This window comes from Pipistrellus kuhlii, unplaced genomic scaffold (genome assembly GCF_014108245.1).
Source record: "Pipistrellus kuhlii isolate mPipKuh1 unplaced genomic scaffold, mPipKuh1.p scaffold_m20_p_2, whole genome shotgun sequence".
Lineage (NCBI taxonomy): Eukaryota > Metazoa > Chordata > Mammalia > Chiroptera > Vespertilionidae > Pipistrellus > Pipistrellus kuhlii.
The window spans coordinates 141,991,261-142,135,439 of record NW_023425515.1 but is presented as its reverse complement, the minus strand read 5'-3'; the positions used below and the strand labels follow the sequence as shown (position 1 = coordinate 142,135,439).

Below are 144,179 nucleotides of genomic sequence, written 5' to 3'. Positions count from 1 at the left end.
AATTGTTCAACTTTCCCTGCTGATTCTGTGACCAGACTTCCTTTCTTTTTTAATATATTTTATTGATTTTTTACAGAGAGGAAGCGAGAAGGATAGAGAGCTGGAAACATCGATGAAAGAGAAACGTCAATCAGCTGCCTCCTGCACACCTTCCATTGGGGATGTGCCTGTAACCAAGGCACATGCCCTTGACTGGAATCGAACCTGGGACCCTTCAGTCTACAGGCCAATGCTCCATCCACTGAGCCAAACAGGTTAGGGCTGTGACCAGACTTTCTGTTGCTTGCAATCAGGGAACACATCATACTAAACTCACTTGGTGAAAACTAGATATATTTTATAAGTATAGAGAGTCTTGCAAAATAATATTATATTTCACAAAAGGATGGAAGTAGAGAATGCAGTCTGGGAAAATAGATATAGAAAAACACTAACTTAAAGAAACCTATAATTTACAATTTCAACAAGGAGATTTCTTACCAGTACCAATCGATAAAACAAAATTCATTACCAATCCATGAAAACAAAAACCCACAAGAAGAAAACTCACTACATTGTGACTCGCAATGTTAAATACTCAGAGCACTTAAAATCTATTGCAACTTTATCCAATCATTTCATTAACATAATACAGTTCTGGTAATTAACAGTTCTTTATCTTTACCCTAGAGAGTATTTTTAATTTGAAAAGTACCACTTTATTTACCCGAATAAAAATTTCCAATTCAGTTTTTCTTCTTTTTTCAATTTTCTCAGCCTCAATTTGGCAAGTGTGACAAATGTACAGATGGTTGACAGCTGGTCCTCCTCCATACCTAAAGCATAAAAATTTTGTAATTATGACAATCTTGTAAAAAGCTGATGCTCTAGCAAATTTGTCTCCAACTTTTAATCAATGGCTAAATATCTAGTAAATAAATCCTCACAGACAAATTCTCAGTCATATTTAAACTAATGTAAAAATAAAAAAAATTATCATAATGGTTTGACATTATGTTTATCAGGGTCAATGACTGTATCAGCTTATTAACTAATAACCTGCTTTACCTGTATTTCAACTTTCCCTTATAATTACTTCTGCTACAAAAATATGTTTGAAGCCACAAAAAATAAATAAATAAATAAAAGAGGTGGCTTTCAAAAATTAGCAAAAAACATATAAAATTCAGGCGTCTTCAAACTGCGGCCCGCGGGCCACATGCGGCCCGCAGAGGAGTCTGATCCGGCCCGCCAGGTTTTTTGGGCAGTGAGCGCAGCCGAGGTGTTACAGTAGGAATTAGTAGTTCATATAGTCCGGCCCTCCAGCTCTCTGAGGGACCGTGATCTGGCCCCCACTTTAAAAAGTTTGAAGACGCCTGATATAAATCTTACTGATATAGCCATAGTCTTCATCAACTTTTAATCATAAAGAGGCTTTCCCTGACCTCTCAACTAAGAATTTATGGAATAAATTATTTTCAGTATTTCACTAAGGAAAACATAATAAGGAAATTACATGTGAAATTCTTTAAAATAAAATTTAAAACTTTAAAATTTAAGAGTTATATATTACAGGATACTTTTATAGATTCAGATAATCAGAATGTAAGAATTAGAATTAATTATCTAGGCTACAAAATCTAGTGACTCACACTGAATAAATGAAGGAAAAAGGGAATATTCTACTTAAGCAACATAAAACACAAAAAGCATATATAAAATAATTCAATTTTAACGGGTTCTACAAACTTTTTTCATGAAATCATATAGTTTGATTTTAAAAAAAACAAACCTGCTATACAGGTTATCCCAAATGTTCTGAGGCAGCATTAAAACCAGGTCTTCAATATAATTAGCTTTTCGTGGAGGAATACCTAAAAAAAAAAATTAGATGGATCTATTTCATTCTTAAATTGCTTTATATTACTCTTAAAGGTTAAACTCACGTTTTAACTGTTTAATCAGTGGCATTTTTCAATCATTATTCTTGAAACTCCTCCCCAAAAAGTTAAAAATTAAGTACAAGCATTTTTTGGTGATTATACTCCTAAAGCTAAGTGTATTTCTTGAAATAGAGAAAAATTAGTAAACCGAGATCTTCAAGTATTTAAGTTATGTAGAATTTACTAAGCCTTCATTATGTATTGGGAGAAATCAAAGATAAATAAGAAACAATCTTTCCTTCATAGAGCTTATGTGGTAGCAGAAAAAATGAGGCACTTACAGAAACAAATGTAATAAAACCCAGGCACAGATAAATGGCATAAAAGATTCATAGGAAGCCGAAACCAGTTTGGCTCAGCGGTGGAGCGTCAGTCTGCAGACTGAAAGGTCCCGAGTTCGATTCCGGTCAGGGGCATGTACATTGGTTGCGGGCACATCCCCAGTAGGGGGTGTGCAAGAGGCAGCTGGTCGATGTTTCTCTCTCATCGACGTTTCTAGCTCTGTATCTCTCTCCCTTTCTCTCTGTAAAACATCAATAAAATATATTTAAAAAAAAAAAAAGATTCATAGGGAGATTTAGAACAGAAGGAGCTTTATGTTAGTAGTTCAAGTTTGAAAATGAGACAAAAATTCACATAATGATATATTTTCAAGTTTAGGTTTCTAAATCAAGATAGGATATCCCTACTATCTCTTCATTTCACTGAAAAAAATAATGAGAATATCAATTCTTCAATCATGAAATATAATCAAGGTATCACACTAAAGTATTATTTTTAGTCGGAACAAACATTAACATAGCCAAGGACATAGGCATCTATATATATATAAAAGGCTAATATGCAAAGTGCCCCCTTGGGAGTTTGACCGGGAGTTCAATTGCTCAGTATGACATGTGCTAACTATCAGGGGACAGCACAGAATAAAGGGAGGCCCTGGCCGGCAGCTGGAAGGCCCTGATTAGCCCTGATCACCTGCCAGGCCTAGGAACCCTACCCTTGCACAAATTTCATGTACTGGGCCTCTAGTAAGTTATATTTAGCAAATAACTATATGAGTTTTTGTTAAATTCTAAGTATAAGTATTGTTATACTCAAGAGAAGAGAAGAAAGCCTTTCATTAAGACAAAAGGAATAGGAGCTACAGATACAGTTGGTAGCTGGGAGCCTCTTGGCAGAGAAAAATTATCTATATATTGAATATATAAAAGCCTAAGTGACTATTACACCTGAACTACCAGAACGACCACCAGTGGGCAGATGCTCTACACAGGAGCTGCCCCCTGTTGGTCAGTGCAATCCTACAGCCAATCTCCCCCAGCCAGCCAACCTTCTGTGGTCCCTGCCCACCGCTGGCAGACCCCAACAACCTGATTGAGGCTGGGCCCTGGGCTGGGATGGGGAACCGGGAGTGGGTGGCAGCAGACTCGGCCCCTTTCCCAGGGTGGCCAAGGGCTGACTCCCTCCTAGGGCTGGTGGCTAACCTCCTGCAGTTCCCCCCACCTTTCTTACTTCCCTGCTGGCAGGCTTCGATAGGCCTGGTCCCGATCATCTCTGATGTCTGGCCAGGCCTAGGACCCTACCCGTGCACGAATTTCATGCACCGGGCATCTATTGTGCAATATAAGCGATCACTGTGTATCTTAACTGGTTGTTGATGTATCTGTCTCTATTATGAAATCAGAGCTTTGAGAACAGAAATAGTGTCTTTGCTATTCTCAGCTCTAGCACAGAGTTTGGAACAGGTACTCAGTACTTATCTGTCCTATGAAGAGGCTACAGACTGCCTACAATTAGAAGAAAAAGCCCAATTTCTGAACCATAGTGAATGAAACATATTTAAGTTGGACTGCAGATGGGGAAATCAGAAATAAATGGAAGAGGAAAATTCTTGGGTCTTTCCTCATATGTCAATTATTTAACAGCAAATTCTTACCACTACTTTCCATTAAAGAATTTCTTACCTCCATGAATACAGAGAAAATCATTATTTGAAATAGGGCCAGGTTCAGTAAAGGTCTTAAATTTATTTAGCCACTGTCGAGAAATATAAAACTGAAGGAGACTTGGTTCCATTATGTTCAACAAATTTGATATCCTTCGTCTCTCTTTTTGTGCCTCTTCACTGCTCTTCCTATTAAGAACAATGAGTCTTTAAATTCAAAGTGCATTTTATTCCATTAGACTAGTACTAAGTGAATCTTTCCTCTTCATTACTAAATTTTATACACTAATATTGTGAATCTTATTAGATGTTGTAAATTATTCAAGAGAAATATACCGTGTATCAACCCCCAATATTATATTATACAACTCTAGGGGCAATATTGTATCTTAACTACTAGTATCCACATAAACTTTTATTAACAAATGTTTGTTAATCAATCTAAATAGTTAATCTGTTTGCTATTTCAGTAGCTAATATTAACTCTTATAAAATTGATATTTTTTAGTATAAGATTTGTTATAGTAATATCTTATTAGCTATTTCAGAAGAAAATTTTGTACTTAATTCCTACTATCAAGTGCCTAATTATTTTTATTAAAACAAATATTCCTAAAAGAAAATACAGTTGACCATTGAACAACACCAGCCCCTCCCACTCTGGTGCATTCAGAAATCAGTGTATAACTTTTGACTTCACAAATATTTACTTGTCCCTTGGTACCCACAGAGTATTGGTTCCAGCCTACCCCCTCGCCACTGCCCACCCCACAAGACAACAAAATCTGGGAATGCTTAAGTTCCCTATATAAAGTAGCATAGCTCAATGCATATAGTCAGCCCTCCACATCCATAGCTCCTAACCTCAGATTAAAAACAATATAGTATTGAAAACAATCCATGTATAAGTAGACCCATAAAGTTCAAACCCATGTTGTTCAAGAGTCAACTGTACCTTTGAAATGCAACCAAATGATTTAACATTTTCTTTGAAATGCAACCAAATGATTTAACATTTTCTTAAAGGATCATTCTGCATGCAACCTTTCACTTTATTTTACTCAGATAATCAAATGAGAGTAAAACAATTTTTAATTTTTACTTAGAATCCATTTTGAAAGTCTTAGAAGTCACTGATAACCCCAAAGTGAGATATTTCTTATTAAAATAGCCTGTGAGTTACTTCCTTACCTATAAAAAAGAACATAAGCTTCTGCATTTTGTACAGTAGATTCTGAAACTTCAGTGACACTCTGATCGTCAAATTCATACCAGAGTTTATTTAAATTGTTTCGGCAGTAGGCAATATAGTGTCCACCTGAATTTAGGAGGAAAAAAAATTTAATCATTTCAGTAATACCAATTAATACAAGAATGGAAAATAAATTACTTTTATATTCCAAGTTCTTAGCAGAGACTTGAGATATAGCAAGAACTAGACTGTACTAGAATTTTTTCCAGTATGTATATATCCTTACCACCACCACTTGAGGAAACATAAGGATAGAAAATGTAATCTTAAAAAAAAAAATGATAAAAATGATCATGTTAAAGTACTTATTATTTAATACTTTTCCAGTATTTCTAACTTCCAAGTAAAATTATTCACTTTCCTAACTTTTTTTACTTTTTGTTTTATTTTATTTTAATCTTCAACCAAAGGATATTTTTTCCATTAATTTCTAGAGAGTTGAAGGGAGGGGTGAGAGGGACAGGAGAGAGAAACATCACATCGATTGGTTGCCTCGCACGTGCACCTGTACCAGAGCTGGTAAGCCTGCAATGGAGGTATGTTCCCTTGACCAGGAATCAAACTGGCAACCCTTCAGTCTATAGGCCAACACTCTAACCACTTAGCAACTGACCAGGGCTTAACATGTTTTTAATAACCAAAATAAAATAAAAATAAATAATAAAATTCTACTTTTACATGTTTTCTTTGACTCAATCAGGTCTTACTTAAAAAATCAACTCAGATGTTTACTATTTTTAATATAATCTAAGAACATATGTCAAACCTTTATACTTACTACTTGCAGTTCCATGATGACAAATGACTGACAGAAGATCATAGGTAACAATTTGAGCTGGACTATCTTTAGCAATAAATGGCTGAAGATCCAGGCCTTCCAGTGGAAATGAAACATGGGTACTGATTTTGGTGGAAAACATCAGTTCATGTCTGAATCTTTTGAGATGGATGCATAAAATCTAAAAGAGAAAGGCGACATTAAGATTCTACTGCTTTATATGCTAGATAAAGGAGTCTATTAAATATACGTATTGAGCCGGAACCGGTTTGGCTCAGTGAATAGAGCATCGGCCTGTGGACTGAAAAGTCCCGGGTTCGATTCCGGTCAAGGGCATGTACCTTGGTTGCAGGCACATCCCCAGTGGGGGGGGGGTGCAAGAGGCAGCTGGTCGATGATTCTCTCTCATCGACGTTTCTAACTCTCTATCCCTCTCTCTTCCTCTCTGTGAAAAATCAATAAAATATATTGAAAAAATATATATATACACACATATTGAATTAAGTGTCAAGGTTAAACATTATTCTGCAATATGATAACCTCATTCCAGAGGTGTTAAAATGTGGAAACAGTGAAACATGGTACTTACTAAGTATACAGCTACTAGGTTTTCTAATTTATACTTTATATCTGCAAGAGCCTACAAATTAAGCTGTGCTCAACATCGTTTCACTGGTAAGGGTACTTACTTGCTATGTAACTCAGTATTTTAAAAATAGATAATCCTAATCCTAATATGACATAAATAGCAACTGGTCAATAGAAACAGTCCATTATTTACCCATGCTAAAAAATTTACTACTAATTCCTACCAGATAAAATAAATTGAATTATAATAAAGCCCATACCTCAGGAAACTTTTGTACTTTACAAAACTTTACTCCATTCCTCAACCTAAGGTGAGAAAAGAGAAAAACAATTAAAATAAACCCATTTCCCAAAGGAATGGAAAAAAGCTTTAGTATTTTCAAATATTCAATAAACCCTTTTAGAAAATGCAGAGACAAAAGGCCTCAGACTAAAAATGCTCACTAATGAATTATATGCTATACATGAAAAAATATACACTAATAAAACACTAGAGTCCCTTATTGTATAAAATGATTTAAACTAAGCTATCAGTAATAAAAATGTAGGGAGTTGTGTGATTCTTTGATGAAATTTAATTTTTTGTGAACGAGCAATCAAAACAAACAAACACATAGATACAGGGAACAAAATGATGCCTGCCAGATGGGAGGGGAGTTAAGGGGTTGGGCGAAAAAGGTGAAGGGGCCAGTTCTGCTCAGTGGTTGAGTTGTTGGCCTTAGGACTGAAGGGTCGCAGGTTTGATTTCAGTCAAGGGCATGTATCTCAGTTTCAGGCTCCATCCCAGTAGGGACACATGCAGAAGGCAACCAATCAATGTATCTCTCACATCAATGTTTCTCTCTCTCTCTTTCACCTTCCCTTCCCCTCTCTCTAAAAATCAATGGAAAAATATCCTCGAGTGAGGATTAAAAAAAAAGTACAACTAGAAGTTACAAAATAGTCACGGGGATGAGAAGTGTAGCATAGAGAATATGGTCAATAATATTGTAATAACAACGTATGGAATCACACAGGTACCAACTTATCAAGGCAATCACTATCTATTAGGCTGTACCCCTGAAACTAATATAATATTAAATGTCAACTGTAATTTTTTAAAAGAAAAATTAAATTCAAAAAATGAAAGTCTTACTATCTATGGCCTGCTTACACTTTTATTACCATCCAGCTTATTGTCCTAGCTGGTTTGGCTCAGTGGATAGAGCATTGGCCTATGGACTGAAGGGTCCTGGCTTCAATTCCAGTCAAAGGCACATGCCCAGACTGTGGGCTCCATCCCCATTGGGAGTGTACAGGAGGCAGCCAGTCAATGATTCTCTCTCATCATTGATGTTTCTATCTCTCTCTCCCTCTCTTTTCCTCTCTGAAAATAAATAAAAATATATTTAAAAAAAAGAAAGAAAACCCATACTTTGTTTAACTGTATTTCTATTCTGCCATCATACAGCAGATAACATCAAGATTGGTATAACCCTTCTGAATTTTACATAGATTTGAAACTGCATAATTTATAGCCACTTTCACTTCTTTTTTTTTTTTTAATATATTTTATTAATTTTTTTCAGAGAGGAGGAGAGAGGGATAGAGAGCTAGAAACATCAATGAGAGAGAAACATCGACCAGCTGCCTCTTGCACACCCCCTACCGGGGATGTGCCCGCAACCAGTGTACCTGCCCTTGACCGGAATCGAACCTGGGACCTTTCAGTCCTCAGACCAACGCTCTACCACTGAGCCAAACCGGTTTCGGCCACTTTCACTTCTTGAATTCAGTCTGTTAACATGGTAATCCAGAAGAGAATACCCTTATTTATGATGACAAAACTTAATGTAATGAAAATGTATATTGCACATCCCAGTATCTTTTATAATGTATGTGGAAAGTTTTATGCAAAATTATACTTATTTTAAATCTCGGATTACACTCTTACATCTTAGATAAGTGCATTAAATTTGTTACATTTTTGCTTCCAATTTGTTTTATAAAACACCCAGCCTCTTAATTTTTATTAGGACAAAGTTCACTACTTTATTTTTCTAAATAAAGTGGAATTTTAACTCAATTTAACTAACCACCACCACAACAAAATACCGTTTAAAATACAGAACATGTTATTAAAAACATTGGCAATAACACTTACTTTTTGCATTTTTCACAACTGTACATATTGTCACCTGAAAATAGAACAAATCTGGTCATTCCTCTCAAATGAAAAGCAAAGTATTTCCTTTGGTTCTGCAATTCTGCTGAGTCTGCCGCATGCTGACCTTGCAGCACAGTAACACAAGACGCACGTTTTTTGGTCTCTGCGCAGGAGTCAGCTCACTGTATGCCTTGCCTAAAGCGCCCTTGACCTCCCTCTCTTTTCAACCTTGGAAGCCTATCTTAAAGAACATCCTTTCCATTCATTCACTGCCCATTACATGACTGTCCACACAAAGTGCTGCACATATAAAAATACTGAGGCATCTTAAATATTATGGAGGGATTCACAGACTAGTTCAGATATATAAGACGTTTATATTGGTTGAATTTTCCCTACTTTGAATCCCTGAGAAGTTTTAAGACATCTCACATGTCATCTTATCTAGTACTGTAGGAAGTAGTATAAATTATTTCAAGATATGATTTGTGACCGAAACTGGTTTGGCTCAGTGGTAGAGCGTCGGTCTGCGGACTGAAAGGTCCCGGGTTCAATTCTGGTCAGGGGCATGAACCTTGGTTGCGGGCACATCCCGGTGGGGGGTGTGCAGGAGGCAGCTGGTCAATGTTTCTCTCTCATCGACGTTTCTAGCTCTCTATCTCTCTCCCTTCCTCTCTGTAAAATATCAATAAAATATATATTTTTTTAAAAAGATATGATTTGTGGTATTTATATCACCATAGTAGATAATGGCATTGTAGCAATATGGGCAAGTACTTCTTAAGCTCCTTAAAACTTAGCTTTTAAAAATATTTTATGTTCAGTCCTACTAGTATTTTAGATTACCCACAACATTTAGCCATAGATAAAAAACTGTTTCATATTTCTTACCTTTTAATTCATCTCTAGCGAAGAAGGCAGCAAGACAATCTTGCAAGGTTACTATTGGACCCCAAAACCAGCTAGGGACACATGAGACAACAAACCTGAAACATTATCGATAGAAGAAAAAAGGGAGTGTTCTGCCAGTACAGCAGAAACAGCAGTTTTAACAATCAATCGATTTTTTAAAAAATGCATACAAACCTCTTCACATATTCCATGAAAAAAGCTATCCACCCTTGTGGAGCGTACGCTTCACCACACGATCCTGCTTTGACTATGGAAGTTGGATGACTCGAGGAATGCAGCTTAGCAAGGTCTTCCTTGCCAGGAATTGGCAAGGACAGATCTTGAAAGGTCTCCAGGGTTACAGAAACCTACAATTGTTTTGTGTTTTAAGAATGGGATGAAAATAATCCAGTTCAAACATTTATGAGAACAGATTTTAGACGGCAAAGATCAAATCAAGTTATGATAAAAACATCAAACTGCTTTATTGTAATAACAACAGCAAAACACTTGCTCTGTACCAAGTGCTGTTCTAAATGTAATCTTCACATAAACCTTCTGGGATAACTCCTAACATCACATTACTCGAGAACACTGTGGCATAGAGAAGTACCTCACATCCAGTCATTGCAGTGGGAGGTACAAACTCTTACGCACTACTGTATTTACATTTGGAAATGACCTCTTCATAATAGTTTTTAAATGTTGTTTTTTAAAAAGTTGTAAAACCTAGCATGCGATTTTTTTAAATAGATGAAAACATTTCAGGACAAGTCCATTTAAGTATTTGGTACCAAATTACCCTGTTAGAAGCCCTTGGGCTTTACTTAAGATTTTAACACAATTGCCGAGACGGGTTTGGCTCAATGGATGGAGCGTCGGCTTGGGGACTGAAGGGTCCCGGGTTCGATTCCCGTCAGGGGCATGTGCCTTGGTTGTGGGCATATCCCCGGTGGGGGGTGTGCAAGAGGCAGCTGATCGATGACTCTCTCTCATCGATGTTTCTAACTCTCTATCTCTCCCTTCCTCTCTGTACAAAATCAATAAAATATATTAAAAAAAAAAAAAGATTTTAACACAATAATTGAAAACTTACTTCTGCATTATTGTTGTCTTATTGGGGGGGAGGGAGAGAGGGAAGTGTCATTTTAATTTCAGTAGTTATAAATATTCCTGCACTGAAGGAAAACTGCTCTTAAGAAAAGCTCAAAGAAATTCAGGGATTTAGAGATATTATTAAAGAACTCAGGATAATTTTAATATATGTTCTTATATATGAATCTGATACTACCTTTATTGTCTGAGCCCCAATCTTAACAAAGGAAATATTTACAGGCCATATAACCAAATGCAAAAAATACAATCACAGCTCAGTGCCTGTGAGCAGCAACAGTTTCCCAGCATATAATTTCATCGGCCTTATGAGAAGGTGGGTGCTACCAGTTCTTGCTGCTAAGCAACAAATTACCTTAATATGTGACCAGCGATGAAGAACGGAGTTAATTCTTCCTGCGAATGAGTGCTTGACCAATGAAAGGTCAAGACTCATTCTTTAACAACTATGTTGCTATTATTCCCAAAAAACAATTCTACATCTAGAATCAATTACACTGATGTAAACACAAGAATCACATGTGTAATCAGCAGCAGCTCCTTGCTACTGATGAGGAGTTACAATCAACTTCTCATACCATTTTATTAGTGGTTTTTTTTAAACTAGCATTTGACAAAAAAAAATATTGTGTATTATAATTCCTTCATACTCACCCTGTCACAAGTGAGACACTGCACTGAACTAATGATTGTTCCATCAAAAACATCTGAAATAACACTTCGGTATTTCTTGTGCTGTTTTTTCCTCTTTGGGGATGATGCAGATTGAGCTAGCACTGAGAAATAAGGGTTGAAATATATTTTTAAAACCAAAGTACCTCTTTTCTTTAAGCATTTTTCTCTGGAATCTTTAACAGTAAAATTTACTATGTTGAAGAAATTTGTCAAAATACTATTGAAGAGCATTGCTTTAAAAAAAAAAAAAAAAAAAAAAAAAAGGAGAGAGAAACCAAGTGAAACAGGAATTCAGTCTCCCCATCTTGACTTCAATCAGAACAATTTTGCTTTTACTTGTTTGTTTTTGGCTTAACATAAAGCTATATTTGAAGAAATGATTCTATAATTAAGCTCTGAGAGTTCTTTATATATTTTGAATACAAGTGCTTTGTCAGTTACGTGATTTGCAAATATTGTTTTGCCACCTTATCTTTTTTTTTTTTTCATTCTCTTAATAGCGTCTTCTGTTAAGAAAGTTTTTTTTTGTTTTGCTTTTTCTTCATGGATCATGCTTTGGATGTCTTTGTCTAATACATCATTACAGTTTTTCCCTATTTTTTTTCCTAAGAGTTTACTAGTTTTACATTTTATAATACTTGAACTCTCATTCATAGCTGGGAGGAATGCAAATGATACAGCCGCTCTTGAAAACAATTTCATACAACCTTAAACATAAAACTAACAAAAAATCTTATAATCCCACTTCTAGGTGTTTACCCTGGACAAATGAAAACTTATGTTCATAGAGAAACCTATACACAAATGTTTATAGAATTAGTCATAATTGCCAAAAGCGGGAAGCAATTCAAATGTCCTTCAATGAGTGAATGAATAAAAAGTAGTATAGTCATATAATGTTTGAGTAATAAAAAGGAACTATTCAGACATGCAACATAACTATTATCTCAAATGCATTACACTGAGTGAAAGAAATCTATTTCAAAAGACTACATACTGTATGCTTCCATTTATATGATATTCTGGAAAAGGCAAAACAATAAAAATAGAGGACAGAGCAACAAAACTAGTGATTAGAAAGGGGTAAGGGGAGGGAGAGTCTGATTACAAGTAGTAGCATAAGGGAATTCTTTGGGATGTTGGAACTGTTCTATATTCTGTTTGTGGTTGGTGTAACAAGAATCTATTCATGTATTAAAACTCAGAGGACTCTATACCAAGAGTGAATTCTATTGTATGTAAATTTGTGCCACACATACACAAAAATTTAAATCATGGGTGTGTAAAATTATGCTGTCAATTTTGAAGGACTGAATAATATTTCATAATTAATACTTTAAATGGTCAAAACAAAGTAGCCTGAGTAACTGAAACATCTACCTCTTTTCTGTGTGGATGCCAATCCTGGCCACAAATTGCCTGATTTTGGAGGACTTGCTGATAAACGTGAATTAACACCTTCATTTGATGGAAGGATCTGTGGTGTAGACAGGTCATTCAAATGGACATCGGTAATGTATTCTGTAATATTAAAAATTTGTGTTATTACCTTAAATAGTAAAATTATTCTACCTGTCAAATAATGTTAATTATGTTAAAGGTTTCTTCATTTGAGATTTTAAACACAATTCACATTAATAAATGTAGAGTGAAATACTTGATAGAGAAAGTGCTAAGGGAAGTAACAGTGATTTTCCCCCCTAGGAATACAATTAATGCTTTTATCACATTCTATTGTAGACATTCAGGAAGTGAGCAGAGAAAAATATAAAGCCAAAGAGAATCATATTTGTCCTAATTTATTATTGATATTTTAAAAAAGATATTTAGGACAGTTGTTTTTTTTTAAAAACAGCTTTTAAAACAGTGTGGGGGAAAAAGATTATCTCCCCAAACTAACAAAGTAATCAAAATCTAAGAAGAAATTTAGGCATAAAATCATTATAAATTATTTTATTCTTACTGTGATAAAATTAACCCTTTTGTCAGGAAAGAACCTTTTAAATTATAAATTAAATTATAGATAAATAAATAAATCTCCATGAGCACTATGTCAATAGTTGCTGTTGCAGTCTCAATACATAACATCCATTCCAGAGTAAGGGACTGTGCTCAATAAGTATTGAAGAAGAGAATTGTTCCTAAGAGACCCTGAAAGAACAACTTCAGAGATTTTTCTGAATAATGCAAAATAAATTACTTTCACATAAGCATTTCTCATTATCTCCAGCATCACTAAAAGCAGACTGTATAAATTTGGAGGGAAAGAAAAGAGTCACTCCTTTCTGAAGGGAATAAAGTTACTATGATCTAGGTCAAGAATTGGCAAATGTTTCCTGTAAAAGGTCAGAAAGTAAATACTTTAGGTTTTGTGTGCCACATATGGTGTTTGTCACATTTTTTAATTTTTAAAAAAAGTAAAAGCTCAGATCCCTATTCTAGGTCATCAATTAGTTATATGTATAAGAACAGCAATAAAGAATGAGTATAGTCCTATCCTGTTTGGCTTAGAGCATCGGCCTGCAGACTGAAGGGTCCAGGTTTGATTCTGGTCAAGGGCATGTACATTGGTTGTGGGCACATCCCCAGTAGGGTGTGTGCAGGAGGCAGCTGATCAATGTTTCTCTCTCATTGATGTTTCTAACTCTCTATCCCTCTCCCTTCCTCTCTGTAAAAAATCAATAAAATATATATTTTTTTAAAAACTCACTTTAAAAAAAGAAAGAATAAGTATGTTCTTTAACCAGACTTTTTACAAGGGCTGGACAGCAGCAAAGCTAAGTCTTTCAATGTATTAACTATAATATACAACTTCTAAACAAAACGGCAGTATAATTAAGGAGTCTATAAGTTTTCCTGACTAGAAGGCATGTATGCACTATACAGAGGTGAGCCACTTAAGAAGGAATTTTGGGTTCTTTCAAATACCTAAATAAATTGTTTAGTGGTTCTCGCTCTTCAGTAATTACAGAATAAAATTATTTTTGTTACTTGTCTGCCACTTATTTTAAGATCAGAAAATTTGAACCTCTGATGGTTTAATTTTATCTACTTTGGAGAACTAAATTCCACATTAAGCCAAGATAACTTACTGAAGAAATAAATGTAAAATACAAAGAGATCTAACTCAACATTTTTCATCTGACCCTTGGCTCTTTCTCAAAGGAACACTGATTAATATTAGAATATATCTTATAAGGCTCATTATAGTTAAAGTCCTACACTAATACAAACACATATTCAAAATGTGTCAGAGCTGATGCAATTCCAGTAACAGCAACCTAAATCTAATAGTATATGTCTACAAAAATACAACTGGATTACTTTGCTTTTCCCCAGGATCTTAACAGAATCTGCTTAAAATGACATAAACTTAACATTCACATACATGCAAATACTGCTAAAGTCTACTACTCAGAAAGTCCAAACCTAACTATCTAATTCCCCTTTCCTGCAAATTATAGTATGGTTGAACAATGTCATATACTACACACAAAATATTAAGCTAAAATTATTAATCATTCTATTCCATTCTTATTATGCTAAATATAAACTGTGAACATTAACATGTAAATTGTAAGTGTTTTGATTTTAGTCACATGCCATGCTAATTTTCCCTCAGTGTACCAATGAAACACTATTTTCAAAATATTAAAATTATCACCTGAAGCTCTGCCGTGTATTTGCACTTTAACTGTTTCCTGGTTGTTCAAATCGTCTGTTTCAGACATAGAGTCTTTATCTTTATCTAAGTCTCCTTCAGAATATACTTTATTAATCTTATTACACATCTTCTCTTTTTGCCAATCTTTTGACATTTCTGAATTGTTCTCATCATCCTGAATTAACATTGTTGTTTCATTATTATCTTCAGAAAAGCTTCTAGAGCCATTATCATTTTCAGCTCTATCACTGCCGCTACAAGATTCACAGGACTGAAAATCTACATCTGACTGGCTCTTGTCTTCTTCCATGGTCTCCTCAGTCATCGTTTGAGGATCTTCTTCTACTTCCATGACCTGTTCTTTCAGTTCTTCATGAAGCAGATCCATTAAACATCGAAGAAATTCTTGAGCATCCTAATATAAAAGCAAAATAGATATCACCGCTTCATGTGTATGCATGCAGAAACTTAAGGAAAAGTATACAGAATGTCGTTATCAACTAAATGTGTAGCATTATACTAAAGAAATACAACTTTGTAGAACATAAGGCACTAGAAGGATGAGAAGCACTAAGTCCTAAAACATTAGGTAAATGAAACAAAAGTAATTATAAAACTGAAGATGATCTGGAGGGAGGTCAGCTCTTAGTAGTGCTGCTATTTTAAAAAAGTGGAGGAGTAAGGTATAAAGAAAACCTGGATTTGCTTCGTGTGACTATTCAGAGAGATGTCCTAAATTCAAATACTTTAACTTAAAATTAAAGCTTTATCCAATTTTGTACTATATCTTACAGAGAAACCCTTAATCAACCTGAAATGCTTATTAAAAATACAAATTTGTAAGCCCCAACTCATATCTATGAAATCACAGTCTCTGGTAATCCAGGAATTTGCATACACAAAAATTAACAGGGAATAGATATTGTTTTGAAAAAGAAAAATGTTAGGGCCAGGTATTAATACTAAAAGATATTATATAAAACTACAACATTTGAAACTTGCATTAGTACTAATACAAAAAATATATGGGTAAATGAAACAGATTAGGAAGCCCAGAAACAGATTCTGTTTTACATATTAACTAGAGGCCCAGTACATGAAATTCATGAAAGGGAAGGGGTGTCCCTTAGGCTGGCCTGCACCCTCTCCAATCTGGGACTCCTCATAGGATGTCATCTAAACCAGCAGTCAGACACCCCCCAGCCTGATTCCCCTAACTGCTCTCCCCTGCCAGCCTCATCACTCCTAACTGCCTCTGCCTTGGCCCTGCTACCATGGCTTTGTCCCGAAGGACGTCCAGTCTAATTAGCATATTACCCTTTTATTAGTATAGAGGCCTGGTGTACTGGTAGGGGCCAGCTGGTCTGCTCTGAAGGGGGTCCTGGATCAGGGTGCGGGGTTCCCTTGGGAGGCAAGCCGACCTGGGCAAGGGGCCTGGAGTGGTTTTCAGGCTGGCCAAGCCCCCGGCTTTGTCCGGAAAGACGTCCAGAAGGTCTCTCAGTCTAATTAGCTTATTACTTTTTTATTAATATAGAGATAATATAAAGATGTAAGCACAAAAACCAATAGAAAGACATTTTTAAAAGTCTTAAAGTTACAGTTTGGTTCCCTGTTAGCTACTTGTGAAAACAAAATTTGGATCATACTGTAATATGAAATAAATAATATGTATTGAAAAATTACATTTTTGAAAAATGGAAGCATACAATATGGAAAGCATAGATGAAAATTTATCTCTGATGTAGAACTTTTCAAAGTTAAAAGCACTAAAATTATTGACATACTAGTGGCCCAGTGCACAGATTCATGCACACTGAAAGGAAATTAATTAGAAGAAATATTTTAATATTGCTATTCACCCTTTCTTTATAAGTGTCAGAGATGAAAGAAAATTAGTAAAATGTATATGAAAATAATATTATATATAAATTGATTAATAAATAATAACAACATGATACAACAAAAACGACATGATATAAAAACAACAGTCAGGATATAAAAACAACATTGATAAAAACAATGACTGATGCCAAAACCGGTTTGGCTCAATGGATAGAGCGTCGGCTTGGGGACTGAAAGGTCCCCGGTCAAGGGCATGTACCTTGGTTGCGAGCACATCCCCAGGAGGGGGTGTGTAAGAGGCAGCTGATCGATGACTCTCTTTCATCTATGTTTCTAACTCTCTATCTCTCTCCCTTCCTCTCTGTACAAAATCAATAAAATATATTTTTTTAAAAACAATGACTGATAAAGTGATTAAATTTATTCCAATATCTCACTGTATACCACATAAGAGTAAAAACACTTTCAGCGTGCTTGACTAATTCCTCTTGTGATGAAGTATTTACAGCTTTAACTTTAATGTCATACGCTCTTTGAACTCAAGAGAAAGTAACATATAACTGACCATGTCCGAAAACAAGTTCAGGTGGGAATATTCTTACACTGTCTAGATTGGTGCCAGCGAGATCTTTGTATGTATTGCACATGTGTGAGTCAACATTTATTTTTAAATTGCTAGTGTGCATCATATGTACTGGCCGGTCGGCGGTTGGTCACACCAATGGCTGGTCAGTAACTTAGTCTTTTATATATGTGTGTGTATACATATAGGTTTACCCACTCCAAAACTCAAAATTTCTAGGAATATAGAAAATTAAGATAAGGATAGAAAAATATTAGCAGAAAATAAGATAAAAGGTCATTCTTGTTAAATAAAGGCATGAGAAAAAGTAATAAAAAAAATAAATGAACAAATAAATTATATAGAAATACATATGACCACATAATAGCATAATATATAATGGCATGTTGCAAATTTATTAAAGATGAATATTATGAAAAAGCAATGAAGACTTACCTGCTGAGAATACCCCCGAAAAGTTGGATTTACAGTTTTAATTCCTTGAAACAGATTAGTAGGCACAACAGAACCTGGCCTAAGGAACAAAACATTAAAAAATGAGAGATTTGTGATGTTCTGTTTATTTATAATTTAGCAATCAAGAATTAAAGGTATTAAATTAAAAAGTGTTTGTTTCAAAAAATCATTCAAAATTGCCCAATATTATGTTCCATAGGTTTGTCAGCTTATTATTGATATTTAAGCTATATCTTATTTTTCTCTTCCCTAATGAAATTATAATACTCTACTATATAATATTTTAAAAATACTGAATTATTTAAAATAAAAATGTATTTACTTAAAATTTCTGGGGTAATTAAGTGTACCTAGTATACTATCTAACTAAAAATTTAAAACCAGACATTAAATACTCATGAAAACAAGTGAAAAGTAAACCAATATATGAGATTTAAATCTTTAAAAGTCTGTACTATGACATTTAAGGCTTACATATAAGTCTTTTATTCATTTTGAGATTATTCTTGTGTATGGTCTAAGTTGGTGGTCTAGTTTCATTTTTTTTCATGTATCTGGCCAATTTTTCCAATGCTATTTATTGAAGAGACTATCTTTATTCCATGGTATGCTCTTGCCTCCTTTGTCAAATATTAATTGACCATATTGGTATGGGTTAATTTCTGGGGTCTCTGTTCTATTCCATTGGTCTATATGCCTGTTCTTATGCCAGTAACTTACAATAGCTTTGTAGTATAGTTTGATATCTCGTATGATAACCTTCCAAGTTTGTTCCTCTTTCTCAAGACTGCTGACATTATTCATGGTATTTTTTTTGTTCCACATAAATTTTTGGGATATTGCTTTAGATCTGTGAAATATGCCATTGGTCCTTTAATAGCATTGCATTGAATCTATAGATTGCTCTGGATAGTAGAGACATTTTAATGATGTTAATTCTTCTAATCCATGTACATGGTATATGTTTCCACTTGTTTGTATCTTCATCAATTCCATTTTTCAATATCCAATAGTTTTTTGAGTACAGGTCTTTTTCCTCCTTGGCCAAGTTTATTACTAAGTATCTTAATTTTTTTATTGTTGCAACGGTAAATGGGATTCTTTTTTCAGTTTCTCTTTCTGAAAGTTCATTATTGGTGTATAAAATGCCATCACTGGTTGATTCTTGTATGTGCCCTGACCAGAATCGAATCTGCAACCTTGGCATATTGGGATCAAGCTCTAACCAACTGAGCAGAATATTCATTTAAAAACAATAAAGAGTCCTAGCTGGTATGGCTAAGTGGATAGAGCGTCGACCTGAGAACTGAAGGGTCCTGGTCAAGGGCACATGCCCCAGTTGCAGGTTCGATCCCCAGTAGGGAGCATGCAGGAGGCAGTCGGTCAATGATTCTCTCCATCATTAATGTTTCTGTCTCTCCCTCCCTCACCTTCCTCTCTGAAATCAATAAAAATATATCTTAAAAATAATAATTTTTAAAAATAAAAACATAATAAAGAAAAGGAATATATTAAGTACATACCTGCTTTTATGCCACAGTTCAGTCATAAGTTTGAGATAACTTTTACAAATGGCTGGTTTCTTATCTGTTCGAACTAGTCCTCCACAATCAAGAAAAAACTGTGTCAAAGGTGGGCTGATTTAAAGAAAACAAAATATATGTTAGAGGGTAATCAAGCTTAACACTGATTACTTTCTTGGCAATTGACTGACAGTACACAGAGCCCTCTATTATTTTTTTGTTCTTGTTTATAACTTCACATTCATTTCTTCATATTCTTGCTCAAACCAGATTTGATTCCACCATCTCAGAGTCTTTAAAGCTGTCAGATCCAGTTAATACCTTTCATTTTCCTGTCAGTAGCATGTCACAGGTGACTTACCTCTCATTCTTGAGCAACCCTTCTCTTGACCAATGTAATGTATCTTTTTTCTTTACCTCTCTATGACAATTCTTTTTCCTCTTTATTGTTCTTTCTGCTCTTACTAGATATCTAAATATCAGGGTTCCTCAGGACTTGATCTTATAACTTTTGCTCTCTTCCTACAAATACTTTCCCTGGGTAATCTTAAATTTTCACAAACATGCAATGATAGTCAAATTTACAAAAATGAAACAGCTCATCTAAGCTCCAGAGTTACAACAAATACCCAAACATATGGCTGTCTTGGGTATCCCAAATTTAACATATGCTCAAAATTTAACTTTTAGCCTAAATCGGTTTGGCTCAGTGGATAGAGCATTAGCCTGCAGACTGAAAGGTCCCAGGTTTGATTCCGGTCAAGGGCACGTGCCTTGGTTGTGGGCATGTCCCCAATAGGGGGTGTGCAGGAGGCAACTGGTCGATGATTCTCTCTCATTGATGTTTCCGACTTTCTCTCTTCCTTCCTCTCTGTAAAAAAATCAATAAAATATATTTTTAAAAATTTAACTTTTAAGTTAATCAGTTTCCTCTAAGCTTCTACAGCCCAGTAAGCGGTACTGCATCCAATGGCTCAGGTTACCAATTTATAAGGCAATGAATGAACTGGATTAACTTGAGGGCACCTCCAAAAATTTCTTCACTTCAGGGAACTGTCTGAGTAAAGGACCAAATCCTGGCCTACAATAAATGAGCTACCATAAAAAGATATTCCATATAAGTGGAACCAAGAGAAAACATGGGTAATTATACTTATATTAGACAAAAATAGACTATCTCAAAAACTTTAACAAGAGATAAAGAAAGTCATTCTGTAATGATATAGGTGTCATTTCATCAAGAGGGTATCATTTGTAAATATGTATGTACCCAATATAGGAGCACCTAAAAATATAGAGCAAATAGTAACAGATCTGAAGGGAGAAATAGACAGCAGTAGAATAATAGTAGAGGACTTCAATACTCCCATTTTTAAACAACAGACAGGTCATCCAGTCAGAAAAATCAATAAGGAAAAATTGGACTTAAGCTACACATAACACCAGATGGCCATACATAATGTTCTGTACGTTCTAGACACAAATAGAACATTCCACCCAACCCAGTTTCTTGCTTACTCTATCTTGACAGTTACCAACAAGAAAAAGAAAACTTTTCAAGACCAATAACATATTTTGTTTTAGTTAATTCATATAACTTTCTAAATGGGGCATTTCAGAAAATGGGAGAAAAAGAAACTATGTGTTGAGGGGAGCAAGGAAAGAAGTACAGGTAGGGATTTATAGAATTCTATTGGCTAGGGGAATTCAATAGAATTGTTAACTCTTTCCCATATTACTATTAATGTGTATCTATTTTTAACCCCCCCTTTTTTTATACTATAGAAGCATAGTTTTCTGCTCAGAGTAACTTTAAAAAGTTATATAAATCAAACAAAATTAATTTCTCTACTTACCAATTAGAAAGAGCCTGCAAAGCTGCATTCATATAACAAGTATTGCCAATATTTTTCAAACCGGTAAGACCTAGTAAGACAAAGTATAAGCTATGTATCATTCAATGATGCAATGACTCAATAATTTTATGTGTTTACGGAATATGTAACTATGTATGACAGTTATTATGGAAACCAAACTACGTTAAGAAAATACAAAATACATTATGGAAATACAAAACAACAGCCTGAGCAACTCAGAGAAGTCAGACTTATACCAAAGTGTTAATTTTCAGATAGTTATTTAAATATAGACTTATGTAAAGGATTAAAATTCACTTATATGAACTACAAAACAAAATTTTTTCAAAAATATATTTTATTGAATTTTTACAGAGAGGAAGAGAGAGGGATAGAGAGTTAGAAACAATGAGAGAGAAACATCAATCAGCTAACTCCTGCACAGCCCCCACTGGGGATGTGCCCGCAACCAACGTACATGCCCTTAACTGGAATCGAACCCGGGACCCTTCAGTCCACAGGCAGATGCTCTATCCACTGAGCCAAACTGGTTTTGGCACAAAACAAAATTTTTTGTTCCATTATATATAGTTTAGACTAAAAACTATAGGCTTTGTTAAAGTGATTCCAGAGAAATCAAGAATCACTCAAAGTTGTCTGTCTGCTTTTTTTGCAAATACAATTTTACTAGGCCAAATTTCAAAATTCTTTTATTTTTATTTTTAAATTTTATCTTTATTATTGAAGGTGTTATAGATGCTCCCCTTTTTATTCCCCACTGACCCCCTACACACTGCTCCCACCCTTACCCCAGGCCTTCACCACCCTACTGACTGTGTCCATGGGAGTTATGCATACTATATGTATACTAGAGGCCCAGTGCACACGAAATTCGTGCACGGGGGCATGGAGGGGGTTGTCCCTCATCCCAGCCTACACCCTCTCCAATCTGAGACCCACCGGCTTCAGGTCTAAACGGGCAGTCGGACATCCCTCTCACAATCCAGGACTGCTGGCTCCCAACTGCTCGCCTGGCTGCCTTCCTGATTGCCCCTATCCACTCCCATGCCAACCTGGTTGATGTCTAACTGCTCCCCTGCCAGCTTGTTTGCTCCCAACTTCCCTCCTCTGCTGGCCTGGTCACCCCTAATTGCCCTACCCTGTAAGGTAGATGACCTCCAACTACCCTCCCTTGCAGGCCTGATCCCTCCCAACTGCCCTCCCCTGCTGGCCATCTTGTGGTGGCCATCTTGTATCCACATGGGGGCAGCCATTTTATGTTGGAGTGATGGTCAACCTGCATATTACTCTTTTATTAGATAGGAAAGAGGCCTGGTGCATGGATGGGGGCAGGCTGGATTGCCCTGAAGGGTGTCCCGGATCAGGGTGGGGTTCCCTTGTGGTGTGGGGCAGCCTGAGCGAGGGGCCTGTGGTGGTTTACAGGCCGGCCACTCCCCCTGGCGACCCAAGCACAGGCCCTGGTATCTGGAATTTATTTACTTTCTACAATTGAAACTTTGTAGCCTGGAGCAGAGCCAACCCTTCTCCTTGCTCCATGGCTGCTGCCATTTCTGTATGGATTTGTTTACCTTCTATAATTAAAACTTTGTATCCTTGAGTGGAGGCCTAGGCCCGCCAGGGTATGTGGGAAGTTTGGCTTCCTCTACTTTCTTTTTATATATATTTTTAAATTAAGGTATTATATGTGTACATACCTTACCAATCCCCACCCCACTCCCACTCCCATACATGCCCTCCCTCCCCAGAGTTTTTCGTCCATTGGTTTTGCTTATATGTATACATACAAGTCCTTCGGTTGATCTCTTTTTTTGTTTGTTTTTTTTTTGTTTTGTTTTTTTAAATAAATCTTTATTGTTCAGATTACAAATGTGATCCTCTTCACCCCTCAATTGCTCCCCTTCACCAGGTTCCCACCCCACCCTCTGTCCTTTCCCCATCCCCCACTGTCCTCATCCATAGGTGCAGTTTTTGTTCAGTCTCTTCGCGCACCCCCACTCCCCTTTTCCCTGAGAATCGTCAGTCCACTCCCCTTCCATACCTCTGATTCTATTATATTCACCAGTTAATATTGTTCATCAGATTTTTAAATTCCCTTGGTTTTTAGATTCACTTGTTGATAGCTACGTATTTGTTGATCATAATTTTTATCTTTATCTTCTTCCTCTTCCTAAATAACCCCCTTCAGCAATTCATATAATTCTGGTTTGGTGGTGGTGAAGTCTTTTAGCTTTTTTTTATTTGTGAAGCTCTTTATCTGTCCTTTGATTCTGAGTGATAGCTTTGCTGGGTAGATTATTTTTGGCTGTAGGTTCTTGTTATTCATCACCTTGAATATTTCTTGCCATTCCCGTCTGGCCTGCATGGTTTCTGTTGAGAAATCAGCTGACAATCTTATGGGTGCTCCTTTATAGGTCACTACCTGCTTTTCTCTTGCTGCTTTTAATATTCTTTGTCTTTTAATCTTGGAATTTTAATTATGATATGTCTTGGTGTGGTCCTCCTTGGATTCCTTTTGTTTGGGGTTCTGCGGGCTTCCTGGACTTGTAAGTCTATTTCTTTCCCCAGGTGGGGAAAGTTTTCTGTCACTATTTCTTCTAGTACTCTTTCGGTATCTTGCTCTCTCTCTTCTGGAATCCCCATAATTCTGATGTTGGTTCACTTGAAATTGTCCCAGAGGTTTCTTACACTATCTTCAACTTTCTGGACTCTCTTATCTTCTCCCTTCTGCAGAGGAGTGTCCTCTGGCTCTTTGTGTTCTAAATCTTTGTCTTGATTTTTGCGATCTTCCAGTCTGTTTTTAGGACTTTGTATAATATTTTTTATTTCAGACAATGTTTTTTTCATTTCTTGTTGACCCCTTATTATTTCTAGTTGCTCCCTTTTCATATCCTCATAGGTCTCATTTATTTTATCGGCCTTTTTTAGGATATTGTTGAATAACCTTATAACTGTAGTTTTGAACTCAATGTCCAATCTTTTCTTTTCCTCCATCTCCTTCGTGTCCTTCTTCTTGTCTGCATTTTAGTTGTTTCCCTGATTTGATGGAATAGCTTTGTGTGCTAGGTGTTCTGGTAGAGCCCAGTAGCACAGCCTTCCCAGTTACCTGCAGTGGACAGTCTTGGTGTAGCCCTTTGTGGGCTGTGTGTGCAGTCTTGTTGTTAAGCCTTGCTTATTGTTGGTATCACCGGGAAGCGTTGATCTCCAAGCCAATTGGCTGTGAGGATCAGCAGTGTCTCAGCTAGGAGGGTTTCCGTACTCTGCTTGAATAGGGCGGGGTCTCGGGGTGGCACAGACAATCCTTGGTTCCCTGTCAGTCTTGCCTTAGAAAAGTCCTGTTCGTGGAGAGTTTTGGAAGATTGGTTGCAGGCGCGCGCGCACCTCTTTGGTAAAGGCGCAGACAAGCTTTCGATTCCTGCAAGTCCCTCCTTAGAGAAAGCCAGCCTCTGGGAGAGCTTCTGTGCTCAGCCACAGGTAGGGCGGAGTCTCAGGTTGGTGCAGACAAACTTTTTTTCCCTTCGGCTCCTCCCCAAGTCCCGCAGTAATGGCCTCTGGCTTCACACACCTCCAAGAGATCTCTGCCCACTGCCTGACAGTCTGGCCTCTCCCTGTCTGGGGCTGTTTATCAGAGCAATAGGGTGATTCTGTTTTCCTCTCGGACAAGAAAGCCAGCCACGTTAGCTGTTCGCCCTCTCCGCGCCAGGAGTAAGCCAGTAGTGAACTCAGCCTGGCCCGCCCTCTCTGCGTGCAGGGAGTAAGCCAGCGCCTTTTCGCGCACACAGTTCTCCGTACCTTCACAGTTCCTGAGGTTCAGCGTGCCTTCTCTCTCCTTCCCAGATGGCAGAGCCTCCTCTCAGCCAGCCGTCTGGCGCTTCAGGGCAATGCCTCCCCTGTTTTTCAGTTCTAAATTCAAATTTGTTGTGGTAGGCTGCATTCGGGTGTCTACCCTATGCCGCCATCTTGGTTTCTCCCGGTTGATCTCTTATCTCCCCCATATCTCCCTCCCCTCCCCGCTGTAATTTTTTTAAAAATATATTTTATTGATTTTGTACAGAGAGGAAGGGAGAGAGATAGAGAGTTAGAAACATCGATGAGAGAGAGTCATCCATCAGCTGCCTCTTGCACACCTCCTACTGGGGATATGCCAGCAACCAAGGTACATGCCCTTGACTGGATTTGAACCCGGGACCCTTCAGTCCCCAAGCCGACGCTCTATCCATTGAGCCAAACCGGTCCCGGCTTCCCCGCTGTAATTTGACAGTCTGTTTCTTTTACTGTCTCTGTATCTATCCTTTTGTTCATTAGTTTATAATGTTCCTTATTATCCATAAATGAGTGAAATCATGTGGTGTTTTTCTTTCATTGACTGGCTTATTTCACTCAGCATAATGTTCTCCAGTTCCATTCAGGTCGCTGCAAATGATAAGAATTCCTTCTTTTTTATGGCAGCATAGTATTCCATTGTGAGATGTACCATAGCTTTTTGATACAATCATCTGCTGACAGGCACCTAGGCTGTTTCCAAATCCTAGCTATTGTATAATAGATTGTGCTGCTATGAACATAGGGGTCCATTTACCTTTTTTGATTGGTGTTTCTAGTTTCTTAGGATATATTCCTAGGAGTGGGATTACTGGGTCAAATGGGAGTTCCATTTTCAGTTTTTTGAGGAAACTCCATACTGTTCTCCATAGTGGTTGCACCAGTCTGCATTCCCACCAGCAGTGCATGAGGGTTCATTTTTCTTCCAATCTTCGCCAGCACTTGTCCTTTGCTGATTTGATAATAGTCATTCTGACAGGTGTGAAATGGTACCTCATTATCATTTTGATTTGCATCTCTTTGCCTTCCTCTATTGCCAAGCCTCTCACCTGCTCTCTGTGGCTACAGCCATCTTGGTTGGAATTAATTTGCATACTCATTCTGATTGGCTGGTAGGCGTGGCTTGTGATATAGGGGAATGGTTAATTTGCATAATACTCTTTTATTAGGTAAGATATATCCTTTGATTAATCTCTTCCCATCCTACCCTCTTCTCCTTCCCTCTGAAATACAAGACCATTGAATGCTTCAATATCTCTAGTTCTATTTTGTTTGTAAGTTTATTTTGTTCATTAGATTCCACATGTAAGCAAGATCATGCAATACTTCTCTTTCTCTGTTTGGCTTATTTCACTTAGCATAATACTCTCCAGGTCCCTACATGCTGTCTCAAAATGTAATAATTTTTTTATTACAGCATAGTATTCCATTGTGTATATGTACCATAGTTTTTTTAACCATTCACTTACTGATGAATACTTGGACTGTTGACAGACCTTCACTATTGTAAATAACGCTGCTCTGAACATAGGGATGCATATATTCTTTTTTATTGGTGTTTCAGACTTCTTAGGATGTATTCTTGGAAGTAGGATCACTAGGTCAGATGGCAGTTTCATTTTTAGTTTTTGAGGAAATTTCAGTCTTTCATAGTGCCTGTACCAGTCTGCATTCCCACCAACAGTGTACTAGGGTTCCTTTTTCTCCACATCCTCACCAGCATCTGTTGTTTGTAGATGATAGCTATTCTGGTAGGTATGAGGTGGTACCTCATTGTCATTTTAATTTGTATCTCTCTGATTATTACTCACATTGAGAATTTTTTCATGTCTTTTGGCTTTTTATATGTCCTCTTTGAAGAATGTTTATTTAGATCTTCTGCCCATATCTTTTTAAATTTATTTTTATTGATTTCAGAAAGGGAGAGATAGGAATATCAATGATGAGAATCATTGATTGGCTGCCTCCTGAACACCCCCTTCTGGATTGAGCCCACTACCCAGGCATGTGCCCTGACCTGGAATCTAGCCTTGACCCCCAGGTTCATAGGTTAACACTTAACCACAGAGACACACCAGCTGGGCTTTTCTTAAAATAGATTGATTGTCATTTTTTCTTGAGTTGTATGAGTACTTTATATATTTTGGAAATTAATCCCTTATCAGATGTATCATTGGCAAATATGTTAGCCTATCTGAGAGATGCAAATCAAAATGACAACGAGGTACCATCTCACACCTGTCAGAATGGCTATCAACAACAAATCAACAAATGACAAGTGCTGGTGAGGATGTGGAGAAAAGAGAATCCTTGTGCACTGCTGGTAGGAATGCAGACTGGTACAGCCATTGTGGGGTTTCTTCAAAAAATTAAAAATGGAATTTCCGCCCTAACCGGTTTGGCTCAGTGGATAGAGTGTTGGCCTGCGGACTGTCAGGTCCCAGGTTCAATTCCGGTCAAAGGCACGTACCTTGATTGCGGGCACATCCCCAGTAGTAGGTGTGCAGGAGACAGCTGGTCAATGTTTCTCTCACATCGATGTTTCTAACTCTCTATCCCTCTCCCTTCCTTTCTGTAAAAATTCAATAAAAAAATACATTTTTAAAAAATGAAATTTCCATTTGATCCAGTAATCCCACTTCTAGGAATATATCCCAAGAAATCAGAAGCACCAATCAGAAAGGATATATGTGCCCCTATATTCACAGCAGCACAATTTACAATAGCTAAGATTTGGAAACAGCCTAAGTCCCAACAGCAGATAAAATGAATTAAAAAAACTATGGTACAGCCTTAACCGGTTTGGCTCAGTGGATAGAGTCTTGGCCTGCGGACTCAAGGGTCCCAGGTTCCATTCCGGTCAAGGGCATGTACATTGGTTGCGGGCACATCCCCGGTAGGGGGCGTGCAGGAGGCAGCTGGTCGATGTTTCTCTCGCATCAACGTTTCTGGCTCTCTATCTCTCTCCCTTCCTCCTCTCTGTAAAATATCAATAAAATATATATTTTTTTAAAAAAGAAGTCAATGGGGGGGAAAGGAAACATATGTAATACTTTAAGCAATAAAAAATTTAAATAATAAAATACAAAAAAAGAAAGAAAATGATAACTATTTTACTTCCTCCTTTTCAATTTGGATGACTTTTATTTTTTCTTCTTGCCTGATTGCTATAGCTAAGACTTCCAGTACTATGTTGAATAAGAGTGGACATCCCTATCTTGTTCCTGTTCTTAGGGGAAATGTTTTTAGTGTTTGCCCAACTGATGTTGCTTTAGGTTTATCATAGAGAGCTTTATTATGTTGAGGAATGATTCCTCTATTCCCACTTTGCTGAGAGTTTCTGTCAAAACTGGATATTAGGCCCAGCTTGTACAACTCAGTGGTTGAGCATGAACCCATGATGTAGGAGGTCACAGTTCAATTCCCGGTCAGGGCACATGCCCAGGTTGCAGGCTTGATCTCCAGTAGGTGGCTTGCAGGAGGCAACTGATCAATGTTTCTCTCATCAATATTTCTATCTCTCCCTTCCTCTCTTTCTAAAATCAATAAAAATAATTTTAAAAGTGTTGGATTTTCCTGAAAGTTTTCCCTGCATCTATTGATATGATCATGAATTTTTTGTCTTTCAATTTATGTGATGTATTGCATTCTTTTATTTTTTGTTATCATCATCTTCAAAGTTCCTTTTACAGCTATGTAATGTGAAATTCTGAAATTTTCACGGATTGTGCATCTGTGGGGTCTCTTGGCCTGGCCTGCCCCCTCTCGCAACCCGGGACACACCCCGCCCCCGCCGCCCACCTGGTGCATGTTTGGGGCCAGAGAGGACTCCAGGGTGTGTCTGGCCCATCTCGCCTTGTTCTAATTGATCAGATCCCAGCAGCAAGCTAACCTATCAGGTGAAGCATCTGCCCCCTGGTGGTTGGTCTGCATCATAGCTATTGGTTAAATGGTTAACTGGTCAACCCATCGCTTAGGCTTTTAAATATAATAGATGGGCAATTCCATATAAAGAAGGGGTACACAGAAGAATTATTTTACCTCTTGCCTTAAGTTCATCTTCTTCTTCCACTTCTATGTCCAGGTCATCAAATACAGCAACCATAGGAGTTTTTAATGTCGTGTTACTAGGTATTTTAAAATCCTTGATAACAGAACAGACAATGGACTTAAATCCTTAGGTTAAAATTTTTAAAATTTTATCTCATATACCACTACAGTCTAAATATTAGGAAATGTTATCTTTAAGTAAGAATTCACTTTATAATCAATTAGAATAAAACTTACATTAATATTTTTAAAGTAATAAAGGCCTCTACCTATTAATAGCATGTCACTCTACCTTTATTAACATATGTACATGAATAACAAAATCACTGTGAGTTTTCTGAATTTGAACACAATTCACTCCAATTCAGTAAGGCCACATTACAACTTAAAAGACCTAAGTGCAACCCTAACCAGTTTGGTGCAGTGGATAGAGCGTCAGCCTGCAAACTGAAGGGTCCCAGGTTCAATTCCAGTCAAGGGCATGTACCTTGGTTGTGGGCACATCCCCAGCTAGGGGTTTAGAGGAGGCAGCTGATCAATGTTTCTCTCATTAATGTTTCTTTTTTTTCTTTTTTAAGTACATTTTATTGATTTTTTACAGAGAGGAAGGGAGAGGGATAAAGAGGTAGAAACATCAATGAGAGAGAAAGATCGATCAGCTGCCTCCTGTACAACTCCCACCGAGGATGTGCCCATAACCAATGTACATTTCTGACTGGAATCGAACCTGGGACCCTTCAGTCTGCAGGCAGACGTTCTATCCAATGAGCCAAACCAGTCAGGGCTCTCATTGATATTTCTAACTCTCTATATCTCTCCCTTTCTCTCTGGAAAAAAAAAAAAAAATCAATAAAATATATATATTTTAAAAAGACATAAGTGTACGTATCCTACATTGTCTTTTCAGATTTTTCATGTTTTTTACAAGAAGCTTTCCCATCATAACATGCTAACTTATCTCTTGACTTCTATAATCTTTCCTGTTACTTATTATTATACTTATTTATCCTTTTCTGCATATGAAATAATTCATTTTTTTAAATAGAAACAGAATATTCTAATACTAATTCCCAAGAATTGGCTTAACTCAGAGGTTGCAATTGGTGACCTGTTATGTCAAATGCTAGCCCATACTATTTAACAAAACAAACAAAAATTGAGCTAATATTTTAAAAATTGGGAGAGCTCACATAAAAATCAGATTTAGCAAGTTCTCTTATAATAGCAGAAGATCAAAGTATATTCATTTGTAGAAGGAAACTGAATAGTAGCATGCACTCAGCATGTACTCTGGTTCTCCAATGTATAGCTTTATTCCATCCCTATGATCCATGCATATTTCCTTACACTGACCCACTTTATTTTTCTGGCATCTGTAGGTACTGAACATTTGAGTAGGTCTCATGTTCTCACTTTGTTGTATTTAAATACAAAGAAATGTAGAGTCTTTAAATAAACCATTCAACATTTTACTTCCTAGAAAAAAATTTCTATTTGAAAAATCTTAATGATATTTGAATGGTTTTCAAAACTGTTATTCTATAACTAATACTCTATTCAAACAGCCTTTACATTTATACTTCTAAAAAAATTTGTACAAATATCTTTTTCCCCCTCTAGTAATTTTTTCAATAATGAATCATCAGGAAGTTGCATGAAATTAAATTAATGCATTTTATGTACTCTACATATAACTCATCAGAGAATTATTTATAAGTTATCAGAAAAGTATCAGTACATTTATTCAATCAGATTCAACATTTACTAAAAGTATGTAACCTCTTCAGGCAGAAATGACAACTGATGGCTGTTTTAACTTACTTTTCTTTAGTCAATGATGATCATTTTCTCAATGTGTTTATTTGTACTTCTTTGTGAACTATCTGCACTTACTATTTCAGGCACCTTTTGAGTATTGCCCTTGTAAAAATTGTTAGCAATTCCTTATGTGATTAAACTTTTAGTTATCAAACTTTTGTTAAAAATGTAAGATTGTTCAAGAAAACTTATTCTCAAACTACCAGGACACTCCAGAAAAGGTAAAATCACATTTCTGAATGATAAGTAGGAATCAATGAGAGAAACAGTAATAGTGGTGACTTATTAACGAGAGCCATTCAAAACTATGAATCTAGAAATGCAATAAGTATACCTTATCCAAAACCTAGTCATCTTAATTTATATAATATGTGAAGGCAAGCAAATTTATTATCATACATGTATACTATCAGAATGTGAATAAAAGATACAAACAGAAAAATCTAAGAGAGTTGGTATCAAGGGCAAATATAGAAATACTAGAGGCCCGGTGCACAAAACTTGTGCGGGGGGGAGTAGGGGGCCCTCAGTCCAGCCTGAACACTCTCCAATGTGGGACCCCTCTGGGGATGTCGGACTGCCAGTTTAAGCCCAATCCCTGTAATTGGGACTGCTGGCTCCCAATCCCTCTTACAATCGGGGACTGCTGGCTCCCAACCGCTTGCCTGCCTGCCAGCCTGATTGCCCCTAACCACTTCTGCCTGCCAGCCTAATCCCTCCCTAACCACTCCCCTGCAAGCCTGACCAATGCCTAATTACTCTCCTGCCAATCTGATTGCCCCCAACTGCCCTTTCCTGCTGACCTGATCACCCCCAACTGCCTTTCAACGCTGGCCCAGTAACCACCAACTGCCCTCTTCTGCCGGCCCGGTCACCCCCAACTAATCCCTGCAGGCCCAAATACCCCTAACTGCCCTCTCCTGAAGGCCCGGTCACCCCTAACTGCCCACCCCTGCCGGCCTGGTTCCCCCCAACTGCCCTCCCCTGCAGGCCTGGTCGCCCCTAACTACCTTCCTCTGCTGGCCTGATCACCCATAACGACCCTCCCCTGCTGGCCATCTTTGACCATATGGGGGCAGCCATCTTGTGTGAGGGTCAATTTGCATATCACTGCTTTATTATATAGGATAATAACACATATGTGGAAAAAACTCACTAATGTGTTAATTAAACCATATAGAGCAAAAGATGAGTAGTTAGAAGCCAACTATTTTAATTTTCCATTTCCCTGTACTTTTATGCCTGGAAAATTCTCAAAATTAAATGGTCAATCTTTGTAAGCCTATACATATTTTGTAACCAAAGATTGATGCTAAGCTTCAATATATTCTATCTGGTTTTCAGTTAATTGTAAATGTTCAGAGTAATACAAATTGGGGTGAAGAGGGGAAGAAAATGAGAAAAAAGGAACTAATTCAGTATTTGTTATTCCCTATCAAAGAAGGCCTACCACCTCTCCTAGAATCAGACTTGCTAGAAAAAGATTACACTATTTAAACCAAATTTTTGGTTATTTTAAGTTTTTAAAACACATATTCAGAGAGATGGGCTTCAGTCTCACCCTCACCAGTCATTCTACAAAAGGACAAAGGCCACCCTCAGTATTTGAACTGAGAAAAAGAGGCACATTGCAGATATTTTTCACAGTACAGGTTTGGTGGGATTCTTTTAAATTTCAACTACATGACAAATTCTGAAATTATTATCTGAAAATATTTTATATTATAATTAAATGGATTTAGATAATTACCTGGACATTGTTTTCTTGTGTTTGGTGAAGTGGTCTTATGTGAGACAATGAAGGCTGAGTTCCTAATTTCCTATCCAAAAATACTTCTTTGCTGCAAGCATAACACCATACTCGAAGAGTAGTAAGGTTCACAGTTAAATAATGCTTTGTATCCTATATATTTTCACAGGGACAAAGAAGAGGAACCAGAATTAGGTATAGTTGAAATCATTTCAGAAAAGCACAGAAGATAAACTGCTGGCCTTTGATCAGTAACAACACTCTCCAAAGAGAAGAGTTAAAGGTGAACACCAGAAAACATTCTTTCGATAAACTGCTGAACTATTGTGAAATAATAATATCTAAGTGTACTCTAGAAGTTATTCTACTGTCGCTTTTCAGCGCCATTCATTACAAAAATAAAACACAACAGTATAAGACTGCTTTGCAGTTAGCATGTAAACATAATACAAAAAAAAAATCCAACAATAACACAGTATCTATTCTAGGAGATCAGAATGGCAAAAGAATATACATGACATGAGTTAAAGCACAACACAGCTCAAGTAATAGTAAATATATGATCTTAGATATATAAAACTCAGCCTTTCTCAACTGGGTTTCTGTAAGAGAATTATGTCCTAAGGAAAATGATTTGAGCAACTATTTTCTCATTTCTACCAAGAATGGCACACAACACTAACACTCTAGATGCACAGAAGAAAAGTAAATTAGTTAAGTACAATGATACCTGAGGGTCTCGGGGTATTCAGGGTTAATTAACTGATTTGAGCAACACTAAGTACCGCTGATGCAGTAAAGATATCAATGTGAAAAAAGACGGTTCATTCTCGAGAAACTTAGTTTAGAATGGGAGCAAATGTTCAAATTATAACTTCAATTAATAATGTTGTATTTGCTTTCCCTCTTCTTTAGGCTTTCTTTAAAAATGCCTTTCATTAAAATTTTCTATATACATACCTGAGAATGTATGGTGCTGTGATCTACTTGTGATTCACCACAGCCAACATATGAACATCTATTCTATAAATAATTATACAAAAAAGGGAAATAAAGTATTTTAGAACAAATGTCACATTACAATAACAGCATCGCAACTACATTTACAATTGACTTTTGATCATTTTTATCATGTTTTTTAATTTAATGATCAACTGACTTTCCATAGTTATTTTAACTAAAGGTAATAGGCACAAAAGAATAAAACCAGAATATTTCTAAGCTAAAAGTTGTCACCACTAATAAAAAGCAAGCATAAAATATTTTAGTGATTTACTAAAACTCTATGAAAAAACTGTAAATTAAAACCCAAAGTTTGAAGTTTAATTTTTGTCATCAATAATTTCATTTGCCCTTAATTGGTTGGAGCATTGTCCAATGCATCAAAGAGTTGCAGGTTCCATTCCTAGTCATATGGGAGGCAACCAATCAATGTATGTATGTATAATTCATTCATTTCTCTTCCTCTCCCTCTAAAGTCAATAAAAAACATACCCTCGAATGAGGCAGGGAGGGAGACTAGATTAAAAAAATATGTTCATTTATGAAATGTTTTAAGTGTCAAAAATACCTTCTAGTTATCCTTATCCAGATATAAAATTTAATAATATCAAACATTTGAGAAGAAACATATATATATACCTCCAGGCACGCCCAAAGATTTGGTCCTCTGACTTTACAATCCTGACAAGTACTCTATGAAACAAAAATCACATGGACAACATTATCATTACCTTAACATAGACAAACACATACAATTCACTAATAATATCTTATGTAAAAAATCTGGACTCCTAAACAAGAGTATTATAGTAATTTACAAAAAATACATTCAGGAGAAAGTGAATATGATTTTTTAAGGAAGGAAAAAAAGTAATTTTCTTACATGAGATTTTTGTATTAACTCTTCTTTCGTTATTTCACCAACTGAGTCCAAATGTAAACAATGATTTCGAATACCTGGCATTTTGTTATAAATTTTCTCCTGTTTCCCGGGGCTTTCCAAGTGAGGTAATACCTATGAAAAAATGACCAAAAGTTAATTTTAAAATGCTAAGATATTAAAATAAAAGATAAAATAAGAAACACACGAAAGAGTATATTTTCAAATATACTTAGATTACTTTCATAAAGTTAATTTAAACATTGAAAATGTCTCTAATACTATATATTTTATTAAAATTGACATTCATGAATCCATGTTAAGTTTGTTTCTCCATTACTTTTACTGCTTTTTCCCCTTTCTCCCTCTCATTTTACTTTTTACAAATAAACGAAAGGGAAATTTTCAAGTTATTCAATTAAATATTTTTATCCTCTAAAAAAAAAAAAAATGAACACTTATACTGAAATAGAAACTGAAAAGGAAAAAAAATGCAAATGGATACCTTCATTTTCAAACTAGCAGCAGCCCCTTCTGATAATATACTAATAAATGAAATTGTCTGCTATCCTAGCAATATACCAGGATAGTCACTTTATGTCAAAGTTTCTCAATCTTAGCACCATTGACACTTTGGGCCAGACAATTATTTGTTGAGGGGTGCTGTCCTAATGTTTAGCAGGATTTCTGTCAGAACACCTCACCACCACTCTAAACTTTGATAACCAAAATCACTACACAGTGTAAAATTATGTCCTGTAGGCGGCAAAATCGTCCCAAGTTGAGACCCACATTATCATATGACCCTTTCAACAACTGTGAGTGAGGTAGGTACCATTATCTTCATTTGCATCTAAGGCTACAGAAGCAAACCTGACTTGGTTCACACGGTCAACAGTTGATGAAACTAGGACTTGAACACACATGTATATCTTATGGATAAGAGCAAGGACTCTGAAGTCAAACTTGAGGATAACAATAAGAGCGGAATGGCCGAAACTGGTAGAGTGTCGGCCTGCGACTAAAAGGTCCCGGGTTTGATTCCAGTCAAGGGCATGTACCTCGGTTGCGGGCAGATCCCCAGTAGGGGGTGTGCAGGAGGCAGGTGATGGATGATTCTCTCTCATTGATGTTTCTAACTATCTCTCTCCCTTCCTCTCTGTAAAAAAAAAATCAATAAAATATATTAAATAAAAAAAGAAAAAAGAGCAGAATGGCATCCCTAACTTATGGGGTTAATGTAAGGATTTAATGAGGTAGTATATGTCGTGTGTGTGTGTGTTTGTCTACACAGTACTGCACATACATATATTCATAAAATTTTATTGGGCTCTCTGCATCACATCTTTATAGTGTTTCTTTAATATGACGAATAAGGTCTGATACCTCTCTCTACATGAGACCACCAGTTTAAGACTGAGGTAGTTGCCGAAACCAGTTTGGCTCAGTGGATAGAGCAACGGCCTGCGGACTGAAAGGTCCCAAGTTCGATTCCGGTCAAGAGCACGTACCCTGGTTGTGGGCACATCCCCAGTAGGGGATGTGCAAGAGGCAGCTGATCGATGTTTCTCTCTCATTGATGTTTCTAACTCTCTATCCCTCTCTCTTCCTCTCTGTAAAAAATCAATAAAATATATTAAAAAAAAAAAAAAAGACTGAGGTAGTTTCCCCAATTAACTATCATTTTCCCAATATTCTTCAAAAGTTTCCTCAATTTCATTAAAATAAACAGAAGGCAAAGTGTTCTGCAATATCAATCCACTTAATTTCTCCAAAACATCATAATAACTTATGAGAAAAGCATGATCAGAATACTATAAAGTCACTAAATTTTATCTATCTCCATTACAAATTTTATAAATTATAGAGTTGACTGGATATATAAAGTGACTTCCAAATAAAAAGTCTAAAATATAACTCAGTATTTATCCATCTTCTTTGGGCTATAAATTCTTAATAATAGGGCTTTTCATGTCATTAGTTCATCTTTGGGGTTTGAGAATACCAGGGGAAAATTAAGAAACTTACTAGGAAATAATAAAGAGTTATAAATATTAACACATTAGTAAAAACATTAAACAAAAAGTTTTGATAAAATAAAATAATGAGTCCAATATTATACTGTTACCTACAAAATACAATAGGAATAATCACTCTGGGGCTAATTGAAAATAAATAATTATTTCTAAATATTACACCTATATATGTAAAAGGCTAAATGATCGACTGTACATCTGTCCAACTGATCAATCGTTACATAAGATGCGCACTGGCAATTTAAAAATAAATGTTGACTCGTGCATATAAAGCTCTTGCTGGCACCAATCGTATGTGTGTTTTTATTTTATAATACTATATTATATATGTTGATACTATTTTGACATTTTTTTTTGCAGTAATGTAACTACCACATGAGTCTTTCTTCTAATTAATTTCCTTTCAATGTTTATGAATCTGAGCTCCAGGCCACTAGTTATCATATAATATTGTTAAATAAGCCATGACCCAAACTTTCAGAGCATGAAGTTAAACTTAAAATAACTGCTAATATTTTTCATTTCTTAATATTTGGGGGAGGATTTGGCAAACTTTCCCACCCACCTCTCACTTCCTTTTGTGGTTAGGTATCTCTTCCCTCTTAGATAATTAATTCCACTGCCAGCCATGATGGAATAACAAGGAGCAGATTTATTTTTTCACATTAAATAACTAAAAAGCCAGACAAAATATATAAAACAATGGTTTTCAGGCATTGATCCCTTAGAACAGTGTTTCCCAAAGTGTGGTACGCATACCTTAAGGGGTACAGGAAGAGTTTGGTGGGGGTACACGTTGCACTGGAGTTTGATGGAGATATGCACTGCATCGTGCTTAGCTGCGCCTAATTCTACATTTTCATGAATACGAGGGGTACTCAGCGTTACGAAAATTATAGAAGGGATACACATATGTCAAAAGTTTGAGAAACACTGCCTTAGAAATAAAAACAAGGTGACTGTCCCAGCTTACTGGTTGGAGAAAATTTCTAGGCCTCAGTACAGGTAGAGGTGAAAATTCAGGGAGGCCAAAGGTAGCTAAAAATCACAGTCAAGTAATAGAGAGGAAAGAATTAGACAGAGAGTGAAAGCAAGAACATAGAGAAACCAAAATGACGGCATAGGGTAGACACCCGAATACAGCCTACCACAACAAATTTGAATTTAGAACTGGAAAACGCCCTGAAGCACCGGACGGCTGGCTGAGAGGAGGCTCTACCATCTGGGAAGGAGAGAGAAGGCACACTGAACCTCGGGAACTGTGAAGGTACAGAGAACTGTGCGTGCGAAAAGGCGCTGGCTTACTCCCAGCACATGGAGAGGGAGGGCCGGACTGAGATTGCTGCTGGCTTACTCCCGGCGCGCGGAGAGGGTGGACAGCTAACATGTGGCTGGCTTTCTTCTTCGAGAGAAAAACAGAATCGCCCTATTGCTCTGATAGACGGCCCCATTCATGGAGAGGCCAGACTGTCAGGCAGTGGGCAGAGATCTCTCGGAGGTGTTGGAAGCCAAAGGCCATTACTGCAAGACTTGGGGAAGAGCAACTTGGGGAGGAGCCGAAGGGAAAACAAGCCTGTCTGCACCAACCCGAGACTCCGCCCCATCCAAGCTGAGCACAGAAGCTCTCCCAGAGGCTGGCTTTCTCTAAGGAGGGACTTGCAGGAATCCAAAGCTTGTCTGCGCCTTTACCAAGGAGGTGCGTGCGCCTGCAACCAATGTTCCGAAACTCACCCAAACAGGACTTTTCTAAGGCGAGACTGACAGGGAACCAAAGATGTCTGCGCCATCCCGAGACCCCGCCCTATCCGAGCGGAGTACAGAAACCCTCCTAGCTGAGACACTGCTGATCCTCACAGCCAATTGGCTTGGAGATCAACGCTTCCCAGTGATACCAACAATAAGCAAGGCTTAACAAGACTGCACACAGAGCCCATAAAAGGCTATACCAAGACTGTCCACCACAGGTTACGGGGAAGGCTGTGTTACTGGGCTCTACCAGAACACCTAGCACACAAAACTGTTCCATCAAATCAGGGAAACTAAAATGCAGACAAGAGGCAGGACACAAAGGAAGGAGATGGAGGAAAAGAAAGATTGGACATTGAATTCAAAACTACAGTTATAAGGTTATTCAACAATATCCTAAAAAAGGCCGATAAAATAAATGAGACCTATGAGGCTATGAAAAAGGAGCAACTAGAAATAATAAGGGATCAACAAGAAATGAAGAAAACATTGTCTGAAAAAAAAATATTATACAAAGTCCTAAAAACAGACTGGAAGATCGCAAGAATCAAGACAAAGATTTAGAACACAAAGAGCCAGAGGACACTCCTCCACAAAAGCAAGAAGATAAGAGAATCCAGAAAGTTGAAGATAGTGTAAGAAACCTCTGGGACAACTTCAAGAGAACCAACATCAGAATTATGGGGGTCCCAGAAGCAGAGAGAGAGCAAGATACCGAAAACATACTGAAAGAAATAGTGACAGAAAACTTTCCCCACCTGGGGAAAGAAATAGACTTACAAGTCCAGGAAGCTCACAGAACCCCAAACAAAAGAAATCCAAGGACTACACCAAGACACATCATAATTAAAATTCCAAGAGCAAAAGACAAAGAGAGATTAAAAGCAGCAAGAGAAAAGCAGGTAGCTACCTATAAAGGAGCACCTATACGATTATTAGCTGATTTCTCAACAGAAACCATGCAGGCCAGACGGGAATGGCAAGAAATATTCAAGGTGATGAATAGAAAGAACCTACAGCCAAAAATACTCTATCCAGCAAAGCTATCACTCAGAATCGAAGGCCAGATAAAGAGCTTCACAAATAAAAAAAAGCTAAAAGAGTTCATCACCGCCAAACCAGAATTATATGAATTGCTGAAGGGGGTTATTTAGGAAGAGGAAGAAGATAAAGATAAAAATTATGAACAACAAATACGTAACTATCAACAAGTGAATCTAAAAACCAAAGGAATCAAAAAATCGGATGAACAATATTAACTGGTGAATATAATAGAATCAGAGGGATGGAAGGGGAGTGGACTGACAATTCTTGGGGAAAAGGGGAGTGGGAGTGCAGGAAGAGACTGAACATAAACTGTTCACCTATGGATGAGGACAATGGGGGATGGGGAAAGGACAGAGAGTGGGGTGGGAACCTGGTGGAGTGGAGCAATTGAGGCGGGGAAGAAGAACACATTTGTAATAATCTGAACAATACAGATTTATTTAAAAAAATAAAAAATAAAAAATAAAAGCAAGAACATAAAACATAAAATAAATAAATAAATAAAAATAAACAGAAAGTGAGTGAACTCACAAGATTTATAGAGATACCATTGTCTTCAGCTAAGTACTGACGAGCATATATATGTGATTAAACTACCCTAAGCAGGAGAAAGTACTGGAAAGGAATAGGTAGAACAATTCTCAAAGCCAACGTAAGTTTGTGTTCCCATTAGCCAGAGTTGAAAGACTTCATAATATACAGTTAATAATATAGAGCACTCAGAAAGCTCTGCCTTAATGGGATTGTTTGCATTTTTATTGTTGAGTTGTAAAAGTCCTTTATATATTCTGTGTATTTAATTGCTTATTGTACATGATTTGCAAATATTTTCTCCCATTTCACTCTGTTGATTGTGTTCTTTCAAAAAGAATTGTTTTTAATTTTATATAATCCAATTTACCTATTTAGTTTTGTTGCCTGTGCTTTTGATGTTATATCTAAGAAATCACTATCAAATATCAATGTCACAAACTTTGTGTTCTTTCATAAATAATTGTTTTTAATTTGATATAGTCCAATTTACCTATTTAGTTTTGTTTCCTGTGCTTTTGGTGTTATATCTAAGAAATTACTATCAAATATCAATATCACAAACTTTTCACCATATATTTTCTTCTAAGAGTTTTAGTATTTCTTACATTTAGGCCTTTGACTCAGTGAGTCAATTTTTGTATTTGGTGTAAGGGTTCAACTTTATATTTTTGCACGTGGATATACAGTTTGCCCAATATCTTTGTTGAAAAGACTGCCCCTTTCCATTAAATAGTGTTGGCACTCCTATCAAAAAACATTTGACTATATACAGGGTGGGGCAAAAGCAGGTTTATAGTAGTTTGTATGGAAAATAATATAATCCTATCTAATAAGGATGGAATATGCTAATTGACCATCACTCCATCACAAAGATGCAGCACCCACAGATGAGGCCAAGGTACCATAAGGATCCTTAACAAAGCAATCATCAGGAACCTGAAGCTACCCGCTCCCCCGCCTCTATGGGGCTTGACAGGGGACCTCAAGGTGCGCTTCTTGTCCTCGTGCTGGACTAGGGGACCTCAAACTGCTCCCCCTGCCCCAGTGCCAGGCTGGGGGACTTCAGGCCGTGTCCCCACATGGTGGGACTTCAAGGCATGCCCCTTGCCCTGAGCTGGGCTACCTCAGGTCATGCCCCCCCCATCCTGGCACAGGGCCAGGGGACCTGAGGCCACATTCCATGCCCAGCAGGGTTTGACAAGGGTGGGACTAGCCAGGTCTGGATCTAGTCCAGTGAAGGGTGGGAGGGTCTGGGTCTCACATAATTTTGAGGTGCATGTTGGTGGGCGGGGACTTGACTCTGGGTCCCATGGTGAGCCCCAGACTCTGACAGGAGGAAGGTTTTGATACACATTCTACTAATTTTCTTTCATCTCTGACACTTCTATTAATATAATTAAAAAATTTCAAATTATTTCCTCTAATTAATCCCTTTTTAATGTGCACAAACTTCATGCACTGGGTCACTAGTAATAAATAATGATACAAAAATAAACTCTGTGTTTCATGTACTCAAATATGTAAAACTACTTTAGCCCCACCTTATGCAGGGGTTATTTCTGGGCTCTCTATGCTATTCCATTAGTCTCTATGTCTGTTTTAGTACCAATCCTGCTATTAACTCTCTTATGGTCCTTTATCATTAAACATTTTCATTTTTATAAAATCAAACACAACTCTTATTTTATATTGGCTCTGAATTCCTAATCTTTTATTTAACTAAAGCTGTAGAATAAACTTAAATACTTTTTTACAAAGCTTTAATCCATCTGGAGTTTGTCTTAAGACAGAAACCCAATTTTCTTCCAGATGGGCAGCGCCACTTATTACATAATCTATCCATTTCCCACTGAAGGAACAGTAACACTATCTTTACCCTTCATTAAATTTGAACATAATATATTTCTATATGCACTATTTTCCTCTACTAATCTATTACAATACCATATTGATCTGGTTATAGCCGAAACCGGTTTGACTCAGTGGTAGAGCGTTGGTCTGCGGACTGAAAGGTCCCGGGTTCGATTCCGGTCAAGGGCATGTACCTTGGTTGCGGGCACATCCCCGGTAGGGGGTGTGCAAGAGGCAGCTGGTTGATGTTTCTCTCTCATTGACGTTTCTAGCGCTCTATCCCTCTCTTCTCCTCTCTGTAAAAAATCAATAAAATATATTTTAAAAAATTCATATTGATCTGGTTATAAAGTTTATATATTTTTATAACTATAAAATCTTTCACTATTCCTTTTCACAGTTCCCTTGGCTATTTTCTGAATAAATGAAAAAACATGACCATTTTAGCTCTTATTCTCTAATATTAATAACAATAATCATACTGTTTTAATGTATTTACTAGGACTTCTAAAGCTATCTTCAATATAAAAGTGGTCAAAAGCATCCATGTTTGGGTCTTTGTTTTAGTAGTTTTGCCACTTAGGACATCTGCTTAATTTTCTTCCATTCTCTCTCTCTAATATATATATATATGTATATGTGTGTGTGTGTGTGTGTGTGTATGTATATGTGTGTGTGTGTGTGTGTGTGTGTGTGTGTGTGTGTATATATATATATATATATATATATATATATATATTTCAGAGAGGAAGGGAGAGAGAATCACTGATCACCTACTGGAGTTGAGCCCACAACCCAGTTATGTGCACTTACTGGGAATCAAACTGTGACCTCCAGTTTCAGAGGTAGATGCTCAACCACTGATCCATGACAGCTGAGCATTTCCTTCTATTCTTAATTTACCTGTTTTTTTTAAATTAGAAATTATCTTGATAAACTTTACCAAATGTCTACTCAGCAGCTACTAATGGCTTACTATTACTCCTTGCTTCATTTGTTGATATAATCTATTATATTAACAAATTTGATACTAATGATCCTTGCAATGGTACAATATTGGGTCAAATATACTATTAGTCTAATGCTCCATATCTAGATTCTATTGCCAAATACTATATTTAGAAATTTTGTGTTTCTATACATAAGTGGGACTAATCTTTTTGGAAAACACTTTTATCAGGGATAAAAATGTGTTCTTGGCAGAATGTACTGAGTAGCTGTAGGGAGCTGTTATAGGGTTAAGCCTCGGACTGACCTGCTGGCAAAGACACAAACAAGTCCCAGTTTCAAGGGCATAGCCCTCTAAGCATAATTAGGCTTGATCTTGTGACTGCTCCCTAGATCTTTCCTGGGTAGCTAATGAGCTATGGGAAGTGCAACAAAAAAGCTGGCAAAACAAGTGAAATTTACAAGAATGTTGTAAATTACCTCTGACTATAAAATAAACCATCTTCTTGCAGTTGCATCTGTTCTGTGGCCTCAGCCAGGCACAGAAGATCCACCTAGACCCAGTTTATTCTCTTTGTCTTTTTCTTCATCCTTCACCAGCCCATCCTCAGGCTTGCTGAACCCTTGGCTGTGCTGGCGTGGCACAAGTAGCTCTGCATATTCTATACCACAAAAGGGTTTTTTTCCTATATTATATTATCCCACATAATAAAAGCCTAATATGCTAAGTCCGACTATTCGACCAATCGCTATGATGCACACTGGTCACCAAGGGGCAGATGCTCCAACTGGTAGGTTAGCTTGCTGCTGGGTCCAGCTGAGCAAGACTGGACAAGATGGGCCGGACATGTCCTGGAGCCCTCCTGTGATCCCTCCCCAGCCTTGATCATGCACTGGAGGGAACCCTCAGCCTGGCCTGTGCCCTCTTGCAATCCAGGACCCCTCGGGGGATGTCAGAGAGCCAGTTTTGGCCCAATCCCCACAGACCAGGCCGAGGGACCTCACTGGTGCATGAATCTGTGCACCATGCCTCTAGTGTTCTTTATAAATTAAATGAAACAACTGTGACACCATCTGCTCAGCTGCCTCTTTCAAGAACAGATCAGAATAGATGGACCTGGAGAGCATCATGCTAAGCAAAATAAGTCAGTTGGAAGAAAGATAACTATCAAATGATCTCACTCATTTGTGGAATATAATAAACAATATAAACTGATGAACAAAAACAGATCCAGAGACAGAGAAGCATTGATCAGACAGTCAAACCTCAGAGGGAAGGCAGGGAGGGTGGGGTTAAGGGGGAGAGATCCATCAAAGAACTTGTATGCATGCATATAAGCCTAACCAATGGGCACAGACAACAGGGGAGTGAGGACATGAGTGGGGGGAGGGGGACGGAGCGCCCGCAATGGGGGCATAAGGACACATATGTAATACCTTAATCAATAAAGAAAAGAAAAAAAGAACAGATCTTCCATCATCTCTTTGATCCTTTAGTAGGAATAAGTCAGTTCAAGTTTTTCACTTATTGGGTCAATTCCATTAGTTTATATTTTGCTATAAAATCATCTCTTTCCTCTTGATTTTCAATTTTGGCATCATAGCATTGCAAGTATTATTCTCAAGAAAATTTGCATAAAAGTCCCATTAATCACTCATATCTAGGTGTTTACTTTCTCATTCCTAAACTTGTGTATTTTTACTCCAATTTTTCCCCCCTTCTCTTAGAGGTTATCTAATTCATTAGTTTTTGCTAAGAGCCAGCTTTGGGATTTATCCTTTCCACTATTTTTGTTTTGTTTCCAATTTCATTAATTACAGTTTTATCTTTAATCTACATGTCCTACTTGTTTTTTATTTTATTTTTAATCCCTAAACATGAGTTCTGAGTTTTCTTACTTTTTATTGGCTTAAAATAAAAGTATTTAAACTATACATTTTCCTTTATAACCAATGTTAGCCACTGAAATGGAAATATTCTCCTCTTTGCTTTCTAGATAATCTATAATCTCACTATTGGTTTTAAAATGTTTTAAAAATATCATTTGATGAATATATAAGTGGTATATCCATAACTGAATACTACACAACAGTTTTACTGCATGAACTTGTTGGATAATTTTATCAACATGGACTAAAGGATATAATATTGAATAGGGAAAAAGGAAGCTGCAGAATGATACATACTGTATGCATGCATAACACATTGTACCTGGATGTATATATGCAATTGCCCATTTATAGATTCAAATTGCTTCTCAAGTTATTACTTTTGGGGCGGGGATATCTTAGCAGTACAACATCCAAGTTTCAAACCCGATACTCTGACCCTGCCATTCTAATAAGAGAACAGATTTTCAAATTTTATTGTAGAAACATAAGCACCTGGTTATTCATATTTATTACACATCAGCATATATACTTGGTAATCTAATGAATCTTTTAATATTGAAAAAGGCCCATATTCCAATTCAGTCTATTCAACTGGCAGTCGGACATCCCTCTCACAATCCAGAACTGCTGGCTACTAGCCACTCCCCTGCCTGCCTGATTGCCCCTAACCCACTTCGGCCTGCCAGCTTGATAGCCCCCTAACCGCTTCTCCTGCCAGCCTGATTAACACCTAACTGCTCTCCTGCTGGCCTAATCTTCTCCAACGGCTCTCCTCTGTCACCGTGGTCACCCTCAACTGCCCTCCCCTGCTGGCCATTTGTGACAATGAGGAGCCATCTTGTGATGACATGGGGGCAGCTACCTTGTGAGGGCATGGGGATCAATTTGCACATTACCTCTTTATTATACAGGATAAAGAATCAGACTGTCCTGTTACCTGGGCCTGCAGACCCATGACTGATCAACCCATTATTGATATTGATAAATCTGACCAGCTCTAGAGCGCGTCATGTCTGGTTCCTCCAGCATCACCGCTATGAAATGGTGCAACTGCATGAAGGCTACCTAGGCAGCTGCAGATTTTAAACAATTCTGTCTGCACAATGCTCAACCTGTCTGCAGGCCTGATCTCACCCCAACTGCCCTTCCTTGCCAACCTGATCGCCCCCAGTTGCCCTCCCCTGCAGGCCTAGTCACCCCTAACTGCCCTTCCCTGCCAGCCTGATGGCCCCCAACTGTCCTCCCTTGCCGGCCACCTTTGATGGCCATCTTTTGATGACATGAGGGTGGCCATCTTGTGATGACTTCACGGGACGCCACCTAGCCTTTTATTATATAGGATATGCATTGCTTTTTAAATTTTTTTAATTGATTTTTAGAGAGAGGAGGGGGGAAAGAAAGAAAGAAAGAGAGAGAGAGAGACATGCAATTGGTTGCCTTCTGTATGCACCCAATCAGGATCAAACCCTCAATTTGGGTATGTGCCCTGACTGGAAATCTGATACCTTTTAGTGTATAGGACAACACTTTAACCAAGTGATCCACACCACCTAGGGTTACATAGGCACTGATTCTTAAATATTGGTTCTCTTAATATATATGATATTTTGTTCAAAATTCATGCTCCTTTTTAAAAAATGTATTTTTATTGATTTCAGAGAGGAAGGGAGGAGAGATAAACATCAATGATGAGAGAGAATCATTGATCAGTTGCCTACTGGGGATCGAGCCCACAACACGGGCATATGCACTTGATCAGAATCAAACCTAGGACCCTTCAGTCCATAGGGCGATGCTCTATCCACTGAGCTAAGTCAGCTAAGGCTTATGCTCCTTTTAATAGACAAACCATTGCACTCATCTTGGACTCTTTGGAACTATCCTATTTAACAAAATGCTCCTGCAATCATATGTAGACGTTTTTATTTTTATTTTTATTTTCTTTAAAAAACTACACTACCCCTAGCTGGTTTTGTTCAGTGGATAGAGCATCAGTCTGCGGACTAAAGGGTTCCGGGTTTGATTCCAACCAAGAGCATATGCCCAGGTTGTAGGCTCGATCCCATCATGGGCATGCAGGAGGCAGCTGATCAATGATTCTTCTCATCATTGATGTTTCTTTCTCTCTCTCCCTCTCCCTTCCTCTCTGAAATCAATAAAAATATTTTTTAATATATTTTATTGATTTTGTACAGAGGAAGGGAGAGAGATAGTTAGAAACATCGATGAGAGAGAGTCATCGATCAGCTGCCTCTTGCACACCCCCTACTGGGGATATGCCCGCAACCAAGGTACATGCCCTTGACCGGAATCGAACCCGGGACCTTTCAGTCCCCAAGCCGACGCTCTATCCATTGAGCCAAACCGGTTTCGGCAATAAAAATATTTTTAAAAAAATAAAAATAAAAACTACACTAAAAAAGGCTGTTAGTCCTTTCTTTTTCAAAAATGACTACATTTCTACTTTCTCACCAAAAATCTTTGACCAATTACATACTTCATTTTCTTGTAAAAAAGTCCACTGTCTGTCATCTGCTGTGCTCTGATAGCTGTCTGAATTCCAAATAATATCAAATGTTAATTCAGCAAGATCATTTCAGATTTAAAGGAAGTTCTGCTCTTACACAACTTCAAAATGCTTTTGTCATGGGAAAAGACTTTATATCTTGGCATTCCTAACTCAGAGGATTGTCATAAGGATCAAATAAGATTGTGTATGTGAAAGGTCAATAAAAATTCTACAGCAATACAAGAATTATCTCAACTCAGAATTTCAAATATTTTTTAAAAAACTATTTACTAAAATATAATGCCATTAAACTAAACTATTATGTTATTTAATTATTTGTAATTTATAAAGAGCTCAAAAAAGCAAAAAAAAAAAAAAGTGGAAACTGGCAATAAACCACATCAAAACCAAAGAGCATTCTTAAGTAGACTATTCCTCTAGGAGAAAATCAAATATTTTATTCCTAGAATATTCTTTGTACTCCCCCCCCCCCCCCCCCCCCCCCCCCCCGCAATCCTGCCAAAGTAAATGAAAGAATATAAAGCTCCTGGCATGGTTTCTACAACTTTTTCTTAAAATTGCCACTGGCTTTCAGTAAGAGTCCTACTTTTCCCCCTTATTTATATTACTATTAATAGTATGAATTCACTCACAATATTTGTTTGTATAGCTTCAAAGCCAATAGTGTATTATCTGATTTGGTCAGACCTTTCCAGATGATATAATTGTCTCCATCAGAAATAAAAGTAGGGCCCTAACTGGTTTGGCTCAGTGGAGACCAAGGGTCCCAGGTTCGATTCTGGTCAAGGGCACATGCCCAGGTTGCGGGCTGGATGCCTAGCTGGGGGGTAAGGGGGTAGGAGGCAGGGGATCAGTGATTTCTTTCATCATTGATGTTTCTATCTCCTTCTCCCTCTTCATCTCTGCAATCAATAAAAATGTATTTTTTAAAAAGAAACGAAAGTAGAGAACTCAGTATTTCTTGAAGAAAAATAATGATTAAACTAAAAAATTCTATACATTGCCCTGACTGGTTTGGCTCAGTGGATAGAGCGACTGACTGAAGGGTCCCAGGTTCGATTCCAGTCACGGGCATGTACCTTGGTCGCAGGCACATCCCCAGTGGGGGTGTGTGCAGGAGGCAGCTGACCAATGTTTCTCTCACATTGAGCTTTCTAACTCTCTATCCCTCTCCCTTCCTCTCTGTAAAAAAAATCAATAAAATATATTTTTAAAAAATAAAAAATTCTGAACATCATGTAAGCAAGTCCAGAGAAATCCTTGTGGCAAAATTCCTCCTCAGTGTAGAGCCTATGCTCCTGCCTGGATGTTCACTAAAGGCCAAATTTTCCAGCCTGATACCGATCCCATGAAAATGTAAACCTAAGCATACTCAAGCTGAATGTAAAAACACCGAGAAAGAATCCCATCCAACAGCTCAACTTGCACCCTTTTAAACAGCCAAAGAGCGTTTTGTGGCTGGTAATGAGAGTCAAGGACTGGGAAACAACACCGAACATTGAACCCAAACAAAACCTGCAGAGGGACGGGCCGTAAGGAATAACCTCTGGGACAGTATGGGATCCAATACCAACGGAAGAAAAATTCCAGGGACAATGACAGCTAGGTTTTCCCAGCTCACAACCATGCATGACGGGGGAGGAGCCTTGGGACTGCACAGATGGGCCCCAACACCCCAGCTGCGCCGCAAGGTGAACCCCGCGACCAGGAGCCAGCGCGCCGCAGGCTCCCAGCTGCCTGCGCCCTCAGCGAGGGGCTGCAGACCTGCAAGAAAGGAGCGGAGCCCCCTCTTTCGGACTCGCCTCACCCTGCTCTCCTCCCACTGCCCGGGGTGGGGGTGGGGTAGGGGGGAGGGGCGCCCCCTGGGGACCTTTCCCCAAATGCACGACTGGCTCGCGTCCTCCGCTGACTCCCCCCATCCCCCGGCGGCCCCCAGGTCACCCCTGCAGCGTCCGGAGCACCGAGAGCGGCCGAGGCCCCTCCGCGCCCGCGCGCCGCCGCCCTGCCCTCCGCACAGGCCGCGGCGGCGCCCGGCCCGGCGCCCAGGAGCCGAGCCGAGTCCCGGCGCCCGGAGGCCCCGCGCCCCTCCCCTCCCGGCAGCGCCGCCCTCACCTCCAAGGCCTTCACCACGGGCCCCGCCAGCGCGGCCATGGGGCCTGCAGCCGCGCCTCCGCAAGCCCCTGCCTCACGCCCCGGGCCTCGGAGACGGCCGGTGTCGGGTCCCGGAGTCCGGAAAACCGCTCGGCACCGCAATCCTCCGGAGCAATCCTCGGGATCCCCGCCCCCGGTACCGGCCACTTCCCGCAGCCGCCCAGGCCCCTTCCGGTGGCTCCGCGGCCGCCGCAGGCGCCTCGGGTGTCGCGGGGGAGAGGCGGGGAGGGGCGGGGCTTCGGTGACTGCTCGTCCCGCCCAGGGGGCGTGGCCACGGCGCCTGGAGCCCAGGTGAGGAGGGAGACCCAGGCCTGTTCTCACCTCCAAATTTGTTTTTTTATTTTGTTTTGTTTTGTTTTATATATTTTATTGGTTTTTTTACAGAGAGGAAGAGAGAGGGATAGAGAGTTAGAAACATCAATGAGAGAGAATCATCAATCAGCTGCCTCTTGCACACCCCCCACTGGGGATGTGCCCGCACCCAAGGTGCATGCCCTTGACCAGAATCGAACCTGGGACCTTTCGGTCCACACGCTGACGCTCTATCCACTGAGCCAAACCGGTTTCGGCTCACCTCCAAATTTGTTAGCGGTGCAGGGACAGTAGCCATGCAGAGCACTAGGACCACGGGCACGTCTTGCTTGAATGATTACAGAGGCTCCGTTCAGGGTAGCCACAGAAGAGCCCTCAGGTGTCTGACCTTGTGCAGAGGAATATTATTAGACAACTAAATTCAACACTGTTTTCCCCTTCTTCTCCAAACTTCTCAGGACCTAGATGACCTAAAAATAATTGTATTTCCTTTTCCACATCTGCATCGTAGAAATTCATCTCTCCCATTTTTCCCTTAGGCCAGAATCAAGGTAATCAAATAAAATATTTATTGAAACCTTAGTATCTGCTTAGGGCCTAGAGCATTGGAAGAGACCTGCCTTCTAAATTTATGTAATCGTTGAAATGTATTCAGTTGATTGATAAGCAAACAACCGAAAGTTACATTGATCAAAATTATGGTTAACATTTCCAGTTTCAATCTGTTTATTACCTCTTTTTAAAAATATATATTATATTGATTTTTTTACGGAGAGGAAGGGAGAGGTATAGAAAGTCAGAAACATCAATGAGAGAGAAACATCGACCAGCTGCCTCCTGCACACCCCCCATGAGGATGTGCCCGCAACCAAGGCACATGCCCCTGACCGGAATCGAACCTGGGACCTCTCAGTCCACAGGCCGACGCTCCATCCACTGAGCCAAACCGATTTTGGCTGTTACCTCTTTTTTAGTCTCCACAATGAGAGCATTGTAGGCAAGAGTTATGCAAAATGCTCAGTCTCCATCAGAAGCAAGTAGCTTCCTTTGTTTATGAAAAAAAATGTATTGTTAGTATTTTTTTAATATTTTTTTATTGATTTCAGAGAGGAAGGGAGAAGGAGAGAGATAGAAACATCAATGATGAGAGAGAATTATTGATCTGCTGCCCCCTGCACGCCCCCATTGGGGATTGAGCCTGCAACCCAAGCATGTGCCCTTGACTGGAATCAAACCTGTGACCCTTCAGTCTGCAGGCCAAAGCTCGATCCACTGAGCCAAACCAGCTAGGGCTTATTTGTACTTTTAAAAATAATTTTTTATGTTTCAATTACACTTGACATACAATATTATATTAGTTTCAGGTGTACACCCTAGTAATTAGATATTATGTAACTTACTAAATGATCCTCTCCATAAATCTCATACCCATCTGACACCATATATCCTATTTAATATAAGAATAACATGCAAATTGACCATCACTCGAACACACAAGATGTCTGCCCCTATGTGGTTAAGGATGACTGACCCCATGTGGACACAAGATGGCCACCACAAGATGGCCAGCAGGGGAGGGTAGTTGGGAGGGACCAGGTCTGCAAGGGAGGGCAGTCAGGGGGAACCAGGCCTGCAGGGTAGGGCAATTAAGCCTGCAGGGGAGGGCGGTTAGTGATGACCAGGCTGGCAGAGGAGGGAAGTTGGGGGCAACCAGGCCTAGAGGGAAGGGCAGTTAGGGGGGCCTAGGCCTGCAGGGGAGAGCAGTTGTGGGGGGACCAGGCCAGCAGGGGAGGGAAGTTAGGGGCAAACAGGCTGGCAAGGGAGCAGTTAGGCATGAATCAGGCTGGCAGGGGAGTGGTTAAGGGTGATCAGGCTGGCAGGCAGAAGCGTTAGGGGCAATCAGGAAGGCAGGCAGGCGAGCAGTTGGGAGCCAGCAGTAATGGATTGTGAGAGGATGTCCAACTGCCCGTTTAGGCCTGATCCTACCAGTTGGACATCCCTCAAGGGGTCCCAGATTGGAGAGGGTGCAGGTTGGGCTGAGGGACACACCCTCCCGCTGTGCACAAATTTCATGCACCAGGCCTCTAATAGTTATTAGAATACTAGAGGCCCAGTGTACAAATTTGTGCATGGATGGGCGTCCCTCAGGGTGGCCTAAGGGGATGGGGCCCCAGTTTGCACCCTCAGCCTCCCAGCCCTGCAGTCCTGCCTCGCACTCCACTTTGGCCTGGTGCTGCTTCCTCACCTGCTCCACCATCCCGCCACAGTCCTGCTCTGGTAGGGACCCATTAGGGCCGGCAGCACCTCCACTGCCGCCTGCCATGTTCCACACCACCCCCTAGTGGTCAGCGCACATCATAACAAGCGGTTGAACTCCCGGTTTCCCACTAGAATGACGGCCCAAGGGGACACTTTGCATATTAGGCTTTTATTATACCAAGATATAGGATTATTGACCATATTCCCTATGCTGCACTTTATGTCCCCAAGACGATGCTATACTTACCAATTTGTACTTCTTAATCCTTTCACCTTTTTCACCTACCCCTCCCCAAATCCCTTCCCATCTGATAATCATCAAAATGTTCTCTGTATGGGGTGGGGGGTAAAAGATCAACCAAAGGACTTGTATGTGTGCATATAAACATAACCAATGGACACAGACAGTAGGGGGGTGAGGGCATGTGCTGAGGGTGGAAAAAGGAGACATATGTCATACTTTCAACAATAAAGAATTAAAACTTTTAAAAATATGTTCTCTGTACCTATGAGTCTGTTTCTGTTTTGCTTATTCTTTTATTTTAAGATTCAATTGCTGATAGATATGTATTTAATGCCATTTTATTATTTTTTATTATATAAATATATATATATATATTTTTTTTTCTTCTTCTTCTTCTTCTTCTTATAGAAGACCCTTTAACATTTCACGTAATACTGGTTTACTGGTGATGAACTACATTAGCTATTTCTTTTCTTGGAATGATTGATATTTTTAAGCCTCCTGTATGATAAATATTGTGATGACCAATTCCTCTCCAATAAAGGTGATCAGCCGGGAATCAAATCTGTAACATAGATATGTGCCCTGATCTGGAATCGAACAACAACCTTTTTAGTAAAAGCGATGATGTTCCAACCAAATGAGCCACCCCATTGAGCTAAAGGGGATTTAAAAAAAAAAAAAAAAAAAAAAAAAAAAAAGAAAGAAAGGAAGGAAGGAAGGAAGGAAGGAAGGAAGGAAGGAAGGAAACAAATAGAAAATATGGGAGCTTATATGTCTATTTTTATGGTAAAAATGGAATAAAGGGACCTTTGCCAACATTCTGTGTAGGGGTTAACACCAAGTCTCAGGTTGCACCACAGATAGTTACCTTTCCTGGCTTCCCTGGGCAAGAATGGAAGTTTCACAATTTAGAGGGTATATGTGCCCTTTATTTTCAACATATTTCAAAATATTGCAGTTTTTATGTTATAGGAGGTCAGCAATGTAGTTAATTTTTATTTTAAAAAATCTAATATCTAAATGTTTTAAATATTTATACTGCTTTGTAAAGAGATAAGAGAATGATCAAGAAAGGCACTTCTTGTCAAAACCGGTTTGGCTCAGTGATAGAGCGTCGGCCTGTGGACTGAAAGATCCTGGGTTCGATTCTGGTCAAGGGCATGTACCTTGGTTGCAGGCATATCCCCAGTAGTGGGTGTGCAAAAGGCAGCTGATCGATGTATCTCTCTCATCGATGTTTCTAACTCTCTATCCCTCTCTCTTCCTCTCTGTTAAAATAAATAAATAAATAAAATATATATTTTTTAAAAATCACTTCTTAAAAAAAAAAAAGAAAGAAAATCACTCTTCCCTGATGTCTTGTGACAAAATCCTGACTTAAAGTTTTTTTGAAAGAAGTCAAGTGTTTTAGATTTTCTGATCTTTGCAGTGATAACAAGTGGCTTTCATCAATATACTAACTATAAAAACGTTTCAATGTATATATTTAACCCTTGGTCTCAAAGTAAAAGTGATGTTTTGAAAATAAGTGAGATGCTTTTTTTTTATATAGATATTTTATTGACTTTTTACAGAGAGGAAGAGAGTGGGATAGAGAATTAGAAACATTGATGAGAGAGAATCATTGATCAGTTGCCTCCTGCACACCCCCCACCGGGGATGCGCCCGCAACCAAGGTACATGCCCTTGACTGGATTCGAACCCGGGACCCTTCAGTCTGCAGGCCGATGCTCTATCCACTGAGCCAAACTGGCTTTGGCAGTGAGATGCTTTTTGAATGCAGTAAAGAGAGATTTTGAAAAAGGGGGTTTGAAATTTTCTCCATTATTAAGTAACTTTGCCACCAAAAACTAACTATCACCTATAAAAACTCATCTTTGCCTCAAAAGACACCATTAAGAGATGAAAAGTCAAGCCAGGAAATAACAGAAGAAATTTAAAATATGAATAAAGTGATAAATGCATGTACAAATCAGTAAGTCAGACAATTAAATAGACCAAAAAAAGGCAAAAGTCATTTGTTCCAAAATTCTTGTATTAATATTTAGAATGTATCAGGACCTGGTAACCAAGTCCTTTTTTGGCTTATCTTTCTTTCAGGGGTTCTATGACACAGAGAGACAAGCGATGTGGTTGCTCAAGGCCGGTGTGTGTGGCTCATGATACATGAAAGTAGCCAGTGCTTCTCCTGTAGACACCAGGGCAAGTCCTTGCTGTGGACCAGTCCTCATGAAGCAAATGCACTCTGGCAGTGCAGCGTATCTCCTACTTTTAAATGCCATGGGTTCCCACCCTCCCTGCTCACTCCAAGGTATTTGCATTTATCTTTTCCTCCCTTAATCCCTTACTTTTCTTCAATAATACCTGGACAGGCTATAAGGAAGGAAGTCTATCAACTCCCCTGTCAGGAAGGAGAGATTATCCAGGGGTCCTCAAACTTTTTAAAGTGGGGGCCAGATCACGGTCCCTCAGAGAGCTGGAGGGCTGGACTATATGAACTACTAATTCCTACTGTAACACCTCCGCTGCGCTCACTGCCCAAAAACCTGGCGGGTGGCCCGCGGGCCGTAGTTTGAAGACGCCTGGATTATACTTTCCATAGGTGCCAGGTAGATCACACTAATTCTGGAGCAGAACTCCGGAGATGCCATTTGTGTCAAATATGATATGAAATGTAAAGCCGGGAGTTGTTCTTCAGGCCAGGCGTTGAAAGCTCTCCTAAAGCCATGTTGGTGGGGGTAGAATGGGGAAGAAGACAATTGAATGATCATATTGAAACAGATACCTTCTCAAAAAAAATATATATATCTTCTCATTTTTGCAACTGAGTGATGGCAAGTAAAAATAGCAGTACATGCCCTAGCCAGTTTGGCTTAGGGAATGGAGCTCGGCCTGTGGACTTAAAGGGTCCCCAGTTCAATTCTAGTCAGAGGTACATGCCTGGCTTGTGGGCTCGATCTCCAGTGGTAAGCATGCAGGAGGCAGCCAATCCATGGTTCTCATCATTGGTGTTTCTATCTCTCCTTCTCACTTCCTCTCTGAAATCAATAAAAATATTTTTTTAAAAGCAAATGGCAATAATAATTTTGGGGGGTAACAGTTTAATTGAGAGATAACTCACATAGTTTACAATTCACACATTTAAAGTATAAAGGTTAGCCCTGGCCCATTTGACTCAGTGGATAGAGTGTCAGACTGTGGACTGAAAGGTCCCAGGTTCAATCCTGGTCAAGGGCATGTACCTTGGTTGCAGACACATACCCAGTAGGGAGTGTGTAGAAGGCAGCTGTTCGATGTTTCTCTCTCATCAATGTTTCTAACTCTCTATCCCTCTCCCTTCCTCTCTGTAAAAAATGAATAAAATATATTATAAAAAATAATAAAGTATACAATTTAATATTTTAATACATCCACAGATTTGTACCACACTCTAAAAAGTAGTCCCATATTGTTTAGCAGTCACCTCCATTTCCTCCTAACCCTTCCAGCCTGAGGCAATCACTAACCCACTTTCTATCTCAATAGATCTACTTATTCTGGACATTTCATATCAATACAATTACACTGAGTGGCCAGATTATTATAATCTCTGAGTGCATACTAATCTGGCCACTCAGTGGATATCCTATATAATAAAAGGTGAATATGCAAATTATCCCCTCAACCAGGAGTTCAACCAGCAGGCGGGCAGGCCAACCGCCCATGTCCCCTCCCCCTGGCCAGGTTGGCCGGACCCCACCCATGCACAAATTCATGCACCAAGCCTCTAATACATATATACACTGAGTGGCGAGATTATTATGCATATAGAGATCATAATAATCGGGCCACTCAGTGTATACAATATGTAATCTTTTATGACTGACTTTTTTGCTTAGCATGTTTTTAAGTTTCATCCATGGTGTAGCATGTGCCAGTACTGTACTTGTTTATATGGCCAAATAAATGTCCATATATGAACATACCACATTTTATTTATCAATTCATTAGTTGATGAACATTTGGTTTGCTTTCACTTTTTAGCCATTATGAATAATGTTGCTATGCACATTCATGTACAAGTTTTTATGTAGCTGTATGTTCTCATTTCTTCTGGGTATTATCTAGAAGAGGAATTGGATCATATACTTAACATGTTGAGGAACCGCATCTGCAATATCTGGGTGTGTGCATAGAAGAGATATTTTAAATTAGCATCTAGAACTATACTCTGAATAATAGATACCTTGATTAGCTTAGTTTTGATGTGTAGAAGAGTCCTGTCAAATACTTTTGGGTGGGTGATGAAACAAAGATACAATTGCCAGTATAAGCCCTCTGGCCTCGTGTGGATTTGAAAGGAGGCGCTAGGTTACTTCTGGGGACTCTGCCAGGTTTTAGCGATTAATGGAAAAAGTAATTGGATATATGAATTACCTAAAAGAACTCATCTACTTAGGTGATGTAATTGTTTTTAACTTCTCAAAGTGCTAGGCTTTGGTCAGGCTTAATGTTGTTACTTGATAAGTGCTGTTTCCACCAATAATTCATGAAGTACATTGACCATATATTGTCTCAGCTGGAGCGAGCGGTGATCCTAAACATCCTAAATAAAATATCAAATATACCTGATCGACGCAATTAAACCTGACATTGGTACCTTCCGCTTGTAGGCCCACTCCAAAGTGCTGGCTCTTTCCTTTCAGGGCTTCTCTGTGGGTTCCTCAATGACTGCTCGCCTTGCTGGGGACCTCTCTCTGTTTCCTAACAGCAGGAAAACTATTTGTGGCTATAGCCACTGAGATGGTCCACTTAGCTTTGAGTTTGGAAATACAAGTTTTTAGGATAATTCAAACCTTTGGTAGCATTTACATGGCGCACAAGAAAACTTTTCTTGCAAAACTGCAAGTATACGTCACTTCCGCTGCAATTTTCTCTCTCTGATCTGCCATCAGAGGCCTCTTTGGACAGTCAATTGCCTTTAGACTTTCCCAGGTGACATAAACTAGGGCACAGAGGTCAAGCTGTCTGAGTTTCTTAAGGCTCCTTCGCTTGGCTTGAGGTAGGGGTAGGATGGAATAAGCACTCTTTTCTCTCCACTCTTGGGGAAGGTAAGGAAAATGTACAGCACTCCAGAAAACTACCGCCTGGGCATTTTCATTCTCTAGTCTTTTTTTTTTTATTATTCATTTCCTGGAAGGACATGAGGGTGGAGGATTGCTAAATGGGCTTTGCATTCTCCCAGCATATTCTGGATGCTCTCGCATACTTTTTTAGAAGGCACTTGGCATCTGTTTTTCTCAACTATGGAGCTGCTGCCAAAAGACATGACAAAGTCCCACTTAAAATGTCATGTACCTTAAAAGTACTTGCCAAGATTGTTCTAAGTTCTTTTTTTAAAATATATTTTATTGATTTTATACAGAGAGGAAGGGAGAGGGACAGAGAGCTAGAAACATCGATGAGAGAGCAATATCGATCAGCTGCTTCTTGCACACCCCTCACCAGGGATGTGCCCGCAACCAAGGTACATGCCCTTGACCGCAATCAAACCTGGGACCTTGCAGTCTGCAGGCAGACACTCTATCCACTGAGCCAAACCGGTTTTGGTGATTGTTCTAAGTTCTTAACCATTTTATAGTTATAATTGAACCCTTCGACATTCTAGTAAAACCTTTGGACCCCCTTCTCAAAGTAATGTTTCTATGTGCATAAGACAAAGCATTTAGAATTACCAAATAAACCAATTGTATGGAGGCCCGGTGCTTGACATTCATGCACTGAGGTGGAGCAGGGCGGGGGAGGGGGTCCCTCAGCCCGGCCGGCACCCTCTCGCAGTCTGGGATCCTTTGGTGGACATCTCCTAAGGGGTCCTTAGCACTGCCTCAAAGGTGGGAGAAGCTCTTGCCACCACTACTGCGCCCGCCAGCCATGAGCACCCAGCTTCTGGCTGAGTGTTGCTCCTGCTGTGGGAGCGCACTGACCACCAGGGCACAGCTCCTGTGTTGAGCGTCTGCCACCTGGTGGTCAATGGGCATCATAGCGACTGGTTGTTCAGCCCTTTGGTAGATTTGCATATTAGGCTTTTATTATATAGGATAGAGTTTCACCCTCAGAGTCTATGGAGATACAAGTAATCCAAGCTAAAAACTTACATAAGCATCTTAGTGCTTTATACTTAGTATTATACTAGAGGCCCTGTGCATGCACTGGAGGGGGAGGTCCCTCAGCCTGGCCTGCCCCCTCTCACAGTTTGGGAGCCCTCAGGGGTGGGAAGCGACCCGGTGATCAGAGGAAGGTGATGCTTCCATCACATCTCTGCTGTTGCCACTGCTAGCAGTGTAAGCTTTGGCCGGCCCTGGTTACCTGAGCCTCAAGCGGCCCTGGGCGGCTGTGCAGTTGCCATCTGAGGCTTGCCTGCACCTCAGGCCAGCCCTAGGCAGCTGGGGGGCTGAGGGGACTGGGAGTCTCTGGAGGCAGGCATGCGGAGTGACCAGACCCACCTGGGGGTGGACCTGGCCATGTCGCACACCTGCTGCCCTTATAGAGCTGAGGGGACTGGGTGCTGCCATCTTTGAGAGCATGACAGTCAGTTAGCATATTCCTTCCTTATTGGCTGTGGGTGCTGCCATCTTTGTGAGGGTGTGATGGTCAATTAGCATATTCTCTCTTTATTAGATAGGATTTTACTTCCCAACACACCAATGAGGAAACTGAGGTTAAACTCAGTGTATATTATCTCTCTCATAATGCTTGCCTAAGACCACATACTTAATATGTAACAGAGAAAGAATTCAAACTCTGGCAGTCAGATCTATTGTTTTGAATATATATATATATATATATATATATATATATATATATATATCTCTATATATATATATCTCGGGTCTAGTAATAATTAATGTCGTTTTTAAACATTCGTTTAAAATCTTGCTTGGCGTTGACTTGTATTGACATAACCTTCAAACACGTGGTATCTACAGAACGTGTGAAGTGCAATTAACAAGTTTTGCTTGAAAAAGTTTGTGTTTGGTTTGGTTTTTGTTGCAAAACTAGGGCTAAGAAGATGGTGGATGAAGAGCATATTCGGCACTGCATGCTTTACGAGTTCCAATTAGGAAGAAAAGCAAGTGAGGCTGCAAAAAACATCTGTAGTGCTCTTGGTCAAGATGCAGTTAGTGCCAGAAAATGCCAGCGTTGGTTTGAGAAATTTCGTGAGGGAAATTTTTCGTTAGATGACAAGAGTGGTCGAGGCCGTGTGTCCAATTTTGATCAAGGAGCTCTTCAAGCTCTTTTGGTGCAAAATCCTCAAATTACCCAACAAGAGCTTGGACAACTTTAAATTGTTCACAAAAAACAATTTCCAATCAATTGCGTGCACTTGGCAAAGTCCAAAAGTTTGGAAAATGGGTTCCTCATGAGTTGACCGACAACAACTGTAATCAAAGAGTCACAATTTGCAGTTCGCTCCTCTCTCGTCAAAACCGTTTGCCGTTTTTAGAGCAAATTGTTACCGGAGATGAAGAATGGGTGCTGTATGTTAATCTGAAAAGGCGGCCTCAATGGTTGGACAAAAATGAGGCTCCGCAGCCCACGCCAAAACCTGACTTGCATGCGAAAAAAGTGATGTTGTGTGTTTGGTGGAATTTTAAAGGAATTCTTCATTATGAACTTTTACCATCTAACCAAACCATTACAAGTGCAGTGTATAGTGCCCAATTGGAAAGGTTAGCCCAAGCTTTAAGAGAAAAAGAACCCGCGCTGATTAATCGGAAGGGCGTAATTCTTCACCACGATAATGCACAACCGCATACTGCAAGAATCACTGCTGAAAAACTGTGCCAGTTGGAATGGGAAGTTCTCCCTCAACCTGCATATTCTCCTGATATTGCCCCTTCCGATTACCATTTGTTTCGTTCTTTGCAAAACTTTCTTCTTGGAAAAAAATTTAATAATGAAGAATGCCTCAAAAATGCATTGACCGAATTTTTTGCATCAAAATCACAAGAATTTTACAACAGAGGGATTAAAATGCTTCTTGAGCGTTGGGCACAAGTAGTAGAAAACAACAGCAACTATATTGTTGATTAAATTTTGTTGTATTGTTTAAATAAATTCGATTTAAAAAAGTATTAGAAAACGACATTAATTATTACTAGACCTAATATATATATATATATAATAATATATATATGGGATCCTCCAAATTCATTAATGGTTGATGTGACAAGTACTTCCATATCAGAATGGTAGAAACAACTACCGTGTTTCCCCGAAAATAAGACCTACTTACAGGTTTCCTTCTGAATGAAATATAAGGCATCCCCCTGAAAATAAGGCCCCCCCTAGGCTAAACATGAGAGATTTGGTCCACTGATTCTGAAAGAAATGGAGTCACAAGAAATTCACCAGGCAATTCAGGAACTGGATTGTTATGATGATGTTCCAGAAGATGATGACATGATTGTCATTGAATAAATGAGTAAATTCTTGATACTGTAGGATTCACAGTTTGTCTGGTTTGTGTTGAAACTACCGTACTACCGTACCGTATACAGGTAATAAATTTCCTTTCTTTTCATTTAACAATAAATGTGTACCATATTCTTCTTCATGGAAAAATAAGACATCCCCTGAAAATAAGATCTACCGCATCTTTGGGAGCAAAAATTAATATAAGACACTGTCTTATTTTCGGGGAAACAGGGTAGTATTATTCCATGAATTCCACTTCCTGGTTTTGTGAGCATTGCATGGTGACTTTGGTTATCTGGAAGAGGGACAAACCTTTAGAATTAATCCAAGCCCCATTTACCCCCTTTGGGCCAGGATATCAGAAGACATCAAGTCCAAATATGAAACTGTGTCCATCTACAGCTGCATTCATGTGGAATACCATATCCTATGGTTTAAGTGACTATTTGTTTGGTTTTATTTTGCTTGTAGCTAACAGGATCTTGATATACCTAATAATGATTAATCCAGGAGATGGGAGGTTTGGAGCAAATTACTTTGATTTAAAAAATAAATAAAATATGGAAATTCTTATTCTCCTATTAAAGAGTAAAATTGACACTCAGTGTATATTATCTCTCTCATAATGTTTGTTGTGGAATTAAAGGGATAATGTTCTTAGAAAAGTTGCTTTAAGTGGTAGTTAACATTGCTGCTCTTCCCATTAGACTGAATGTTTGGAAGTTGTGGAAGTAGGGAGGAGGTAGAAGAGAAGATGGAGGATTAAACAAAAACAGCCTTACAAATTCCAGGTTCTTCACCAGTCAAGAGAACCATGTACTTTATAAATGTAAAATATTTCCACATATAACTCAGTCTGTGCATCTTACTTATTGTCCAGTCATGTCACACACTGGTATGATCATTTTCCTTATTTTCCATTTTGACTAAATGGAAATTTTGAAAACTGACAGAAAAAAAAATTTGTTAATTTTAGGTCTTTCGATAGAAATAGTAACATTTGCTCTTGTGTTTTAACTGTCTTTACAAAATTATTTTGGGTTTTTACCACAATGATTTTTAAAAATATATATTTTATTGATTTTGTACAGAGAAGAAGGGAGAAAGATAGAGAGTTAGAAACATCGATGAGAGTCATTGATCAGCTGCCTCTTGCACACCCCCTACTGGGGATATGCCCGCAACCAAGGTACATGCCCTTGACTGGAATCGAACCTGGGACCCTTCAGTCCCCAACCCGACGCTCTATCCATCGAGCCAAACCAGTCTCAACTACCACAATGATTTTTGGCTTAGGACTGGACATAGAGACAGCATCTTGTTTTGTTGTCCTCTCCTCCAGAGGTCTACTATGTGTTAAACAGAATCTCAGAGCAGTGAACACCCTGCCTAACCCCTCAGAGTTGGCCATATTCACATATTATTTGGTAGTCTAATTCAATAGGAAATGTGGAGAAAAGCTTAAGAGGAATTTAAATTAACGCCTTTGCCGTAGACAGTTTGGCTCAGCGGATAGAGCCTTGGCCTGCCAAGCAAAGGATCCCAGGTTCAATCCCATTCTAGGGCACTTACCTTGGTTGCAGGCCCCTCCCCTATTAAACAACAATAACAAAAAATCAATAACTTTATTATTGATACAGGGTTGGAATGTCTCCTAATATTCATTCATTTAGGGGCTGAGGGCCTGTAGTAATAGTTCTTTTTTTAAAAAAAATTTATTTTTATTGATTTCAGAGAGGAAGGAAGAGGGAGAAACATCCACAATTAGAGAGAATCATGGATTGGCTGCCTCCTGCACATCCCCCAACTGGGGATGGAGCCCACAACCTGGGCATGTGCCCCTGACCGGAATCGAACCTGGGATCTTTCAGTGTGCAGGCCTATGCTCTATCCACTGGGCAGTAGTAGTCCTTAACCTGGGATCTATGGATTGGTTTGGGACATCTGAATATATATATTATATTTAGTCCCCCCAAAATGTATACACACTTTAACAGCTGATAGCTCAATTTCTTCTCCTGATAGCTCAATTTTTAAAATGAAATGTATTTTAATAAACACTGTCTTTACAATTATTCAAAGTGTATGTATACATTTTTAAAATATATTTTATTGATTTTGTACAGAGAGGAAGGGAGAGAGATAGAGAGTTAGAAACATCGATGAGAGAGTCATCGATCAGCTGCCTCTTGCACACCCCCTACTGGGGATATGCCCGCAACCAAGGTACATGCCCTTGACCGGAATCGAACCCCGGGACCCCTCAGTCCCCAAGCCGACGCTCTATCCATCGAGCCAAGCCGGTTTCGACTGTATGTATACATTTTTTTGAGACACCCTATATATGCATATAATTTTTTTTCTTTTCATACTGTGAAAGTGTGTGTTTATGTGCATTTTCACCAGATTCACAGAATGGTCCTAGTTCCCACCAAAGGTTATGAATTATGAAGGTTATGAACTATGATACCAGCTCTTGACAACTCTTGATAGCACTGTAATAAGACGCAATTCTTCTAATCTAGTTTCTACATTCATTCCCTAAGTGGGGGGGGGGGGGGGGGGAGTGTGTATGTGAGGGGAAAGTCTACCCTAAACAAAAATGGCGGGAGCTGCTTCACACGCGGCCCCTCCCGCACACAGGCTGGCCGGCCGCGCCGCTTTCTCTTCACCTTCGCGCTCCTGACCCCGGAAGGACTCCGCCCTCGGGGCCAGGCAGCTGCCGCTCCGCTCGGGCTGCGGCGGGGAAGCAGGCGTGGGCGGCTGCACCGGCCCGTGAAGCCAGGTACCAGGTGGGGGTCCCGGTGCCCGCGGAACGGAGGCGGCGGGCGGGGAGGGACGGGGAGGGACGGGGACGGGCCCCAGCGCCGCCCTGGCCCTCGGATTCCGAGTGCGGGCTGGGGGACGGAGAGCCGGGGGCTGAGTCAGGGTGGGCTGGGCGGCAGAGCCGGAGCGAGCTCCCTCTCTGGTCCTCCTGGGAAGGGAGAGGGAGACCGCGGAGAGGGTGGGCGCTAGGGGGGTGGGGGGTGGGGGTCGGTGCTGGGCAGCCGGGGGTCCTGGGTTCTGCTTGAATGGCAGTTTGTGGATGGGAAGAGTACACTTTCCTAGAAGATGCTTTGGCATCCGGATAGTCCTGTCGGAGCCCTTCATTGAATAAAGGGGTTCAGCATTCATTGTATGGAGGATGATTCTTAGCAGATCTTGGAGTTACACAGATCTTTTTATTTATTTTTTAATGTTATCATTATTGCGACTAAGCATTTTTTTGCTGTGTATACCTTCTGAAAGTTCTGTTTATACACATTTTTGCTTCATGTCAACATTGGGGGGGTGGGGTTTCGGGATTTCATTCTTTTTTGTTGTTGTTAATCCTCATCCGAGGATGTTTTTTCTATTGATTTTTTTAGGGAGAGTGGAAGAGAGAGGGAAAGGCAGAGAGAAACATCGATGATGGGTTGGTTGCCTCCTGTGCGCACCCGACCAGGGCAGTCAGGGAGGAGCCTGCCACCCTGGCACCTGAGCTTCACTGGAATCAAACACGGGACAATTCGGTCCGCAGGCCGAGGCTCTAGCCACTGAGCCAGACCGGCAAGGGCTCATTTAAAAAATATATATATTTTTATTGATTTCAGAGATGAAGGGAGGAGAGAGAGAATCATCAATGATCAGAGAGAACCATTGGTGGGCTGCCTCCTGCACACACACACCCCACTCCCCTGTCACTGGAGATGGAGCCCACATCCTGGGCGGGTGTCCTTGACTGGAATCAAACCCAGGACCCTTCAGTCCACAGCTCTATCCACTAAGCCAAACCAGCTAGGCCAGAGTTTCATTCTTGCTTGGATTATAAAACCAAGTTGTAGAATAGAATTTTAGGGTGTTTAAGAAACAATCTCTATTAGTGACACTTATTTTTAACTCTCCAGTGGTTAGAATGGAGACAAGTGAGTAATATTACATAGTACAATGTTTTTTGTGATGTTTTACACTCTTTTTACAAATGTGAATGATCGTGAAACTGCCTTCATGTTCATTTTAATTAATACTTATGAAAGCCACTGAAATGGCTGGTTTTAAAAAGTTATTCTGTTATTTTTTTTTAATTTTACTTTTATATTTTACTAGAGGTCCAGTTCACGAAATTCATGCACGGGAGGGGTGTGTGTGTGTGTGTCCCTCAGCCCAGCTTGCACCCTCTCCAATCTGGGATCCCTCAAGGGATGTCTGACTGCCCATTTAGGCCTGATCCTGGGCAGTCAGACATCCCTCTCACAATCCATTACTGCTGGCTCCCAACTGCTCACCTGCCTGCCTTCCTGATTGCCCCTAACCACTCCCATGCCAGCCTGATTGATGTCTAACTGCTTCTCTGCCAGTTAGACCAGGCCAGCCCCCAACTTCCCTACTCTGCTGGCCTGGTCACCCCTAACTGCCCTCCCCTGCAGGGTTGATCGTCCCCAACTGCCCTCCCTTGCAGGCCTGGTCCCTCCCACCTGCCCTCTGGTGCTGGCCATCTTGTGTCCACATGGGGGCAGGATCTTTGACCACATGGGGCAGCCATATTGTGTGTTGGAGTGATGGTCAATCTGCATATTACTTTTTTATTAGATAGGATAGAGGCGTGCTACATGGGTGGGAGCCAGCTGGTTTGCCCTGAAGGGTGTCAGGGTGGGGGTTCCCTTGGGGTGTGGGGTGGCCTGAGCTAGGGGCCTGCGTTGGTTTGCAAGCCGGCCACACCCCACAGCAACCCAAGCAGAGGGCCTGGTATCTCAAATTTATTTACCTTCTACAATTGAAACTTTGTAGCCTAGAGCAGAGACAAGCCTTGTGCTTGCTCAGTGGCTGTTGCCATTTCTGTTTGGATTTGTTTCCCTTCTATAATTGAAACTGTGTAGCCTTGAGTGGAGGCTTAGGCTGGCAAGGGCAGGCGGAAATCTTGGCTTCCTTGATTGCCAGAGAAACCCAAGCCTCCCTCCTGCTCTCTGTGGCTGCAGCCATCTTGGTTGGCGTTAGTTTGCATATTCATTCTGATTGGCTGGTGGGTATGGCTGGTGGGCATGGCTGGTGAGTGTAGCAGATGTATGGTTAATTTGTATATTACTCTTTTATTAGATAAGATTGATTTTCCATAGAGAGGAAAAAGAAGGATAGAGAGCCAGAAACATCAATGAGAGAAAAATATTGATCAGCCGCCTCCTGCACACCCACTACTGGGGATGAGCCCAAAACCAAGGCACATGCTTTTGACCAGAATCGAACCTGGGACCCCTCAGTCTGCAGGCCAACACTCTATCCACTAAGCCAAACCAGTTTCGGCAGTTATTCTGTTATTAATGATTAAGTTTGGAATCACTTCCTCAGTGATTTTAAATGAAAAGTAATGAGGTAGTTAGAATGCAAGACCACAGATTTGTCAGAATTCATTTGAGAAAACCCCTGCAGCAAATTGAAGTGTTTATTTTCTTTTTCCTCTTCTTAAAAATTTGGAACCCCCTATTATGGAAAAATTCCCTTGGGGTGAATTACTCTCAGTATTTTTCTTTTTCTTTTAAATCTTTATTGTTGAGAGTATTACAGATGTCTCCCCCTTTCCCCCCTTTGACCTCCTTCATCCAGTTCCCCCTTGCCCCAGGCTTTCACCTTCCCGTTGTCTGTGTCCATTGGTAATGCCTATATGCCTTTAAGATCTTTCTTTTATCTCTTCCTGCCCCCCATTCCCTTCCCTCTGAGAATTGTCAGTCTGTTCCATTTTCATGCCTCTGATTTTATTTTATTCACCAGTTTAGTCTGTTCATTGGATTTTTTATTTGTTTATTTTGATTTTTAGATTCAATTATTGATAGATAACTATTTATTACTTTTTTATTGTTCACATTTTTAATCTTTTTCTTCTTCCTCTTTTTAAAGAATACCCTTTAACATTTCATATAATACTGGTTTGGTGGTGGTGAACTCCTTTAGCTTTTTCTTGTCTGTGAAGCTCTTTATCTGACCTTCAGTTCTAAATTATAGCTTTGCTGGGTAGAATAATCTTAGTTGTAGGTCCTTGCTATTTATCACTTTGAATATTTCTGGCCACTCCCTCTGGCCTGCATAATTTCTGTTGAGAAATCAGCTTATGGGCGTTCCTCTGTAAGTAACTAACTGTTTTTCTCTTGCTGCTTTTAATATTCTCTCTTTGTCTTTTGCTCTTGGCATTTTAATTATGATGTGTCTTGGTGTGATGTGTCTTGGTGTGGTCCTCTTTGGGTTCCTCTTATTTGGGATGCTTTGCACTTCCTATACTTATAAATCTTTTTTTTTTTTTTTTTTTTTTCATTAGATAGAGGAAATTTTCTGTCATTATTTCTTCTAATAGGTTTTCAATATCTTGCTCTCTTTCTCTTCTCCTCTGGCACCTCCATAATGCAAATATTGGTATGCTTGAAGTTGTCCCAGAGACTCCTTATACTACCATCCTTCATATTTTTTAACTTTTTTCTTTTTGCTCTTCTGATTGGATGTTTTTTGTTTCCTCATATTCCAAATCATTGTTTTGATTCTCGGAATCCTCTACTCTAGTTTGAGTCCCTGCAAATTATTCTTTATTTCAGTTAGTATATGCTTAATTTCTGACTGGTCCTTTTTCATGTCTTTCTTTGAAAGTATCACTAAGATCCTTGAAATTCTCACTAAGTCCCTTGAAGCTCTCATTGAGATCCTCCAGTAACCTTATAACCATTGATTTTTGTTTTTTGTTTTTTAAAAAAAATACATTTTATTGATTTTTACACAGAGAGGAATTGAGAGGGATAGAGAGTTAGAAATGTCGATGAGAGAGAAACATCGACCTGCTGCCTCTTGCACCCCGCAATGGGGATGTGCCCGCAACCAAGGTACATGCCCTTGACCGGAATCGAACCCGGGACCTTTTAATCCGCAGGCCCACATTCTATCCACTGAGCCAAACCGGTTTTGGCAATTATAACCATTGTTTTGAACTCTGAGTTTGCTTGCTTCCATTTCTTTCATTTGTGACCTGTTTCTTTGTCTCCACATTTTGGTTGCTTCTCTGTGTTAGTTTATGTATGAGGTAGGGCTCCTGTATTTCCTGGAATTGGTAACGTGGCCTTGTGTAGTAAATGTCCTGTAGGGCCCAGTGGTTCAGACTCCCCAGTCACCTGAGCTAGGCACACTAGATGCACCCCTGTGAGGGCTGTTCACAATCTTGTTGTAGTTGAGCCTTGATTGCTGTTGGCACTAGTTTGAGGGCCAATTGGCTGTGAGGACCAGCTGTGACTACAGTGGAAGAGCTGCTATACAGCAGACGCCCCTATGGAGCAGGACTTGTTTCAGTGGAGCTTTGGTATTCACTGAATCTGCCCCTTGAATGTGTTACCCATGGATGTGTAGAGATTAGAACTTTACTCGTGGTCTTAAGTGATCCACCTGGTGCACTGGCTCTGGAGCCTCCTGGGAGGTGCAAAGTCAGCCACTGCCTAAGGCCACGGGATAGGAACTACAGAAAGTCCTGCAGATGGCTCCTAGTCGTATTGGGCTTGGAAGTACCCAGGTGAGGCCCAGCTGTGAAGCAAGGCAGGCTGGTGCTAGTGCTGGGTCTTAGGCCTTTTACTGTTAGGTTTGGGGCATGCTGATGCCTGCTGCAGCTTGTTTGAGAGATTTTAGCAAAGTCTGAAGTCTGAGCCAGATAGATCTTTCATATGGAAAAGCCACTACAAACAGCTTAAGTGGGGCTGTAGATTGGATGGGGCAGAGTCTCAGGGAATCATTGATGGAAACTCAGATATGGCTATATGGCTGCCAGCCAGCTTTGCAACAGGGGGAGGTCCCAGCACAGAAACAATGTGACCCCTGCCAGCAATCCTTGTTGGTTTCTTTATGGTTTCCATTGTATTTCTCTATAATGTCTGCATCATAGTTTTTGTTTGTTTGTTTGTTTTTGTTAGGATAAATGTACTATACTTAAGTTAGAACTAATTATACTGAGTCTGAACATTTTAATTCCAATATGCATGAGGGGGAATTAAAATTACATTGTGTCACTAATAGGGGATAGGGTGTTAGTAATAGCAGTAACCCATCCTAACAGTATTACTGTGTTTTGTGTGAAATGAAACTTCTTAATCAGTGGTTTTAATGCTTGTCTGAAAAGGGGTGGGTATTAACAGAAGGGAGTAGTTGCTGGAATCCAGAAAAAGAGAGCAGAGAAACTGTATGCAGAAATATAAAGGATTTTAAGAAAGTATAGCAAATGAGGTTTTATAGAGGGATTGTTGGTAATTTGTTTTTTCTCTTTGGCAATGTATGTATATATAGCACTATCTAAGGAAAAGAAATGTTAAATTTGGTAGGTGTACCAGAGAGTCTTCTCAGGCCTTTTCTTGGCCTGGATGAATATTCCTCAGGACCCATTAAATTTATGCTTACCAGGCAGCATTTTTAACCAATTATTATCAATTAATTCAGCTCCCTATAATATTTTATTTCAGAAAGGGTATGTTTTGGTAGTGTAACTATTCTTTCACTAGACAGTATATTTTCTTATTGTGAATGAATAAATTTGTAAACTAATTTATACAGCAATACTATGTAAATTTGTTTAGTATTATGTCCAGCTGGGTACAATGGTAAAATTGGGTTTCTGGCTCTTCAAAACATAGACCCAGACCCTGAACCATAATGTTTCACTCAAGGTTCTGCTACCTGTAAGGGTCTCTCTGAGTGACAGCTGCCTCATCTGTAGACATCTGACTTGTTTTTCTTTGGTTTCTATAGAAATAGGCATTAAAACTATACTTAAATTTCATAGCATGTATATAGCACTTTTTTTTTTTTTTAAAGATCTTTAAAATGGGACAGTAGGACAATAAAAGCATTAGTTCTGAAGTCCAGTGAACTCCAAAGTTCCTTTCTAGCTCCAGGAATCATAATTCAATCAGATTCCTTTCAATATCCATCCCCGCTATTATTTGAAAGAAATACATGGGAAGAAATAGATTTAAAGTATTATGTAAAAGCTGAGATGTTTATTTAACTGGAAGGAAAATTTACTACCGGAACTCAAATTCAAATTTAATTTCTTTTTGGGTATTTTGGTGAATAATAAGTAAACATTCAGCTCAAGTAAATTTGGCTCAGAATGCTCTTTTCTTCAGGTAAATGTAATATGAATTATTAATATCACGATAGAGTTAAAATTTTAATTTGGTAGGATAACCAGAAATCTTTGTGGCTAATGTGTTTTTATGTTTCATTTAATGAAGATTAGAAGAGGAGTCATGTCAGAAGAAATAGTAAGCGAATCACAGTTTTCCTTGAAGACCACAGCACTAAGAGCGTTTGATCGCCCTCTGTCTTGGTACTATTCTCTTTCTCAGGTAAAAAAAAAAAAATAATGAAACTAACATGAAGTTGAATAATAAGTTTACTGCTCGGAGCATATCTTGCTTACAATGTTTAAAATTTAATTGATATTTTAAAAGGTTCAGTCAAAAATATTCGTTAGTTTACAGGTTAACTTGGTTTTATTTTGTGTTTTTGTTGTTATCAAATTCATAACTTTTAAAAGGGATTGTATTTTATATTTTCATTTTATTTAAATTCTTTATTGTTGAAAGTGTTATATATGTCTCCTTTCCCCCCATTGACCTCTCCCTCCTACCCCTAGCACATGCCCTCACCCCCCAACTGTCTGTGACCATTGGTATTCTATACATATAAAGAGGTGATATGTATAAAAATTATGGTGACCCAGTCACGACCAGACTGTGGGCAGGGATGGGGACGGGAACTGCTACCCCCAGTGCTAATGTTAGGCTGCCTGTGTGCGTCTCTGCCCAGAGCTGAAGTGAAGCAGCCTGCCTGTATCCCCAGCTAGGGACATGACACTGCCTGTGTGCGTCCCCTTTCAGCACTGACATGATGTTGGGTGGTGGGGGGCATGCTGAGCTTGATGGGGGACCTCAGGCTATTCCCCTCCCCTTGCGGGGCTTGATGGGGGAATCTCAGGCTGTGCTCCCCAACCCCCGTCCTGGTACCAGGCTGGGAGACCTCAGACTGCCCCAGCGCCAGGCTGGGAAACCTCAGGCTGCATCCCCTGCACGACAAGGCTTGACAGGACCCCAGGCCATGCCCCTCACCCCAGTGCCAGACTGGGGGACCGAGGCTGTGCCCCCACGCAGAGGGGCTTGACAGGGGTGGGGCTGTCCAGGTCTGGGTCTCACCCTATAGAGGTGGATCCGGCCGGGTCTGGGCCTCCTGCATTTTCAAAGTGCATGTGGGTGGTGAGTGGGGACTTGACTCTAGGTCCCGCAGCATGCCCCAGACTCTGACAGGAGGAAGATTTTATATACATTTTATTAATTTTCTCTCATCTCTGACACTGCTATTATAGAGAAAGGGCAAATAGCACTATTAAAATATTTCTTCTAGTTAATTCCCTTTTAATGTGCATGAGTTTTGTGCACTGGGCCACTAGTGCTTATATAACCATGCATACAAGTCCCTTGGTTTCTCTTATCTTTCTGCTTTCCACCCCAACTCCTCTCCTTCCCTCTGAGGTTTGATGCTTCTATGTCTCTGTACCTCATCAGTTTATTCATCAGTTTATGTTGTTCACTATATTTTTTCAGCAGTTTATGTTGTTCATTATATTCCACAAATGAGTGAGATCATGTGATACTTATCTTTCTCTGACTGGTTTCTTTCGCTTAGCATAATGCTCTCCAGGTCCATCCATGTGAATGGTAAGAGTTCTTTTTTCTAGTAGCATAGTATTCCATTGTGTAGATGTACCAGTTTTTTATCCACTCATCTGCTATTGGGCAATAAGGCTGTTTCTAAATCTTAGCAATTGTAAACTGTAGTGCTATGAACATAGGGGTGCATATATCCTTTCTGATTGGTGTTTCTGATTTCTTCAGATATATTCCTAGAAGTGGGATCACTGGGTCAAATGGGAATTCCATTTTCAGTTTTTTGAGGAAACTCCACACTGTTCTCCACAGTGGCTGCACCAGTTTGCATTCCCACCAGCAGTGCACGAGGGTTCCCTTTTTTTCCACATCCTCACTAGCACTTGTCGTTTGTTGATTTGTTGATGATAGCCATTCTGACAGGTGTGAGATGGTACCACATTGTCATTTTTATTTGCCTCTCTTAGATGATTAGTGACTTGGAGCATTTTTTCATGTCTCTGGGCCTTCTGTATGTCCACTTTCGAAAAATGTCTAGTTAGGTCCTTTGCCCAGTTTTTGATTGGGTTGTTTATCTTTCTTTTGTTAAGTTGTATGAGTTCCCTATAAATTTTGGAGATTAAACCTTTATTGGATGTAACATTTAAAAATATGTTCTCCCATGCAGTGGGCTCTCTTGTTTTGTTGATTGGTTTCTTTTACTGTGTAGAAGCTTTTTATTTTGATTTAGTCCCATTTCTTTATTTTCTCTTTAGTTTCATTTGTCCTAGAAGCTATATCGGTGAAGACACTGCTGCGAGATATGTCTGATATTTTGCTGCCTATATATTCTTCTAAAGACTTTTATGGTTTCCCGTCTTACGTTTAAGTCTTTTATCAATTTTGAGTTTAATTTTGCATATGCGTAAGTTGGTGGTCTAGTTTCCTTTTCTTGCATGTATCTGTCTGATTTTCCCAACATCATTTATTGAAAAGACTGTTTTGACTCCATTGTGTGCTCTTACCTCCTTTGTCAAATATTAATTGAGCATAATGGCTTGGGTTGATTTTTAGATTCTCTGTTCGGTTGCTTTGGTCTGTATGTTGGTTCTTGTGCCAGTACCAGGCAGTTTTGCAAAAAGTGGCTTTGTAATATAGCCTGATAACTTATATTGTGATCCCTCCAACTTTGTCCTTTCTCAGGTTGCTGTGGCTATTCAGGGTCTTCTTTTATTCCACATAAATTTTTAAAAAATATATTTTTATTGATTTCAGAGAGAAAAGGAGAGGGAGAGATAGAAACATCAGTAATGAAAAAGAATCACTGGCCGAAACCGGTTTGGCTCAGTGGATAGAGTGTCGGCCTGCAGACTGAGGGGTCCTAGGTTCGATTCCAGTCAGGGGCATGTACCTTGGTTGCGGGCACATCCCCGGTGGGGAGTGTGCAGGGGGCAGCTGATCAATGATTCTCCCTCATCGATGTTTCTAACTCTCTGTCCCTCTCTCTTCCTCTCTGTAAAAAATCAATAAAATATATTAAAAAAAAAAAAAAGAATCATTGGTCAGCTGCCTCCTGCATGTTCCCATTCCCCCCACTGGGGTTCGAGCCCACAACCCAGGCATAAGCCCTTGACCAGAATCAAACCTGGGACCCTTCAGTCAACACTCTATCCACTGAGCCAAACCAGCTAGGGCTGTTCCTTATCAATTTTTAGAGCATTTGTTCTAGGTCTGTGAAATATGCTATTATTTTCATGGAGATTGCATTGAATCTATAGTTTGCTATGGGTAGTATGGACATTTTAGTGATGTTGATTCTACCAGTCCATGAACATGGTATATTCTTTCACTTGAACATGATATATTCTTCCTCTATCTCTTTTTTCAACATCCTGTAGTTTTCCGAGTACAGGTCTTTTATCTCAAGTTTATAACTAGGTATCTTAATTTTTTTGGTGCCATGGTAAATGGGATTGCTTTTTTAGTTTCTGTTTCTGTATGTGCTTTGACAGGGAATCAAACCCAAAACTTTAGGTGTCTGGTCATTGTGGTTTTGATTTGCATTTCTCTAGTGACTAGTGATGTTGAGCATCTTTTCATGTGTTTATTATCCATGGCAACAGTGTTTTTATTCTTAATATTTGTTTCTAATTCAATTTGTACTTTTATTGTATTAAATAAAAATATATAGATAGAAAGTAGCATTTAGTTCACTAAAATTACACTATTTTATCAAATCCAAGATGATAATTTCTCACATTTCTAAAACCTGCTTGCATTTTAAAATAAAGTTTCTTAGATTGATGAAACATACATACAAAGTGTAAATTTATATATCTAGGAAAGGATGTTGTACAGGTAAGATGTATGAGAATAATTATGAGTGTAGTAGTTACTGCTTAGTGTTCACCATGTTTAAGACATTTTTTAGGTCTTTTATATATAACTCGAGACCCGTTTCACGAATATTTGTGCAAAATTCCTTCACCTGGCTGCTGGCACCGGTTTTCCTCTGGCACCCGGGACCCAGGCTTCACTCTGGCCACTGCCTTCCACCTTCACTCTGGCTGGAGTTTTTACAGGCTTCACTGATTACAGCCGATGTCTGCAGGCTTCACTCTGGCCAGAGTGCTGCTCCCTCCACCTCCTGCCCTCCCCCTAATAGCAGAAGTCCTGTTTCACCCAGCTGCTCTGTGCCTGGTGCGGCTTGATGGGGGGGGGGGGGGGGGGGGGGGGAAGACACATCATCATATTTGTCTTGCTAATTTGCATATTCCTTCCTGATTGGCTGGTAGGCGTTGCAGAGGCACAGTCAATTTGCATGTTTTTCTTTTATTAGTGTAGATGTCTCTAATCCTCAAAATCACCCTAGAATTTAGATATCATCTTCATTTTATAGATCTGGAAGCTTCAAGAGCTTAATTAACTTGTTTAAAATTGCATATATAATATGGGACTTGAAGTTGTACCTCTTTGACCCCAAAACCTATTTTTTCTTTTTTTCTTTTTTTTCTTTCCTTTTTTAGGATTATATGCTTAAAGTAACACTTGAAAAATATGGAAAAGAATTGAAGAGAAGATAGAAATTACCAACAGTTTATAAAAGCTTATTTTATACTTTCTTTGGGTCTTTTATTTCTGTATATGTCTCTCTGCCCCCCTCACCCCCCACTGCTCCAACCCCCAGTGTTCCTATTCAAGATTATAAAGTTGTATATTAGAGCATTTTTTCTGTCATTAAACATTCTTTATGAATATAAGTGCACTATAGTTTATTGTATGTTTCTCTATTTTGTGTTTTTGGGTTGTTTCAGCTGTTCAATATTTTTATATAAATTAGAGGCCCAGTGCACAAATTTGTGCATGAGTGGGGTCTGGCTGGCCTGCCCCAATGGGAGTCATTTTGGTATATTACAATGTATCATGTTAATACAAACAAACTCCTATTTTTTCATTGGAAAAGGGTAAGTAGTTTAGCTGATTGTCCAAAATCAGAATGGAGTGAGAGAGACTAGGAATTAACCAAACATTTAAAAATAAAAATCTGTCTAAATGCAGTGTGGTATTCTGAATTGGTCCTGGAATAGAAAAGAACAATAGTAGGAAAACTGGTGAAAGTAGAATAGGGCTATAGCTCTTTCTTTTTTAAATTGATGAGAGAGAGAGAGGAGAGAGAGAGATTGATTCACTGCTCCACTCATTGATGCATTCATTGGTTGCATCTTGTATGTGCCCTGATTGGGGGCAGAACGCAATCCTTGTTTTATCAGGACAATACTCTAACCAACTGAGCTACCAGGCCAGGGCAAGGTCTATAGTTAATAATGTGCTAATGTTAATTTTTTAGTTTTGACAAGAGTACTATGATTATATAAGACTAGAGGCCCGGTGTGTGAGATTCGTGCATGGAGGGTGGTGGGAAGGGTGTCCCTTAGCCTGGCCTGCACCCTCTCCAATCTGGGACCCCTCGTGGGATAACCGGCAGTCAGACATCCCTCTCACAATCCAGAACTGCTGGCTCCTAACCACTCCCCTGCCTGCTTGATTACCCCTAACTGCTTCTGCCTGCCAGCCTGATCATCTCTAACTGCTTCCCTGCTGACTTGATTGCCCCTAACCACCTCTGCCTCGGCCCTGCACCTGGGACCCAGGATTCCCTCCTCTAGCCAACCACAGACACCCGGGATCCGGGCAGCCCTCCCTCTGGTCAGCCATCGGTGCCCAGGCTGGCTGCAGACTCAGGGGATGGTGGGCAAGTGGCTTTGCCTGTGCTGCAGCCACAAGTGCTGGCTCCTGGGACCGCAGGGTGGGCGGCTTCTCCATCTCCCGGGCCTCAGTCAGCTGCAGGTGCTTGTGCCCAGGACTGCAGGTGGGCAGCTTCTCCATCTTCCCTGGAATGCAGTGGGGGCAACTTCTCCGGCTGGCCGTAGCCTGGGATCACAGGGCAGGTGGCTTCTTCATCTCCCGGGCAGCAGCCAGCCTCAGGCACTGGCACCCGGTTTCTTGTTTACCTCAGGACATGGGTTGGGCGGCTTCTTCAGCTGGCTCTGGCTTGGGATCATGGGGCAGGCTCGTCTCCCAGGTCGCATCCAGCCTCAGGAGCTGGGGCCGGATTTCTCAGTCTCCCCTAGGACGTGGGGCAGGTGGACTTGAGGTTTCTGCTGCTGGCAGTGGCCTGGGATCACAGGGCAGGCGGCTTCTTCATCTTCCAGGCTGCAACCAGCCTCAGGTACTTGGTCCCAGTTTCTTCATCTCCCTCAGGATGTGGGGCGGGGGACATGGGGCGGGCGGACATGGGGTGGGCAGCTTCTCGGGCTGGCCGTAGCCTGGATCACGGGGCAGACGGCTTCTTCGTCTCTCGGGCTCACCCAGCTTCAGGTGCTGGGGCCCGGTTTCTCCGTCTCCCCCAGGACGTGGGGCAGGAGGACGTGAGGTTTGTGAGGCTGGCTGAGGCCTGGGATCACGGGGCAGGCGGGGGTTCTTGGTCTCCGTGGCTGCAGCCAGCGTCAGGCATTGGCACCGACTTCTCCAACTCCCACAGGCTGGGAGCGGCTGGGAGGCGGGGCTGCCACCATGTTTTCAGTTCAGTTTGCATACTCACTCTGATTGGCTGTTGGGCATAGTGGCGTGATGTACTTTGCATGTTTCTCTTTTATTAGTGTAGATATTAATATCAGAGATGTGGGAACTTTTTGAGCGATGTGGGAACTTCCTCTACTATCTTTATAACTTTTCTGTAAATGTAAAGTTATTCCAAAATAAGATGTTTGTTACACTAAAATATTAAGAGCTCACATTTTTTGAATGTCTGCTTGTGTCAGATATTGTTTTATATGTGTCATCTCCTTTTATAACAACCGTATGAGGAAGATATTAATATCCCCATTTTCCAGAGTTTGCAGTTAGCGTGTGACTTGTGGTATGATCCAGTTGTCAGAGAGATTTATTCAAAATAAATGTCTTAAGCATCACTGTGTTCAGTCAAGCTCCAAAGTATTGAGCAAGATCTAACTGAGAGTTAGCTTAGAACCCTCCCACAAACAAACAAACAAACAAACAAACAAACAAAAAATGAAGAAAAAAAAGGTGTGTGGTAAGTTGGACTTAAAAGAATACATCAATTTAATTCTAATGCAAAGTGTATGCTATGTAAAGTGAAACAAGGTTATTGGAGCAGAAGACTTGTATGTAACCAAATAGCTATTCTGTTTCCAGAGAACATCAGATGAGGGAGGAAAACCTGACAAGAACATTAAACAGTGGCATCAGGTTATGGAGTGAGGAGGATTGTGCAATATGAGCACAAGGAACAGGCTCTCATTCCTTTCTCTTTGTTCTCAGCGTGTGGCCCATAAGTTGATGTTCAATGCATGTTAAATGAATAGGACACATGTCTAGTTTGCATTTTGCCTGGAGGTGAGGAAATGAGATGCTGTATTTCCAGTGTTCCAGGCAATGGTATATTGACTTTCCTGTGAGGGGAAAAAGTAACAAATGAAAAGTGATAGGAGTAATATTAGAGACTTTCAAACCTTGTGTTGTCTAGATTACTTAGGATAAACATCTTTCCCTGGGAAATTTGCCTTATATTTGTCATGAAATTTTTTTTTTTTTTTCATGAGATTAGGACTGTAGACTTTAATGGGAATTTTATGTAAAAATAATATATGACATATAAATAGAATTTTGATTTTACGCCCAGCCAGCATGGCTCAGTGGTTGAGTGTCGACCTATGAACCAGGAGGTCACAGTTCGATTCCCAGTTGGGGCACATGCCCAGGCTATGAGCTCCATCCCCAGTGTGGGGTGTGCAGGAGGCAGCCTATCGGTGATTCTCTCTCATCATTGATGTTTCTATTTCTCTCTCCCTCTCCTTGCCTCTCTAAAAGAGTTTTCTATCATCAGGACTGATTCTACTAATATGACAAAAACTAGCCCCCTTATCCGTCTTATACACAATTTCACCTGTTAATTAATCTAAATCTCCTAAATATAGCCTTATTATCAATTGCAGTTGGAGGTTGAGGAAGATTAAATCAAAGGCTGTTATGTAAAATTATGGCTTATTCATCTGTTGCTCATATAGGATAAATAATTTCTATCTTAATTTATAATCCAACCATAACATTATTAAACCTATTTATCTATAATCTAATAACTACTACATTCATACTATCCATAATAAATGCATCAACCATAACAACCTCCTTATTCCACATATGAAACCAGATACCACTAATTACCACATTTACTGAAGGAATTATAAACTGGCATCGTATACTTAAAGAAAGGCTCTCCCTACAAGAGCCCCAGAGTTTGCTGCATGGGAGGCAGTGGAGAGGGACTAGTCCTCCCCCCACCTTTTAATTTTTTTAAGTTTTGTTGTTGTTTTTTTTACTTTAGAAGTAGGATAATCTCTTTAAAAATATATATTTTTATTGATTTCAGAGAAGAAGGGAAAGGGAGAGAGAAATAGAAACATCAATGATGAGAGAGAATCATTGATTGGCTGCCTCCTGCACCTCCCCGACTGGGGATCGAACCTGCAACCCAGGCATATGTCCCTGAACAGAATCAAACTCGAGAGCCTTCATTCCACAGGCTGATGTTCTACCTACTGAGCCAAGCCGGCTAGGGCTCTTTTAAAAATATATTTTTACTGGAGGCTTGGTGCACAAAATTTGTGCATGGGGTTGGGGGGTCCCCTGGCCCAGGCTGCACCCTCTCCTATCTGGGACCCCTTGAGGGATGTCTGATTGCTGGTTTAGGCCTGATCCTCTCACAATCTTTGACCACTAGCTTCAAATCGCTCACCTGCCTGCCTGCCTTAGTCACCCCTTACTGTGCCCTCTTCTAGCCTGGTCGCCCCCATCTGCCCCCTTCTGCTGGCCTGGTTGCCCCTAACTGCCTCATCTAATGGCCTGGTCACCTCCAAATGCCCCCCCCCCCCCCCATGGGCCCTCATTTCCCCCTTGCCAGTCTAACCATCCCCAACTGCCTCCCCTGTTGGCCTGATCACTCCCAACTGCACCCTCCCCTGCTGGTTTAGTTGCCTCTTAATGTCCCTCCTGCCAGCCTGGTTGCCCCCAATTGCCCCCCTCTGCCGGCCTGGTCATCCTAACTGCCTCCCCCCACTGCCCTGGTTGACCCCAAATGCCCCATCCCTGCTGGCCTGGTTACCTCTCATGGGCCCCCCCACCCCCCGCATCCTGGTTGCCCCACACAACCTGCTGTTCAATTGTTTGGTTGTCCCTCACTAACCCCCCTGCTGGCCTGGTTGTAGGCAGCCATCTTGTGAGGGCATGATGATTAATTTGCATATTACCTCTTTATTATATAGGATCGGAGAAAGGGAGAGGAAGAGAGAAATGGAAACATCAATGATGTGAGAGAATCATTGATTAGCTGCCTCCTCCACACTCCCTACTGGGGGTGGAGCCTGCAATCTGGGCATGTGCCCTGCCCAGGAATCGAGAATCAAACCGTGACCTCCTGGTTCATAGGTTGATGCTCAACCACTGAACCACACCAGCCAGGGCAAGATTTGTATTTTCTGTATTCTCAGTGCTTCCTGATCAATGAAAGGCATTTCCTAAATGCTTATGGAATATAATTAGTACAATTAGATTTTATTTTATTTTTTTATAGCACATTCCTAGTACATTGTAAGATGCTGAGAATTTGTTGATTAATTCACAAATCAAATGGCTTATTCAGACGCTTTTAGAAATTGAGTTAATGTATGTTTGTCTAAATTTCTAGATGGATAAAAAAATTGGTTCATTAAGAAGGTCTGATTTAATCATTCCAATAATGAAAAATCTTGCTATCATTCAGGCAGAATATTTAGTTGCATGAGTTAATTCTTAGTTATTCAACAAATATTAATGAGGTTGAATTATGTTATGCTCCTCTTGATTCATGGGGTAATATTACCTGAGAACTTCAGAGTAGTGGGTAAAAAATTACATTTTCTTTTTTTTTTTGTGGGAGGGCTGGCTCTAAAATTCAAATTGAGCTAACTGCATTGAATGAATAAATATTACCTGGGTAGTATTTAGTACTAGATTAGCTTAAGAATAATTTTAAATTTTATGTCTTTTATTTTAAGTGAACAAATAAAAGATGTTTTTCTCAACCTAACTTCATCTTTTCCAGATCAGGTTTTCACCGGTCGCTAAAAAGTTGATTGTGGTAACTGCAGTGACTGCCGTATCTGTAATTTTTCTGGCCCATCACTTTAAAAGAAGACGTGGGAAGAAGAAAGGAAAAATATTGCCATGGGAACCAGAGCACCTCATACTTGAATACACTAAAAGAGCAGCATCAGAAAAAGGTATGTAGAAATAGCTAAATTAGCCAAAACTGGTTTGGCTCAGTGGATAGAGTGTCAGTCTGCGGGCTGAAAGATCCCAGGTTCGATTCCGGTCAAGAGCATGTATATTGGTTGCAGGCACATTCCCGGTAGGGGATGTGCAGGAGGCAGCTGGTTGATGTTTCTCTCTTATCGATGTTTCTGTCTCTCTATTCCCCTCCCTTTCTCTCTGTGAAAAATCAATAAAATATATTAAAAAAAAAAGAAATAGCTAAATTAAGTCTACAAAGGAAATGTTATATGTAAATCATAACTGAATGCAGTGATTTCAGTGGTTTAGTCTCCAAAATTTCCTTCCTTAATATTTAACTCACAAGTAATGTAGATTAATTTTAGACAAATTAGGAAATACAGATGAGCAAACAGAAGAAATTAAAACTACTGGAAACTTTGCTCCCTGGAAATAAGTACTGATAACATTTTGGCATATGTCCATTTATAGTTCCTTTTAAATATCATATTGAGAAAAAAACCAACAACAAAAAAAGAATAACAAATAAAGATAATATTGAGACATAAAATTGTATACAGTAGTCCCCCTTGCCATGGTTTTGCTTTCTATAGTTTCAGTTACCTGCAGTCAACCATCAGAAAATATTAAGTGGTAAGTTCCAGAAATAAACAATTCATAAATTTTAAATTGTGTGCCGATCTCAGTAGTGTGATGAAATTGTATGCTGTCCTGCTTCATCTGGCCTGGGACAGAATCATCCATTTGTCTCCCACATCATGCTATATATTGCTACCAGCCTTTTAATCACCTGATAGCCATTTCACTTATCACATTGACTGTCACGGTATCAGAGTGCTTGTGTTCAAGTAACCCTTATTTTACTTAATAATGACCCCAGAGCACAAGAGTAATGATTGGACAATTTGCATGTGCCGAAGAGAAACCATAAAGTATGTGTGTATAGGAAAAAACAGTGTGTGTGTGTATATATATATATATATATATATATATGTGTATATACATATATATATATATAGATAGATATATACATATATCTATTATATATATACACATACATATAAATATAGTTCAGTGCTATTCGTGTTTTAAGGCATCCACTATGCATCTTGTACTGTATTATGTACAAAAAAATGGCATATATTTTATTTATTTATTTATTTATTTATTTATTTATTTATTTATATTTTTATTGATATTTAGAGAGGGAGAGAAAGATAGAAACATCAGTGATGAAAAAGAATCATTGATTGACTGGCTCTTGCACACCCCCTACTGGGGAATCAAGCCCACAACTCAGGCATGTGCCCTGACTAGGAATCTGTGATCTCCTGGTTCATGAGTCAAAGCTCAAGCAGCTGAGCTACCTGGTCAGGGGAGGTTCAGAGTTTTCAATATTTTTATATTAATTATATTAGATCATCAAATGCTGACCTAACTAATTAGATGAATATTTTGTTCTTCATTTAAGAATCAGATTTTAGCAATATTAAAAACATTATATAAAGATGTAGATTTTAATATTGGTGTACATTAAATAATTTTTAAAAATATATTTTATTGATTTTTTACAGAGAGGAAGAGAGAGGGATAGAGAGTTAGAAACATTGATGAGAGAGAATCATCGACCAGCTGCCTCTTGCATACCCCCTACTGGGGATGTGCCTGCAACCAAGGTACATGCCCTTGACTGGAATCGAACCCGGGACACTCTATCCACTGAGCCAAACTGGTTTTGGCTACATTTAATAATTTATACACTTGAACAAAATATGTTTTAAGATCAGCTTTGTGAATTAATATAACATAAACTTTGAAATTTTACCTGAAATTTATCATTGGACTTAACGATACTTTTAATATTTATGTTTGTTTGGTAGGTTCAAGTTGTTCCAGTAGCAGACAGAACTTGACATTATCTTTAAGTTCTCTCAAAGACAAAGGATCTCAGTCTTGTAACTATGCTAATGGAGGACTTTTCAGTAAATACTCAGGTTCTGCACAGAGTTTGGCCTCTGTAAGTAAAGATGAAAATTCATTATTCTTTTAAGTTTATCTATTGGCTTAAATGTTATTCTTAATATGGAAAGAACCTTAAAAAAATCTGATTGAGCTTGTTCTCTTCAGACAAATGAAATTATCTTTTTGCTAAATATTTAGTCAGTTTGCTTCCAGGTTTTTTGAGTAAGTGATGTGGTCCCATGGGGTCCTATAAAAATGGTGGTGATATGGAAATGTGGCTTCAAAGCTACATGTTCTGCAAAAAGCTGGAAGATGCATCCAGACTTTGTACTAGGTCACAAAACTCACTTGATGAGTCTGCTTAGGTAAAAATGTTTGATTCACTGTAGCCAAGTATGGAGTTTCTCACCTCTGTCTTTGGAGTATTATTATATAATAGTACTAGAGGCCTGGTGCATGAAATTTGTGCACTGGCCGGGGGACGGGAGTGTCCCTCAGCCTGGTCTGCACCCTCTTGCAGTCCAGGAGCCTTCAGTGGATGTCCGACTGACAGCTTAGGTTTGCTCCCCATGGGCAGTGGGCCTAAGCCAGCAGTCAGACATCCTTAGTGCTGCCACGAGGTGGGAGAGGCTCCCACCACCACTGCTGCGCTTGCTAGCTCTGAGCCCTGTGGGGGCGCACTGACCACGAGGGGTCACCTCCTGTGTTGAGCTTCTGCCCCCTGCTGATCAGTGCACATCATAGCGACTGGTCATTCTGCCGTTCTGTCAATTTTCACATTAGCCTTTTATTATATAGGATTGATTGACAAGTGAGGAATGAAGTTACTGTTATTTAAATCTAGTATAGTTTAAAATTATTTTAAAAAATCAGTAGTATATGCATTTGTTAAATAAAGAAGCAAGAAATATACAGTGAAAGATGCGTTCCTGACCTTCTCAATCCTTCCTTCCCCCCCCTTGAGACAAACTGACACTTAAAAAAAAAATTATATTGTATTCATTTTTTACAGAGAGGAAGAGAGGGGGATAGAGAGTTAGAAACATCGATGAGAGAGAATCATTGATCAGCTGCCTCTTGCACACCCCCTACTGGGGATGTGCCTGCAACCAAGGTACATGCCCTTGACCGGAATCAAACCCAGGACCGTTCAGTATGCAGGCTGACGCTCTATCCACTGAGCCAAACCGGTTTCGGCTGACATTTTCTTACGTATAATCTTTCAGGGAGTGTATGCCTCTATCATCCTATATATTCATTTATTTTTTGTATTGATTTCAGAGAAAGGAAGGGAGAGGCAGAGAGAGATAGAAACATCAATTGGCTGTCTCTTGCACACTTCTTACTGGAGATAGAGCCCGCAAGTCTGACATGTGCCTTGATGGCGTATCAAACCTGTGACACCCCCTGGTGCATAGAATGACTCTCAACCAATTGAGCCACACCAGCTGGGCTCGTGTGTATTAATTTAAAAAAATAGTTTACAGTACACCATATTTTGTACTGTACTTTCTATATTTTGTTAGAATATATAGCTGCCTCCTCTTTTTTTCCAAGGTATTTTATTATTTTTCATGTTTTTTTTTTATTTCAAGAAAAATGATTTTAAATATAATAATGTTACATGCAATAAACCTTAATATTTTAAGAAAAACCATCTTAACTATAATAATGTTACATGCAATAAATATTAATATCTCTAAGAAAAACAATTTTAAATATGATAATGTTACATGCAGTAAACACCAATTATTCAAGAAAAATGACCTTACATATAAAATTACATGCAATAAACAATATTTCAAGGATAAAAGGATTTTAAGTATAATAATATTACTAAAACTGTACTAACAGTTTGTATGATATCACAAAAGTTGTAGGAAATACTAAAAATTGGCAAAAACAGGATTACTTTTATTATGTTCTAGAGCACATGTGTCAAACACAAGGCCCGCGGGCCAAATCCGTCCCGCCAGGCCTTGCAATGTGGCCCGCACCGTGCTGTCATCACTGCACTCCGCTGCGTTTCCATCACAATGACAGTTTATGACTGTTCAGTAAACCATTCGGCCCGCAATTTAGGCTGGATTTTAGATTTTGGCCCCTTCTCTGATTGAGTTCGACACCCCTATTCTAGAGTATTCCTCCCCCCCCCCCCCCCCCCCCCGGCTCTATTTTTGTTCATCCGTTTATGTTGTTCATTATACTCCACAAGTGAGTGAGATTGTATGATATTTATCTTTTTCCGCCTTGCTTATTTCACTTAGCATGATGCTTTTAAAGTCTATTTTATCGGATATGAGTATTGCTACTGCAGCTTTTTTTTCTTTTCCATTTGCATGGAAAATTTTTTTCCATCCCTTCACTTTCATCCTGTGTGTTTCTTTTGTTTTGAGATGGGTCTCTTGTAGACAGTGTATAGTTGGGTTATGTTTTTATATCCATTCAGCTACCCTACACTTTTTAAAAATATATATTTTATTGATTTTTTACAGAGAGGAAGAGAGAGGGATAGAGAGTTAGAAACATCGATGAGAGAGAATCATTGATCAGCTGCCTCTTGCACATCCCCTACTGGGGATGTGCCCGCAACCAAGTTACATGCCCTTGACTGGAATCGAACCTGGGACCTTTCAGTCCACAGGCTGACGCTCTATCCACTGAGCCAAACCAGTTTCAGCTACCCTACACTTTTTGATTGAAGCATTTAATCCATTTACATTTAGGGCTATTATTGAGAGGTACTTATTTATAGCCATTTTAATTCTGTATGGCTAGGTTTCTCTGTTTCTTCTTCTCAGCAATCTCTTACAGCAATCCCTTTAGCATTTCTTATAATGCTGGCATGGTGGTGATGCACTACTTTAGCATGTTTTTGTCTGGGAAGCTCTATTTGACTGTCTATTTTGAATAATAGCCTTGCTGGATATAGTAGTAATCCTTAGTCTTAGATTCTTGCTTCCCATTACCTTGAGTACTTCATTCCATTTCCTTCTGGCCTGTAGAGTTTCTGATGAGAAGTCAGGTGTCAACCTTATGGGAGCTCCTTTGTAGGTAACAGTTTTTTTTTTCTCTTGTTGCCTTTAACATTCTCTCTTTGTCTTTAATTTTTGGCATTTTAATTATGATGTGTCTGGGCATGGATCTGTTTGGGTTCTTCTTGTTTGGGGTTTTCTGTGCTTCCTAAACTTGTGTCTTTTTCCTTTACCGGTTTAGGGAAGTTTTCTACCGTAATTTTTTCAAACACCTTCTCTATTCCTTTCTCCCTTTCTGCCTCTTATGGCATACCTGCTATTCTAATATTGTTATGTTTCACAATGTCCCACAGCTCCCTTAAGCTGTCCTCCTGTTTTTTAATTGTTTCTCTTTTTGGTTCCCCAATTTAGTGTTATTTTCAACTCTGTCTTCTAGTTCACCGATTGGATCCTCAGCTTCCCCTAATCTGCTGTATATTCCTTCCAATGTGTTCTTTATTTGTGTTATGTCATTCTTTATCTCAAACTATTCTTATTTCATATTTACTATATTCTTTTTCATGCTGTTGAGCATTTTTAACATCATTACTCTGAACTCTGTTTCAGATAATTTATTTTTAAAATAGAAAAGCCTTTTATTTTATTATTTCCCAATGTTTTTTTTAAATTAATAAATCTTTATTGTTTAGATTATTACAATTATTCCTCTTTTTCGCCCCAATGGCTCCCCTCCACCAAGTTCCTACCCCACCCTCTGCCCTTACTTCCTCCCCCCCCACTGTCCTCATCCATAGGTGTACGCTTTTTGTCCAGTCTCTTCCTGCACCCCTCCCACACGCCCCTTTCCCCCTAAGAATTGTCAGTCCAATCCTTTTCTATGCCCCTGATTCTATTATATTCACCAGTTAATACTGTTCATCAGATTTTTTATTCCCTTGGTTTTTAGATTCACTTGTTGGTACATATGCATTTGTTGATCATAATTTTTATCTTTACCTTTTTTTTCTTCTTCTTCCTCTTCTTAAAGAATACCTTTCAGCATTTCATATAATTCTGGTTTGGTGTTTATGAACTCCTTTACCTTTTTCTTATCTGTGAAACTCTATCTGCCCTTCAATTCTGAATAGCTTTGCTGGGTAGAGTAATCTTGGTTGTAGGTTCTTGGTATTCATCACTTCGAATATTTCTTGCCACTCCTGTCTGGCCTGCATAGTTTCTGTTGAGAAATCAGCCGACAGTCGTATAAGTATTCCCTTGTAGGTAAACTAACTGTTTTTCTCTTGCTGCTTTTAATATTCTCTCTTTGTCTTTTGCTCTTAGCATTTTAATTATGATATGTCTTGGTGTGGTCCTCTTTGGATTCCTTTTGTTTGGTGTTCTGTGCGCTTTCTGTACTTGTAAGTCTATTTCTTTCACCAGGTGGGGAAAGTTTTCTGTTATTATTTCTTCAAATAGGTTTTCAGTATCTTGCTCTCTCTCTTCTTCTGGGACCCCCCATAATTCTGATGTTGGTTTGCTTGAAGTTATCCCAGAGGCTCCTTACACTATCTTCAAATTTTTGGATTCTTTTTTCTTTTTTGCTTTTCTGGTTGTTTTTTGCTTCTTTGTATTCCAAATCTTTGACTTGATTCTTGTGATCCTCTAGTCTGCTTTTAGGTCTCTGTATAATATTTTTTATTTCAGTCAGTATATGCTTAATTTCTAGTTGATCCTTTTTCATATCCTTGAGGGTCTCATTAAATTTATTGGCCTTTTCTAGGAAATTCTTGAAAAACCTTATAACCATGGTTTTGAACTGTATATCCAGTGTTTTGTTTTCCTCCATTTCCTTCATTTGTGACCTGCCTCTTTGTCTCTGCATTTTAGCTGCTTCCCTCTCCGCGTGCCATGAGTAAGCCAGCGCGTATTCAGCCACCAGCTCTTTCCACGCGCACAGGTCTCCGCACCTCTGTCCTCCACAGCTTCTCTGAGTCTCAGTGTCCTTTTCTCTTTCCTTCTAGTTGTAGAATTTCCACTCAGCCACCTTTCCGGTGGTTTTGGACGATGTCCGCTCTGTCTTCCAGTTGCAGTTTTGAAATTGTTGTGCTGGGCAGCAGTATAGGTGTTTACCTATGCTGTCATCTTGGTTTCTGCTTGTTTCAGAAAACTTTCTTTATCTTTGTTTCATTTATCTCTCTTTTGGAGAATTTGCTAATTCTTTCATTTGAGGGTTGTTTCTTTGTTTCTCATTTTGGTGATCTGTTTGGGTTTGTGACTGTGTTTTAGGTAGATCCTCTATACCTCTCAATCTCTAGTGCAGGACAGTGTTAAAGGCTGTATTTAATTGGATCAGACAAAGACTCAAAGCCTCAGACGACAAATTAATAGGATTATGACTTGGATTGCCCCCAGCCAATCATCCTCAGGTGTGGTGAGAGTTTTTTGTGTTTTTTTTTTCCAACTGGATGGGGCAGTTGCTTCTGCCTGGAGGCTAATTGTTACTTTTGTTTTATTTTATTTTTTTAAAGGGATGGGAGGCATTGCAATGCTTATTTATTTATTTTTTTACAGAGAGGAAGGGAGAGAGAGATAGAGAGTTAGAAACATCGATGAGAGAGAGCCATCGATCAGCTGCCTCTTGCACACCCCCTTCTGGGTATATGCCCGCAACCAATGTACATGCCCTTGACCAGAATTGAACCCGGGACCTTTCAGTCCGCAGACCATCGCTCTACCACTGAGCCAAACCGGCTTTAGCCTAATTGTTACTTTTAATCTCTTAAATGGCCTCTGGGCAAGGTGATTTCTGATAGGATGTGTAAACTGTCTTTCCCCCAGACAAGGCAGATGTATATATGAGAAAGATGTCTTCAGGCGGCAGATGACTCAGCCTAGGAAACTTGGGGTGTCTGTCTTCTAAGCTTTATCTCGGGAGTCCCTGCCCTCACAGCTCCAGTCCACTTCACCCTCCCTCTGCTGAAGCACAATGTGGATGGCTCCACAGGGAATTTTTGTGCATTGGTCCTTTAAGAGCGTGCTTGAACTTTCAGCTGCCACTTCCTGACAGACAGCACTCCATTGCTTTTCACAGCTAAATGTTATGTCAGTACTTTCCTCAGTTTGGTGCTCTCTGCTTCGGGGTTAGATCCCAGAGTTCTCAGTGGCACTCCCCCACAGCTGAGATATCTCTCCGGGACTTCAATTGCTGTCTGTGGGTGCCTGGCCAGCCCTTTCACGCCTCCAGCCCTCCCATCAGTCTTTATGCGCTCTTCATCTTTGGTCTATGGGTATCAGGGTTCTCTCCCGTGAGTTTTCCATTGATTATTTGGGAAGCCTATTTCAGTTGTAATTCCAGCTTGTTCCTGGGAGCATGTCTGAGCAGCTGTTTTTAATCCATTTTATTTTATCTGCTCCATTCTTAAATGCCTAAAAAATATAACAAATTTTTAAAGGCCTATGGTAGGAACAAGTAGATCAAAGGCCTGCAAACTTTCAGTATCTCTGTGAAACTGAGCAGGATATTGAAGTACAGATATGGCCATGCTATAATTTGGACTTATGTATCAGAGAAGTGCCTCTGTTTTGAATTTTCTCTACTGAAAGTTGAAGCTATTCTTGACAAGGAGGTAGAAAAAGGGAATCTTATGATAATATTGTGAGTAATAAGACTTTAGAATCACTTTACTGTACTTGCCTCATTGACCGAGGGAGGCCCCTACCAGGTCTGTGAACCCAGATTTCTGCCCTTTTAAGAATGTCTACGTCAGGGTCCTGACAATGGGAGTGGAATGAAGGGGACAGGACCTACAGAACTTGGTAACTGGATATGAGAGGTTTGTGGGGGAGAGGTTAAAGATGACTTTTTGTTTTTTATTTGAGAAATTATGGGGATGGAAGTTCGTATTACTAGTAAATTTAGGAGGAAGAAGAGTTCTTGTTGTACTTTCTTGATATAATGTTTGAGATGCCAGCAGAAGAGCTAGGTAGAGTCACCAGGTAGGCAGATGGAAATTCTCAAAATAGGACAGATTTGTAATTATAGATTTGGAAGTTATCTGCACAGAGGAAACTGAAATGCTTAGCTCGGTGAACCTTGTTAGAGAAGGTCAGAGACTTTTTAATTTTAGTTATCAATTAGAGATAAATTTTAAATGGAAAATAAGCTATTGTAAAAAAAAGTAAATAAATAAACAGAGCCACTTTAAAATGTAATCAGAACTGCTATCTCAGAGAAACTGCCTTGCAAGTTTTATTGTACCTCAAATCTTTGGAATATAAAACCAGGGTAAAATAACTTTTTTTTTTAAACTAGGCCTAAAGCAGCATTATGCCTCCAAATAATTGCAATGATAACAAGAAATCAGAAATATTATAACTACCCTGACTAATGACTGCCAGATGGAAAATGAAAAACATGGTTTAGAATTAGCATCACTATTTTAGTTTAACTGCACTTACAGAAATGCTTTCCTTCGTTGAGTAGTTGGCCCCTTTTCTTCCTCACAAGTACCCCTTGCCTTTCTTTCCTACTCAGAACACTAATAGGACTTCTGCCTGAGTTACTTATGGATCTCTAATAAATGTTTGCTGCCTCTCACATTACCCTTTTAGTTTTGGGTTAACACTAGTTACCTCAAATCAAAATAAGAGTGGATAACATTTATAAGTAAATACTTATTAAACCAGTGAACTATACAAAACTGCTTTGTTTTTTATGGAAATAACTTATTTATGTTAAAAATATTGTTCTGCTTGTGTATTTTTGAGCAAATAAAGACTCAGAATTTTTAGGGTCTTAATGACTCCTAAATTTGATTAAATAAATCAGATTTATTTCTTCAAATAGAAATAATATGGATTGTTTTGCCAGAAATAGGAAATAAATTATTAAATAATTTATAAATATAAAAAGTTACAAAATACTATGAAGAAAAAAAAAGATTTTGAAGTAACTTTTATCCATTTTAATTTTAGGTCCAGAGTGTCAATTCTTGTCATAGCTGTGCTTGTGGCAATTCTAATTCCTGGGACAAAACAGATGAAGATGATATTAAACTTGTTAACATTCCCGTGACTACGCCTGAGAACTTATACTTGATGGGTAGGAATAACATAATAAAGTTTTAAGATATATTTCTTTAATGTGACACTAAAGAACTATGAATGGTTCTAAGGGAAAAAGCTATAATTTTAAAATGTTCTTATATCTACTGAATCTAGTATATATAACACAATCTATTGTATTAGTTTCCTGAGGGTGCTGTAACAAATTATCAGTTGGTGGCTTATAACAGCAGAAATTTATTATTTCAGAGTCCTTGAAGCGAGAAGTCTGAAATCTCCATCATTGGGTTGAAATCAAGGTGTCATTAGGGCCATGCTCCCTCTGGAGGCTTAGGAGAGAATCTGTTTCTTGTCTCTTCTAGTTTCTAGTGGCTTCTGGCTTGTGGCCTCCTGATTTAAGTTCCTGCCTTTCTTTTCATTTACCTTTCTACCTAGATATCGTTGGTTTTATTCTTCTATCCAGAGAAGATTTTAAATAGAAAGAGGACTGTGTTTTACATCTCTTGGCTTGACCATGAGCATATCTAGAAAATCTCACTGGATCTCAGAAAGAGAACCAGAGCATGCTTTTCACTGTTCTCTACTCTATGTCACGCTATATTCCCTTTAATGAAAGGAAATTAGTATTAATTAAAAAACAAAACCAGCCAAAACCGGTTTGGCTCAGTGAATAGAGCATCAGCCTGTGGGCTGAAAGGTCCCAAGTTTGATTCCGGTCAAGGGCATATGCCTTGGTTGCGGGCACATCCCCAGTGGGGGGGTGCAGGGGGCAGCTGGTCGATGTTCCTCTCTCATCGATGTTTCTAGCTCTCTATCCTTCTCCCTTCCTCTCTGTAAAAAAGTCAATAAAATATATTTTTAAAAAACACACCACAAAACCAAACCAAAAACCCTTGATGTAGCTTCCAGCCAGTGAGCAATAAAGGAGATGATGACTTGTGCCTCTGAATGCACTCTGATCATCTCCCGTGGTATCACAGTAGGTACTCCTGCCTGTGGGAAAGGTGTAAGAGTAGCTCTTTTATCACCTTTTCCAAACGTCTTCAGAGCATTAAGCTCACTATGCTTCTAGATTACTCTGTGTCTAGTAAACCTACCTCACAGCTTCTCTTGGAATATTGAAGAGAAATAGAGCAAAACTAGAGAAACGGGTAGGTGTCTGAGTATCATAGAATCAGGATTGGTAAGAGCTCTATGTCCCCCCACCTATTGTTTCAATGCTCTTTACAAGACTGATGACATAAAATTAAGATTGGTGACATATTTGAATTTCTGTTACAAAACGGATAATATGTGATAGTTTGGGCCATGTTCCTCAGTGAGACAATGCTGTTGTTAGATCATTCTTCCTTATGTTTAACCAAAATAACCAGATGGCTAGAGAGTGGATGGAGTGAGAAAAGGCTGAAGGAATTAGAATTGTATGATTTGGAGAAACGAGAGTAGATAGTAATATACAGTCATTGACTTTTAAGTGCTTAAATTTGTTAGAAGGAAGAGGTAGGTAGTGATTCTTTGCTACTAAAAATAAAACGAAACCAGTTTGGCTCAGTGAATAGAGCGTCGGCCTGCAGACTGAAGGGTCCCAGGTTCAATTCCGGTCAAGAGCATGTGCCTTGGTTGCAGGCACATCCCCAGTAGGGGGTGTGCAGGAGGCAGCTGATGGGTATTTCTCTCTCATCCATGTTTCTAACTTTCTATCCCTCTCTTCCTCTCTGTAAAAAAATCAATAAAATATATAAAAAATAAAAATAAAATAAAACAAGGAGGAGAGTCCTAAACTGCATTAAAGGACAAGTTATTTTTTCAGAGTTGTAGTTTCTCCAGATAATTGAAGAAATTATTTCAGAGGAGAGGTATTCTTTAACTATCACATCTTAAAAACGTTTTGAGAAAGACTTGCCTAGAGTCTTAAGCAGCTTTTAAAGATTTATTTTTTTATTTTTTTATTTTATTTTATTTTATTGATTTTGTACAGAGAGGAAGGGAGAGAGATAGTTAGAAACATTGATGAGAGAGAGTCATCGATCAGCTGCCTCTTGCTTACCCCCCACTGGGGATATGCCCGCAACCAAGGTACATGCCCTTGACCGGAATCGAACCCAGGACCTTTTATTCCCCAAGCGACGCTCTATCCATTGAGCCAAACCGGTCCCGGCGGCAGATTTTTTAAAATATATGTCTAGAAAACTTAAAGTTTTGAAATATTTTTGTTTTGGTAAATCTCTTTTAATATGGAAAAAAAGAGGCACATATTCACCCATTTTTCCCCACATCAGCAGGGATATGAAATTCCTATTGAAATATCCTTTATGGGTTCTTCCCATAGTCTTATAAATGTGTAACTCTGGCCTAGCAATTTAATCATCCAGATCAGCAAATTGGTATCTTATGCATTTTAGACATCATTTTGTGGAAAAAAAGGATAGAAAATGCTATATTCTAACTCCCATGCTATTATCTTTCTTCTAAGCTTTACTCTTTCCTTTTTTTTTTTTTTTTAATATTCTTTTGTAACATTGTATTGCTTTTCATTTAAAAACATATTTTTATTGATTTCAGAAAGGAAGGGAGAGGGGGAGAGAGAGAGAGAGAGAGAGATAGAAACATCAATGATGAGAGAGAATCATTGATTGGCTGCCCCCTGCATGCTTTACTGGGGATCAAGTCACAACTTGGGCATGTGCCCTTGACTGGAATCGAACCTGGGACCCTTCGGTCTGAAGACTGCGCTCTATCCACTGAGCCAAATCAGCTAGGGCTACTCTTTCCTTCTGAGAACCTTTATAAACCTGATAGCTTCTTATCAAATAATTTCTTTTACTTGTCAGTTTTCATTTCAACTCAGGGGTTATTTTGAAAGATAGTTGTGTGACTATAAAAATTTGCTATTATTGTTGGACTTTTGATTGAATTCAAGATATTGTTCTAGAAAAATCCTAAGCACTGTATACACTTGAGCTACATTTTTAAAATTCTCTCTGATTTTTGGTTGACTGGAACAACTGGAATACATTGGAAAATTAAGATTATACTATGAAATGATGTGAGCATAAAATTATTCTTTAGTGCCAAAATTACTGTCAGATTGTTTGCCATGGATGATAACAGTATGAAAAACACTTGAGACCCCAGGTGATTGGTTTTGCTTACTTACAATTGTTCTGTTCTTAATTTTTTAGGTATGGAATTGTTTGAAGAGGCATTGCGTCGATGGGAACAAGCTCTAACCTTTCGAAATAGGCAGGCTGAAGATGAAGCCTGTAGCTCCATTAAGTTGGGTGCAGGAGATGCCATTGCGGAAGAAAGTGTAGATGTAAGTTAAGGGTGATTTATCTGAGAGTGGTCTTCATCGAATTGGAGGAATCAAACTACTTTTATTATTGATTCAGTGCACTTGCTGTCTATGGCATTTAATAATAGAACTGCTTATTTTCTCTCCTAGGATTATTTGGGACTACTTCTTATTGGACTTTTTCTGTTCAGTTACTTGTTAAATTCCAAATTTGCAAATTATCATAAAGTTTCCTGATTTTCTAAGAATGTATAGAATTAAAGCAGATATGATTTCTAAAGGAATTTGTAAATGTCTGTTTTGTGCTTTGGATTTAATTAAGTTCCATTATATTCATAGAACTCACATTGAGTTAGAGCTGGATTGGTACTTACTGATCATCTAGGCTAGTGATTCTCAAATTTGGGCATGCATTAGAATCATCTGAAAAGCTTGTGAAAACACAGATTTGAGAATCCACCCCTAGGGTTAAAAAATTTTTTAAAAATGTTTTTTATTAATATCAGAGTGAGGAAGGGAGAGCGATAGAAACATCAGTAATAAGAGAGAATCATTGATCAGTTGCCTCCTGCACACCCCTTTTTGGGAATTGAACCCATAACCCAGGGATGTGTCCTGATTGGAGTTGAACTGTAACCTCCTGGTTCATGGGTCAGTGCTCAACCACAGAGCCATACCAACCAGGCCCAGGGTTTTAAGTCAGTGGGGCTAAGGTAGGTCCTGAGAATTTGCATTTCTAACAAGTTCCCAGATAATGTTGATGCTGCTGGTCCAGGGACCTTACTTTGAGAATCACTGATCTAATCCAACACCATTTCACAAAGACTCTGAGTCTCTGAGAACTGAGGTGAGTTAGCCAGAGGCACAGCTAGAACCCAGGCTCCTGACTTCTGTCGCAGTATTCTCACCACCCGGCAGTAGTTTTTTATATCCTACACTTCCCTGCCTTCCATGTAAAAGTGGGGAATGTTTCTGAGTTCAACCTTAAAATATAATTTTGCCGTGTTCCCTTTTCTCTCTTTGTAGGATATCATTAGCTCTGAGTTTATCCATAAGCTTGAATCTCTGCTGCAAAGAGCATATCGTCTCCAAGAGGAGTTTGAAGCAACGCTGGGGGCATCAGATCCTAATTCTCTTGCTAATGATTTTGGTAAGATGGATATTTTACGTGGTTTTTACTAAATGTGTGGTTTTATTTCTTATATTCTTGTAATCATTTAACTATATTAATATGGTTACGTATTCTTTATGAAATAGCAAAGAGCAAAAATGTCCTATCACATTTATTGTTTTTTCTTTCAGTTTTATTTTTCAAGTGAACTTAATGGCTTTAAGATATAAATTCAAGTCTTAGCTGGTGTGGCTCAGTTGGTTGGAGTGTTGTTCCATGCTCTGGAAGGTCTCAGGTTCAATTGCCAGTCAGGTTGTGTATGGGAGGCAACAGGTTGATGTATCTCTCACCTCCATTTATTAGGTAGGATAATAAACCCCTTTTAACACAGTGGGATCAGGTCTAAACGGGCAGTTTAACATCCCTCGAAGGGTCCCAGATTGGAGAGGGTGCAGGCTGGGCTGAGGGACACCCCCCCCCCCCCCACACACACACACCCCATGTACGAATTTCATGCATTGGGCATCTAGTAAATAATAAAAGATGCTCCTGTAACCTCATCACTCAGGAAATTCCAAGGATTTTAGGAGTTCTGTGTCAGGAACCTGATACATATATATATATTACATATTATATCACAACATCACATTGAAAGTGGACAGGGTCAGAGTCAGAGATCTGAGACATGACACTTTCAAGTTACCTTAGGTCCCAAGAATCATTATTAAAAATTAAAAAAAATTTTTTTATTACAGTTGACAACAATATTATATTAGCTTTACCAAGAATTACTAAGACACTTTGTTGTTCATGCAGGTATAAATTCAACTGATTCTACTTTTCACATTTTTTTGTCTTGATTGTAAAGATATCTTAGGATACTTCATGATATATCGTACTAAAATATATGTGTATTTATCTACTTAGTAATTTAGGAAAATGTAAAAAACTTTTTAAAAAAGAGTTTTAATATAAATTGACATTTTATTTGGAAATATTGCCAATGCTGAGCATTTCTGTAGGTAAGATATTTGCCCTAAGTATTCATAGATGGTTTTATACTCCTTGCAAATCATCTTAGTTTTGGAAGGCACACGAGTTAGGTCTTATTGACAAAGTTAGAACCTCAGCAAAACTTATTTCACTGATTTGTAATTCAAAATATAAACAGTATAGCCTGGCCGGCATGGCTCAGTGGTTGAGAATCAACCTAGGAACCAGGAGGTCATGGTTCAACTCCTGGTCAGAGCATATGCCTGATTTCAGGCTTGATGCCCAGTGTGGGGTGTGCAGGAGGCAGTCGATTGATAATTCTCTCATCATTGATGTTTCTGTCTCTGTCTCCCTCTCCCTTCCTCTCTAAAATCAATAAAAATATATCTTAGCCCTAGCTGGTTTGGTTCAATGGATAGAGCATTAGCCTGTGGCCTATGACAGGCACTGACCACCGGGTGGCAGACGCTCAACACAGCAGCTGCCCTTAGGCCCCAGACCAGCTAAGGCAGGCTTGAACAAGTCAACCCCAGTCACCCAGCTGGTCACCCTGCAGAGGAAGGCAACTGGTGGTGGGGGTGGGCCCAGCGGGTGCGGCTCCAGGCTGGCCAAGGCAGGTGCTGAGAACCCCCTGATTGACCCTCTGATCATTCCGCAGATCAGCCCTGATTGCCAGTCAGGCCTAGGGACCCCACCCATGCACGAATTTTGTGCAAGGGGCCTCTAGTATTTCAATAAAGCTATTACAAAAGAAAACAAAACAAAATTAAAAAGTAATGTTTTCTAACAGGAAAAAGAAAGCTGTTAAAAATAGTTTTGCCCAAGCTGGTTTATCTCAGTGGATATAGCGTCAGCCTGCAGAATGAAGTGTCCCGGATTCAATTCCCATTCAGGGCATATGCCTAGGTTTTGGGCTCGATCCTCAGTAGGGGCCAGGCAGGAGGCAGCCAATCAATGATTCTCTCTCATCATTGATGTTTCTATCTTTCTCCCTCTCCTTTCCTCTCCGAAATCAATAAAAAAAGAAACATAGAATATGATTCTGTTAATCTACTTTCAAGTAAGCATATTTTTTGTGAATTTGAAACAGTGAAAAATAGCACTTAATGCTAAAAATTTTAAATAATGCTAATCCCAAAAATAATTTTTTTTAAAAAAGATCAAGAAACACTTTGTTTCAAAGCTGGTAGGCCTGGTGAATTAAAAACCATGTTTATTCTAGGTGGTACCACTTTAACTGGTAACCAGAAGTACTGAGCATTCTTTGTCACTATCCTGTGAACCATTCTGTTGTGTACTAGTACGTGCATGGGAACTTCTGCACATGGTCTTGGTGATTATTTTGCTATTATTTTTACTCCTAATGTTAAATTAAGAATCTCTGGCATCTTGGCTCTAAAATCACAACCATTCTAAAGCACTCCTAACCAAGCTGTCATTTGTGTTAAATTAGGAAATATTTTTGATATTTTGGAAGTAAGTGAAAATGATACCTTACTACAAAAACTTTATGTTTATAAAGCATTCTTAAAGTTGAAACCGGTTTGGCTCAGTGGATAGAGCGTCAGCCTGTGGACTGAAAGGTCCCAGGTTCGATTTCGGTCAGGGGCATGTACCTTGGCTGTGGGCACATCCCCAGGTGTACAAGAGGCAGCTGATCGATGATTCTCTCTCATTGATGTTTCTAACTCTCTATCCCTCTCTCTCCCACTCTATAAAAAATCAATAAAAAAAAATATATATATATTTTAAAAAGCATTCTTAAAAACAGATTTTATTATAATAATTTCTTATGCTTTAAAGCTATCCTTGAAAAAGAAATACAGTACTATACTTGTAATGTATTATAACCTGTCTTTACATTTATTTCTGTAGGAAAAAGCTTTGAAATAAGCAGGGTTTGAATTGTATTGTAAGACATAAATCCCTTGCAAAAAATGTAACCACCCTGTATTTACTAATTATCTTTCTCATGTTCTATACAGGTATTCCCTTAACCATTCTGAATTAGTGAATAATTATTATTGGATATATTTCTATATTTGGTCTTACATACCAAAAGTTTACTCTTGGCTTAAACAATAGGTATTCTATTTATCTTATCATAAAGTGAAAGGAAGATTTGAATTATTTTTCTTATGAGACTTTAGTGTTAAATGGGAGGTGTTGAAATCACTAGAGGTCAGCACATTTTATCTACATATTTGATGCCTGTGACTCATAACTGCCATTCTGTCTGCTCTAAGCCTTGGAAGTTAAATTTAGGTCACCACTCTTTTCCTGGCATGTTTTTTATACACCTGCTACTGTAACTCAGAGTGAGACAGAGAATGGAGGTTATGCACACAGACTTGATCTAGCGTTGGTGTGAATTTCCATTAGTGTGCAAGTTCTTCTAGCTAACAGCATCTAGAAGTGTTACGTTTAATTGTAGTTTCTGTTTTTCAGTGAATTGTTAAATTGCAGTTGTTAATTTATAATTTTGTTATTGTAGTTTTTGAAGGCTCAACCAAAAAAATTCCATTATGATTTCAGTTATAAACAATATGCTCAGTGGTTAAAGAATGTATGGCATTAGAATTAAACAAACATAGGTTGAAATTCTGTCTCTATCACTCTTATTAGCTATGAAACCTAAGCAAGCCTTGACCTCTCTTAGACTTGGCTTCTTTTGCTATAAGATGCAGCAGTATATTAGGATCAACTTTATAGAATTATGAAGGTTAAATGAGATAATGTGTGTCATATTTTAGTATTGGCACATAGTAAACACTTGTTCTCTATTTATATTGCAGTTATATTCTAGAATTTCTATAAGGCCTGTTCTAAGATTATTTTTAAATTGCATGATTATAAGTAGATGGATATCACATGTTCATAATTTATTTTATAGTGATATTACTCAATTATATTCTCTAGACAACATTCATTTTTCTGGGAATTTATTGATTTTTCTCATAGTATAGTAGTAACAAATTTGCATTTCCTGAAACAAGGTATTTAAGCCATGTTTAAAATTATTTATTCAAGAAAGTAAATTGGATACATGTTATAAATCCACTTTTTCTCTGTTAGAAAAGAAAACCACCATCTGAAGGACTGATACTTTGCAAAAGTATATATCCTAAATGTAGCTAAAACTATTATCTTTCCTTAATTCCTAACCTTGCCATATGGAGAGAAGGGGAAAAATGATAATGGGTATACTCCTTGCCAGCACATCCAATTATTTAGCAGATTATGTTGATTCTGCCTCCATAATATAGCTCTCATTCATTCTCTTTCCTCTGCAGCCTCAATATGTTTTGCTTGGATTGAATAAGCTCCTAAATGGGTTCCTGCCTCCAGTCACTCCCCACTGGTACATCCATACCTGGTTTTGGAGTTACCTTTTTGGTACAGAGCTCTCATCTTATCGCTACAGGTTCTTAAACCACTTTTCTGACCTATTTGTTATACTTTTTCCATGTAACCCAGCCATTTGAATAGGTCTTTTCCAGAAGTAAAATTCTCTAAGATTTTAGTTATATAACCAACTTCAGGTTTTTAGTAAATTTTTCTTGTTTTTCTTTTTTACATTCTTTTGCTGTTTCATTGCGCAATTCAGCATGCTTTGAAACATTTTTTTCGGATAGAACACGCTCTCTTTGAAGTTACTTCCTCTGTGTACCCTTTGATTTTCAAGCCAGAGGAAAGCGCTCATACATTTCTCTGTCCCATAATAATGCTATTTTTGGTTTTATGGGTATCATTTAAAGATTCATCAGTCATTCTGGGTTCTGAATAAATTGAGAATACAAAAAGACCCATATATTGATTATAAAATAGTATTAACTTCATTTTGAATCTTATTTATTTTTTATTTTTTGCTAATGTCTGTGTTAGACAATGTGTTAAGGCTTGCTACACTTTCTCCCTTGCCCTAAAAGAAATTGTTTGGAGAAGTGGAGAGAATGCGGAGCAAATTCTTAGTGCACTTACCTGGCTAGCTACATTAGGATTTCCTGCCTGCTTTATAAGCCCAGCTAGCATTTGTCCAGCTCAGGAGAGGGAGGTCCAGCACAACAGTGATAGACCTTTTTCTAGAAGACAAGAAAGGGAGAGAAAGAGATGCTGTGCACACCAAGAACCATGTAGTGAACCCTGCTATAGGTATGGAATTGATGGGTTATCAGTTATGCTCTAGCTTTAGCAGAGAGCACCAAACCTCTCTCTAAAGTATTTGTACCAATTTAAACTTCTACCAGCGGTGTCTGAGAGTTCCTTCTCATATCTTCATTTTGTTTAACATCTCTCTGGTTGTACCAAGATTTTTTATTTTTAATATATGTTTTATTGATTTTCCACAGAGAGGAAGGGAGAGGGATAGAGAGCTAGAAATGTCGATGAGAGAGAAACATCGACCAGCTGCCTCCTGCACACCCCCTACCGGGGATGTGCCCGCAACCAATGTACAATGCCCTTGACCGGAATCGAACCCTGGGACCTTTCAGTCCGCAGACTGACGCTTTATCCATTGAGCCAAATCGGTTTCAGCTGTACTAAGATTTTTAATTTTAATGTTGCCACATTTATCAATCTTTCCTGTATGGTTTGTGCTTTTTGTATATTGCTTAGAAGGTATAAAGAGAATTCTTTTGTATTTTCTTTAGAAAGTTTTGCTTTTCATATTCAGATTTTTGATCTTCCAGGAGCTGTTTTTTTGTGTTTTTTTTTAATGTATATTATGATGACTAATTTTTTAAAAAAACATTTAGATAACTGGTTGCCTCTGCTCTACTCATTGAATAATATATCTTAGTCTCATTGATTTGAAATGCCCTGGTCATATGCCAGGTTGTCTTATATGTGTATCTTTAGTCTGTTTGTTCCTGCATTGGCTTCACAGTGTCTTAATTACTGTCACTTTATATAGTTTTATGAGTCTTGACACCTGGCAGGGTGAGTCCATTCACTGTGTTCCTTTTAAAGAATTGCCTTGGCTCTTCTTTGCCCTTGCTTTTCCATGTGAAGTTTAGGACAGTTTGCCAAGTGTCATGACTATCCCTCTTGGGATTTTGATTATTACATTGCATTTATAGGTCAGCTTGTGGGAGAATTTAGATGAATGTTTCTATCCATGATTATGGTGTTGTTCTTCATTTACTTAAATCTGTTATGTCTTTCGTAATTTTAAATAATTTTCTCCATGGAAGTCTTATGTATTTTTATTCCTGGGTCCCTTATAGTTTTGTTAACATGGTATCATTTTAAAATTTACATTTTGTAATTTTTGTTGCTGCTATCTAAAATGTTGAGATTTGCATTTAAATATTATCAGCAACCCTTCTGATTGCCTATTAGTTATGCCACTAGTAATTTATCTTAGGTTCTTTTGGAATTTTTATCTAGACCACATATTTGTGGATGATAACATGTTTATTGTTTATTTCTTTTCTAACCCTTATGCTTCCTCACCAGCACCTCCACCCCCACTGACACTGTGTACTTTACCTGTGATAAGTAAGGGCTAAAACCCTGTCTGTAGGTTACTTCTGCTCTGGCCAGTTACAACTTACTTTTTTTTTTTTTTTTTTTATATTTTATTGATTTTTTACAGAGAGGTGGAGAGAGGGATAGAGAGCTAGAAACGTCGATGAGAAAGAAACATCGACCAGTTGCCTCTTGCACACCCCCTACTGGGGATGTGCCCGCAACCAATGTACATGCCCTTGACCGGAATCGAACCTGGGACCTTTCAGTCCACAGACCGACTCTCTACCACTGAGCCAAACCGGTTTCGGCGTAACTTACTCTTTTGAAGCACTTAGAAAGCAATATAGGATGGTATATACCTCTTAAAACTCAGTGCTCAAGCTCCTTCCACAAAGTAGATCCTTCTTTTAATGTTTCCTTCCCACCTCCATTCTTTCCTGTGCTTCCTACCTGAAGTGCCTGCAGCCTGTTTAAGGAGCCTAAGAACTTAAAAGTAACATCTGTTTTGGGACATGAGGTTAACCTTTGGTTATCTACTGCTGTTTTTTGCTGAAATATATGAATATCTATGACTTCTTATAATTCACATGGAGATTCGTATATCATAGGTATCAGGCAAAAAGAAGAAAGGTACAGTACTGTTTTCTGCATCATTACATTATTTTTCATTTTAAGTAAATAATTTTGTGTATTTTGAAAAGTGGCGATGAATAGGAGATTCACAAATGTTTGTTTTTGCATTTTAATTCAGTAAACATGTATGGTATATATGTAATTTTTTACATATCAAGTATTGCACAATAGAAGTACATTTATCTTTCCTATTAAATAGAAATTTGTGTTATCTGAGTTATGTTGGTAAAAATTAGACTCTAGTTAGTTATAAACACTAGTGAGAGATAGGTAGAAAATGGATTAAAACCTAACACGAAGGAATGATTTATACTCTAGAAGAATTCTGTTATCATTATATCATGTAGGGTATGCATTATTACATGGTTTGATAGTTTACTTCAATATTAGTACATTCAGAAATTAAGATTATCCTTTACTCTTTTGATTAGGCTATGAGGGCAGGACGAAATTGCTTAATTTAATACCAGTGTAAAAACGAACCTGATTAACAACAAAAGAAGCTTGCTCACAGTTTCATTGGGGACATTATTTAGTTGCTATGGTTTATATGAATAAAGTTCAGGCTTATTAATCTGCACTCTCATTAGATTTCTTCTAAAATTAATTGGGCTTCATTGTTTATATGCTTATATTTTCTATAAAGAGAGTAGTATGTATTTGCAGCAGCAGTATTAGCAAGAAATTCTTTAAGGCATAACTTTAATAAATGTTGTTTTTTTGGCTGAAGCAAAGGACTCTGAAATTCTTTCATACTGATGTGTATGAACAAATTTAGCCCTTAAAAACAAACCAGGAATTTTCATAGCTTAACAACATTGCTTTGCATATTTCAGATATGGTTTTAGGCCTCTTTATGGCATTTTTTTTTTTTTAACAGACTGAACTCACAGACTCTTGGGTCTGGATTACTTAGCAAACATTTGATTGCCTAGTATATATCAAACATGGCATAAGACACTGGAGACAAGGGTGGAAAATATTTCATCCTTGCTTTTAGGCAATACACTATTTGGAGATAGTAAATAAATATATAGCTCAGTAGATTTAATGTTATAATAATGTGTTTAGAAAGTACTATGGAAACACCAAGGAAAAGCGTATGATTATTCATGGGGCTCCAGGAAGGCTTCACAGGTGTGACACTTGAAGAAAAAAGGTCCACCAGGAAGATGATGGAGAAAAAGCCATTCCAAGCAGAGAGAACCACATGATGGTATATAACAGCCTGTTTAGGGAACTATCAGTTATTCTGATATCAAATGAAATGGGATCCTCTTTCCCACTGGGTGCTGCTGGGGTGGACATATTATGATACCCCCAAAAAAGAATTTTATAGACTTGAATGGGAGAATTAGTGATTTTTCTTTGCATGAAATTAAATCCCTGCATTTCTAAAGTCCCATTTCCCTTAGTTCAGTCACAGAAGACACATAGCTGGGTTTCAGGAGAGCTAGAAGCAAAGGCAGGGTCCAGAGTTTCCCTTCCATGTTGGAGACAGGTCCAGTACAGCATCAGGCTAGTTACAGTCCATTTGTCCATTGTGTTTGGGGTCCACATGGCTGTGGGTCACACGGGACAATGTCAGGAAGCCAAGTGTGAGCCATGAGCCAAGTGTGCCAAGAGGAACCTAGAGAGTCAAGAACATAAGAGAACAGGCTTCTTTGTTTAGGGGTTAAGTACTGTACCCCAAATTTTGTGGACTTGCAGTGGCCATGCCCATTCTGCCCAACCTATCCCAGGTGTGATTGACAGGCAGATATCTTCCCTGTCATCCCAGCTTTACTGGGCATGTGTGTATCTCCCCTTTATGCAGTTCCCTTCCCCCAGTGTTATGCGGGAATGTGCCTGTGCCTGGCTTTCCCTCTGCTCCTTTCCTGTTATTAACAACTAGCTAATTACAACGGTATCAGTTTTACATGGCTTGGGAACATAATATATGTAGATGTAGGAAAGAAATGGGAAAGAAATCTAGAAAGATGGGCAGGAGCTAAATCATGACGGTCCTTGTTTTGTACCTTTAGACAAAAGGGAGCTACCGAGAACTATAAGAAGTCATAATCAAATTTATGTGTTTGCAGGAGATTGTGGAAGTGTTGACTGGTGCAGTTTAAATATTTTACCCATATTTTACTCCTGCTTTTTTATGCGGAGAATTTCATTGAGATAGTGAGACATCTTCTGAGGGAAGATCAGAGATTTTTCCAGCCTAGTACTTCACCAATTCTCTGGCAGAGAATAGGAAAAGCTGTAAAGGAGGCCCTCCTGACTGCGGGAGAGACGTTATTCTTTTTTGGTAAGCAGCCAGGTAGAACATTTATTAATATTGGAAGAGCTTGGCAGCCAGAGCAAATACCTCAACTATCATCTTGAGTCAGTTGTCAGACAGCCCCGAGTTGACGCTCTCAGACCTTGTCCTTTTCCTTTTGTGCACAATCACCGTGGTTAGAGAATGAACTCCCCGAGGGTTTATTTTTAGGGAGTGACATGAATTATAGGCTTAACTTGTATACTCAGACCTCTAAATATACACAGGGCAAATTGTAGAACCTACGAGAAACTTGGCCTGGTAAATTTCCCTTTTTTTTTTTTTTTTTAATACATTTTATTGACTTTTTACAGAGAGGAAGGGAGCGAGATAGAGAGCTAGAAATGTCGATGAGAGAGAAACATCGACCAGCTGCCTCTTGCACACCCCCTACCGGGGATGTGCCCGCAACCAAGGTACGTGCCCTTGCCCGGAATCGAACCCGGGACCTTTCAGTCCGCAGACCAACGCTCTACCACTGAGCCAAACTGGTTTTGGCCTGGTAAATTTCCTTTTATGCACTAACGCATATAATCTTAATTTCAAAGTACTTAATGATACTACAAAGTGAAGTCTAACTGGCATTACATGCAAGTCAAAATAGGTGCAGGGATGAGAGCAGTCTGAAAATTGCCAGGGTGTCAGGAATAAGATAAAAGCCTGCTGCTTGCCTTTGCCTCTTTTGTATTTAAGTTACATTTTACCAACTTGGATTTCTAAGTCTAGGACCTTCACTCACCCATACAAGGCCTTTGTGTGTGATTTAGAAAAAAGCCCAGGATATGGGCTGGATATCTGATGCCACGTATCACAGTGGTCAGGGGCCTCTGTGTAGTGTACCGAGTGACCCACTGTTCCGACTATAACTGCAGACTTAACCTTGATTATTTTTTGGTACATTTTAGGTTATCCGTCACTTCTTTCTTCTTCTAAAAAAAAAAAAAAAAATAGAAAATGCTATTGGTCTTTTTTCTTTCCTTTTGTTACTCATTTGCATTGGCAGCTGTATTTCCCAATTAGGAATCATAGTTGTTTTGTTGGCCAATTGTGGCATATAGGAAGTTGTGATAAAATATGGAAAGTTGCCCTAGCCGTTGCTCAGTGGTTAGAGTGTTGGCCCAAGGACTGAAGGGTCTTGGGTTCGATTCTTGGTCACGGGCAAGATCCTTGGTTGCATGTTTGATACCTGGCCCTGGCCAGAGTGAATCGGGGAGGCAACCAATCAGTGTGTCTCACTCGCATCAATGTTTCTCTCTCTCTCTCTCTGTAAAAATCAATAGGAAAAATATCCTAGGTGAGGATTAAAAAAATTATAACTTATGGAAGGCTCCTTTTGGGTAGTGTCATAGTAGCTGGCTGTTTTTGTATATGTATTATTTCACATGGGCAAAACTGTGTAAGTCATAACACATCAAGAACTGACAACTTCTTTCTTTTATTTCTTTGTTAGTCCTTTCAATGTCAAGGTACATCGAGAGGAGAATCAAGAAAATAGATCTTAGCTTTTTCATCTGAAATTGTGTTGTTTTTTATTTTTATGTTCAACTTTTTCTCTCTCTCAAACTTTACTATAGCATTTTAAAACAAATGGGAATAAAAAGTAAGCACAACAGGGGTGGACAGATAGTCAGACAAGGCACATAAAGAGCAGCAGTAGTTTCCTAGATTTGTTAATTAATTTAACATTATAGCAGACTGTTTGGAAATTGCTTATCTTCTTGGCAGCGGGAACTTTTCCATTTTTAACAAGACCATAGAAAAGACAAGATTCCAAATCAGATTTAAATTGCTAAAAATCATCTGGAGAATAGCTGCTGACATAGAAGTCAGACGATATTGAGACATTTGGCAGGCTTCCTCCGCTTGCTGGCGTTACAAAACCCACAGTGAACAGCCTCGATTTTAAAAGAGGAGTGGCATCCTCGGAATCTCCGCTAGAATCTGCTGAGGTTAAAATAGACCTGATGCCTTCTAAGCGACAGAAAATAGAATGTGCCTAGTGATGGCCAAAGCGGGGCATGCAGAAAGCCCACTTGCACTGGTTTAAAGGAACAGGACTAGGCCTGAAGCACCAGGGCTCAAGGGTCTTCTAGGGTTTTTGTTGTGTTTTGTTGTGGGTTTTTGTGTGTGTGTGTGTGTGTGTGTGTGTGTGTGTGTGTGTTTGACTTTCAGGCAAATTCTGCTTTGGAAAAAACTTAAGTAATATGTGAATTAGGAGATTGTGAAAGGAGGAGGAAGGCTTGATTCCAGTCAGATTTTTGGCCTAAAATATATAACTGTTTAGTTAAAAGTAAACATGCTTTCAATGTTCTTCCAAAGAAAAACATAGTTTATGTCTAGGATGAATGTTTTAAAGGTTCTGTGTATTGGACACAGGTAAGTGTTTTAAAAATTTTTTAGATTTACGATTTTAAATGTTTAGGGGAAAAAAAGAGCTACCTTGCCAAGTGTCAGCGTGGTAACTCATGGCACGTTTTTCATATTTAATCACCCAATTATGTGAAAAGCTCTTTTTAGGCAATTGAATGTTAATGATGAGTCATTAAGGGACTAATGGTGCATATTTTAGGTTTGGAAGATGGTGTCATAAGTTTAATTAATTTAGATCTGGCTATTAGAAACAGAAGAATTTTAACAGGGCTCTGAAAACAAGTTAAAGTCATGCAGCAGGCAAAATGAGCCAGAGGAAATATCGTACATGAGAGGCTTTTTAAATTAGGGATTTCCATGTCTTGGGGATGGTCAGTTTATAATAAGTTTTCTTTTTTTGTTTATATGAACAAATATTTAAGTGTTTACAATGTGTTCCATACTTGATTGAGAACTGAAGGAACCATCAGGAAAAACAAAAATTAAAGAAAAAGAAAATAAAGAGAAAATTCGAAAAAGTACATCCACTTAAGTTGTGTGAGTCCATCAGGACAGACAGGTTGTATATTCAGGCAATAGTTAAATAAAAATTCAGATAGAATATTAAATGGTACATACTTACCTTTTGCCTAAGACTATGAATAGCTAACACGTATTGAATACTTATTTTACATATATTAACTTGTTTAATCCTCACACAACTCTGTGAGGTAGATTGCTCCCTCCCCACCCTCCCCATTTTATAAACGGGAACACTGAGGAACAGAGGAGATAAGAAACTTACCCAAGGTTACACAGCTAATAAAGAGCAGTCAGAATCTGAATCTAACCTGAATCAACCCATGATTGAACACTTTGGCTGTATTGCCTCACATGGAATAAAACAGCTAATTTTTGGAGGATACTTACTGAGGATAGTACTTAAGCTGCAAATTATAAAGCAGTATGTGTTCTTGGGTAGCATGGGGTGAAGGATCAGTAGAAGAGAAATTTGTATGTTGGAAAAGATGCAGGAAGAACCAAAAGCTTGAGTAAAGAATGCAAATGGCAATGAGACTACTAGTGAAAAACTATTTAGCACTTACTGTGTAGCAAGGACTGTGCCTACACATGTCTCCCATTTAATCCTGTGACAACTCAGTGAAATCAATATTGCTATCCTCAGTTTACCCAGATAGAAAACAACAAAGCTAGGATCGGAATCCAAATGCTTGCTGGCTGACTCCAAAGCCCAAACTTTTAACCATTGCATTTATCTGTGGTAAGTGGGGGTGTAATAAATTTACTCAGATAAAGCTAAGAAGTCTTTCAGTAATTAATAGAAAACAAAATTGTATAGGTAGGTTGGACTGAGATTATGGAAAGCTTTGAAAACCAGATAAGGAGCCACTGAAGATTTTGATTAGGAAATGACCTTTATTGTTCTAGTTATTATAAGACATTCTTGTATATAATTAGGCTAGTCTATTTAGCAGTTACCTATATTAAATGAAATAAATAGTTTGTGAAAACATTTAGCAGGAAGTCTAGGGAACATAGTAGTCACTCAAAAAATATGAGTTGAATCTAAATCCTCTAAGGAATTTGTAAATTCTTTGCACTGAAGATAAGATTTGAGAAAGGAATGCTCTAATAGTGCTGAATATTAGAAATGCAACTTTAAATTTCTAGTAGTTACGTGAAATAGTAAAACGAAAGTAGTGAAATTAATTTTAATAACATATTTATAACATTTTCTTAAGCTTAGTGTTTATTAATAAGAGATTTTATATCTTTTGGTACAAAGATTTCAAAATCTATTGTGTATTTTACACTTATAGCACATCTCAATTCTGTCAGCCACATTTTATGTGCTTGATAGACGCATGTAGCTAGCAGCTACCATATTGGACACCATAATTCCATAGTTTCATAGAATGGAATCTGGTGTCAGATGACTTGGTTTTGAATCCTGCCATTCCATTTCTTAACTGTATTCATATAAGTAACCAGTTACTTATAACCTTTCTGTACCTTAGGTTCTTTAATATATAAAATGGAAAAAAATATATATCACCTACTTCAACGGATTATTGTGAGAATTATGAAACAATATATGTAAAGCATATAACTTGGTTTCTGGCAAGTGATAAATGCAAAATAAGTGTTGATTAATCTCCTCACACTTTTATTATTGTTAAATAGCAAGCGTCTCTTATTTTCCACATCTTTCTTCTGCAAATGATTGATTATCCTCGCCCAAACATTTAAAATTCTAAACCAATCACTAAATAGCAAAGAAAGATTGATGAGCTAGGAGAAAAAAGGTTGTGAGTGAAATATGTGTGGCGCTAGCTTCCACCATTAATAGGGTGCAGGTAATATTTTCAATTTGCTGTTGTACTTAACAGACTCATCAGATCTTTTCACTTTGAACCTAGCATCATTATAGATGCTCCCTCTACCAGGGAATACTATCATGTCTAATAGTAATTTGCAGCTTTACTATCAACATTGAAATACAGAAAGTATTTATTTGTCTTTTCTGTTTTCAGCCATTTGGGGTCAAAATGTATAGATTTATTGTTTTCTTTCCTTCTAAACCCTAGAGGAAAGTGCACAAAATGAAAAAAAACACAGTGATTTATAACATCCTCGTGTAATTATCATATAGGTAAAAAAATAAAACATTGTCAAATTCTCAAAAAGTCCCCTTGTTTACCTCCTCCCCCATCAATATTTCTTCCAAATTAACCATTGGTATTTTGCTAATGCTGATTACTTCCTGGCTTTTAAAATAATCTTGTCAACTAAGTGTGTAGTCTGTTTAGTTTTGCCTGTTTTTGAATTTAAAAAAAAAAAATCCTCACCCAAGGATATGTTTTTATTAATTTTTTTTTTGAGAGAGAGAGAGGAAAAAACATTGATGTAAGAGAGAAACAATGATGGGTTCCCTCCTGTAGGCACCTGGACTTGGAATTGAACCTGCAACCTTGGTATGTGCCCTGACTGGGATTTGAACCCACAGCCCTTGGGTGCATGAGACAACACTCTAACCAACTGAGTTATACTGTCCTGGGCTGTTTTTGAATTTTAATGTGAATGAAATGCCTGTAATTCTTCACTCAACGTGTTGTGAGATTCATCCATATTCTTGCATTTAGCAGCAATTCATTCACTTTTATTGTATGGTATTTCATTGTATGAATGTAGCTCAGTTTGTGTGTTCTATGGTATATGGACATTGGTTTGTTTTTGTTTTGTTTTTTTCCATTTTGGAGCTGTTATAAATGTTGTTATGAACATTCTTATGCACATAAGCATGCATTTCTATAAAACACACCAAGGATAGAATTGCTAGGTCATAGAGAAAGCAGTCCTGAACTTTAATAGATAATGCCAAAATTTCAACATGGTTCTTCCAATTGACATTTCACCAGTAGTGTGTGAGAATTTCCATTGCTATACATCCTTAACAAAAAAAAATTTTCAAGTTCAATAATTCTGGTAGTTGTGTAATGATATCTAATTGTGACTTTAACATTTTTTTCTGCTCAGATAAATTTGGTAGGAAAATATTTCTGAAATATTAACTATGATGAAGCCTATGGTTTCCAGTTTTCTGTGCTTTCTGGGTCTTTCAGTACTACAATCAAGGGTTGATACTTTTTAGAAAGAGTAATATAAAAAAATTTTAAATTATATTTTTCAATTACAGTTTATATGCAATATTATTTTGTATTAGTTTCAAAAGGTATTTTACATTTTAACTGGATGCATGAAAGCAGTTAGTTTGAGATACTGTCCAATATTCTTTCTTTATACTTTTTATTGGCTTGTGCGAAAAACAGCTGTATTATTTCTAGTCATAATTACTGCTTTAAGCTGCCATTCCAAGAATCATAATAAGTACTGAATTGAGAGGTATGGTTTGTGGTTTACAAAGTTGGATTTAATGAGTAAATCTTTCCAGTTCCTCTGAGCCATTTTTTTTTTTTGTTAGATTAAAAAAAAAAAAAAAGTACAATCATTATAACTGATCTGGATGACATTGAGTGGCTGGTTTCTGTTGAGTGAAGTAAAACAGACTTTTAACAGCTTGTGGGTAATGTCTGAAAGGTAAAGTGACATGAGATAAATGTTTGTGTTTCATTCTGAAAATAGCAAAAGGCATATGGAACCAAGATTTAACTTAATTGACTAGTAATATAATCCTGCTTTAAAAGTGCTTTGGGAAAAAAAAATTGTACTGTGATTTCTTTTTGCACAATTAATACTAACAATGGAAAAATAATTAAGAAGATAAAGATTTGCCGAAGCCGGTTTGGCTCAGCGGTAGAGCATCAGACTGTGGACTGAAGGGTCCCAGGTTCGATTCCGGTCAGGGGCATGTACATTGGTTGCGGGCACATCCCCGGTGGGGGGGGTGCAAGAGGCAGCTGGTCGATGTTTCTCTCTCATTGATCTTTCTAGCTCTCTATCTCTCTCTCCCTTCCTCTCTGTAAAAAATCAATAAAATATATTAAAAAAAAATAAGAAGATAAAGATTTGAAAGTTGTAAATGCCAATTCAGTTTTATAAATAATTGATCTGTTTGTTCGTGCATTTTAAAAATTCTTATGCACTAAAAGAGAATAATTGAAAACTTTCTGGATAAAATTGTGTTTCTAAAAATACCAAATTTAGTCCTGGATTCTGTGGCTCAGTTGGTTGAGCATCGTCACATGCAATGAGAAGTCACTGGTTCGATTCCCGGTCATGGCACGTGTCTGGTTTGCAGGCTCAGTCCCCAGTAGGGGATGTGCAGGAAGCAGCCCATCAATGTTTCTTTCTCTCTCTCCCTCTCCTTTCCTCTCTCTTTCTATTGTAAAAAATCAATAAAAGACAATCACAAAATAAAACTACCAAATTTGATGGAAAATTTAAATTTCTAGTAGAATATGTATACTTAAAAATAGAATGGTTTAACCTCAGATTTTGGTTCATTATATAGTCATTTAATAGTAGGATTTTAAGCAGACAAGTTAGATATTTTAAAAGGATTGATGTAAACTTCATTTGAAAACAATTATAATTTAAAGTTAGAAGATAAATGGTTAAAATGTTAAGTATGGTCTCACCAAATGTAGAGTAGTGTTAACATAAAAACATTCAAACCTGGAAGGAGTTTTTGTGAGTTTACTTGAGCCAAACTATCAACATTTGCCAGGAAGCAGAATCTCCACGGATTGGGCTGATGCTTTGGAGAATGGCCGTTTTTCACCTTGTTTTATGCATTACAACCAAAGGAGGAGGCATAGGTGTGTTACTTGAAATCCACTTGGTGACAGAGTAGAGAGGCAGGGGAAAGCAAAGGGAGGAAACCTCTGGGATTGGATAACTAGTAAAATGATAGACACATACTTCTTGCTTTTAGTAAAGTTTAATCTCAGACCATCCTTTGTGGTTACTTTAGGTCTTTGAATTTGCAAGATTGCCATGTAGGCCTTCCCTGAGCTTGTCAGGTTAGCATGTGGCCCCTTTCATCCACAGTAGCAGAGAAATATGCTATGTGCATGGTTATTTTTGATACTTAATAGGAATCAACCTTGTGCCAATTAAGGTTTATTTGCTTTTTCTGATTGGCTTAGAACATGGAATATAAATTGATTGCAAAACTTTTTAGTTTAAACTGAATTCATGGTTTGGATTTCTAAAAACTTTACATTTCCTGTGTATAATCACAAAATGTCTGTGTTTTCTGGTAGTTGGGTAAAGGTAATGAATTTTATTTTAGGAAAAATGATTGAATACAAATTTGGATAAATGAAAGCCAAAGAGAGTTCTGGTTTCTTTTTAAAGAAGATAAAGTTTCTGACAAAATTAACAGGTTGAGAATAAAAATAGAAAAATCTACATGTACTTTGTTTTCTTTTTCATACTTGTGATAAATTTTGAAGCATATCATTTATTTGCTAGTCTTGTCACATCTGTAAGGAAGTACAATATTCTTTTAAAATTTAATGTTAACAGATTCCTGATGATAGTATGTGAAGATGTTGGCATCCACATTCCGAGTGTTCTGTATTGCTAATAGGTAGCCTATCAAGACATTGACTATTTGGAAATATATTTAAACTTTTCAGCCCTTTAAAATCATTGACCCTCAGGTAAGCACAGTAAGTGTGAGGGATCTAGATCTATCTCATCATTTTTGGCCTTTTAGTGTTTTCAAGGGGCCTTAAAGAGCAAGAGAACTCAGAGATATCTTTTAGGAATTGTTATAATTAATCAGCTTATCACAACTGATAAGACAGGCAACATTTTATGTTAATATTCTTTTAATTTGAATGAACCTACTTCTAACTTGCTGTGTTTCAAACTGTCTTTAATATATGCTGATTATACCATGTAGATTATCCAACTTCAGTTCTTATATACCATCTTAATTTATTATATATTAAAAAAGTTTTAATCCACAGTTAAGTTTAATTCCTTGTTAAAGCTAAAAGGTCAACTTTATAGCGTTTTGTTCTCTGCTTTGTAGTGTTCCAGAATCAGTTAAACAGTGAATCAACTTTGAGAGTCTTCAGATTATGTTCCATTGATTTGTATTGTTTTCCTTTTCAAACTTTAAAAAAAATATTGGTCATGTTTTTTGTTTGTTTGTTTTATTATTGATTTCAGAGAAGGGAGAGGAGGAGAGAGAGAAACATCAATGATGAGAGCGAATCACTGACCAGCTGCCTCACTACTGGTTACTTAGCCTGAAATCCAGGCATGTGCCCCGACCAGGAATCGAACTGTGACCTCCTAGTTCAGTGGTCGACAAACTCAGTAGTCAACAGAGCCAAATATCAACAGTGCAATGATTGAAATTTCTTTTGACAGCCAAAATTTTAAAACTTAAACTATATATATAGGTAGGTACATTGTTATTAACTTAATTAGGGTACTCCTAAGCTGGCCTTTGCCAAAAACTCAAGGGACCAAAAAGCAGCATGTGGCTCGTGAGCCGCAGTTTGCTGACCACTGTCCTAGTTCATGGGTTGACACTCAACCACTGAGCCACACTGGTTGGGCTGTATTATTTTCCTTTTAGACCCCAATAGTCTATCAAAAGAAAAACTGGAGTAAATAAAGAAAAGAAAAACCAACTGTGGGGTATAAAATATGGTAGTGACAAGGAATATGTTTCTAAACCTTTCATCTTTTACTTTTAAGATAAAGATACAGATATTACTGTGAGGGGGAATGTGGACGACTATGGCCTTCGAGACACCTTGAGCGTTGCTTCAACCGATTCCTTTGCTTCAGCAGCAGAGGTAGGTCATGTGTGTTCCTAATGAGGATTCACGTTCTTGGTCAGCTGGAGAGTACAGTTTGCCATTGTGCTGTAATTTAGTTCAGTAGCCACTTATTTAGCACGTGGTAGATACCAGGATACAAAGATGAAAATAGCTCGAGTGAAAGTTCTCTCAGGAGCTCACAATCTCTGTACAGAGGTGGACATGTAAACGCATCCTTTGAATAGGCACTTTTATATACTATGGATTATGGAAAGCCGTTGACCTTATATCAAGATTCTTAAAATAGTTAAGATTTTTTATCTCAGAAATCATACTTCAGAAGTGATTAGATGCAAAGATTTATATATAAAAACATTCACTTTGGCATTTTAATAATAATAAAAAGCTGGAAACAGTCTAATGCTAAATTATGGAACATCCATAATTTTGAAATATTATAATGTCATAAATATGTTCCTAATCATTTTTAATGACATGGGAACATGTATTAAGTGAGAAGGGTAGTATATAAAGAGTATGTGATTTTGAAATAGAAAAGAAAGAAAAACGTGTGTGGTATTTAATTATTTAGGCAGAGAAAAAAGACTAATAAAAGTTCACTAATGTATAAATAATAGTGGTCACTGAATTATAAATTTATAGATAATTTGTTTTCTACTGAGATTTAAATTTTGTACCAAAGAATGCTTACAAAGTGATCATCTTTTTATAATTTTTTTCTACTTAAGACAGGTTTAAAAATCACCAATGGCCAATTTTATCGTAGAATAATTTAATTTTTATGATAGATTTTGGATATTAATGCTGTTTTAAAAATAGAAAACATCTGTAATTGAATTCATGCTGTAGTGTGGAAAGCTTTAGGTATGCTACCCAATACCCTGGGCCCTAAGTCTTGTTTCTGCCTTTTTAAAATTTCTACTGACCATAATTCATCCTCTCAAGATTTTTCTGTGTATGTATATTGTCACTGCAGTTTATTGTATCATCTCTTGAATTATTTACATTTTTTCTTATATTTTTTTGCCTGTAAGTTTGCAATAGACAAAATATACCTACTGGTTTTATGGAAAAGCTGTTTCCTTTTCCTTTGCTATTTGATATAGACAGGCTTATGTTTCTGTTCTTTTTAAAATGTTTTTTTCCATCTTTATTGAGATATAATTGACATATAACATTGTGTAAGTTTAAAGTGTACAGTGTGGTCCTGACTGGTTTGGCTCAGTAGATAGAGCTTTGACCTGCAGACTGAAAGTTCCCAGGTTCGATTCCAGTCAAGGGCATGTACCTTGGTTGCAGGCACATCCCCAGTAGGAGGTGTGCAGGAGACTGCTGATTGAGTTTCTCTCTCATTGATGTTTTTTTCTTCCTTCCTTCCTTCCTTCCTTCCTTCCTTCCTTCCTTCCTTCCTTCCTTCCTTCCTTCCTTCCTCCCTCCCTCCCTCCCTCCCTCCCTCCCCCCCCCCCCCCCTCCCCCCCTCCCTCTCTCTCTCTCTCTCTCCCTCTCTCCCTCCCCCCCCCTTTCTTTTTTTTTTTTTTTTTAATGTATTTTATTGATTTTACACAGAGAGGAATTAAGAGGGATAGAGAGTTAGAAACGTCGATGAGAGAGAAACATTGACCAGCTGCCTCCTGCACACCCCCCACTGGGGATGTGCCCACAACCACGGTACGTGCCCCTAACCGGAATCGAACCTGGGACCTTTCAGTCCGCAGACCGACGATCTATCTATCCACTGAGCTAAACCGGTTTCGGCTCATTGATGTTTCTGATTCTTTATCCCTTTCCCTTCCTCTCTGTAAAAAAATCAATAAAAATATATTTAAAAAAAATGAAAATATAAAAGATAAAGTGTATAGTGTGATGATTTAATACACATATATTGTGAAATAATTACCACAGTGAGGTTGGTTAACACCTTCATCACCTCACATAATTACCTTTTTGTGTGTGTGTGTGTGTGTGTGTGTGTGTGTGTGTGTGTGTGTTGGGAACATGTAAGATCTATCTACTCTCTTAGCAACTTTTAAGTAAATAATATAGTATTATTATCTACTAGAGGCCTGGTGCATGAAATTCATTCACTAGTAGGATCCCTAGGCCTGGCTGGTGATCGGGGCCAATCTGTAGGCCCCTGCTGCACCTGCCTTGGCTGGCCTAGCCCATCTGCTTGCCGGCCTTAGCTTCCACAGCCGGTTGCCTTCCTCAATGGGGCAACTGGCAAGGCGATGTGGGGGCCCCTGCTTATACCTTGGCTAGCTTGGGGCCTCCGGGCTGGAGGCAGCTCCCGTGTTGAGCGTCTGACCCATGGTGGTCGGTGCGCTTCACAACAACTGGTCGTTCTGCTGGTTGTTCCACCATTCAGTTGATTTGCATATTAGGCTTTTATTATATAGGATAGTTGCCATACTGTACATTAGATTCCCAGAACTTATCTCCTCACCAGAGGTTTACACCCTTTGACCAATATCTCCCCATTTTCCCCACCTCTGAGCCCCTTGCAACCACCATTCTACTTTCTGTTTCTACAGGACTGGCCTTTTTTGTTGTTGTTTGTTTTGTTTTTGGCCCTTTTGCATTTCACATGTAAGTGATTCCGTACATGTGATATGTCTTTCTTGTCTGATTTATTTCACTTAGCATAATGTTTTCAAGTTTCACCCATATTGTTGCAAATGGCAGGATTTTCTTCTTTCTCATGGATGAATATTTCATTGTATATATACTATATATTGCATCTTCTTTATTCATCCATTGATGGACACTTAAGTTGTTTCCATATCTTGGTTATTTTTTAAAATGTTGCAATGTACATAGGATAGTACAGATTTTTTAATATAGTGACTTTATTTCCTTTGGATATATACCCAGAAATGGGACTGCTGGATCACCCAGTAGTTCTATTTTTACTTTTTCAAGGAACCTCCATATTGTTTTCATAGTAGCTATACTAATTTACATTCCCGCCAACAGTGCAGAAGAGTTCCCTTTTCTTCAAATCTTCATCAACACTTGTTATCTCTTGTCTTTTTTATAATGGCCATTCTGACAGGTCTGAGTGGTGTCTCTTTGTGGTTTTGATTTACATCTTCCTGATGATTAGTGATGCTGAGCAACTTTTCATGCACCTATTTGGTCATTTGGTCTTCTCTGGAAAAATGTTTATTTGGATCCTCTGTCTTTTTTAAAAAAAAAAAACACCTCATGGGAGCTTGGCTGGCGTGGCTCAATGGTTGAGCATTGACTTATGAACCAGGATGTTACGGTTTAACCAGATGTCATGGTTCAATTCGTGGTCAGGGCACATGTCGGATTTGTGGGCTCAATCCCCAGTGGGGGCACACAGGAGGCAGCTGATTGATGATCCTCTCTCATTGATGTTTCTATCTTTGTCTCCCTCTCCCTTCCTCTCTTAAATCAATAAAAATATATTCTTAAAAAATAAAAATCCTCATGGGAGCATGTGTTTTTTATGGATTTTAGAGGGAGAGGAAAGAGGAGAGAGAGAGAAACATCAATATGAGAGAAAAACATTGGTCAGTTGCCTCTCATACATACCCCGACTGGGGATTGAACCGCAACCTAGGTATGTGCCTTGACCAGGAATGGAAGCTGTATTCTGTGGGTGTACAGGACGATGCTCCAACCAGTTGAGCCACCTGGCCAGGACCCTCTGTCCATTTTTAAGATTAGATTGAGTTTATTTGTCTTTGCTATTCAGTTGTATGAGATCCTAATATATTAATCCCTTATCAGATAGATGATTTGCAAATATTTTCCTTCATTCTGTAAGTTGCCTTCTCTTTTTGTTGTTTCTTTTGCTGTGCAGAAGCTTTTTACTTTGATACAGTTCACTTGTTTATTTTTGCTTTTGTTGCTTATGCTTTGTGATCATATTCAAACAATTATTGTCAAGGAGTTTTTTGCTATTGTTGTTGTTTTGCCAGTGTCAATGAGCTTTTTTCCCCTCTGTTTTCTTTTAGGAGTTTTTTTGGTTTCAGGTCTTATGTTTAGTTTTTACTCCGTTTTGAGTTAATATTTGTTGAGTGATGTAAGATAGGGATTCATTTTAATTCTTCTGCATGTGGTTCTGCCATTCTGCCACCACAGTGAAGACGTTATTCTTTCCCAGTCAGTACTCTGGCTCCCTTGTCAGATACTGATTGACTCTATTACAAGGGTTTATTTCTGGGCTCTCGATTCTGTTCCATTGGTCTCGGTGTCTATTTTTATGCCAGTAGACCACTGTATGATTACTATAGCTTTGTAATACAGTTTGAAATCAGCAAGTGTGACGTCTCAAGTTTTGTTTTGTCTCAGGATTGCTTTGCCTCTTTGGGGTCTTTTGTGGCTCCATATACATTTTAGGATTGTTTTTTCTGTTTCTGTGAAAAAAATACCATTGGAATTTTGATAGGAATTACAATGAATTTATAGATGGCTTTAGGTAATATGGACATTTTGACAATATTAATTATTCTGATCAATGAATATGTGATATCCTTCCATTTATTTATCTTTTTCAGTTTTTTCATATTAATGGTGTTCAGTGTACAGATTTTTCACCTCCTTACTTACATTTATTACTAAGTATTTTATTTTTTAAAGCTATTATCAATGGGATTGTTTGTTTTTAAAAAATATATATTCTATTGATTTTTTTTTACAGAGAGGAAGGGAGAGATTGTTAGAAACATCGATGAGAGAGAAACACCGATCATCTGCCTCCTGCACACCTCCTACTGGGGATGTACCCACAACCAAATTACATGCCCTTGACCGGAATCAAACCTCTGTTTGATTCTAAATAGAATTAGAAAGTGGTAAACTCAAACCACAGGCTGATGCTCTATCCACTGAGCCAAACCAGTTAGGCAGTTTTCTTAATTTCTCTTTCTGATTATTGTTAGTGTGTAGGAATTCAACTGATTTTTGTATATTGATTTTGTGTCCTGCAACTTTACTGAATTTGTTTATTAGTTCTAATGTTTTTTTGGTGGAATCTTTAGGATTTTCTTTGTGTAAGATCATATCATGTTCTGAGAGTTTTACTTCTTTTTAATTTGAATGCCTTTTTGTTTTTCTTACCTAACACCTCTGCCTGAGACTCCCATTCCTATGCTGAATGGGAGTGGTGAAAGTGAGTGCTCTTGTCTTGTTCCTGTTAGAAGAAAAGCTTTCAACCTTTCACCATTGAGCATGTTAGCTGTGGGCTAGTCACATATGGCTTTTGTTGTATTGAGGTACATTCCTTCCTTTGATGCCTAAAATCTTAAGTTTTTATCATTAAAAGGATGTATTTTGTCAGATGCTTTTTATCTTTATGTTCTGTAGATGCTTAACTCCTTGATGGTTTATAGGGAGAATAATTGCATTTTTCCCCCCAAAGAAGAACAATATGCCTAATTGCTCTAAAGTTCCTTTATAATGTACAACTTAAGAAAATATTTGACAAGTGTTCATTGTACTTTGAATTTGTTGTAAGTCATTTTTTTTCTTTTTAAATCCTATGGAAAACAAGATGCATGAATACCACAAGAAGGACTCAATGTCTGAGAAACTTCCTAGGAATGCTTCTAGGGTATAAATATATGATCTCAGAATGTGATCCAAGATAAATTCTTTACTAAGAAATGTTTGTTAAATTATTTTTAATTGCCACGCCCTTAAATTAGGGAAAACTACTTTAATGAAGAAAGTTAGTAAGAAAATAATATCAGAACTGCTTGGGAAGTGATCATTTGGAATCTTTTTTCAGAATTACCAGAAAGAGTTCTTGCCTCTTTAGATTAAAACAAGTCCTGGCATAGGCTTTTCTCAAAGCCTGGTCAGTCGTTTGTGAAAGTGATTAACAGGATTTTCCTATATAAGCTTTGCCAAACATTGGTCTGGAACTACAGCCGTTTTTCTCTGAAAAGTCTATTTTTAAAATAATAGTTTTATTGAGATATAATTCTAGCACTATAAAACTTACTCTTTTAAAGTATATAATTTAGTGGTTTTTAGTATATTCACAGAGTTGTGCAACTAGTACCACTTTCTAATTCTATAATATTTTCATCACTCTAAAAAGAAACTCTATTAGTAATTACTCCCTTTTCTCATCTAACACTTCCCTTCCCCCCAAGCTCTTGACAACTACCAATCTACTTTCTGTCTCCATGAATTTGCCTATTCTGGACAGTTCATATAAATAGAATTATACAATATGTGATCTTTTGTATTTGACATTGTTTCATTTAGCATGTTTTCATGTTCTGAAAAGTCTTTTCAATGGTAGGATACCATTGAATTAAGTACTCTCCTAACTCTACCATCTGTTAATAGATAGAAACTAATATTACAGAGAGAACAATTTGTAACCTTAGATTTCATTTTTCTTAGAATTACCCCTCCTTAAGGTATATATGTGTTAACACATACATAAATTGTAGGAGGCTCTTTTTTTGAAAGTTGCTCTTTAAAGAGAAAATTTTATTTTTTACTAGAGGCCCAGTGCATGAAATTTTGTATACTGGGGGAGGGTCTCCTCAGTCCGGCCTGTGCCCTCTCAAAGTCCAGGACCCCTTGGGGGATGTCTGCCTGCCGGCTTAGGCCCATTCCGCCGTGGGAATCAGTGGATTCAGTTGCCATCCTATATAATAAAACCTTAATATGCAAATCAACCAAAAGGCAGAACAACTAGTCACTATGATGTGCACTGACCACCAGGGGGCAGATGTTCATTGCAGGAGCTGCCCCCTGTGGTCAGTGTGCTCCCACAGGGCGAGTACCGCTCAGCCAGAAGCCGGGCTTATGGCTGGTGAGCACAGTGGTGGTGGCGGGAGCCTCTCCCACCTCTGCTGCAGGTGTGCGGTAAGGAACAAGCTGTCCTGGGCTGTGAAAGCCCTGGACTGCAAAAGGGATGTCCTACTGCCAGCTTAGGCCCGATCCCGATCCCCAGGGGATTGGGCCTAAGCTGGCAGTAGGACATCCCCTGAGGGGTCCCTGACTTTGAGAGGACTTAGGCTGGGTTAAGGGGCCCTTCTTACTCTCCTATGCACGAATTTCATGCACTGGGCCTCTAGTGTAGGATAATTCAAATATGTCTACTAATGAAAGCTTTTGCTACCCCCCTCTGACTTGCTAGCACTTTATAACAATTCAAAATGATACACTACAATAATATACAATGGGACAAGGATAAACATTCAGAATAATCATAATCTGAAAAGAGAGGGTTATATCTGCCATTGTAAATTTCTATTTCTTGAATTATCTTATTCTGGAATTATCTTTCTCTGGAATCAATTTTGTCTATTTATGTTGGGTTTTCATTCTTGTGCTGACAGGTTTTTTTTTTTCTCTCTCTCAAATTTGAAAGTGTAATTGTTGACTGGATTGATTTTCTTAGGTAGATTTTGTGGGTTTGCAAAATCTGTTTATTTTTCCCACCAAAAGATGAACAGGAGAGCAAATGGGGCTCATTTACTTCGTTAAGTTGTGTTGATTGACGGGCTTTTCTTTAGGATTAATGTCCTGGAAATAGCCTAGCAGGCAGGGCACACCTGGATATAGTATGCAGAGGGCCTTATTGTGGGCAGGGCCATCACACACCCTAGCCAATTTACTCTCTTCAGTTTGAATAATTTTGGCTGAGTTTTTTTGTTTTTGTTTTTTTGGGTTTTTTTTTTTTTTTTTTTTTTTTTTTTTTTTTTAAATAAACTGCCTTCCTATACAGGGATGGAGGGAAAGGGGCAGGGAGTAGAATGAGATGTGGAGCTACTGTAGGTGTTTGGATACAGACTTTTGTCTAATCTCCCATTTTTGGTCCCTCTTCTTCAATCCCTCTCTCACACCTGCCAACTCCGGCTGCTGCTTAGCAAATGTCTACCCTCAACAAATGTCTTTCCTCCTGAATTTATTCTAGATTGTGGCTTCCTCATCTATGTTATCTGTCCACATACTTGCATTTGCTTTCCAGTTTGGGGAAATTTGTGTGTCTTTTTGCTGCTCTTAGTATGATTTCCACTATTATTTGTTGCTGTTTAATAAATTATCCAAAATTTAGTGTCGAAAAAACAATAATAAAATTCAGGTGCAGGCTTGGGACTGCTGCTGAGGCTGAGGGGCCTGCCCTTGGCCTCATGGGTGCATCCTTGAGAGTGAGACCCCCGCACCCTAATTTGGAGATTGTCAGGCAGAGGTACATGTCTTTGTCTTAATCTAGATTAGATTAATCCCGAGACCTCCACACTTGGGGTTAGTGGAGGCTCAAGTGTTTGAGAAGTTACCTTCTTAATATTTAAGGTTTGTGGATGGTTTTCTGGATCTTGGGCCTTATAGTTAGTCCCGTGAGAACTGAGCCGTAGAGCCTGTTGTTTAGGTATTTAATTCTGAAGTTGTATACATAAGATAAGGAGGACTCTTAGACTGAACATGACTATCCAGAGCAGTCCACCATCTTTATTTTCCTTGTTTTAATATATTTTCATTGATTTCAGAGAGGAAGGGAAAGGAAAGGAATAATTGATTGGCTGCCTCCTGCATGCCCCCTACTGGGGATTGATCCTGAAACTTAGGCATGTGCCTTGACTGGGAATTGAACTGTGACCTCCTGGATCATAGGTTGAGCCACACTGGCTGGGTAGCCCACCACCTTTCAAAGTAAGAAGAGGGTCTTGCTTAAAGAAACTATTAAGAAAAAGCTCCTACAATACTACAAGAACATAGGTCAGATCTTCAGGATGCCCAAGGAGGCCATTGAGGGCACTTACACTGATAAGAAATGCCCCTTTACTGGTAATGTCTACATTCAAGGGTGGGTCCTGCCTGGTGTGTTGAACAAGATGAAGTTGCAGAAGACTATTGTCATCTGCGGAGACTACCTCCACTACATCCCTAAGTACAACCACTTGCAGAAGTGCCATAAAAACATATCCATACACCTGTCTGTCCCCCTCTATCAGGGACGTCCAGATGGGTGATATCATCATGGTTGGTGAGTGCTGGCCCCTGAGCAAAAATGTTTGCTTGACTGTGTTCAAGGTCACCAAGGCCGCCAGCACTAAGAAGCAGTTCCAGAAGTTCTGAGACCAGACACCTACCCATTTCCCCAAACAAAACAAAGTTCTTTTTTCATTTAAAAACAACAGTGATGACAACAATAAACTGTTATTATCTCACCATTTCTGAGGGTCAAAAATTTGGAAGTGGCATATCTGGCTTGAGGTCTTTTGTGAAGCTATAGTCAAGTATGTTGGCTGGGGTACAGTCATCTGAAGGCTTAACTGAGGCTGGAGAATCTGTTTCTATGATAGCTCACTTATATGTTGGTGCTGCCTAAGGCAGAAAACTGAACTGGCTCACCACGTGGACTTTTCTGTAGGCCTGCTTGAGTGTTTTCACAACAAGGCACCTCACTTCCCCCAGAGGAAGTGACCCAAAAGAGAGTGAGATGGGAGCAGCGACTATTAAGATCTCACCTCAGAAATCACACTCTATCATTTCTACAGTATCCTCTCGGTTGCACATGTTAGTCCTGTTCAGCATGGAATGAGACATTACTGGGAAGAGAGAACCATTGAGGGCCACTTTGGAGTTATTAATATTTTCTATTTCTTTTCTACTAGTAAGATACGGTATATAGTTAGCCTGCTTTCTTTAACTGTACTAGTAAGTTCTATTTGTAATTTTAGGTGGTTTATCTTAAAGGAACATGTAAACATGTAAAAAAAAAAAAAAGTCCATATTAAAGTGGAACTTAGCCTATTTCATGACCCATACTAGTTTTGAGACTTTCGACATTTCTTTGATGTTTGTTCAGAGGCTTTTAAAAATATAAAAGCTTTAAAACGTATTACCTTACATTCAGCACAATCATTGCTTGCCAAGGAAGATGAGGGTCAACCTCTCTTGTATTTCTTGCAGCTAGGGCTAGCAAGGGAGAAGTAATTCAGGATGTTTGAAATGTTCAGCTAATTCCAAAACATTATTTGTACTCATTGGTACATCTTTGGGTTTTATCTGTGTGTTTTTTAAAATATATTTTATGAATAAATAAAAAAATAAATAAAAATTAAAAAAAAGATAAGAAAGAAAAATAAAATAAAATATATTTTATGGATTTTTTACAGAGCAGAAGAGAGAGGGATAGAGAGTTAGAAACATCTATGAGAGAGAATCATCGATCAGCTGCCTCTTGTGCACCCCCTAATGGGGATGTGCCCGCAACCAAGGTACATGCCCTTGACCTGAATCGAACCTGGGACCTTTCAGTCCTCAGGCTGACGCTCTATCCACTGAGCCAAACCGGTTTCCGTGGGTTTTATCTATTTTTATTGCTGTTGTTATTGACTTGATTCCTTACATGGACATTTTATGGTACTTGTGAACTATGGGAGATAACTAATAAAGTGGAATGGTGCTTTGGTAGAAACCAATAATTATTACTTTTCTGTTTGAAAAATTTTAAATAAGTTCTTGAAATATATGCTTTTAAGGGAAGAATGACTTAGAAGTAAAGGACATTTCAAAAGTTTCAGTTAGAAAAAAAAAGAACCCCTTTTCATGGTAAATTGCCCATTTAAACCATGTTACTGACTTGCTTCAGAAGATACATCTCACTCTAGTAAATTGTTAATCTTTTTTGGAAGCCTTTTAAAAAGTTTTTGGAAATTTTTGTAAAAAAATCCTTCCTAGAAACTATATTCTAAAATGAGAATTTAAGCCACTGTTTTAAATTTGCTTTTTGCTGTAAAAAACTCAAATTCATTATTCAATAAATGTTTCTGAGTTATTGTCTTTTAGGAAGAGTTAAAGATAACGTTAGCCAGTGTCCAATCTTCAGTATGATGTATTTTCACAGCTGCAATCCTATTTTAAGAGACCTAGTTAAATGATCACCTCAGCCAAGCCAACAAATAAGCAAGGTAGACCAATAAATCAAGACTTGACTCTGGAATCTTGTTGGATTTGTTCACTTCTTATTAGTATGAATTATTTTATGTGGAGAGTTTAATTGGAGCTCCAGTTTCCTCAAAATTTTTTCCTACTGGTAGGAGTACATAGATCCTGTTTGTTTTGACAGTGTTTCAAAAATTTAAACTATTCAATATCTAAATAATTTTCATTATAAGTTATTTCTTTAAACCCGTTATGTTTTGTTTTTTTTTAACCTCAAACACTTTCCAGTAGTATAATATATTTTCCTTAAACTGTGAAGGGAAATACTTCTTAAAAGCAGAAAATATATGATGTCAGATATTATCATCTCCATTTACCTTTTTTCCCCTTTTGCTTCTGGTCTAATAGTCATATTTATACTACCTTAAATATTGCTGATGCTTAAACTTTTTCGTCCTTGGCTTTCTGAATAGAGCTGATAGGAGAGTACAGTTTGATATTTAAGAGTATAGCTTTGGCGTGTGTAGCTCACTTGGTTGGGCATCATTCCGAGCACTGCGGTTGCAGGATTGATTCCTGGTTAGGGCTTGATCCCCAGTAGGAGGGTGCAGAGGCAGCCAGTCGATGTTTCACTCTTACATTAATGATTCTCTCTCTCTCTCTCTCTCTCTCTCTCTCTCTCTCTCTCTCTCTCTCTCTCTCTCTCCCCCTCTCCCTCTAAAAATCAATACAAAATCTTTTTAAAAAAAGAGTATGAGCTCTGGTATAAATGCCTGGGTTTAATTTAACTTCTACTATTTAGTCCTGGGACTTGGGGCATGTGCCTGCTAATCTAAATCACTGTTTTTTTATCTGTAAAATGTTGATAATAAAAGTATCTATTTTATGAGTTATTGGAAAGGATAAATGAGATAATCAGGGTAAGGCATTTAGCACAGCAATGAGTAAATATGAATTATAGCGTAGATAAATACTTTAGAATAGTAGAATAAAAACCTCTAAATATCTCCACAAAAGCATAAAAGCATTAGCAAAACTTTTCAAAATAATAATTTTCAGAACTCTGAAAATTAATAAACTACTTGTAAATATTCAAGGACCATTGTTTAAAAAAAAAAAAGGCTGAATCTCAAAAATAGTGAACTTTGTGGATACTTAACTTGCTTTATTCCCATCTCCTTCTTCTCAGTAGTCTTAAAAGTCAACAGTCTCACAACTATGGAAACTTTGAAAGCAGAGGCTCAGCAGCCACTGGAAGAAACTTAGTGGCTTTGAAGCTTCTCAAAAGCCCGATCCCTGGAGAATTGTCACTATTTGACTTGCAAAGCTCCATTCTCAAGACTTGTCTTTCATTTGACCTAACTTAGAGCTTGCTCTGTACAAAGAGTTTTGTCCCTTGGGCCTTTGTTGAAAACAATTAGTGATAATTTAACATTGCAGCTGACTGAGTTGGTGATACCAGCTAGGGCTAGCAAGAGGCTGACCTAAAAACTTAAAACACTGGGCAATGAGATGTTTATATGGGTTTTTGAAAAGCTCCAGCATATTTCTAGGAATCTAGACAGCCACAAACGTGGCAGGGCTATGCATGTGTGCAGGAAAAAGCTTAGAATTTCCTAATCTCTCCTCTCTGGTTGACTTTGATGTTTTTGTTTTTTTTTAATTATTATTAAAAAAATTAATTTACAGTTGATGTGCAGTACTATATTAGTATTAGATGTACAACATCATGAGTAGACATTAATATAAGTTATGAAATGATAGCCTAATAAATCTAGTACCCATCTAATACCATACATAGTTAGTACAATATTATTGACTACATTAGGGGCCCAGTGCATGAATTCGTGCACCTTGAAAGGAACTGTGGGCCTCAAGGCTGTGGTGAGCAAAGGGGTGGGTCTCGGCCCATCCTCCGCACCCATGCCCAGCCCCTCCCGCTGCAGCCCCCAGTCCCTTGTCTGCCAGCAATCCTGCTCCCAATGCCGCCACTCCCACATGCTGATGATGCTGGGCCCCACTCACACTTGCTGATGGTGTGGAACGATTGGGGCCAGCGCCAGCAGTGGGTGCGAATGGGGTCGGCGCTGTCAGCTGGTGCAGCTATTGCTCTGATTGCCTTCAGGAGCAGGGGGAGGTGGAGATGCCCTCAGGTGCAATCAGGGTCAGGCGCCTGCAATGGGTGCAAGCAGTGGCTCCAGTGCCAGCAGCGGGTGGAGTGGGGCCAATGCTGGCAGCAGGTGTGAGCACCAGGCAGGACCATGGCGCATGGGGGGAGGTGGAGAAGACCTGAGGGGTGATCCGGGCTGACAGCTGCTGCTCACACCCACTGATTACGCTGAGCAATCAGGACCAGCGCCAGGCGCTAGCAGTGGGTGCAAGTGGCAGCTCCGATGCCTACAGTGTTGTGAGCGAGACTGGCACTGGCAGCAGGTGCAAGCACCAGGCAGGATCCTCCACAGCGCACAGGAGCAAAGAATTTTCAGAAACCACCAGAGGCTCACCCCGATGACAGCGACCAGCGCCATATCTTGGTCTGGCATTCCCGCTCACCTGCTCCACCATCCCTCCGTGGCCAATGCTCATCATGTTCCACGCTCTGCTGCCTGCTGCCAACATTCACCATGTTCCATGTGTGTTCCCCCTGGTGGTCAGCACATGTCATAGCGACCGGTTGTTTGGTTGTTCTGCTGTTCAGTTTATTTGTATATTAGCCTTTTATTTATAGGATTCCTTATGCTGTACTTTACACCCCCATGACTATTTTGTAACTACCAATTTATACTTTTAAGTCCTTTCACCTTTTTCTCCCATTTGCCCAATTTCCCCTCCCATCTGACAACTGTCAAAATGTTCTCTGTATCTATGATTCTGTTTCTACTCTGCTTATTGTGTTTTGTTTTGTTTTGTTTTGTTTTATAGATTCCATATGTAAGTGAAATTGTCTGGCATTTGTCTTTCTTTGTCTGACTTATTTCAATCAACACAATATCCTCTAGATCCATCCATGTTATTTCAGATGGCAAGATTTCATTGTTTTTTATGGCTGAGTTCTATTCCACTGTATATATGCATTGCTTCTTTTTCCATTCATCTATTGATGAACACTTAGATTGCTTTCATATTTTGGCTATTGTAAATAATGCTGTAATGGGTGCATATGTCTTTTCAAATTACTGCTTTGGGTTTTTTCAGGTAAATACCCCAAAGTGAAATTGCTGGGTCCTTCTTTGTCTCTTTACATTCTTTGTTTTAAAGTCTATTTTGTCTGTTATAAGTATTGCTATCATAGCTTTTTTGTTTGTTTCCATTTTTCTTATCTTTTTCTATTCTTTTGCTTTCAGTATGTGTGTCTTTTGATCTAAAGTGAGTTTCTTGTAGACATCATATGTAAGGGTGTTGTTTTGTTATCTATTCAGCTACCGTATGTCTTTTGATTGGAGCATTTCATCTATTTGCATTTAAAGTAATTGTTAATAGATAAGTACTTATTATCATTTTATTAATATTTTTTACCTCTTAAATCTTTTTATTTTTTTATTTTTATTATTATTTTTTTAATATTTTATTGATTTTGTACAGAGAGGAAGGAGAGAGATAGAGAGTTAGAAACATCAATGAGAGAGAGTCATCGATCAGCTGCCTCTTGCACACCCCCTACTGGGGATATGCCCGCAACCAAGGTACATGCCCTTGACCGGAATCGAACCCGGGACTTTTCAGTCCCCAAGCCGACGCTCTATCCATTGAGCCAAACTGGTCCCGGCAAAATCTTTTTAAAGACCTTTTAACATTTCTTGTAATACTGATTTGGTGGTGGTGAACTCCTCTAGTTTTTCTTATCTGGGAAGCTCTTTATCTTTAACATTTCTTGTAATACTGATTTGGTGGTGATGAACTCCTCTAGTTTTTTCTTGTCTGGGAAGCTCTTTATCATTCTAAATGATAGCTTTGAAATCTTATTGAATAGTTTTTATGGCTTTATCAAATTGAGTATTTTTGATGTTAGTGAGATCTGATTTTCCATTGTTCATAGTTTTTCCCCCTATATCATTGCAGTCTGTTCTAACCCACTGTAATGCTTAGCTTGCAGAACACAGAGAAGTCAGGCATTCTTACAGTCTGGAGTCTCTTTGCCACTGCCCCTTTTATGAAGAAGCCATGCATTTAGTTGAAGAAGGAAAAATTTACTCAAGAGTGCTGAGGTACCGCTTCAGTTTTGCTTTTGCTTATGAAAAATGTTAAGGTACTATTGCTATGTTTGTATATTTATTTAAAATGTTAATGAGAATAGGGAAAAGTATATTTTTAGGCTCAAAAAAATTTTTTTTTACATATTTTGTCAGTATTGAAAAGACATGTGTTTCATGTTAAGTTCCTGAGGTTAAGCCTTGTTTGAATCCAAATTTGTAGTAGCCTTGATCTTGAATGCAGTGTAACAGTTGTCTCCCCTGTTTATTTACATAGAACTGAAATGCTGGAGTGCCTAGGAGACAGTGATTTTCTTGCCAAACTTCACTGCATACGACAGGCTTTTCAGGTATTATTTTTAAACATTAAGTGACGTTACCCAGCCACTCATTCCCGCCCCCCCATGCTATAGAGTCCAGCCGCATATAAACAGGACAGCTCTTTGCTCTTGTTATTGTTATTCCTGACGGCAAATATAAGGTCCACCAAGTTTATGTTTCCTGCCTCCTGTTTCCCTTCATTTGTCCTCTCCCATAGCTTCCCAGGCCCACCTCACTTTGTCAAAACAGGATATTTTGATGCTGCAGATGTGTACAAATGGCTGCTTAAAATAAAAATCCTACTTTTTAAAATTACCAATTATTATGTGTTCTAGATCATTTTTTATTTGAATCATTTGTAAAATTATTGGTTTCCTTAAAATGAAATAAGGTTGTTAAACAACAAAATTATCTTTATTTTCTTACATTTTGGGGCTATGTATCATTTATTTTGGACTTTCTAATATTAAATTGAACAGAATTTAAATTCAGATTTATCTCCCTTTAATCTTTTCTTTTATTATAGGTTTTAAGAACTCATTTTATTTTAGTAAATTAGAGCTTTCTCTGTGGTCTGAAATAGTGCCACATACAATGCATTAACTGTATTAGGGTTATTTGTGCTTAGATGTGCTATACCAGTGGTTGGCAAACCACAGCTGGCGAGCCACACGTGGCTCTTTGGCCCCTTGAGTTTTTAGCAAAGGTCAGCTTAGGAGTACCCTAATTAAGTTAATAACAATGTACCTACCTATATAGTTTAAATTTAAAAAATTTGGCTCGCAAAAGAAATTTCAATCATTGTACTGTTGATATTTGGCTCTGTTGACTAATGAGTTTGCCGACCACTGTGCCATACAGTCAAGTGTCTATTCAAATTCATTACAGGTCTCTTTTTTCTTTGTGTGGGGATGGATATTTTTTCAGGTTATTCTTTCAGAAACAGCCAATAGGATATTCCTTGCTGAGAGTGGAAGGAAAATTTTATCGGCATTAATTGTGAAAGCACGAAAGGTAACTTGTTTTGTTGCCAAGTATTTTCATAGTTGTTTTTGTTGGACTGATGATTAAAATGCATTTAATTTTTAATAGAAAAAATAGTTTTTGTAGATAGTTGCAAAGGTTCACATAAAATAACCCAAAGAGCATTGGTTTCGGCTTGGGCTGAATTGTTTTCTTTGTATAAAGCCCACTCTGTTTTGATCCAATTATTTATCATAAATTATTCCCACTTTGCCATAAGATCTATGAATGTCATGGTGAGCCTCATCATTAGATCTGCTAACAATCACCATTATTATTATTTTGAATACCTCTTCTCTTACCTCCCTTAATTCTGTTCAGTAAGAAGCTTCTAGGAAATAATATATATCTCAGAAATCTGCAAATGCAAATTGAGCTGCCTTTTCCTCTTCCTCATCTTCACGGGGCTGGCTGAGTCAGAAATAATGAAAAGAACTTCTTTAAAACTATAAGGAACCACTTTTCCGAATGCAAGGTGTGTCCGGATGATGAAGAAAACCAAACTAAAACAGGCTTTCCTTGAACCGTTTGAACACCTGGCTTTCAGACCCAGTCTATTTGAACCTCAATCTCATCATTTGAATAAGAAAATTATATTTATGGTACCCTATTTCAGAGGATTCTTACGATGATTAAAGAAATGATAATTGGGAACACAAATATTTTACAAAGTGTAAAATAAGTGAAAGATATTAACTACTTGCAATTCCCACTGTCAATTTATGGTGCCTTCTTGGCCTTCCATGGCAGATAGGTGGTTTGAACTAGAGTTGCTCCTGTGAGAGGAGAAGTGCCTCAAAAGCATCAGGTGGTGTCCTCTGTGACCAGGCTTTCACCGAAAGGGCTGACCTAGATTAAGCGTACATGTTTGAGTATTAGGCACTTTGCTTATGACATTTTACAAATGTTCGTAGTTTTTGCTTCGTCAAAATGTTGGGGCAACAAAATATTAAACCAAATGAATATGGTGTACCTGGGAAATGTATTTTAACTCAGTAACCTAATCCAGTGGAGATCTAGCAAAAATTGACTTTAAAAGTAACTCATATACTTTGCAGGCTTGATCCTTGTTATGAGGTTGAGTTTTAGGGTTAAAGTGTGTTTTCTTCTGCAGAATCCAAAGAAGTTTGAAGATGTTTTTGACGAAATGATCTATTTTTTAGAACAGACTGATCACTGGGATAGTACTGAAATGGAACTTGCTGCTAAAGGAGTAAGTTCAATTTTTCCCCCTTATATTCCCCTTGGTTATTTACACATAATATTTACATAATTTGAGGCCACTGGGTTTTTGTTTTGGTTTTGGTTTTTTGGTTTTTGTTTTTTTGTGTGTGTTTTTGTCCTTGTTAAATGATAGTAAAACCAATTGTGTGGTAGTAGTAATGGCAGATACATAAACAATAGCAGCAATAGGCTTTATACATTGGGGCAACAGTTGAAAAGTATTGTGTGTGTTTTTTTAAAGCCTTTCTCTTCCCTTCCTCCTTCCCTTCCTTCTTCGCTTCCTTCTGAAGGTCAGGAGCAGGCCTTAGCAGAGCAGTAGGGGTGGCCTGTGCTGAAAAAGTTTCAGATGGGCAGGGTTTTGGCTACATATACAGGATCAAACAAACAATACACCGAGTGGCCAGATTATTATGATCTCTGAACGCATAATAATCTGGCCGGCCTGGCTGTTGGTCGAACTCCTGATCAAGGGAACAAAATTTGCATATTAGCCTTTGCATATAGGATATACACTGGGTGGCCAGATTATTATGTATTCAGAGATCATAATCTGCCCACTGAGTGTAAATTGAGAATAATTGGAGTCAGGCTACTTACTGTCGGAGAAGAGACGTATAAAAAGCTAGGGCTAGACTTGGAGTTAATAGCATGAATTCATAGTTTATAATAAGTATAAATAGATATAGAAATAAATATAAAGGCTTGCATATGTATAAACATATGTACTTCTCAGCTCTATTCACTGAGAAGGTTTGGGAACAGCTACACCTTAAAGAAATGGCTCCTCAAGGGCACACAGATCTTGACTTCTAAGTTCCATTCACAACTGCAGGGAATTCTGGGAAAATGGCTGATCTCAGCACTGGGATAGGGAAAGTACATGATGAGCCTGGAGCATTTTGTTGTAATGGGAGCTTAAAGAATGAGTTGGCAAGAGGTAAAGAGGCTTTCTGGGCAGAGAAAACAGTAGGTACAGAGGCACAGAGGCATAATCTTTCCTTCTCTGGTGTTCCCTCACTTGGTGATAGAATTGGCGACCATTCCGTTGTGCAGGCCAGAGACCTGGGACTCCCCCTTCACACCTCCTTCAAAGACCTGGTCCTCACCTACTTCATCGTATTCCTCTCTTGCTTTTTGTCAGTTTTAACTTCTAAATATCTTTCAGTTTCTTCAAATTTTCTCTGTTCCTGCCAGCCCCACTGTGGTGTGAGTAACTACAGGCTTTCCTGGGCTACCTCAGTCTTCCCTGCCTACTCCTCCCCTCCCTGCATCCACTCTTCCTCTTCTCCATTCTACTCTCACAGTGCTGCCAAACGGTCTTTAAAAAACACAATCTAATCATCCATCTCTCTTCCACCACTGCCCCCTAAAATACTGCGAAGATGAAATCCAAAATCATCCACATGGGCCATAAACTCTCAGGAGCTGCCCCCTCCTCCGTGTGCCTCTGTGCCCTCTGCTATAGCGAGCCATAGCACACAGCATCACTGTGTTCCTTCTTACCTTAAAGTCCTTGCTAAGGTGTGTTCCGTACCTGGATGCCTCCCTAAAGAAAGCCCTGTGTGACATCCAGTCTAGGTTAGAGGCTCCGCCGTAGCCTCTCATAGTACCACGTACTCTTTCCTTTACTGTCCTTATCACAGTTTATAGCTGTGTTTTTGTGGGATTTTTTGTTGCTGTTTGTTTTCCCCACCAAACTAAGCATCTGGTTTGCTTACTCTAGAAGTCTGAGCCCCTGGTACACTATGCATGAATGAATGAAAGAGCAAGAAGTTCGTGATGTTATGGTCAGGGCAGATACACCAGTAACTCAGTGACAAAGCAGAGAGAGCTTTGTGGATACCATAATGAAAGCAGGAACAGAGAACTCCTAGCATAGAGTGAAAGGGAAGATTAATTTCACTTAATGGAATGGATCTAGGAAGGAACACCTGTCATGGGAAGTGTAATTTCTGGGGTTGAGTTGTTTTCATATTGGTCTCTCCTCTTCCTCTCTTTTTGTCGGAGATATAATCTGATTCAACTAAAAGCACTCAGCTGTTATAAAAGTCTGAAGTCCTGGCTCAGATTTCATTTAAGATCTATGTAATAATAATAATTTCTGTTTTAACTCATAATTTAATGCAGGTCAAAAATCTAAATTTTTATGATGTTGTTCTGGATTTTATATTAATGGATTCCTTTGAAGATTTAGAAAACCCACCCACATCCATACAGAATGTAGTAAATAATCGCTGGCTAAACTCATCCTTCAAAGAAACTGTAAGTAGTGTGTGTGTTTTTCTTTCTCAACCATGTAAATTTAATGAAAAACAGTCAGAACTGGGAAGATTAATAAGATTTACATGTATATTACCTGTAGAATGACTAGTGTGGACAGTGATTCATCTTTTCATATTGGGATCAGATGTGTAGAATATATGTCTTCAGATGAAATTTCCTTTTTCGCTTTTCTATCAGTCCTTGCCTTGACCTGAAATAGACAGTATTTCTTTAGATCTAAAAATAAAAACAAAATACCTCAAGCTTCTGACTACTTTGGACCTAATAAAAAATTGTCTGTAACTGTAATGGCGCCATGACTAAACTGAAATATAGCAGTTGCAGTCAAAAGACTATATATATATATATATATATATATATATATATATATATATACACACTTTTTTTTTTAAGTAAAATATGGAGATTCATGTTCCCAAATATTATAAAATTAGGGGAAGGAGTAGGCAGGCATGTGCCCTTAGCCCAAAAAACAGGTTTTTAAACTATAAATTTTGAATGTTTTTAGTTTCTGTTATTTTTCATACTCAAATCTCTATTTGACTTTTTTTTTTTTTTTTGGTTGGGCTTTAAGTGTGTACCTGGAAGTAAGGAATAGATATTCATGATGAAGTTTGAAACCTTTAATAAAATGTTCCAGTGGGCTATGTCATAATTATTTTGCAAATTCCTGATATTAAATTTTAAAACAGCCCTAGCTGGTTTGGCTCAGTGGATAGAGAATCGGCCTGTGGATTGAAGGATCCTAGGTTCGATTCTGGTCAAAGTATTGTATGTTTTAACCACAAGAGGTACATGCTATCTCCATTTCCATAACTACTTTGGTAAACTGACCTTGATTAAAGTGGGGTCATGCCAGAGTAGGGTCAGATTTCTTCAGGACCCAGGTGGGTGTTTCATCCCTACCATTATGGTTGTATTTTTAGTTTTTAATTTGGATAAAACTGCTAGCTTTACCCAGTTATTTCCAGCAGTGCTATTCTTAAAAAAAAAAAAAAAAAAAAAGTACTTTGTTTTCATTGTTATGCACAAAACATTTATTGTATATGTGCATCTATGGGGGGAGATACACACACACACACACACACACACACATACTAGAGGCCTGATGCATGAAATTCGTGCAAGAGTAGGCCTTCCTTCCCCCAGCTGCCGGCACCCGGGACCTTGGCTTCCCTTGCAGCCCTGGCTTTGTCCAGAAGGACATTTGGTCTAATTAGCATATTATGCTTTTATCATTATAGATATATATGTATTCTTTTCACATAGGAACAGAACTTAAGAACTCTGAGAGTTGAATTCTAATTGCCAGTGCCATTGGTACCAGAGTTCAGCCTTTTTTTTTTTAGAGAGTTTGTATTTAATTGTTAAATTTATAAAGACAAAACTTTTACTAGTATATTAATATTTGCAGACAATAGAAGGAACTTGGACTAGTTCTTATTAGTAGTTAATGTTTTGAACATTTTAGACCCATCCATTTTGAATTTCTAATAAAAATCAGTTTTCTAAATGGAAAGTTTATATAGTTATGAATTTAAGACTTATTTTTTTTGTATCTGCATATATTTAGGCTGTGGCTTCAAGTTGTTGGTCGGTGCTGAAACAGAAAAGGCAACAGATGAAGGTAAAATACCTTGGACTTCTTTGTTAAGTAATTCAAGGCTCCTGTCAAAAAAACACCCAAGTCCATTCTCAAGTGGGAATGGTGAGTCATAAGGACCGTCTTTAAAGCTAGATGAGAGACTTATTGGTACATGATTGGCTTCTTCTTTTTTGAATTCTTTCTCTCTTCCTTAACTTTCTGTAGAGTTCATATAGCAAGTACTGAGGCATGCATGGGGTTTCTGCTAAGTGGGAGAGGGTTGAGGGTTGGAAACTTCAGATAGAGTTTTGATTTTTGTTTTTTCCACTTAATGATGTTTTAAGCCTTTCTTTTTCTTTATTGATTAAGGTATTACATATGTGTCCTTATCACTCCATTGCCCCTCCAACCCCCACTCATGCCCTCACCCCCCTGGTGTCTGTGTCCATTCATTAGGCTTATATGCATGCATACAAGTCCTTTGGTTGATCTCTCTCTTTTACCTCCACCCTCTTCTGCCTTCCCTCTGAGGTTTTACTGTCTGATTTGATGCTTCTCTGTTCCTGGATCTGTTTTTGTTCATCAGCTTATGTTGTTCATTAAATTCCAAAAATGAGTGAGATCGAGTGATATTTATCTTTGACTGGCTCTAATTCTTTCCCCAGGTGGGGGAAGTTTTCTGTCACTATTTCTTTCAGTATGTTTCGGTATCTTGCTCTCTCTCATCTTCTGGGACCCTCATAATTCTGATGTTGGTTCGCTTGAAGTTGTCCCAGAGGTTTCTTACATTATCTTCAACTTTCTGGATTCTCTTATCTTCTTGCTTCTGTGGAGTAGTGTCTTCTGGCTCTTTATGTTCCAAATCTTTGACTTGATTCTTGCGATCTTCCATTCTGTTTTTAGGACTCTGTATAATATCTTTTATTTCAGACAATGTATTCTTTATTTCTTGTTGATCCCTTATTATTTCTTGTTGATCCCTTTTCATATCCTCATAGGTCTTATCGACCTTTTCTAGGAAATTCTTGAAAAACCTTATAAGCGTGGTTTTGAACTTTATATCCAGTCTCTTTTCTTCCTCCATTTCTTTTGTTTGTGATCTGTTTCCTTGTCTCGACATTTTCACAGCTTCCCTAAGTTGGTAGGGTGGCTTTGTGTGCTAAGATGTTCTATATGGTTCAGTGAGTCAGCCCCCCAATTACCTGAGGTGGACAGTCTTGGTGTAGCCCTTTGAGAACTGTGTGTGCAGTCTTGTTGTTAAGCCTTGCTTGTTGTTGGTATCACTGTGAGGCGTTGATCTCCAAGCCAACTGGCTATGAGGATCAGAAGTGTCTCAGCTGGGAGGGTTTCTGTATTCTGCTTGAATGCCAGTAATTCTTATTTAAAATGATTCTAAACACCTGGTGTTTTAAACAAATTCCCTAACTGATGATTATAAACTGTAATGCTTGAGAGCCACTGGTCTGGGGGACAGACTTGTAGACTGGGTCTGATTCTCACATAGCCCATACGATTGATGATGTGGAAGTTACTATCAGCTGACGTTCAGTTTTCCTGTTTGCAAAATGGAGTTAATGCTCTTTCCTAGGGCTGTTCTAAGGATGAAATGAGATGATATCAACAAGCTTAATTTAAACATAAAATTAAGAGTAACTATTACAAAGATTTTAATAATTATAGTTTCCATAATTATAACATTATCTTTATATCTCACTTTTTAAAAAAAAAAAAAATGCATGAATCTTGGGCCTTAGTCTTCTTTGTGAATCCACAGAAACCTATTGGGGAACTATTTCCTATACCTGGAATGCCATACTCTGGTCTTTGTTCTTAAATAAATCTTACCTGCTATTTAGTTCAGTTCAACAATTATTCCTTGAGAAGCATGTCCCTTCTACTTCAGCCTATGCTAACTATCTGAAAGCCTTTTACGCTTAGAGTCTGTGTAGGGTTTAGAATTTTAATTTATGCAGAACATCTCATCCTGTAGTAATAACTTCAATGCATCCCATATAACGTTTTGGCCTTCATTGGTGAGCTACATGTGATTTAGGGCCGGGTAGTCTCTCTGAAGTATCACATTTTACATATTAAAGTGTTTACATGACCTGCTTTTTCAGGAATGTTTTATTAAATTAACTGGAACTAGCACATTATCTGGAATATAATGACTACTCGTTAAATGGTAATTGCTGCTATAATATGTTTCTTAAATTGAGGTTTAGAAGATGTCCTAGAACCTATAAAATAGAAAATAACCCCGCCAGAAGGCAAAACCTTAGGGCACAGTTATCCCCGTAGATGCTATGACAAATCCCATAGGACCTTATTTAACCAGGGGCATTCAGCAAGTTATTAATAATCTTAGAGAGTTTCCTAAATCACAACTCTATGTTTTACTATTTCACAAGAGGCAATTTCACAATTAAATGCTTCAGTAATAGCTGGTTCCTTAATGAAAAGTTAGGATTCTAGTGAGCACTATTTTGTACTTAATCACTTAAAATTTGTTTTAGTCTTTTTCAGATAATCTAATTAAGTGCTTGAGTAGAATTTTTTAATAGCTGAAACCATGGTGGTCTCCTTAATCCTAAAAATTATACTGCTAAGGAATATTGTGCCATTCTTGTTTTTATTTGGTTACAACACTGATGATTGTTTTTTTATGAAGTGAAAATGCCTTTAAGAAATACTGCTTCTCAGCATATTTGAAACTATTGGCTAGGTTATGAAATTCACAGAAAATATTCTGTGACTGAAAGTTACTTGTAAGTTTATTTTCTTATTAGGCTGGCTCATCATTGAAATTTGGTTTCCCCTCAAAAGATGATGAATAGCAATTTAGGTTTCTAAAGAAAAAGCAGATTCAAAAAGGTAAAAATAACTCGATTTTCTTTTACTTCCCAACAGATCCCTGATGGATTTTTTGCTCATTTTTATGCCATTTGTGAGCACATCAGTCCTGTCCTAGCCTGGGGCTTTTTGGGCCCTAGAAATTCTCTCTATGATTTATGTTGCTTCTTTAAGGTATGTCCAGTCATTGAACCATTTCTTTTTTCTAAATAAAAAAATCCAGTAAGATATTTTCTGTTTGGTTTGTTTGTTTGTTTGCATTTGTAGAAGAGAGAATGTTATTTAAAGGTGAAGTTACAAAGTCACCTGAATTCAGTGTTTAGTGCAGGTAGATCGGAATTATATAGTTCGGTGCCTTTTCCTGCAGTAGATGCAGGTTCATCACCTTGAGCATCTGTGATAGACGCTCGATCTCGGGTAGAGTCATGATGTTGGAGTTAAACTAGGGCTCAGTGCACAAATTCATGCACCTTAAAATGAACAGTGGGCTGCAAGACTGCAGTGGGCACAGGGTCCACCTCCGTGCCCCCGCCCGGTCCCTCTCGCTGAGGCCCCTGGTCCCCTGTCTGCCGGCAGCCCTGTTCTCACTGCCACCGCTCCCACATGCTGACAGCGCCAGCCCCACTCGCACCCACTGACGGCGCAGAGCCATGGGGGCTGGCACTAACAGCTGGTGTGAGTGGTGGCTGCTGCCCCAATCACCCCTCAGGAGTAGGTGGAGGTGGAGAAGCCCTGAGGGGCGACTGTGAGCGACAGCTGCTGCTGGCACCCACTTATGGCGCCAAGTGATCTGGGTCGGTGCCAGGCGCCAGCAGCGAGTGCAAGCAGGGCCAGCATCAGCAGCAGCTGTGAGTGCTGGGCAGGACCGCAGTGCACGGGAGCAGAGATTTTTCAGTAACCACCAGAGGCTTGCCCAATGACAGTGACCAGCGTTCTATATTGGTCTAGTGCCCCTGTTCACCTGCTCCACCATCCCGCCATGGCTGACGCCACCATGTTTGGTCTCTGCCACCTGCTGCCAACCTGTGGTCGGGGCACATCATAGCGGCCAGTTGTCCAGCTGTTCAGTTGTTCCACTGTTCAGTCTATTTGCATATCAGCGTTTTATGTATATAGATTGCTGAAGACAGCTTTTCTTCATACCTGAATGCTTTTTGAAATTTGTAAAATAAGTAATATTTGTCTTTATTGCTCATGTGGCAATTTAGAAAGTTCTGGTTCAAGGTAATATGAATGACAAAATCCCAGTTGTGAGAAATAACATGAGAGCTTAAAGTTGTATCCATCAGCAGTTTAAATTTGCCAAATAATAATTTATATAGCTCATTGCTGAAGTTCCTGCTTGGCACAGTGCCAAGAAAAGTCTCACTATTCTAATAGCCTTCAGTTGAGGCTGAATTTCAAGGAACAAATAAATAAGTAAATAGAACAAGTATGAATTGGAAAGTGTTTGATGCTTGAAAGTTTGGCTGTTTCACTATACCCTTCATTAAAAAAATAAAATTATGTTTATGTGCTCTTAACATAGCATTTATGTAAATGATTTAAGAAATGTTTATTTTACTATCATTTAAAACTCATTATTTTTTGACAAATTTACTTGACCTCCCAGATGTAAGGTAAGCTATGTGTTTAGTGGAAAAGTCTGGCCTGGAATTAAGAATTCATAATGAACAGTCTGACTCTGGGAAAATCATGCTTTGTCCTCCAAGGGAGCTTGACAGATCAATTGCTAATGAGCCTTCTAGTTATAACATCTGGTGATTCTGAGAGGTGTGCCTTCTTAGTACTTCTTTTTTTTCCTTTCTTAATTTTTTTCCCCCCAATTGATTTCAGAGAGGAAGGAGAAGAAGAAAGAGAGAGAAACATCAGTGATGAGAGAGAATCACTGATCGGCTGCTTCCTGCACACCCCACACTGGGGATTGAGCCCACAACTCAGGCATGTACCCTGACTGGAATCAAATCATGACCTCCCGGTCATAGGTCGACGCTCAACCACTGAGCCACACCAGCCCTCTGGGCTTCTTAGTCCTTCGTAACATTTGATTTCTATAGGATAGAAATTAAATATTTCTGTTTTTACTTTTTGGAATTACTTTAATTTTCATCTTGGCATAATAGCCAGAAACTTAATACTTAGTAGTATTCAACTTGCTTAAAATGAGTTTCAGCATAAATATTAACGTACTGGCCTTAACTTGTTTTGTTCAGTGGATAGAGCATCGGCCTGCGGACTCAAGGGTCCCAGGTTCGATTCCAGTCAGGGACATATACCTTGGTTTCGGGCACATCCCCAGTAGGGAGAGTGCAGAAGGCAGGTGATTGATGATTCTCTCCCATCGATGTTTCTATCTCTCTCCCTTCCTCTCTGTAAAAAAAATCAATAAAAAAAAAGAGTTAAAAAATATTAACTTACTGCAATGAAATATTTTTATTATTTAAAAATCTTTATTGTTAAAAGTACTACATTATGTCCTCTTTTCTCCCCCATACCATTACCCTCTTATTAGGCCACCCTAGCCTTCACCACACTATTGTCTGTGTCCGTGGATTATGTAAATATGCATAGAAGTTCTTTGATTGATCTCTTCCCACCCACCCCCTGCCTTCCCTCTGAGATTTCAGTCTGTTCCATTTGCTTCTGAAATTATTTTTATTTTGCATGTATCCTGTTTTTTTCTGTACAGAAAAGTGTACATTTAAAACGTATACATTATAATTATTGGAAATAGTTTAAAGTAGCACCAGTGCTCATAGGTAACATTGGAAACTCAGTTATTGGGAAAGGACTAATAATAGCTCCTTATCTTTATGCACTGCTTTAGGGTTTACAGGCATTTTCTACAGACTGGTGTGTTTTTTTTATCATAACATCAACTTTGGTAAAAAAAAAAAAAAAAAAAAAAAAAAGACACGAAATATTGTCCCTTACTTTACAGTAAAAGAAAATGAGACCCAAAGAGGTCTAATCATTTGTTCAATGACCCCTTTCTAATGGGATAAGAAACTAGCATTGGAGCTCAGGACTCCTGAGCTCCTAATTCAATGTATGTGACAACATTAGTGACTATTTAGAGGTAATATAAGTTTGGTCTAGTAAGTGCCAATTTGTTCTGTGCTTATTTTCCAGAATCAGGTTCTTTTCTTCCTCAAAGACATTTTTGACTTTGAGAAAGTACGCTATTCCAGCATCGAGACCTTGGCCGAAGACCTCCTGCAGTTACTCACGCGCCGCACTGAGCTCCTGGTGGCCTATGTCGGAGCCGACGCTCTGCGGCACACCAGCAGCTGTATCAGCAGTCATGGTCAGGTTATGGCCACTGGCCTGGTCGAAGCCAAAGTTCAATAAGTCTCCTAAAATCAGATGGCTTGGGTGTGCTATGAAATGTCTTAAGATAACTGTTGATTCTGTAACACATATTACACAGAATTGGTGGAAATGGTCTCAGGGAGGGAGAGAAATCTAGTAAAGAATGAGTGACCGTACTGTACTCACACAGAAGTCCTGGCATTGAATCCCTGTGTAGTGTATCCAAAGCAGCTTTTCACGGACTTTAGGTGATAATTGAAGTCACGAAACGTTGCATATTACACAGCATATTTTGCTTGAATCGAAGCCAGTACTTGGGTGTTAATTGATTTGTCGTCTTGAAGCTGTCTGAAATGTCTAGTCTCATTCTCAGAAGCTCCGTTTTTATGCTTTGCGCCTTGAAATAACACACTTTAGCTAAGACCTATGTGGCCTGCACATACAAGAATATATTACTCATAGTGTCAAATTTTTGCCTGAAAATGTATTTTTAATTGTAAAGTTGTTCATTTGTTTAATCAAGTTTAGACAGTAGTGGTGTTTAATATGTACTGCTTACATTATTGCTTGTGCATTTGCTTATGTATTTAAATCATAGAAACTGTAAAACATTTAAATAAATTGACACTGAGAAGTTTATGTTAGAAGTTTATATTAGGTTTACTGCAGTTTCCAAAATATATTGTTGGTCCTATGTTACAATAGAGAGATTAAAAAATTTATTTTATCTGTTTATAGATTTGAGCATTTTTATCTTCATTGAATATCGATTAAAAAGATAACATTTATTAACTATAACAGGCAATTAAAATTTTTTTCTGTGTAGTTTTGAGACTCTCTCCCAACACCAGAAGTTATTAATCTTAATACAGTAAAGTCATTTCTCCTTCTCTAAAACTGGTTTTTAGTTGTTCTCACAGAGAACTTAGTAAATACGTCCATATTTTAAAAATACTATTTGAATCTTAGTGTGGTTTTAAAGAAGGGTTTTTTTCCCCCCCGTGAATATAGAACAAAATATTTTTAATGGTATAGACATATATTTCGTGTCCTTTATGATAAATGTATGAACAAATGGGTTGTTCATATAAGTAAAGTTCTTTAATAGTATATTAAGTACTTTTAGAGTTGTGTCTAAATTATATACCACTTATTTGGAGTGGCTATCTCAGTATATAAATGGATCAGATTTGTTGATTTAGTTTTTAAAATAGGCTTTATTCATTTTAGTGAGTTACCCAGAAGGATTTAAATATATTTTTTTAGAATGCATTTTTAGATTAAAGTGCCTAGTTTCTGCTTAAGGAATAGAAAATGAAAAATGGGATGGGAACATATCTTTTAAGGTTTTAAATCTGCATATATGCCATGTTTGGGTAACAATAGTTACAGAAAATGAGATTCAGCATTATCATTCTTCATTTGCATATACTCTGTTCCATAATGTACAGATTATAGCATTAAAAAATATGAAATATTGCTCTAATGCTTTTTTTTAGTATATAGCTCCTTGACTTTTCTTACGTATATTCTTAATTTAAGAATTTGCTATTTATACTTTGGATTATTGATGGAGGAGTATGATTAGAAGCATCAAAGCTAAAAATTGCATTATGTAATGTTTACTTTTTAAATTTATATCTTGTGCTTCTAGCTTCTTGATGAGATATCATTGGCCTTCAATGATTCAAACATATACACACATATGTGTGCACACACGTTCCCATTATTGTGTAGGCAAAACAGTTATTGCTTATATTAATTTTCCTGTTTGGGGCGGGCTAAATGGACTCTTTTATTTGAGGAAGATTTTGTTTGAAAATTATTCTGAAAAAATTGCACTATTTAATAATGCTGCTACTACATAAGATAATTGAGTAATTTATTTCATCAGGTAAGATGAGTGGCTTTTCAAAAGGTGTTTTTCTTTTCTTTTTTGCTTTTATATTTCACCTTTAAAAAAAAAAAAAAAAAAGTAAATAAGTTGCCCAGCCTTGGCCAGTTTGGCTCAATGGATAGAGTGTCAGCCTGAGGACTGAAGGGTCCCAGGTTCAATTCCAGTCAAGAGCACATGCCCAGGTTGCAGGCTCAATCACTGCAGGAGGAAGGTTGTCTATACTCAAGAAGTTGGTTTGTCTAATTAAGAGCTTCCATTTATTGTAATTAATTTTTTGGTCAGTTCAGTAGCTACTACTTGAGCAAGATGCTTTCTTTGTGGCCTTTAACAAAAGAGTCAGGAGTGACCAAACAGAAGTTCAGGTAATGCGTACAGGAAAAAAACTCTATGGTAAGAGAAGAAACTTGACCTTTTAAAAGAAACATCTCTTAAAATTGTTTTAACTCTTTTTTTTTTTAAGAACCAATATTTGTTTTATTTATGATTTGGGGGAAGGTTAGTCACTAGTTTAGGCAATTAAGAGAAAACATATCACGTGATAGAATAAAGACTTTCCCATTTGCACACATTCACCAACACCCAATGCAAAACCACACAAACACGGTGGTTATGCAAAAGCTCCTCTCCAGTTCCTTCGTGTGGCTTTGACTTTTTGATGAGCTGCCATGTTTATTTCTAATGATGAGGTTCCGTAGGGGGTGTGTCTCTTCACGTCCACGTTAGTCACATAGAGGTCCTGGATGGGGACTGCTTTGTTAAATGACATTTGGCAACTGGCTGATGCGGTTTAGCCAATTGCCATGCCAGATATGCGGTAACATAATGTATCATGGGTTGCATGCCAATGGTTCTTGGACCATTTCCTCTTTGTGCTTACGTGCTGTGGGCCCAGGGGGTGGCTGACAAAGTGGCATGCTTCATTCATCTGTGAAAGGCGCCATGTGCAAATGGCAGCCCTTCCACGGCGGGAGAAGAGACAACGTTTTGGTGGCCCATCCTGAATTCTGCATTGGCCTCTGGGTTTATCTATTTGATTGCTCCTACGTTTCCATGCAACAATTTGAATTTA

At 38.6% G+C, this 144,179-nt stretch overlaps 2 protein-coding genes and 1 pseudogene across 7 annotated transcripts in view; 2 read left to right on the top strand and 1 right to left on the bottom strand.

Annotated features, from left to right (window-relative positions):
• Positions 1 to 49,508, bottom strand: part of USP33 (ubiquitin specific peptidase 33) — a 59,635-nt gene extending 10,127 nt beyond the window's left edge. The window contains exons 1-21 of one of the 3 annotated variants that reach the window (XM_036445527.2): positions 49,272 to 49,508; positions 34,578 to 34,709; positions 34,334 to 34,387; positions 33,653 to 33,715; positions 32,693 to 32,845; positions 29,116 to 29,218; positions 21,235 to 21,304; positions 19,379 to 19,492; positions 17,835 to 17,913; positions 14,975 to 15,389; positions 12,691 to 12,831; positions 11,290 to 11,411; positions 9,718 to 9,890; positions 9,523 to 9,617; positions 8,629 to 8,662; positions 6,746 to 6,791; positions 5,898 to 6,078; positions 5,059 to 5,185; positions 3,887 to 4,056; positions 1,772 to 1,853; positions 707 to 815 (exon numbers count right to left, since the gene is read on the bottom strand). In XM_036445527.2, coding sequence (XP_036301420.1) covers positions 707 to 815; positions 1,772 to 1,853; positions 3,887 to 4,056; positions 5,059 to 5,185; positions 5,898 to 6,078; positions 6,746 to 6,791; positions 8,629 to 8,662; positions 9,523 to 9,617; positions 9,718 to 9,890; positions 11,290 to 11,411; positions 12,691 to 12,831; positions 14,975 to 15,389; positions 17,835 to 17,913; positions 19,379 to 19,492; positions 21,235 to 21,304; positions 29,116 to 29,218; positions 32,693 to 32,845; positions 33,653 to 33,715; positions 34,334 to 34,387; positions 34,578 to 34,709; positions 49,272 to 49,310 — 2,502 coding nt within the window. In that variant the 5' untranslated portion in view covers positions 49,311 to 49,508. Of the gene's footprint in view, positions 1 to 706; positions 816 to 1,771; positions 1,854 to 3,886; positions 4,057 to 5,058; positions 5,186 to 5,897; positions 6,079 to 6,745; positions 6,792 to 8,628; positions 8,663 to 9,522; positions 9,618 to 9,717; positions 9,891 to 11,289; positions 11,412 to 12,690; positions 12,832 to 14,974; positions 15,390 to 17,834; positions 17,914 to 19,378; positions 19,493 to 21,234; positions 21,305 to 29,115; positions 29,219 to 30,945; positions 31,372 to 32,692; positions 32,846 to 33,652; positions 33,716 to 34,333; positions 34,388 to 34,577; positions 34,710 to 49,271 lie in introns of those variants that run through there. The other 2 variants (XM_036445528.2, XM_036445529.2) reach the window with 2 other exon arrangements.
• Positions 49,509 to 63,264: 13,756 nt separating this feature from the next.
• MIGA1 (mitoguardin 1) lies at positions 63,265 to 143,509 on the top strand. 4 transcript variants are annotated; one of them, XM_036447399.2, is made up of 16 exons: positions 63,265 to 63,370; positions 69,849 to 69,962; positions 79,918 to 80,095; positions 81,986 to 82,122; positions 89,996 to 90,122; positions 93,268 to 93,401; positions 94,407 to 94,530; positions 113,453 to 113,553; positions 128,509 to 128,627; positions 128,890 to 128,962; positions 129,861 to 129,947; positions 131,071 to 131,169; positions 133,308 to 133,442; positions 135,037 to 135,090; positions 137,959 to 138,075; positions 141,034 to 143,509. In XM_036447399.2, the coding sequence occupies exons 2-16, from the start codon at positions 69,864 to 69,866 to the stop codon at positions 141,250 to 141,252; spliced, it is 1,803 nt and encodes a 600-aa protein (XP_036303292.1). In that variant the 5' UTR covers positions 63,265 to 63,370; positions 69,849 to 69,863; the 3' UTR covers positions 141,253 to 143,509. The 4 variants fall into 4 exon arrangements, with proteins under 4 accessions (XP_036303292.1, XP_036303293.1, XP_045440414.1 ...); XM_036447400.2 differs by having other exon boundaries at positions 63,277 to 63,377; XM_045584458.1 differs by lacking the exon at positions 129,861 to 129,947 and having other exon boundaries at positions 63,291 to 63,377.
• Positions 121,665 to 122,659, top strand: LOC118724818 (annotated as a pseudogene).
• Positions 143,510 to 144,179: the final 670 nt, after the last annotated feature.

What these genes read in the sequence shown, in the direction of transcription:
- MIGA1 (XM_036447398.2), top strand. Translation starts at nt 69,843, where the DNA reads ATGAAGATTAGAAGAGGAGTCATGTCAGAAGAAATAGTAAGCGAATCA. An exon ending in TTCTCTTGCTAATGATTTTG is followed by an intron (nt 94,531 to 113,452) that starts GTAAGATGGATA and finishes TTTACTTTTAAG; the next exon opens with ATAAAGATACAGATATTACT. An exon ending in AGAAAAGGCAACAGATGAAG is followed by an intron (nt 135,091 to 137,958) that starts GTAAAATACCTT and finishes ACTTCCCAACAG; the next exon opens with ATCCCTGATGGATTTTTTGC.